This window comes from Euleptes europaea, chromosome 5, assembly GCF_029931775.1.
Source record: "Euleptes europaea isolate rEulEur1 chromosome 5, rEulEur1.hap1, whole genome shotgun sequence".
NCBI lineage: Eukaryota > Metazoa > Chordata > Lepidosauria > Squamata > Sphaerodactylidae > Euleptes > Euleptes europaea.
In genome coordinates, this window is record NC_079316.1 from 10,951,868 (window position 1) to 11,094,559 (window position 142,692).

Here is a 142,692-nt window from a genome sequence, read left to right on the forward strand (position 1 = left end):
CTACATATCTGGCTCTTGTAACAAATGAGTTTGACACCCCTGGTACAGAAGGTACAAATGGGCAGGCATTAGGGTTGCCAGGTCCCTCTTCGCAACCAGCGGGAGGTTTTTTTGGGGGTAACCTGAGGAGGGCAGGGTTTGGGGAGGGGAGGGGCTTCAAAGCCATAAAGTCCAATTGCCAAAGCGGCCATTTCCTCCAGGGGGACTGATCTCTATTGGCTGGAGATCAGTTGTAATAGCGGGAGATCTCCAGCTAGTACCTGGAGGTTAGGAAACAAAATCAGCAGTAAATATGCCAAATATACAATTTTATAACATTGAAAAGTAATGATATTATATTTTCATATCACATTACAGATATGTGCAACTTGTGATACATGAAACAAATTATATGAACAAGTCCATAAGCGGACAATGTTTTGTTCGTTTGAGTGCAGTGCTACAATCATGCAATGAACAGCTGCAAATATTTACTGCTACTCAGCGTATATAATCGTGTGGTTCCAGTCTTCACTTTGTGTAGTGGAGTGTAACTCTTTACAGGGATCCGGTTATCACTCTGTTTCGACCAATAGGCCTTCTTCAGGGACCACTATAAAGTACTTTATATAGCTAGTACCTGGAGGTTGGCAACTCTAGCAGGTATCCACCCACATGTTGCAGATCATAGGGTTTCCAACCTCCAGGTGGAGATGGGAGATCAGGGGAACTGGTCTCTGTAGGGTGGAGATCAGTCCCAAGCCCCACGTGGAGGTGGGCAACCATAGACACCCCCGCAACGTGCCGCACAAGGACCTTGAGGCCCCACGTTGGTCCGATGCCACCCTGACCTCTGGGAGATGTGCAAACAGTCACGTTCCGCAGAAGGCAGGGCTATCCTGGCCGCTGAGCTCTCCATGTGCATCCAGCGTCCGGAGGTGGTTGACCTCTGTTATCTCTCGCCACCCCCTCCTGGCCTGATGCAGGCTCCAGCCCGGCTTCCTGTCCCAGTCCTCAAGCCATTTGTGGGAGACGCCGGGGCAGGTGGACCTCCTTCGACTCCCAAGGTGGGTGTTTTGCATAGGCTCGGGAGTAAGGTGGAAGGAGCCGTGGAAGAAGACACATCTGGATATACAGGGGCAGTGATACAGAGGGAAGCCTTTATTTGCTTAGTCTGGCAAATGACCGGTTGCTGAAAAGGGGAGGGGTTCTGCCAGGAAACAGGAGCGCTACTAAGGTCCAGGGGACACAGGCCGAGGGCAGGCGGCAGATGCACAGGGTAGGGTTGCCAACCCCACAGGGTAGGGTTGCCAACCTCCAGGTGGGGCCTGGAGATCTCCAGGAATTGCAACAAAGAACAGTTCCTCTGGAGAAAGCTGCTTTGGAGGGTGGGCTCTGTCTATGACATTATACCTCTCTGAGGTCCATCCCCAGGCTCTACCCTCAAATCTCCAGGAATTTCCCAAACCAGAGTTGGCAACACTATGATAGGGGCAGAACCCCCAATACCAACAGGGATCTGAAAGGTCACAATCCCTGGGAGCTGGCCTAGCCGAGCTGGAGAGTTTCCGTTCCGAAGCTGTGCTCCTCTCGAAAGTCCTTAAGAGCTGTAGTACTTCATCCATCTTATCGAGGGGAGAGCAATACTGGCTGGCCCTACAGGGCTGCTGTGAAGATGCCGGAGTTAATCTAGCAAAAGAGCATTTGCTGGATCATGCAGATCCATTCCACTGACGGGTACTTCCCTCTGGTGAGGGGAGAGGGGTATTCATGGCTACTAGTCAAAATGGATACTAGTCATGATGCATGCCTATTCTTTCCAGGACCAGAGGAGCTTGCCTGTTATATTAGGTGCTGTGGAATGCAGGCAGGACAATGCTGCTGAAGTCGTCTTGTTTGTGGGCTTCCCAGAGGCACCTGGTTGGCCACTGTGTGAACAGACTGCTGGACTTGATGGGCCTTGGTCTGATCCACCAGGGCTTTTCTTATGGCTGCCAACTTGGACGGCTTTAAGAGGGGAGTGGACATGTTTATGGAGGAGAGGGCTATCCATGGCTACTAGTCAAAATGGACAATAGTCATGATGCATACCTATTCTCTCCAGGATCAGAGGAGCAGGCCTATTCTATTAAGTGTTGGGGAACACAGACAGGACAATGCTGCTGCAGTCGTCTTCCTTGTGGGCTTCCTGGAGGCACCTGGTTGGCCAGTGTGTGAATGGACCGCTGGACTTGAAGGGCCTTGGTCTGATCCAGCACGGCTTTTCTTAGGTTGTTATGATGCAAGGATAGGAAGCCACCAGAAGAAAGTGCCACCAGAGTAGATTCTCAGGATCCCGTCCACAGGGTGGCAAGTCAGTAACAAGTCTATTGTTCCTGGACACACTTGGGGTTGTTGCAGAAGCCGTTTTCGGTTCCAAAAGATTCTGGCTCATGTGTCACCAAGGCAAGGTATCAGTAGATCTTGGATCCGATGCTCTGGGAACAACCAGCTCGATTCAAGTCCGGCAGCACCTTAGAGACCAACCAGATTTTCTGAGTCTGAGCTTTCGAGAGGCAATGATCCCTTTGTCAGATCTGAAGATGGGAGAGTTGACTCTCGAAAGCCCATACCCTTAAAATCTGGTTGGTCTCTGAGGTGCTGCCGGACTCGAATCTGGCTCTTCTACTGCAGACCAACATAGAGAGCCAGCGTGATGTAGTCAGCCACGCTGACTCCTTCTGGATTTTATTTTTAAATTTCGACAAGAACAGCTAGTTCACGTTCAGCTATATCTTGATGTTCATTCAGTTTTCGAGGTCGCGATGCCCCCCCCCCCCCGTTTTTGCACATTTCCAGGAGATTCTGTTTTGGCAGGACGGACCCTGCAAAGAAGGAGGCAAATCGGAGACATGGAAATGTCTTGTTAGGAAAAAACCAAAGGCCAATGTGAGTGCATGTTCCTGGAAGAAGAGGCAGATGAGGTGATGCTCTAATTAGGGCCTTGAGTCATATAGGCTCGGAGAAGAAGAATTTTCAGGAGTCCCTGAAAAAAGCCTGTTTTTCCTCTCTCCCGGAATGAAATCTAATCTTCCAATTTGCCCTTTGTTTTGCCAAAATTGTTGAAAAAGTAGGGCAAATTTCCCCAGAACTGAAGGTGCTATGGTAACGCATGGATACTTTACACTATGGTAGAGTTACCCGCTCCAGTAGGGAAATACGTGGAAATTTTGGGATCGGAGCCTGAGGAGGGTGGGGTTTGGGGAGGGGAGGGACTTCAATTGGGTATAATGCCATAGAGTCCACCTTCCAAGGTGGCCATTTTCTCCTGGTGAACTGATCTCTTTTGCCTGGAGATCAGTTATACTCCCAGGAGAGCTGCAGCCGCCACCTGGAGGTTGGCAACCCAACGCTACTGGACGCATTAACCCAAGCAGTACATCCTCCAAGTTGCTGGATCTAATGGCAATACTGGTTTAATATACACTTTGCTGAACCTCAGCTGCTAGATGGGCAGCTCTGGTCTGGCATAGCTGAATGCATCTCCCCGAACATCTATTAGCTGCCTGTCCCAGCATGGTGTAATGGTTAAGAGTGGTGGTTTGGAGCGGTGGACTCTGATCTGGAGAACCGGGTTTGATTCTCCGCTCCTCCACCTGAGCGGCGGAGGCTCATCTGGTGAACTGGATTTGTTTCCCCCACTCCTACACATGAAGCCAGCTAGGTGACCTTGGGCTAGTCACACTCTCTCAGTCCCACCTACAGGGTGTCTATTTTGGGGAAGGGAAGGGGATTGTAAGCCGGTTTGATTCTCCCTTAAGTGGTAGAGAAAGTCGGCATTTAAAGACCATCACTTCTTCTTATTATTATTGGCAACCCTAGGCCAAAGAGATGGGAGTGTAGGATCTTGCCCAGAGTGCCGAAAGAGGGTGGTCTGGTGGTCTTCTCTCAAACTTCCACCAGCCAGGCGACAGCAAATCTATCGCCTGCCTCGTCCCTCAGCTGTCAGCCGAGGAGGAAACCCGCCTGGAAGTCGGAAGCCTTCCCAAAAGGTTCATCCTGCTCCGCACTCGAGTGTCGTGGCCCGAAGGTCAGCAGCAGCAGCACAACAGGAAGCCGAGCGGCGTTGCTTCGCTTCCACGGCCGGGAACTGCGCAGACGGCCCTGCTGGGAACGCCGCGGCCACCCTGGCTTTCGCTCCCCTGGCTGGTCCTCCCGGCCGGGCCAGCGGTCAAGACACCCTCAATGGAAGCCAGACGGGAGCCAGAGAGCAGCTGCCATCCCCGGGCAGGAAGATGGTGTGAGGACACAGCCCACTTGGCATGGAGCTGAACCGTGAGTGCTGGGTGCAGGGGGGGCCCCCCAAAGGCCCAGGGGGGCTGGGATAGGGTTGCCAGCTGCGGCTTGGGAAATACCTGGAGATTTTGGGAAGGAGCCTAGAGAGGGTGGAGTTTGGGGAATGGAGGGACCGCGGCAAGGTATAATGCCATAGAATCCACCCTCCAAAGCTGCCATTTTCTCCAGGGGAACCGATCTCTGTCGTCAGCAGATCGCTTGTGATACCAGGAGATCTCAAGGCCTCACCTGGGGGTTGGCAACCCTATTCTGGGAAAAGGGATGCAGGATGCCTTTCCCCCTACTCCCAGGAATGTGAGGGCTGGCTGGGGGCAGAGGGAGGGTGGGGTTTGGGGAGGGGCGGGACCTCTGCGGAGTATAACACCATAGACTCCGCCCACTATCTCTATAACCTGGAGATCAATTGTAATTCCAGGCCCCACCTAGAGGTTGGTAACCCTATTCTCAGATGATGTTGCACGAGACTCCTTCCTAAAAATAAACATCCCTTCTTCTTTGGGAAACTTGGGGACTGCCTCCCTTATAGGGTTGCCAACCTCCAGGTGGTCCTGGAGAGAATAAAGGCTCAGTGCTGTATAGATGATGGAAAAGATCCAAACAGCACTACAAAGTAATCTTAGCAAGAAGTAAGTTTATCTAAGTGTAAAAGTGCAAAAAAGTGAAACTATATACAAAAGAAACACAAGCAACAATATCTATACAGTATGCAAAAACAGTCCAGCAAGATATACAATGTAACAGAAGAATCTGTCCAATAAATCACATAGGAACCATGTAACTGTCCATGAAAAACTTTCCTGTGCTTCAAGGTAGCTGGACACGAGATGTCAGAAAAGAGGACCACAGCATGGAGGTGCCAAGAAAAGGTGTCCGGACGAGTCGTCTAGATCATACACACGTTTCGCACGTGGCTTCATCAGCTAAGCATATCAGAAAGGTTTATAATAATCATGTCAATTTCAAAAAGGACCGAAAGGATTTCTATCAAGGTCTCCAAGGCTTAGCTGATGAAGCCATGTGCGAAAACGTGTGTATGATTTAGACGACTCGTCCGGACACCTTTTCTTGGCACCTCCATGCTGTGGTCCTCTTTTCTGACATCTCGTGTCCAGCTACCTTGAAGCACAGGAAAGTTTTTCATGGACAGTTACATGGTTCCTATGTGATTTATTGGACAAATTCTTCTGTTACATTGTATATCTTGCTGGACTGTTTTTGCTGGACTGTTTTTGCATACTGTATAGATATTGTTGCTTGTGTTTCTTTTGTATATAGTTTCACTTTTTTGCACTTTTGCACTTAGATAAACTTACTTCTTGCTAAGATTACTTTGTAGTGCTGTTTGGATCTTTTCCAACCTCCAGGTGGTGGCAGGAGATCCCCCGCTATTAAAACTGACCTCCAGGTGACAGAGACCAGTTCACCTGGAGAAAACGGCCGCTTTGGAAGGCGGGCTCTATTGCATTATACCCTGCTGAAGTCCTTCCCCATCTCCTGCCCTCCCCAGGCTCCACCCACAAATCTCCAGGAATTTCCTAACCCGGAGTTGGCAACCCATCTGAGAACCAAAATCATCAGAACTTTTTGTATTCATCTGCCAATATCTGCAGATTTCAGCAAGTAATTAAGTGATTAAAAGTCATACATTTAACAGCTTAATCAGGTGACAGTAAGAAGCAGGGAAAACATACTAGATGATGCCTGGATGGAATCCCATTTTGGAGCTGGAGGGACCTTCCAGAGAAGCAATCATAAAGCTGGACATTTTCCCCCTAGCATTTAACTTCTTTTCTAGCCTCTGAAAGGGCTGGCTCTGGTCACTCAGTGGTGAAGGACACTTCACATGCACTTTGCACATGCTCAAAGACCGTTTTACCAGTTCACAGAGGGCTAAGCCATAGCTCATATTGAACCATACTTATTTCTGATTGGGATGGGAGCAAAGCAGAAGATCAGGGGCAGACCCTAAGTGGGAAAGGGAACAAATGAGGCGACGGCAGTTTCCCGAATGTAGTTGGAAACCTGGTTGACTTTGTAAGGTCTGGAATCCATTTGCCTCCTGGTCTTTGTGGCCTTCCAGTGATCCTGTCCTACTCTGTTGTTAGACTTCCTTTTAGGGTTGCCAGCCTCCAGGTGTGGTCTGGAGGTTTCCCGGAATAACAACTGGTTTCCAGGCTACAGGGATCAGTTCCCCTGGAGAAAATGGCTGCTTTGGAGGGTACAGTCCATATGGCATTAAAGCAAGCCAAGATCCCTCCCCCTCAGGAGACTTCATCCTCATCCTTCTCGGGCTTGGCCTCCTTCCTACCCAGCACACTCTGGCGGGTGCCTAGGGTTGGCAGCTTCCGGGAAATAGCTGGAGACCCCCTGCTAATACAACTGATCTCCAGCCGACAGAGATCAGTTCCCCTGGAGAAAATGGCTGCTTTGGCAATTGGACTCTATGGCATCGAAATCCCTCCCCTCTCCAAACCCCACCCTTTTCAGGCTCCGCCCCCAAAACCTCCCGCCGGAGCCGAAAAGGGACCTGGCAACCCTATGTGAAAGACCTCTGCCTGAGACCCTGGAGAGCCGCTGCCCTAATCAGGCTGTGCCCCAAAAACCGCCCGCCGGTGGCGAAGAGGGACCTGGCAACCCTACGGGTGCCACAAACTCAGCCGCCTCCCTTCCTCCTCTCCCGCAGGGCTGCTGCTTTTCACCTCATTCTTGCTCCACGTCAGATGGTCCAGGATGAGTCCCGCACGGCTGATATGCGACAGGCGGCTGATCCAGAAATACATCACCGAAGCCACGGAGATGGAGGAACAACTGGTAAGTTTGGGGACGAGTAAGGAACATCCACTCACTCCATTCAGGTCACGTGTGGCATCCCAGGTAGCCTCTCCTTCTGCCAAGAGAGCCGGCTGTTCGTTTCTTTTTCGATTCTCTCCGGTCGGTGTGTTGTGGGAAGGTGGCCAACCCTGACCTTCCCAGGCCAAACTTCCCCATGCAAATCAGGGGTGCCAAACACCACGCTACACCGCCAGCGTGGTGTAGTGGTTAAGAGCGGTGGACTCTAATCAGGAGAACCAGGTTGGTTTCTTCCCTCTTCCACATGAAGCCAGTGGGGTAGGGTTGCCAGGTCCCTCTTTGCCACCGGCGGGAGGTTTTTGGGGCGGAGCCTGAGGAAGGCGGAGTTTGGGGAGGGGAGGGACTTCAATGCCATGGAGTCCAATTGTCAAAGCAGCCATTTTTTCCAGTTGAACTGATCTCTATCGGCTGGAGATCAGTTGTAATAGCAGGAGATCTCCAGCTAGTACCTGGAGGTTGGCAACCCTACAGTGGGGTGACCTTGGGCTAGTCACAGTTCTCTCTGAACTCTCTCAGCCCCACCTTTCTCACAAGGTGCCTGTTGTGGGGAGGGGAAGGGAAGGCGATTGTGCTCAAATAAGGCTGCCAGCCAACCAGATGAGCCTGGAGATCCCCCAGGATTACAATTGATATCCAGACTATAGAGATCAGTTCTCATGCAGAAGATGGCTGCTTTGGAGGGCAGGTTCTATGGCATTATACCCCACTGAGGTCCCTCCTCTCTTCAAACCCTGACCTCCCTAGGCTCTGCCAACAAATCTCCAGGAATTTCCCGACCCAGAGTTGGCAACCCCATGATCACGTATTAGTCGTTACTGAGCTGCATTCAGCAGGGCAACCGTGACAGTCTGGAGTAGAACAGCTCAATTTGACTCCGATAGCACCTTAGAGATCAACAAGATGATCAGGGTATGAGCTTTTGAGAGTCAAAGCTCTCTTGGTCCCCGAAAATCATGTTGGTCTCGAAGGTTTTACTAGACTCGAATCTTGGTTTTATATGGTGTATCGGGAGGGGGGGGCGGTGTCAAGTAGATCATGCAGGTCTAGGGTTGCCAGGTCTCTTCGCCACCGCCGGGAGGTTTTTTGGGTGAGGCCTGAGGAGGGTGGGGGTTTGGGGAGGGGAGGGACTTCATGCCATAGAATCCAATTGCCAATGTGGCCGTTTTCTCAGGGGAATTGATTTTCGTCACCTGGAGATCACTTGTAATAGCAGATCTCCAGCTAGTACCTGGAGGTTGGCAACCCTACGCACATCCCTTCTCTCAGTCCTTTTGGCCTCCTATCTCCACAGAGACAATGTGAAGAGCTTCCATGGCTCACGAAACCAGTGCAGCTTCCCTTCGTGGGCTTCACCCTCAGAGACTGGACGAGGAAGACAGTGAGTAAGGAACCAAGAACGAGGGCTGCGTGTTCAATACTTGTGGGGCGACGCCATGAGAAGAAGCTCATGTGTTATACTTATGGTTATCATGGTTAACACCAGAAGAACAAAGGGAAGTGCCGTGGCTCAGTGGTAGAGCCTCCGCTTGGCATGCAGAAGGCCCCACGTTCAATCCCTGGCATCTCCAGTTAAAGGGACTAGGAGAGTAGGAGATGTGAAAGACCCCTGAGACCCTGGAGAGACATGGAGAGGCCGTGGCTCAGTGGTAGAGCATCTGCTTGGCATGCAGAAGGTCCCAGGTTCAATCCCCGGCATCTCCAGTTAAAGGCACTAGGCATGCAGGTGATATGAAAGACCTTTCTCTGCCTGAGACCCTGGAGAGCCACTGCCAGTCTTAGTAGACAAGACTGACTTTGATGGACTAACCATAACCATTCAGCATAAGGCAGCTTCATGTGTTCTTGTGTTCATGGGTGTTGTAGAAAGGGGACAGACGTTATTTTTAGCGTAAAGCTTGAGTGCGGGGTTGCTAAAAAAGGTGATTAGGAATGGGCAAGATTGATTAGAAATTGGCATTGGTTAGAAATGGGAAAGATGCTCCTTTCCATAAAGCATGACTAGACATGGCTTAAGAGCTGTTAAGTCCATGGATTGGAGTTGCCAACCTCCAGGTGGGGCTTGGAGATCTCCCAGAACTACAACTCACCTCCAGGGTGGTATAGTGGTTATGAGTGGTGGACTCTAATCTGGAGAACCGGGTTGAATTCCCCACTCCTCCACATGAAGCCTGCTGGATGACCTTGGGCCAGTCACAATCTCTCTCAGCCCCAAATTGTGGAACTCCCTACCCCAGGATGTGGTGAAAGGTTTTAAGAAGGGAGTGGACATGTTCATGGAGGAGAGGGCTATCCATGGCTACTAGACAAAATGGATACTGGTCATGATGCATCCCTATGCTCTCCAGGATCAGAGGAGCATGCCTATTCTATTAGGTGGTGTGGAACGCAGGCGGGACAATGCTGCTGTAGCTGTCTTGCTTGTGGGCTTCCTAGAGGCACCTGGTTGGCCTTTGTGTGAACAGTCTGCTGGACTTGATGGACCTTGGTCTGATCCAGCAGGGCCCTTCTTATGTTCTTATGTGGTGATGGCTGCCAACTTGGAAGGCTTTAAGAGGGGAGTGGGCATGTTCATTGAGGAGAGGGCTATCCATGGCTACTGGTCAAAATGGATATTAGTCATGATGCATACTTATACTCTTCAGGATCAGAGGAGCATGCCTATTATATTAGGTGCAGTGGAACACAGGCGGGATGGTGCTGCTGCACTTGCCTTGTTAGTGGCTTCCTAGAGGCACCTGGTTGGCCACTGTGTGAACAGATTGCTGGGCTTGATGGCCCTTGATCTGATCCAGCATGGCCTTTCTTGTGTTCTTATGAGATTTCAAGCCACCACCTGGAGTTTGGCAACCCTACCTCCAAAGCAGCCATTTTCTCGGGGGTGGGGTGGGGGCTCACCTCTGTCCCGTGGAGATCAGTTGTAGGGTGGGGAGAACTTTGCTCTCTGTCTCCATTGACAGAATCCCCCAGCGCCTCTGTTCACGGACTCTCATTTCCCCTCAGAATCGGGCCAAAGGGCAGGAAGTCCTCCACGACCTGGGAAAGTTGGTGGATGGTGCTGCGGCCGCCCAAGATGAGCTGCGGCAGGGATGTGCCGCGGCGCCTCTGCAGCGGCTGTACGAGAGAAGCAGCTCCTTCCTCCTCCAGCTACGGAACTTTGGGTGGCAGGTGAGAGGGCCGGGCTGGGGGACGCAGCCAGCAGCTTCACAAGGTTAAACTGTGGAACTCCCTGCCCCAGGATGTGGTGATGGCTGCTGACTTGGAAGGCTTGAAGAGGGGAGTGGACGTGTTCACGGAGGAGAGGGGTATCCACAGTGACTAGTCAGATTTCCCTCTGATCCTGGGTTTCAGATTTGCTGTGGGGCCCATGGACACCTAAGCCTGTTCCTTTTCTCCCTTCCAGGAACAAGCTGGCAGCGAGCAGCCCGAAGGATCCTCCCAGGTCACTTCCGAAAGAAACCCGAGGAAGATCTTCCAGACGTACGCCCAGCTCATGCGAGGAAAGCTGCGCTTCCTTTTCCAGGATTTGTGGCGAGACTCTTGCAGCGGAGAAGCTCCCGGGGCTGCTTAAGCAGCCTGCCTGTCGGAGCACCTTGAGGGGCCGGCGGAAGACCCCGAGGGAGACGCAGGAGCTCCAGGGCGCCTTCTGCTGGCCAGGTGTGGAAGTGCAAGGCGGGCCGAGCCCCCAAAGCGGAAGGGGGGGCTCACAGGCCACGAGTAAAGCGGAGGGACAGAGAACCGGGCTGGTCCAAGAAACAGCAGAAGCTACCTATTTGTTTCAGCCACCAGCAGAATACACTTTGAGCTGAGCAAGTCTTGCTGCGCTCTCGGAAAGACCTTTTCGCTTAGGCTTGCCAGCTTTCGCGTGGGGCCTGGAGACCTCCCGAAATTGCAGCTGATCGCCAGACTACAGAGATTGGTTCCCCTGGGGGAAATGGCTGCTTTGGAGGGTGGATTATATGGCCATTATACCCAGCTGAGATCCCTCCCACTACCTTTCCCAGGCCCCGCCCCCAATTCTCCAGGGAGCTGGCAATAGGGTTGCCCACTTCCAGGGGGTGGCTGGAGATCTCCTGCTATTTCAACTGATCTCCAGGTGACAGAGATCAGTTCCCGTGGAGAAAATGGCTCCTTTCGAGGGAGAACTCCATGGCATTATACCCTGCTGTGGTCCCTCCCCTCCCTAACCCCACCCTCTCCAGGCTCCCCCTCCCCAAATCTCCTGGAATTTTTCAGCTCACAGTCGGCCACCTTGTTCACGTGCCGATTGGGAGTCTTCTGTGGTTGGGGTCGTGGCAGGGTTTTATATTATTTAGCTCCAATGCACTGTATGGGGCAGATGGACACTGTGGCCTCTCCTGCCGGTAATTCCCTGGGCAGAGTGGAAAGATTTGCTTCCCAGCAGAGAGATCCCCGCTGACCCTGAGACGTCTGCAAATCAGGAATAAACACACATGAAGCTGCCTTCTACTGAATCGGACCCTCGGTCCATCAAAGTCAGTATTGTCTACTCAGACCGGCAGCGGCTCTCCAGGGTCTCAGGCAGAGATCTTTCACATCACCTACTTGTCTGGTCTCTTTAACTGGAGATGCCGGGGACAGAACCTGGGACCTTTTGCATGCTAAGCCGATGCTCTACCACTGAGCCGTGGCCCCTCCCCTAAAGGAGGGAACAAGAAGAGTCCTTCTAATATCTCAGGGCTGCCAAGTGGATTTTCCAGGCTTGGCCCAATACTTGTGTTCAGCCTTCTCCCATGTACCTCCAAAGACTCTGTGGGCTGAGCATATGTCTGTCCTTCGTGGGAAGTTTCTAAGAAAGCATCATTTTGAACACATGAAGCTGCCTTATACTGAATCCTTGGTCCATCAAAGTCAGTATTGTCTACTCAGACCAGCAGCGGCTCTCCAGGGTCTCAGGCAGAGGTCTTTCGCATCACCTACTTGCCTAGTCCCTTTAAATGGAGATGCCGGGGATTGAACCTGGGACCTTCTGCATGCCAAGCAGATACTTACCACTGAACCATGGCTCCTCCCCATTCTCCCACCAACCACTCCCAATTTTCCCCTCCTATCTGAGGGCTGGACTGCATTGATCTGAACAGTCCGGTCACATCCGGGCCGCTCACCGGTCTCAAGATCGAAAAGTCAATACACTTCAGAGCCAAGAGATGACGGTATTTTGGTATTTGCTTTCCTGCAAGATTTTCACTGAGAGGAAATGTAGCCCCAGTTGAGTTTGAGGAGGGGAGGGCATTCCAATGGTATAAAGCATAACATACTTATGGGTATTTCCCAGGAGCATGGCCCCTCCAGGGACATGCCCCCAATTCCTGCAGTCCCTGCCAAAGGGATCCACTATTTTTTGGAAACAAACTGTGATTGCAAAGAACAAGTGACTTTTCTCAACAGACATCTTGCAAAATTATGTCTGGCTGCAGCAGAAGCATGTCTTGTATGTGTGGGGTCACACTGCCCCCATGTTTGGCAGCGTGGGTGCCTTGTACCCCACCCCCAAGCTGCAAGATCCCTCCTTGAAAAGGATAAGCAGGTATAGCTGTTTTCTAGAAAAGAGCAACAGTCCAGTAGCACCTTAAAGATTAACAAAAACTTCTGGTAGGGTATGAGCTTTTGTGAGTCACGGCTGTCCACTAGTTTTCTGCCCATTAGAGATGACCTTGCGGCCAGCCCTCACAAATCCTATGCCTTCTTGTGCCTCTGTTAACCCGATTCTTCCGTCTCCCCTGAGCTCAGCCCAGGTGAAATCCCCATGCATAAGGCAAAGTGAGGGACATGCAAGCTTGGTTTCTCTCACAGCCAATTACAAAGCAGCGTGTAAAGAGGCGGGGATTCAAATGCTTCCTGCGAGCTCTTTCTGAGCAGAAGAAAGGCTTTTTAAAACCGAGGATTGGATTTCTCCCTCTCATTTCAGATTGCTCAGGTTTTTTTGTTCTTAAAATGCTTTTTTAATGCAGCAATTGGTTTTTTTTGGGGGGGGGTTCCTCTCACAGTAAGCTCTACAAAGTAAGCCATTTACAAAGCAGCATTTCAAAGGGCGAGGACTTGATTTGAGCTTGGAGACTGCTGGTGCAGAGATTCCCAGCAGGAACGTGTATGTCCAGCGAGCAACGAAACTTAGGTAACACTCCCATGCATAAGCGACCTTTGTTAAGTCTTTAAGGTGCTACTGGACTCTTTCTCTTTTCTACTGCTAGACTTACACGGCTACCCATTGTGATCTATCTTCATAGCTGTCTTCAGAGACTGACTCAGATCCAGGGGAGGGTTAATAGGCACACAACCCTGTTAAACAGACACACACACCCCAACGACACCAATTCGAATTCAGTAATGGATGAAAGGCAGGCCTACATGGTATATAACAGTCAGTGTTGGGTTAGGATTTGGGAGATTGGAGTTAAGAGTCCCCGCTCAGCCAATGCATTCATTTGGTGACTTTGGACCAGCCCCTCTCCGCCTAAGCTACCTCACAGGGTTGTTGTGATGATACGTCGGAGGGAAAGAAGAACCACCCCAAGCTCCTTAAGAGCGGGATAAAAATGTCTTACGGACAAAAATGGACAGGACATGAATCATTCTGGGAGTTCATTGCGGTCACTGCCCGGACCAGCAGGGGGCAGCACAGAAGGATTGCTCGCCGCACATAAAATGGCACGGTGGTAATTAAAGATGACTTAAAACATGTCAAGACTTCTTCTTAAATATCAGGACATGAGGCTTTGTGAGCAAAATACATAGCAAGGTCACACACACATGCGGTAGCCTGCATGGTGTAGTTGTTAAGAGCGGTGGTTTGGAGCGGTGGACTCTGATCTGGAGAACCGGGTTTGATTCTCCCCCTCCTCCACATGAGCGGCGGAGGCTAATCTGGTGAACAGGGTTGGTTTCCCCACTCCTATACATGAAGCCAGCTGGGTGACCTTGGGCTAGTCACAGCTCTCTCAGCCCCACCTACCTCACCAGGTGTCTGTTGTGGGGAGAGGAAGGGAAGGCGATTGTGAGCCGGTTTGATACTTCCTTAAATGGTAGAGAAAGTTGGCATATAAAAACCAACTCTTCATCATCATCATCATCAGGGAAATACCAGCTGGAGAAAGGTTAACCCCCTCCCCAAAGTTGCTGCATCAATCAAATCTGAAGCGCCCCCCCCCCCCCCGGTACCAGTTTTTTAAAAATGAATACAAGAGATTACATTCAGGGGAAACAAGACCAGGAAGGAGAACCAGTTATGGGGAAAAAAACCCTTTGTTTAATAAAAGTAACAAAACCACAATTCAACATCTTGAGATTCCCGTCCTGCAGCCAACGCAAAATCCAACCCCCCCCTCACTTGAAATGTCCGGGGTGACTGGCGGTTCCTTTGCTAGAGTAGCATATCCATTTGCAGAAGAGACTGTTTCCTTCCATTCCTTCTGCTGGGGAACCCCCAGTCTGTCCCCGTGCTGCTCCGAGGGTCCATTGACCCCCTGTACATTTTTCAGGGGGCCGAAACAGGAGGGGAACGTGGAAAAGCCCTGCTCCGTGAAGCCTGTGGATGGGCGGATACCCGTTGGTGGTTTTTTGGGGAGCGGGGGCTGGCCCTGTGGAACAGGGAAGTACTTCCTTATAGCTGCTGATCAGAGGTCGCTGAAGGCAGGCCAGATGGCAAGATCCCTCCCCGCTTAAAAAAATATTCCACGGATTGTTTTAGAAAGGCAATGGAAGGAGGGAGAAGTCTGCAAACCTTGTTGGGGAGCAGGCAGGATGGCGGATGGGGGGAGGTGATGCTAATTTGCATAGCCCCACCCACGGGACAAGTGGGAGGAGCAACCCTTCTCAGGAAGTCCTCCTTCACACAAGAAGCCGTGCCCGTTCGAGGTTTTCATGGCAAAAAGGAGAAAGGGACAACCACGGTGGGGGGGGGGGAGAGGCTTTGCGTCTCAATCCCGCCTGCCCCCTCAGCTAGTACAGCTACCTCTACGCGAGAGGCAACCAAGCCGTCCTGCCCCACCAAGTCCGAGTGGTTCCCCCCCTCCCCATAAGATGGCTAGAAGGCGAGTTTCTTCATCAGGAGATAAACCCGGGAATCCACTTCGAAGCCGTGCAGGTTGTTGGCGTCGCCCTGGAGCCGCATGAGCAGGCCGCCGTAGGACACGTAGGCGGAACTGGAGGAGAGAGGCAGAGGGGATAGGAGGGACGGCACCAGTGAGAGGGACAGGGCCCCGGCATGGGGATCCTGCCTCGTGCCGAGAAGCCACCGGCACCAGCTATCCCCGACGCCGAGGGCAGGGACTGTTCCCAAAGCCTGTGACCCGAGACCCTTTCAGGCGGAGAGGCCAAGGGTGGAACCGGGGACCTCCTGAAGGTGTAGCTCAGCTCAAAGCGGCTGCTTCTGCACAGGGAACCTTCCGCTCACTGGCTGTCACTCATAAGAGTGATCCGGCAACACTGAGTTAGGGACAGGAGCCAGAAACGCAAACGAACTCCAATGCTCTTTGATCCAAGGGGGCCAGAATGCTGACCACCCCACACTCGCCTCTCCCTCCCTCTTTATAGCCACTTGCTGCTAGATTCGGTTTTCCTCCCCCCCCCACCCCTTAAGCTACACTGCCAGTAAAGACAGGAGAAGCTGCCTTATACTGAATATATACTGAAGTCCTCTTATGGATTGAGAGCTGGCTGAAAAATAGGAAGCAGAAAGTAGGAATCAATGGTCAGTTCTCCCAATGGCGGGATGTGAGCAGTGGGGTGCCTCAGGGATCTGTGTTGGGACCGGTGCTTTTCAACCTGTTCATCAATGACCTGGAGTTGGAGGTGAACAGTAAAGTAGCCAAGTTTGCAGATGACACCAAATTATTTAGGGTGGTTAAAACAAAATTAGACTGTGAAGAGCTCCAGAAGGATCTCTGCATACTGGAAGAATGGGCATTAAAATGGCAAATGAGATTCAATGTGAGTAAGCGTAAAGTGATGCATATTGGGGCAAAAAATCCCAACTTCACATATACACTGATGGGATCTGTGCTGGCAGCGACAGACCAAGAAAGGGATCTTGGGGTGGTAGTGGATAGCTCAATGAAGATGTCAACCCAGTGTGCAGCTGCTGTAAAAAAGGCAAATTCCATGCTGCCCATAATTAGACGAGGAATCGAGAATAAAACTGCTGACATCATACTGCCCTTGTACAAATCTATGGTGAGACCACACTTGGAATACTGTGTACAGTTGTGGTCACCACACCTAAAAAAGGATATTACAGAGCTTGAGAAGGTACAGAAAAGAGCAACCAAAATGATTAGGGGACTAGAGCAACTGTCCTATGGGGAGCGGTTAGGACGCTTAGGGCTGTTTAGCTTGGAAAGAAGGTGGCTGGGGGAGACATGATAGAGGTCTATAAAATTATGCATGGTTTGGAGAGAGTGGACAGGGAGACGTTTTTCTCCCTCTCCCATAATACTAGAACACGGGGTCATCTGCTGAAGCTGGAGGGTGAGAGATTCAAAACAGATAAAAGGAAGTATTTTTTCACACAACGCTTAGTTAAATTGTGGAACTCCCTGCCCCAGAATGTGGTGATGGCTGCCAGCTTGGAGGGCTTTAGGAGGGGAGTGGACATGTTCATGGAGGAAAGGGGTATTCATGGCTATTAGTTGGAATGGATGCTGGTCATGCTGCATACCTTTTCTCTCTAGTATCAGAGGAGCATGCCTATTATTTTGGGTGCGATGGAACACGGGCAGGATGGTGCTGCTGCACTCGTCTTGTTAGTGGCTTCCTAGAGGCACCTGGTTGGCCACTGTGAGCAGACTGCTGGACTTGATGGGTCTTGGTCTGATCCAGCAGGGCCTTTCTTATGTTCTTATGAATCAGTCCATTTAAGTCAGTATTGTCCACGCCGACTGGCAGTTGCTCTCGAGGGTCTCAGGCGGAGGTCTTTCACCTCACCTACTTGCCTGATCCTTTTAACTGGAGATGCCGGGGATTGAACCTGGGACCTTCTACAGGTCGAGCGGATGCTTTACCACTGAGCCACAACCCGTTCATTGGTCCAGCAAGGTGAGTAATGTCTACTCAGACTGGCAGCAACTCTCCAGGGTCTCATGCAGAGGTCTTCCACGTCACCTACTGCCTGGTCCTTTTAACTGGAGATGCTGGGGGTTGAACCTGGGACCTCCTGCATGCCAAGCAGATGCTCCGCCCACTGGGCAACAGCCCCTCTCCAAAACTCATGAAGCTGCCTTGTACTGAATTCGACCATTGGCCCATCAAGTTCAGCGTTGTCTACTCAGACCGGCAGTGGTCCTCCAGGGTTTCAGGCAAAGAGGCCTTTCACACCACGTCCTATCTGGTCCTTTTAATGGAGATGCTGGGAGTTGAACCTGGGACCTTCTGTGTGCCAAGCAGAGGTTCTTCCACTGAGCCGCAGCCCCTCTCCCACTAATCTTCCACCCCTTCCGCAAATTTTTTAACATCTCACAAAACTCAGAATCTGCCTGTCTAGTATACATCTGTATCCCTCCTGTCCTCCAAAAAGCTCCAGATGCATAATTTGTTCCGTCTTCCCATTTTTTTATCCACCCAACAACAACCCTGTGAGGGATGCATATGTTGTTCTGTCTTCCCGGTTTTTTATCCACGCAACAACCCTGTGGGGGAAGTAGACAGCAGGAGTGGGTTTCCTGGCAGAGTGGGGATTTGCACCTGGTCTCCCAGATGCCCCGTGGCGCAGAGTGGTAAGCTGCAGTCCAAGCTCTGCTTACGACCTGAGTTCGATCCTGATGGAAGTCGGTTTCAGGTAGCCGGCTCAAGGTGGACTCAGCCTTCCACCCTTCCGAGGTCAGTAAAAATGAGTACCCAGCTTGCTGGGGGTAAAGGGAAGATGACTGGGGAAGGCAATGGCAATCCATCCCATAAACATAGTCTGCCTAGTAAATGTCGGGATGTGACGTCACCCCATGGGTCAGTAATGACCTGGTGCTTGCACAGGGGACTACCTTTACCTTATTTGTACCTCCCAGATGAGCTTTATCCAACTCTATAACTGCTACACCACACTGTCTCATTAATACTCAACTAATGTATGCAAAACACGTCCAGTAACTAATTCCAAGAACAGACTCGGTAGTTCTTCGGAACAGAACTCGAATCCAGCGGCACCTTAAAGACTGACACGACTTTCCAGGGTATGAGCTTCTGCGAGTTGAAGCTCATGTTGTCAGAATTCTTTGGGTCGAAGTTTAGTTTTCTTTTCCAGAGGAATGATAGCTCCGCAATAGGGCGCATGCATGCCTAATGTCCCAAAGGACAATCAATTAAGAGGAAAGATCGCTGTGCTTGATCTTGGAGAGTCACTGCCAATCGGAGTAGACCATTTTCTAGCAGTTAGAGCGGTTCCTCAGTGGAACAGGCTTCCTCGGGAGGTGGTGACCTCCCCGTCCCTGGAGGCTTTTAAGCAGAGGCTAGATGGGCATCTGTCAGTAATGCTGATTCTGTGACCTTAGGCAGTTCATGAGAGGGAGGGCATCTTGGCCATCTTCTGAGCATGGAGTAGGGGTCACTGGGGGAGATAGTTGTGAATTTCCTGCGTTGTGCAGGGGGTTGGACTAGATGACCCTGGTGGTCCCTTCCAACACTATGATTCTATGCTAGCTTAAATGGGTCAACCATTTGGCTCGGTTTAAAGCCCACTAGTATGGTAAAGTTCAGGGGACATCAGAGGGAGGCCATGCGCGCTTTCCCAGTTCAATCCAATTCCTGGGATCTCCCAACATATCGGAACTATATATCGGTGTGAGACACTTACAGTCGCGTGGCTGCCTCCGTGGAAGTCTCGTCCCCCTCGATCCTGTAGACCTTCCCGTACATCACGTACTCAAACTGGTCAGCCCTGTGAGCGGAAAGGACATTATGGGGCAGGATTGGTGGGGGTGGAAAGTGCTGTCGAGTTGCAGCCCATTTACGGCAACTTACGGTTTTCAAGAGGCGTTCAGAGGCGGTTTGCCATTGCCTGCCTCTGCACAGCTTGATTCGAGTCCGGTCTCACCTTAGAGACCAACAAGATTTTTGGGGTATAAGCTTTCGAGAGCTTTGACTCTTAGCAGCTTACATCCCAAAAATCTTGTTGGTCTCTAAGGTGTGACTGGACTTGACTCGAGCTGTTCTATGCCAGACCAACATGGGTACTCTCCAAAACTAGCAACCTTGCACTTCCTTGGTGGTCTCCCATCTATGTACTAACTAGGGCTGATCCCTCCAAAACTACCTCTGCGTAGCAACCCTGGACTTCCTTGATGGTCTCCCATCCAAGTAGTAACTAGGGCTGCTCCTTTCAAAAGCACCTCTGCATAGCAAACTTGGACTTCCTTGATGGTCTCCCATCCAAGCTCTAACTACCACTGCAGAGCAACCCTCGACTTCCTTGGTGGTCTCCCATCCAAGTACTACCCAGACCTCAACCCCTCCTTCACTTCCAAGAACTGATGAAATCCGTCTAGCCTGGGCCATCCAGGTCAGGGCTAAGATAGCACTAGGTGGATTATTTTTTAAAAGCATTATTCTCTTTAAAATTGTGTATTTTCCCTATCATTACAACCTGGGCACCTGTTACGATTCTTTGTTTCTGGAAAATGACTTTGGCATTCTATCGTAACTGAAATACACATTCATTCTGCCGCACGCGGGGTTTCGGTGGAGCCCGGCCCTCAATTCACCTGTTTGAGTGTGACAAGGGACCTTTCCCATCGTGGCCCCGACCTGGTGGAATGCTTTGTCTGAGGAGACGTGTGCCCTGCGGGACTTGTCTGCATTCTGCAGGGTGGGTAAGAGTTATTCCACCAGGCATTCCACTAACATAATTATGCTGAACTCTACCATCAACACAGTTGATTTTTTAATGCCAAAAACGTTAGTTTGCTGCTGAGTTTTTAAATGGGATTTTATTGAAATTATGGCTTTATTATTGTCACTTTTTCTGGTATGTTGTTAGCCGCCCTGAGCCCCAGTCAGGGGGAGGGGAGGGATTAAAAAAAAATTCAAATAAATAAACAAAGAAATCATATAATCATAGAGTTGGAAGGGCCCACCAGGGTCATCTAGTCAAACACCCTGCACAATGCAGGACATTCACAGCTACCTCCGTCCCCCACACCCTGAGTGACCTCTACTCCATGCCGAGAAGATGGCCAAGGTGCCCTCCCTCTCATCATCTGCTTAAGGTCATAGGATCAGCATTGCTGACCGATGGCCATCTAACCTCTTCTTAAAAACCTCCAGTGAAGGAGCGCTTACCACCTCCCGAGGAAGCCTGTTCCACTGAGGAACTGCTCTGTTAGAAAATTCTTCCTAATGTCTAGATCAGTGATGGTGAACCTTTTAGAGACCGAGTGCCCAAACTGCAACCCAAAACCCACTTATTTATCGCAAAGTGCCAACACGGCAATTTAACCTGAATACTGAGGTTTTGGAACAGTTTTCTCCTGGGAAAAACGCACTGTGCTTGTAAGGAGTATGCCCTGGGGATACGGTTGCTAACTCCAGGCCGGGAAATTCCTGGAGATCTGGGGGACAGTGGAGTTTGGGGAGGGATTTCAGAGGGGTATAATGCCATAGAGTCCACCCTCCAAAGCTGCCATTTTCTCCAGGGGAACTGATCTGTGTAGAGCGGCGGTCAGTTGTAATCCTGGGAGATTCCCAGGCCCCAACTGGAGGCTGGCAATCGTGTGTGTGTGTGTGTGTTAAGTGCCTATGAATCAAAGTCCTCCAAAAAGTCCTGTCTTTGGCAATCGTACCAGGGGAGGAATCCCTGCGACAGTGGAAAAGCAAGGCAACATCGCCATGTTACCTCAGGATCGCCAACTTACTGCAGCCTCAGGGAAGTTGGCCAGGCCACGCAAGCAGCAGCAGTTCTGGGTGAGAAGCGAGGGTGGAGGTTGCCCCGGCGGGACTCCTCCGAGGGTAGGGCCGGGGGTGGCGCAGGCAGCCGGAGCCAGCTCCAGTCTCGCTGCAGCTCGCACCGTGCGGGACAGACACTGGCGGCGCAAAGCAGGAGCGGTGCAGCGGCTCCCGCTCGAGGAGAGCCCGGACACGCCACCAGCCATCCCGGGTGGGCCCGGCACCTGGGGGCAGCCACAGTAAGGTCGCCCTACACCGCCGAGGGGGAGAGAGAGGGAAGCTCGCAGGCGCGACGGCGAGAGGACCCGGGGAGCTCAACTTTCTCTCCCCCACATCTCCCCTTGTGGCTCCCAAAAGAAGGAGAGAGGCTGCCCGGTGCAAGAGCCGGGGCTGTGGGCAGGGGTCGCCACCATGAGGCAGTTTGGGGGATCTCTCCTGCTGCTGCTGCTGGGGCTGCTTTTCTGTGCTGGGGCGACGGAGAGCGTGCCCTCTCTGGCATGCGCGCCATAGGTTCGCCACCACTGGTCTAGATGGACATCAAAAACCACAAATGTGCTGAATTTGCCTATTCCAAATTTCAAGCATTTTGAGCACAGAATATGCGGCTTAGTACAGATTCTCTGATCACGCAAGCTCCTCTTTTTCAACAAGCTTACATTTTGTGGCCCAGGGGATTCTTCTTGCCTCTCACAGCTGCCTCAAGAGGCTTCCCCAGACAAAGCAGCACACACCTGACAAAGTAAACCACCAGGACCCTTCTAGGTCACCCACTGTGGTCCAGGAGTATCTACAGATGTGGAGCGACCGTAGGGCAGGGGTGTCGAACTCATTAGGGCCGGATATGACATAAATGTCACTTGGTGACTCAGCTCCAGCTCCCTCGTGTGGAATCATCTTTGTATTACCTGGAGGGTCGGTCATCGGTGGGGTTGTACTCCCCGTCGTCCAAGGTCCCGTCTTCGTACAAGGTACTGGCGATCACAAGGCGGAATTTGTCACCTGCGGCGGAGAAGAGAATGAGGAGTCACGGGCGAGCACCAGCTCGGACCGGCTGGCCTCTCTGTGGCTACTGAGGGCCCAAGTCAGACCAAAGGAAGTGTGCAGAGATCAAAAACGATGTGTACAGAATCGAGCGGGTGCAAAGAAGAGCGATGAGGATGATCAGGGGCCTGGAGGCCAAGCCCTATGAGGGAAGGCTGAGGGAGTTGGAATGTTTAGTCTGAAGGAGGTTGAGGGGGAACAGGATTGCTCTCTTTAAGTATTTGAAGGGCTGCCACTTAGAGGAGAGCAGGGAGCTGTTCCTGTTGGCAGCAGAGGATAGGACTCGCAATAATGGGCTTAAATTGAGGGCAGAAAGCTACCAGTTGGATATTACGAAAATTTCACAGTAAGAGTTGTTCGACAGTGGAATCAGCTGCCTAGGGAGGTGGTGAGCTCCCCCTCACTGGCAGTCTTTAAGCAGAGGCTGGACAAGCACTTGTTAGGGATGCTCCAGGCTGATCCTGCATTGAGCAGGGGGTTGGACTAGATGGCCTGTGTGGCCCCTTCCAACTCATTGATTCTATAGAAAACTAGCAACCTGAGTATTTTAGAGTTATTCCACCAGGTCTACAATTGAGGGCAGCCGCGGATGTCATCAGTGTTGGCCTCCAGACCCCCTCCTTATCTGTATGTGTTTATGAGCTAAGAGGGGGTTGTTTGCTGGCTGTGCTCTCAGCCAGTACTGTGTTTTTAGTGCCATCTGATGTTTCAGATTATGTTTTAGAACTGTATAGTTTTTAAAAATCTTTTTTACAAGTATTATGATTTGTATGTCGATTTTACTCACTCTGAGCCTGCCTTTGGCCGGGGAGGGCAGGTTAGAAATCGAAATAATAAATAACGCTGAAATGATTTAAGGTGCTGCTGAGGCTTGTTGAAAATGGTCAACACGCTGTCCTAAGCAAGGAGTCTTTCGCTAGATCCAGCAAGAAAAAGACAAGCGGTTCAATTATGAAAAAGGAGGAAGTGGGAAACCTCAGCGGCATCCGGGATGATGCCCGACAAAGGTGTGCATTGGGCACAGAGCATAGATTAAGGGAGACTATTTGGTTTGGGTACACATAGTACAGGGGCTGCTGTCCCAGCCGGCTGCTATAGCCTCACCCACTTACCCAGGTCGACAGGATAGATTTGTACATTCACATCCAGGATCAGGTCCATCTTAAAGGATTCGCTCTCACAGTGGAGTCGGGAAACTGTGAAAAGATCAACGGGGTGTCAGCAAGAGGAGGACAGAGGCACGGCAGGTTATGAAATGCTGGAGCTCTTAGCTGATTCAAAGAAAAGGGCAGGGGGAGTTCAGGGGTTGGACAATACAGAATGCAAGTTGAATCCCTAGCACAGAAGTCAGGGGAAGGGGAGCTGAAGCTATATGCTGGTTCTCTGAATCAAGGTCTGGAGAACTGACAAATGGGACATCGATGTGTTCAGCGTGGGGTAGTGGTTAAGAGAGGCGGACTCTAATCTGGAGAACTGGGTTTGATTCCCCACTCCTCCAAATGAAGGCCGCTGGGTGACCTTGAGCTAGTCACAGTTCTCTCTGAACTCTCTCAGCCTCACCTACCTCACAAGGTGTCTGTTGTGGGGAGGGGAAGGGAAGGAGATTGTAAACCGGTTTGATTCTCCTTAAAAGGTAGAGAAAATCGGCATATAAAAACCAACTCTTCTTCTTCTTGTGATAGTTTTTGAGACAGAAAGCAATTATTAACACCTCTAGTACCTGTCAGAATTTTTCATTGGAATTGCTCAATACTGTACAGCTTCAAAGAAGCAGCAGATACACCAGCTTTTACATTCCGGAGTGGATAACGATTACATTAATTTTATTTACAACAGGGACCCAAAGTCGTTTACTCCAGCTTCCTCTTCATTTTAACCTCACAACAACCCTGTGAGGTAGGTTAGGCTGAGAATGCATGACTAGCCCAAGGCCACCCAGCAAGGTGCCATGGCTGGGGGTGGGGGGAGGAACTGAAACCTGGGTCTCCCAAATTCTATCACACAAAGCACTGCGTGTGTGTAAAGTGCTGTCAAGTCGCAGCCGACCCCTAATGGGGTTTTCAAGGCAAGAGACAAACAGAGGTCCAAACCACTGCTCTTAACCACTATACCACGCTGACACTGAACAACGACAATGGCTGTTACCGCACTAGGTATTCCTAGTGATATATCAAGAGTTCGGAAATGTTATAAAAAACATCTCTTTAAAAGGGTTTTTGGATGCCATGGCTAAAAAATGGTTGGAAGACGTCTTTACAACTAAAAGGGCCAAACAAAGTGCGAACAGTATTTTTTATAACATTTCCAAACTCTTAATACATCGCTGGGAATACCTAGTGCGGTAACAGCCAATCATTTACAACTTGGGTTTCTGTTTCCTCGCGGGAAAATCCAAATTTGAACGCTAAGGCGCAACCATAATGAAATGTCCAAACGCTGCGTAGATGCAACTTGCCCCTGCTGTGAGAGTTGCGAGCCTACCTCACGGGGCTGTTGTGAACACTAAACGGCCGAGGCGGAGAAAACCCGACCACGCTCCCAACTCCTGAGAGGAAAAGCGGGAGAAACGAATAAGTCACAGCCACGAACAACGGAGTCCGCTGGACTTTCCCTGTCACACTCTCTCTCAGTAGTAGAAAAGAGCAAGAGTCCAGTAGCACCTTAAAGACTAACAAAAATATTTTCTGGTAGGGGATGAGCTTTCGTGAGCCACAGCTCACTTCTTCAGATCTGCAGTAGTAGAAAAGGGCAAGAGTCCAGTAGCACCTTAAAGACTAACAAAAATATTTTCTGGTAGGGTATGAGCTTTCGTGAGCCGCAGCTCCCTTCTTCAGATCTGCAGTAGCAGAAAAGAGCAAGAGTCCAGTCGCACCTTAAAGACTAACAAAAATATTTTCTGGCAGGGGATGAGCTTTCCTGAGCCACAGCTCCCTTCTTCAGATCTGCAGTAGTAGAAAACAGCAAGAGTCCAGTCGCACCTTACAGACTAACAAAAATATTTTCTGGCAGGGGATGAGCTTTCGTGAGCCACAGCTCACTTCTTCAGATACAGCTAGAATGTGAATCCATCCGTCTTTAAGTGGAGGACGAGAGTGAATTCAGGCAAGCATTAGTATGTAAATGTGAACAGTATGTCAATGTGAATAGCAGGCGTGATGGGATGAGGTGTGGGAAGCAGAAGAGTCTGTGATGTCCAGGGGAGAGATGGGTGTGGAGAAATCAGCCTTGGTTATGAGCCATGAATGCAAGGTCTTTATTCAGCCCAGGTAAATGCATTGACTTTAGTTTGAGATTGTGAATCTCTCTCTCTCTCTCTCTCTTACCCCTGTCGAACTTCTTGCCCTCGGGGTCGATGTCCTTCACGTCGAAAATGTCCTCGAAAAGGATGCCGGCCATGGCGAAGCGGGACAAAAGCGGAGCCGGAGCAACGACGCCAACCCGCTCCCGGCCGCCCCCCGACTCCGCTCGCTACAGAGTCCCATGTGCGGCACGCGGAGGGGAAGGGGCCGGTTCTTCCGGCGCGGGCGCTCGCAGATGACGTCACGCGACCGAAGCGAAGACGGCCACGTTTGTGTTGGGCGCGGGGCGTTGACCGCGCCTAAAGGGAAGAAGGGCAAGTCGAGAGGGGCTCCGTTGCGCATGCGCACACGGCTGCGCGGCAGTCCCACGGAGATTATTCTCATTAAAGGACGGGTTAAATAGTCGGTGGGGAAAGAGGGAGAGTCCCGGCGCGCTCAAAAGCTTGCTTGACTCTGTTGCGACTTTTCAGTTGATGCCAATACAGATATTTTATTTATTTGCGTTATTTATCATTGCGCCTCTCATTGCATCGTTTGCGACTTTCTTATTGAGACTGGAGGCGGTCCGCATGCTAAATCAATGCGGTCAGTAGTACGAGACCTCTAATAAGCAATGCAATAGGACTAGGATTACAACCCCCGCCCTGCAACCTAGCACAAGTATTATACAGGGTATGTTAAATAATGCTGCAGTCAGTAGTATGAGACCTCTAATAAGCAATGTAATAGGACTAGGATTACAACCCCCGCCCTGCAACCTAGCACAAGTATTATACAGGGTATGTTAAATAATGCTGCAGTCAGTAGTATGAGACATCTAATAAGCAATGTAATAGGACTAGGATTACAACCCTTCCCCCCCACCCCCTCAACCTAGCACAAGTATTATACAGGGTATGTTAAATAATGCTGCAGTCAGTAGTATGAGACATCTAATAAGCAATGTAATAGGACTAGGATTACAACAACCCCCTGCAACCTAGCACAAGTATTATACAGGGTACGTTACATAATGCTGCAGGACTGTTGCTTTTTGGAGTTTCCCCAGTAGGACCAACACAGCTCTTTGCAAATTTCTACACATGAACACACATGAAGCTGCATTATAATGAATCAGACCATGGGCCCATCAGAGTCAGGATTGTCTACGCAGACTTGGGGCCTTCTGCATGCTCAGCAAATGCTCTACCGCCTTGTCGGCCTCACGTGTTGCTGAATTTGTCTGTTGGTTTTGCAGTTCAGGTACATGAAAGAAGTCAACGTGCCCCAAAGGAAAACTCAGTTCTGTTGTTTTCAGGAATACCCTGACAATTTTGCAGCTGCAGGGGAGACCTTGGAAAGTCTAGGGGGAAACGGTGGAGGGGAAGAAACTGTCCCACGGGGCCACTTGAGGGCCTTAATATCGCTTTGTCCTTACTTTCAAGCAGGTTATCCCATATTATGTGCACAACAACCCTATCAGGTGTATTAGGCTGTGTTGTCACTTAGGATTGATTCCAGAGTTACCTAGTGAGCTTCACATCAGGGATTTGAATCAAGGGTCTCCTTGTTTGAACTGGATCTCATGAAGTGTTCCAGATACAGTTGCCAACTCCAGCCTGGAAAATTCCTGGAGATTTGGGAGCAGAGCCTGAGGGGAGAGGGGGGAATTTGGAGAGGGCTTTCATCATGAACCCATGCTATACCTTATGCTCTGAAGTTGCCATTCTTTCTCCAGGGGAACTGATCCCTGCAGTCTGAAAATCAGATGCAATTCCGGGAGATCTCCAGGCCTCCCCTGGAGGCTGGCGACCCTCAGGACCTGAAAGCTTGCAGAGGGATTTGCGCGCGTTTGGCTGCTTTTGGTCAAAGGTCTGCTTGAGGTGGCTTTGTTTTTCGCATTGCATTTTGCTTTATTTATTTTCAGATTTGTAGACCGCCCTCCCCAGCAAGCCGGGTCAGGGCGGGTAACATCCATTTTAAAACCAACAATGACATAATCACACATTATTAATCCTAATCATAACACCAATGCTCAAAGTTTAACTGAAACTGAACCACTAATCGAAAATGGCGCCCAAACCCTCTTTTGCTGTAAGAGCCCCCGCAGATGGCTGCCCCTCAATCATATCATTTCATACATATGAAAGGGGAGGCCAGTATATATGCTATTTGCTGCTGCTCTCAGTTATAGGCCTGGTGGGAAAAACATTTATTTATTTATCTATTAGACTTATAACCCGCCCTCCCCAGCAAGCTGGCTCAGGGTGGGTAACATCATTTAAAAGTACAACAAGCAATATATATAATCCATAATAAAAACAACAGTAAAATTCTAAAACCTAACATAATGGTGCACCACGTCTAAAAAAGCTGTAGGCACCATACAGGTGGCAACCCTTCACTTTGGATCATTCCCATTCAAGGGAGGGAAGGGGGGGAGACCAATAAAGATGGTATAGATCAAAGCTTCTTAAATTGTGGGGCACGACCCTATATGGGGCCTCGTAACTGAATGTGGGCATCGCAAAAAATTTGGCAACAGTAAATAGTAAAATTATATGTACACCAAAGAATTGTTTTAAAATAAAATTCTTTATGATTTATTATCAGTAAATGTTGGATTTGTATACCTATAAACCTATAGACCCGGGGTCGCATAAAAATTTCTCGGGCAAAAAGGGGTCGCAAGTGGAAAACGTTTACGAAGACCTGGTATAGATAACATAAGCTGATATTAGGCGGCTGTCCTCAGTTGTAGGCTTGCAGGCCTTGTGGAAATTTTTTTTATTATTTTTCAAACTAATTTACATTCTATTATATCATTCCATACAGTATATACTGTAAACAATTTCTACCTTATCATTAAACACACATATATAGTTGACTTCCCCTCTCCCCGCCTCTGTCCATTGGATATTCTTGTTTCTCTCTTTGTATTTAATGTCTAATTCATTGTAATAAACCATCTTTATCATTATCTTAAACTCTACTTTTCAATGGTTCTTGTAGGTTATCCGGGCTGTGTAACCGTGGTCTCGGTATTTTCTTTCCTGACGTTTCGCCAGCAGCTGTGGCAGGCATCTTCAGAGGAGTAACACTGAAGGACAGTCTCTCTCAGTGTCAAGTGCACTGAGAGACACTGTCCTTCAGTGTTACTCCTCTGAAGATGCCTGCCACAGCTGCTGGCGAAACGTCAGGAAAGAAAATACCGAGACCACGGTTACACAGCCCGGATAACCTACGAGAACCAATATCCCTTAATGTTTCCCAAATTAAGTTCATTTACACAGTATGTTGTCCATGTCTCCCATTCTGCCACAAATTCAGCATTTCCTTTTTTGATTTATTAATGCAGTCAGTTTTGACATTTCAGCCAGTTCCATCATTTTATCTATCCCAGCGGTCTTATCTGCTATGGCCCTGCGGAAATCTGGAAGGTCCCGCAGGGCCCAGATGTTCCCCTGCAGAACATCCCACCTAGGCGGCAGTTGACACCTGCAGTCCGAACGGGGCGGAGATTCTCTGATCTGGCGTTGTCTGTGGGGGGCGGGGCCAGCGCTGGCCCCGCCTTCCCCGGCGGGGAGGCGCGTCCTGATTGGCCGCCCCGCGTTCCACCTCCCCGCAGCCAGGTGAGCGGCTGGGGAAGAGGAGGCTGGGGAAGCGGCTGGGGAAGAGGAGGCGCGCAGAGGAGCCGGGATGCGGCCGCTATTGGCCGCCGGCGAGCGCGGACCCGCTCCCGCAGCCGGCCTTTGAAGTCTGTCTCCGGGCCTTTGATCTTCGGCCCCGCCCCTCCCTTCCCGGGGGGAAGGGGGAGACCCCCGACGCCGGGTGCATGGATTACCAGCGGAAGAAGAAGCTGACCAACTTCACCATCGGTCTGCTGTTCTTGGCCGGGGGCATCGAATATGGTGGGTACCCTGCCTAGAGCGGGCACTCCTGGGCATCCGGCATGCTTTTAATGCTCAATGGTGGTGGCTGTTGGGATGTAAATTCTGGCAAATAGGATAAGTAATACAATATAAAATAATGATAAGCAATATAGTATACACAATGAGCCTCCAAGCAGGTGTATATGCCTACTGTCTAATAGTAGAAAAGAGCAAGAGTCCAGTAGCACCTTAAAGACTAACAAAAATATTTTCTGGCAGGGTATGAGCTTTCGTGAGCCACAGCTCGCTTCTTCAGATCTGCAGTAGTAGAAAAGAGCAAGAGTCCAGTAGCACCTTAAAGACTAACAAAAAACATTTTCTGGTAGGGTATGAGCTTTTGTGAGCCACAGCTCGCTTCTTCAGATCTGCAGTAGTAGAAAAGAGCAAGAGTCCGGTAGCACCTTAAAGACTAACAAAAAACATTTTCTGGTAGGGTATGAGCTTTCGTGAGCCACAGCTCCCTTCTTCAGATCTGCAGGAGTAGAAAAGGGCAAGAGTCCAGTAGCACCTTAAAGACTAAGAAAAATATTTTCTGGCAGGGTATGAGCTTTCGTGAGCCACAGCTCCCTTCTTCCGATCTGCAGTAGTAGAAAAGAGCAAGAGTCCAGTAGCACCTTAAAGACTAAGAAAAATATTTTCTGGCAGGGTATGAGCTTTCGTGAGCCACAGCTCAGAAGCTGTGGCTCACGAAAGCTCCTACCCTGCCAGAAAATATTTTTCTTAGTCTTTAAGGTGCTACTGGACTCTTGCTCTTTTCTACTACTGCAGACAGACTAACACGGCTGCCCACTGTGAATCACTGTCTAATAGGTTAATAATAATAAATTTGTAGTGTTATTCTTTTCTTTTTTTTAAAGACGTAATGCGGGGTGATATATTAAATGATATAAATAGACTGTAACATTTACTAAGGAGGGAAGGCAGCATGGTACAGCCTGATCTCGTCAGATCTCGGAAGCTAAGCAGGGTCAGCCCTGGTTAGTATTTGGATGGGAGACCACCAAGGAACACCAGGGTTGCTGTGCAGAGGAAGGCACTGGCAAGCCACCTCTGTTAGTCTCTTGCCATGAAAACCCCCCAAAAAGGGGTTGCCATAAGTCAGCAGCAGGAAAAAAGGAAAACCCAACAAGAGATGGATTGACTCAACAAAGGAAGCCACAGTCTTCAATTTGCAAGATCTGAGCAAGGCTGTCAAAGATAGGACATTTTGGAGGATTTTCATTCATAGGGTTGCCATGAGTTGGAAGCGACTTGACGGCACTTAACACACACACACGCATAAGTCGGCTGCGACTTGACGGCACTTTACACACACACATTTACTAAATTCAGCTTTGCAGTTAACTTGCTTGTGTGGGGAGTACAATCATATATATCTCCCGCCCAGTTAAGATTTATTTACTAAGATATTAAACTCCGTGAGACTCGGGTCAATGCGGGTAGGACAGATGCATTTTAGTGTGGTGTAGTGGTTAAGAGCGGTGGCTTGGAGCGGTGGACTCTGATTTGGAGAACCAGGTTTTATTCCCCTCTCCTCCACATGAAGCCAGCTGGGTGACCTTGTGCTAGTCACACTCTCTCAGCCCCACCTACTGTGTCTGTTGAGAGGAAGGGAATGTAATTGTAAGCCGGTTTTAGTCTCCCTTAAGTGGTTGAGAAAGTCGAGATATAAAAACCAACTCTTTTTCTTCTACTAGTGTTGGGTGTGGGGAATCCTTGATGTAGGAAGGCCACCAGCTGGCCTCGGGCAAGTTGAATGCATGAAGCTGCATTATGCAGTATTGGTCCATCATGGTCAGTATTGTCTACTCAAAGTCGCAGCAGCTCTCCAGGGTCTCAGGCAGATGTCTTTCACAGCACCCACTGCCTGGTCTTTTTAACCTGAGATGCTGGGGATTGAACTTGGGGCCCTCTGCTTGCTAAGCAGATGCCCTGCCACTGAGCCATGGCCTTTGCAGTGCAGTTGGGATGCAGTTGAGAGCCAGCATGGAGTAGTGGTTAAGAGCAGTGGTTTGGAGCAGTGGACTGTGGCCTGGAGAACCGGGTTTGATTCCCCACATGAGCAGCGGAGGCTAATCTGGTGAATCCGGTTGGTTTCCCCACTCCTGCTCTTGAAGCTAGTTGGGTGACCTTGGGCTAGTCACAGCTCTCTTAGAGCTCTCTCAGCTTTACCTACCTCACAGGGTGTCTGTTGTGGGGAGGGGAAGGGAAGGTGATTGTAAGCCGGTTTGATTCTTCCTTAAGTGGTAGAGAAAGTCAGCATATAAAAACCAACTCTCCTCCTCCTCCTTCGCCGCTTGCAGGTCCTGAGTTATAAATGCTGCTACTATCGATGGTTGTGCTTCACAGGGGTCCTATGAGGACAGAGTGAGAATGCCAATTTTTATAATTGGTTGGGATGTGTGTCACCGCATTAGGAAGTTCAGATGTTCAGCACTGGGCACAGAATCTAGCATCTTGTTAAAGTTCTAGCTTTTATTTTATTTATATCCCGCCTTTCTCCTCAATGGAGACCCAAAGCAGCTTACATCATTCTCCTTTCCTCTGTTTTATCCTCACAACAACCCTGTGAGGTAGGTTAGCCTGAGAGCATGAGCCTGGCTCAAGGTCACCCAGTGAGCTTCCGTGGCAGAGGGGGGATTTTAACCTGGGTCTCCCAGATCTTAATTTGACTCTTCAACCACTACGCCAAGGCTGTGGTTACCAGGATGGAGCCGAGACTGTGCAACTGTAGTAAGCAAAGATGAGGTTGAGCAATTGGTTTTATTGCAGAATTTCTGCAGGTTGCAGAAAGGCACTTTCATTACTTGTGAAATATTCGACACCCATCCTGAGCCCTTAAGGGCAGGGCGGCAAAGAAATCAAGTTGGCTCAGGCTAGCCTGATCTTGTCAGATCCCAGAAGCAAAGCAGAGTCAACCCTGGTTAGTACTTGGATGGGAGACTGCCGAGGAAGTCCAGGGTCGCTCTGCAGAGGCAGGCGATGGCAAACCACCTCTGAACGCCTCTTGCCTTGAAAACCCTACGGGGTCACCACAGGTCCGCTAGAACTTGGTGGCGCTTTCCACTACCCCTCCCTGAGAAGCTAGTGATGATCTTCCTTCTCTATAAAACAAAGGCACCACTCTTCTGCTGACAGGGAGGTGACCTCTGGCTAAGAAGGCATCACCCAGCAATCTTCCATGGCAGATGGGGGATCTGAGCATTAGAGACACGTGGCAGGTTGCTCAAAACTCCCTCATTACATGTTACCTGTTGTGAAGATCACCTGGTTCCGGGTGTCTCCCATAAGAACATAAGAAACACCCTGCTGGATCAGTCCAAGGCCCATCAAGTCCAGCAGTCTGTTCCCACAGGGGCCAACCAGGTGCCTCTAAGGAAGCCCAAAAACAAGACGGCTGCAGCAGCATTGTCCTGTCTGTGTTCCACATCACCTAATAGGCATGCTCCTCTGATCCTGGAGATAATAGGTTTGCATCATGACTAGTATCCATTCTGACTAGTAGCCGTGGATACCCCTCTCCTCCATGAACACGTCCACTCCCCTCTTCAAGCCTTCCAAGTCGGCAGCCAGCACGACATCCTGTTCCACAATTTAACTCTGGGTTGTGTGAAGAAATACTTCCTTTTATCTGTTTTGAGTCTCTCACCCTCCAGCTTCAGCAGATGACCCTGTATTCTAGTATTATGAGAGAGGGAGAAAAGCTTCTCCCTGTCCACTCTCTCCACACCATGCATAATTTTATAGACCTCTATCATGTCTCTCCTTAATCGCGTTTTTTCCGAGCTAAACAGCCAATTTCCTTCATTTTGGGGCATTGCAACTTCCATCATCTTTCAGGTGTTGGTGGCCAGTTTTCAAACATGTAGTGTTATTTTCTGATGAGTTATGCCTGCCGCAAGTGGAGACCCTTAGCTACCATTGCTAAGAGCACAGGGTGGTGGGGGTGGGGTTGTCTGGAGATAACCTGGGCCAGGATATTCCCATGCTTTTCATTTTTGGCCCTGGAATGCCCACAATCCCTCTGAAGCCAGTGGCCAATTTTTCGTCTCCTAGCTTTATTCTCTGATGAGTTATGGCTGCCACAGATGGGCAGGCAGGCAGATTCTTTTATGACTTCAGATTAACAGTAGCAGCAAGCCACATGGTTTGTTTTGTTGTGATATTTGGCTTGGATCAGGGTCATTTGGGGCTGGGAGGTAGGATCTTTGTCCGGGAGCCCACGATGGTTCTTGGGGAGCCTGGGAGGGCAGAGATTGGCAGAGAGGTGATGCTGTAGAATCCATCCTCCAGAAATGCCATTTTCTCAACTGATCTCTGTCATCTGGAGATCAGTTGTAATTCTGGGAAACTGCAGGCCGCACCTGGGGACTGGAATACCCTTATGCTACAAAATCAGCTAAATATATTTACTTCATCAGGACGGAAGCGATAGCAATATGACGCTGACAGATGAATCTATAAGAATATTGTGTTGGAGAACTGAAAAAGCTTAGCTCCTTCTGAGCAAAGCGAAACCGTCTTTAAAAGAGGCAGTCAGGTTGTCTTCTCTTCTTTGAAGTTTTCTCCTTTGGAAAGATTTTGTCAGCACACCCAGTTCTTCTCGAAACAGGTGCCAGAGTTAGTGCTGAGAAATGAAGCTCAGGAAACCTTCCAACAGGATGAGGCAAGAAGGATTTGCCTAACCTGGTTTAGGTTGTCTGCTTTTGTGCTTTAGTCTCCTTGTATCCCCCCCACCCCACATATAATAGGCCACTTGCGGTAGGTCAAGCCAATAAGGAGACTGGCCCAAGGTCACCCAGTGAGCTTCTGTGGCGGAGGCGGGATTCGAACCCAAGTCTCCCAGATATTGTCCTTTGCTCGAATTGCTATACCACACTGCCTAAGAGGGCTCTCGTCGTCCTGCAGAGAAGCTTTTGTGTGTCCCCCTGTGCCCACAATCTGGGGCATAGTGCCAGCACATCCTAGGGCAGTGATGGCGAACCTTTTAGAGACCGAGTGCCCAAACTGCAAACCAAAACCCACTTATTTATCGCCAAGTGCCAACACCGCAATTTAACCTGAATACTGAGGTTTTAGTTTAGAAAAAACAACACATACATTATTAACATCTTTTGCCTTAAAAGAAAAACACAATAACAGAGCTTTCAATGATACAAACAACTTTTTATTGAAAGGTAAAAGTTTGCATTTGGCATGCTTTTGAACAATTAATGTTTGTTCAAAGCCCCTAAGCTGGGCGGTGGGGAGTCCAGGGAAGGCAGACGCGACGGCTGCTCAACTTACCCGTGCGTGCCCACAGAGATGGCTCGGCGTGCCAAGTCCGGCACGCGTGCCATAGGTTTGCCAACACGGTCCTAGGGGGGTAAGCCCCTGCCTTGTCTTCGCATCAATGGGCTGTCTCTCCCTATGCTGGCCAACATTAGATGCACCTTAGCGCGGAGTCAGGCAATTACTTCCTTCAGTCTAATATTTATAGGGTCTCTGGAAGGCAGCTGCACTCCAGGGGCTTGAGTAGAGGTCTTTCTTTTAAACTGGAAGGGGCGAAGGAGTATGGGGTCAGTGTGCGTGTAAAGCTGTCGGCCTCACCCTAGCCAACAAGACCCGACAATGTTGTTCGTTCGATTTAATCTTTTCTTTCTCCCAACTGAAGAAGGAGAAGAGTTGGTTTTTATATGGCGACTGTCTCACCCACTTAGGGAGAGGGTTGCCAATCTCCAGGTAGTGGGGGAGAAAATAGACACCACTGTACTATTATCAACCGATGAGGAAACTAGTACAGGAGCGAACCAGTATAATGAAGTGCAAAAAATATTTTTATGAGCTACTGTGTCTAATGTGAAAACAGTTTTCACATTACATACATGGTTACATTTGCTAAGGTTACCCTTCGTGGGATCTGTTATGCTTGCAGCACTTTGAAATTGATTACTATGGATGTGCAATAACAGAGGAATATGCTTGAAAGACTGATGAAGAATCCAAAGAATTTGAAACGGCCGTATCTTCCTTGAAGCAAATCATCCTTGAACCTATTATTGTCAGAACTACTCATTTACCTGTATGATACTTATACAGAAGATTGGTGTACATACAGTGAGAGACATTGCACTCTTGTTCAGATATATTCCTTGTCTTACCGTCCATGAGATGGGTTGTATAGTTGATGTATAAGATTTCTTGTTAATAGGTATGTGTAATTGTTTGTGCGTAATTGTTAGACACAGTAGCTCATAAAAATATTTTTTGAACCTCCAGGTAGTAGCTGGAGATCTCCTGCTATCACAACTGATCTCCAGCCGACAGAGATCAGTTCCCCTGGAGAAAATGGCCGCTTTGGCTATTGGACTCTATGGCATTGGAGTCCCCAAACCCCGCCCTCTTCAGGCTCCGCCCCAAAAACCTCCCGCCGGTGGAGAAGAGGGACCTGGCAACCCTAGTGGTAGCACATCTGCGTTGCATGCCTAAGGTCCTGGGTTCAATCCCCAGCATTTCCAAAAAGGTGTGATTCAGCAGACAGCAGCTTCATATGCTCAGTAGGAGGGGGCTTCTCTTTGGGAATTCTGTGCGCCTGTGAGCATCGGCGGCGTCTGCTCTGTGCCATTGCGCCAGAAAGGCGGGCGTTGCCTCTTCTTTGAGGGCCTGACTCCAGCTCGCAGTGACCCCCAATGCCTTGAACTCCTGGCAAGCCCCGTCGGGTCCGGTGTGTCATTTGCTGTCTGCCAAGCTTGGCGTTCTTCCTCCCGGGTTTCATAGCTCCCCCGCTTTAATATTTTACACCCTGGGAGCCAAGTCGGTAACCAATCCTTCCGGGGAAAGGTCAGGAGAGGAGGCACGCCTGCTCAGCTCCAGGCTTAGGAGTAGGGTTACCAACCTCCAGGTGCTAGCTGGAGGTCGCCTGCTATTGCAACTGATCTCCAGCCAATAGAGATCACTTCACCAGGAGAAACTGGCCGCTTTGGCGATTGGACTCTATGGCACTGAAGTCCCTCCCCTCCCCAAACCCCACCCTCCTCAGGCTTCGCCCCAAAAACCTCCCGCCAGCGGCGAAGAGGAATCTGGCAACCCTACTTAGGAGCAAAAGAGGATTTGGTTGGTGGGTGCAAGGGCACGGGCAGGGCTGCTTCACACGGGCACAAAGGGGGCTGCCCACGAAGACACTCCCGGATCTTGCAGGCTGTGCTTTGCTAGCTCCCAAAGAGGAAGTAACAGCTTGATGGTCAGGAGGCCAGGCGTGGATTGGCCATCAAGGTCACGGGGAAGTAGGGTTGCCAACCTCCAGGTGGTGAAGGAGAAAAAAAGACACCACTGTACTATTATCAGGAGGATGAGAAAACCAGTACAGGAGCAATGCTGATAACGATGCCAATATATTATAGCTACATATACACTTTACAATATGTGGTAACGAAACCACCAACCACACATACATTCAATACAACAGTGGATGTGCAAAAAGTCCACAATTGATTTGAAATATAAATTCTATCAGGTAAGTATCAATTTATATAGAATTTATATTTCAAATCAATTGTGGACTTTTTGCTCATCCACTGTTGTATTGAATGTATGTGTGGTTGGTGGTTTCGTTACCACATACTGTAAAGTGTATATGTAGCTATAATATATTGGCATTGTTATCAGCATTGCTCCTGTACTGGTTTTCTCAACCTCCAAGTGGTGGCTGGAGATCTCCCGCTATTACAACTGATCTCCAGGCGACAGAGATCAGTCCCCCTGGGGGAAACGGCCGCTTTGGCAATTGGACTCTATGGCATTGAAGTCCCTCCCCTCCCCAAACCCGGCCCTTCCCAGGCTCCGCCTCCAAAATCTCCAGGTATTTCCCAACCCGGAGCTGGCAACCCTACGGGGAAGAGTCCTGGTGGGCTGATGTCCAAGCGATTCCTGATTGGTGCTGTCCAGGCAGGTGCGCGCACACTCCTTTGGGGGCGGGGCCAGGGCCGGCTAGGGGCGGGGTCCGGGCAGGTTTAGAGCAGGGCCATTTTCCGGGGCTGAACCCACTCTGTCGTCCAATGGAAGAGAGGACTTCTACTGTAGGCAGTGTGTGAACCTTTTTTCCCCTTGCTTTTAGCTGTCATCTCGGAGTTGTATCTGCACCTCTGTGGGTAGGGGTCGTGGGGGAGGGTCTTTCAAGTTAGGGGAGGCGCCTCAATCTCTTTGGCGGAGACCCGAGAACCTGTGTTTCTCCATCGTCCTTTTTACAATGGAATGCGAATGACGGTTATTTACCCTCTATTACAGAAAATCCCAGGTCGTTCTGAAAAAACCCGACTCGGAAAAACTCCTCTCTGATGAAAATTCACTTGCCATAAGTAATGTTGCTAAATTCTGCGCGTTTGTACATAAAGTTCGCCCGCAAGTGCAATGGAAAAAAATGTAAAATGAATTTAAATCTCAAATTTTATATTCATATTTTTACTGTATTTTATTTTTATTTTCGCTTTTATAGATCTGTTATGGACTCCATTGTTATTGGAATTATACAAGTGGTAAAACGGTCTTACTATTATCATGAATCAGTCTTCTGGCCTTGCCCTATCGAAAATTGTTTTCTTCTCCACTTGACTGTTTTATATATGTGAATACGCATTTTACTGGTCAATGACCATAACAATAATAAAAGCAAGTAAAGTAAATCTCTTTGACGGCAGCAGGCCGGTATGCTATCTGAAGGATGCTCCTCTTGACTACCGCCTTTCTTTGGGTGACCCTTTCCCCTCTCCGCCCTCCCCCCCCCCAGCGGTGATCCTACCCACCATCTGGGCTTACCTGCGGACGCTCGATGCCGAACCGTACTTCCTGGGCCTGGCCATCTCTGCCTTCAGCTTCGCCGGACTGATCACGGGGCCGCTCTTTGGGTACTGGTCGGACCGGACCCGTCAAACAAAGGCTATCATCCTCTTTGCCAACTTGTTTCAGATTGCTGGTAAGTGGACGACATCCGGGGTTGGGGACAGTTGTTGGCCATAGGGCTAGGCTACAATGGCAGCCCGCTATGGCTGCCCCCCCTCCCCGATGCCCTTCACTGTCTCCATCTTGAAGACGGGGCGGTTAACACCCCTACCAGCCTCGTTTGCTAGGTGTCTCAAAAGACAGCCCATCCTTTCCTCCTCCCTTGTCCCTTCTCACCCCGCCCCGCCCTGTGTGGCTGTTTCTCCTTGTGGGTCCCCTGACCCTCCCTGGGAATGTTCAAAAGGGGGTTGCAAGAATCAGGAATAAGAGAAAACTATTGTCGAAGGCTTTCATGGCCAGAGTTCATTGGTTCTTGTAGGTTATCCGGGCTGTGTAACCGTGGTCTTGGAATTTTCTTTCCTGACGTTTCGCCAGCAACTGTGGCAGGCATCTTCAGAGTAGTAACACTGAAGGACAGTGTCTCTCAGTGTCAAGGGTGCAGGAGTATATCGTATACCTTGCAGCTGTGGAGAAGTTTACATCGGGACCACAAAACGCAGCATACAAACAAGGATAAAAGAACATGAAAGATACTGCAGACTTGGCCAACCTGAGAAATCAGCAGTGGCTGAACATGGACTGACACAAACAGGACACAGGGTCTTATTCCAAGACACTGAAAGACTGGACAATTCTACCAACTATTTTGTCAGATTTCACAGAGAAGCCATTGAAATTCATAAACATCAGCACAACTTTAACAGAAAAGAGGAGAGTTTAAGAATGAATAAGGCTTGGCTTCCTGCCCTGAAAAAACCTCCAGACAAAGACAACATTCAACAATAGCCATACAGATTAGCTTTGGATTACACACATTAACAGATAGATCACTTCAGGATACAATGGTTCCATATTAACATACCATACCCTCATTAGCACATTATCTTGATACTTACAGGACAATACTTTTGCAGGACAATACTCAGCTCAAACCCAACCCCTTTCTGACTATATATTACTCTTCCTACACCCTTGACACTGAGAGACACTGTCCTTCAGTGTTACTCCTCTGAAGATGCCGGCCACAGTTGCTGGCGAAACGTCAGGAAAGAAAATTCCAAGACCACGGTTACACAGCCCGGATAACCTACAAGAACCAATAAGAGAAAACTCTCTGCACGCGTGGCTGGAAATGTATTCTGTAGTTTAATTGGTTGTTTTTGCTGATGATAAACGTCTTGCTAACCCTGAATGCTGATTTGCTAAACAGTGCAGCAGGTTTCCGGGTTCAGTTTGGAAACCACTGCTAGGGTTGCCAACCTCCAGGTGCTGAGCAAAAAGAGGTATTGGTATAACAAGCACCCAAGCCACAAATAATACGAATTAGCAATATCGATGTCAATTTAAATTATATTGTATAGGTAACATGCAACATCACAAACCATGCATCAAAAAGCATATGACAGCATATGCTTAAATAACAAAGTACAAATGTCTCCACAAAGTAATTCAGAATCAATGTACAATATAAGGTGCAAGTCCCAAGATGTACAATGGAATTGAGCCAGTACATCTTGGGACTTGCACCTTATATTGTACATTGATTCTGAATTACTTTGTGGAGACATTTGTACTTTGTTATTTAAGCATATGCTGTCATATGCTTTTTGATGTTGCATGTTACCTATACAATATAATTTAAATTGACATAGACATTGCTAATTCGTATTATTTGTGGCTTGTGTGCTTGTCATACCAATACCTCTTTTTTGCTCAGCCTAATAACAGCAATTTGCAAGATCTGAGCAAGGCTGTCAAAGATAGGACATTTTGGAGGACTTTCATTCATAGGGTCGCCATGAGTCGGAAACGACTTGACGGCACTTAACACACACACAATAACAGCACACTCTCTTTAAAAAACCTCCAGGTACTAGCTAGAGATCTCGGATGTGAGGGCGATCTGGCTGTGGCATCTGTTACCCCATTGATTGCCAGGGTTGATTCGGCCGATCTGGCTGGCTGGCTGGGTGTCCCCTGCCTCCATCGCTGCTCCATGTGCGTCCCTCCCGAAGCTGTGTGCTCGGTGGAGGAGGGCGACCATCCCGGGTGGAGGGAGTGTGCCGTTATTCGGTCGGGGATATGCGGTGGCTGTGCTCCCCTGCTAGAACCTCCAAGCAAGCTAGAGATCTCTTGCTATTACAACGGATCTCCAGTTGATAGAGATCAGTTCACCTGGAGAAAATGGCCGCTTTGGCCATTGGACTCTATGGCATTGAAGTTCCTTCCCTCCCCAAGCCCCCCTTCCTCAAGCTCCGCCCCAAAAATCTCTGGCCAGTGACGAAAAGGGACCTGGCAACCCTAACCACTGCCCTGAAAGGTCAAAGGGGACAGTTCAGAGGAATCCCTGTAACCTTGTCAGTCCACTAATGTTAGTGTCAGAAAGTGCTGTCAAATCGCAGCCGACTTACAGCGACCCCATAGGGCGTTCCAAGTCAAGAGAGGAACAGAGGTGGTTTAGCCATTGCCTGTATAGCTTGGTGGACTCCCATCCAAGCACTGATCAGGGCAGTTTCTGAGATCCAAAGAGATTGGGCTTGCCTCCGCTATACAGGTCAGGGCCCACTAACATTGTGTACGTGTGGAGTGCCGTCAAGTTGCAGCCAACTTATGGCGACCCCAGCAAGGGGCTTTCAAGGCAAGTGATGAAGCAGAGGTGGTTTGCCGCTGCCTGCCTCTGCAGAGTCTTCCTTGGTGGTTTCCCATCCCAGTGCTAATCAGGGCAGCTCCCAAGGTGTGATGGGATTGGGTTCGCCTGGGCTATACAGGTCAGGGCTCGCTAACATTAGCTGAGATTTACCAACACTGGGAGGCCCTGGGCAGTTTGCACCCGTCCGTGCTTGACCAGCCGTGTATCCAAAGGGGACTTGAGCAGATGCTAAGCCAGCCCTTACCAGGCTCTTCACAGTGTTAGAGGCGAACGTTCCCTATTGCTCCTTTCAATCCAGTCACCCTATCAGGGATCCAAGCATCGGAAAGAGAGGAACGTTTTTTTCTTCCCCCTGAAGAGGTATTCTGCTGGTGCTTCAGTCTAATCTGGTAGATATTTCCTTTTTACCTTGGGCACTTTCACACATACTGAGTAATGCCCTTTCAATCCACTTTCAATGCACTTTAATGATCATTTGCAAGTGGATTTTGCTGTTTCACGCAGTAAAATCCAGCTGCAAAAGTGCACTGAAAGTGGATTGAAAGTGCATTATTCGGCGTGTGTGAAAAACGCCCTGGCCTCTTGGCCTTATCTCTCGGCTTTCTCTTTCAGGGAACTTCATGTACTTTGTTGGAAGCTCCAAATGGATGATTCTCAGCAGCCGGCTCGTGGCGGGTAAGAGCCGGGCACGGCTTCCGAGGCATATTTAGCAGGCCTGTGGCTGGGGTTGGGGCTGGACTGGGTGGTCTTTGGGAATGCGGGTGTCACCTCTTCCCGTCTTCTATGTGCTTGGATGGACAGGCGTGGGGACCGGAGCGGGGGCTTCCATCTTCGGCTACCTGACACGATCCACCACTTTGCAAGAGCGCGCCACGGTGTTTGCGGCGGTCATGGCTTGCCGGCAGGTTGGGCTGCTTATCGGTAAGCTTGTTTTGTGTTCCCGTCCTCCTCCTCCCAATAATAATAATAATAATAATAATAATAATAATAAAGTACTGCCAAGTTGCAATGAACTCATGGCAACCCATCAAGAGGGTTTTAAGGGCAAGAGATGAGCCGGGGTGGTGGTGGTGGTTGCCATTGCCTTCTTCCGTGTAGCAATGCAGGACTTCCTTGGTGATTTCCCATCTCCCAGGGAGAAGCTTTTCTCCCTCTTTCATAATACCAGAACATGGGGTCATCTGCTGAAGCTGGAGGGTGAGAGATTAAAAACATATAAAAGTAAGTATTTCTTCATGCAATGCAGAGTTAAACTGTGGCACTGACTGCCCCCAGGATGTGGTGATGGCTGCCAACTAGGATGGCTTTAAGAGGGGAGTGGACAGGTTCATGTAGGAGAGGGCTATTCATGGCCACTAGTGGATTCTAGTCATGATGCATATCTCTTCTCTCCAGGTCAGAGGAGCGTGCCTATTATATGTGGTGCTTTGGGACACAAGCAGGATATTGCTGCTGCAGTTGTCTCGTTTGTGGGCTTCCTAGAGGCACCTGGTTATTAGTCAAAATGGATACTAGTCATGATGCATCCCTATTGTCCTCAGGGTCAGAGGAGCACAGGTGCTGTGGACCACAGGCAGGACAATGCTGCTGCAGTTGTCTTGTTTGTGGGCTTCCTGGAGGCACCTGGTTGGGCCACTGTGTGGACAGACTGCTGGATTTGATGGGCCTTGGTCTGACCCAGCAGGGCTTTTCTTATGTCCTGTTCATCCAAGTGCTAACAGCGGCTAACTATGCTTAGCTTCCAAACTGTGACAAGTTCAGTCTAGCCTGGGCTATTCAGGATGCCGAGAGGCTAATAACTGACCTGCCACTTCTGTTCCAGGGCCGGCCTGCAACCTCTTCCTGTGTCTCTTCGACTTTCCAGTGGGGCCCTTTGTGGCCAACAAGTACACGTCGCCTGGGGTGAGTAAACGGCACTTGAGGATCGTCTATTGCAACCGTCCCCCTTCCAAAGCATCCTTTTTCTCCAGGGGAACTGGTCTCTGTCGCCTGGAGATCAGTTGTAATAGCGGGAGATCTCCAGCCACCACCTGGAGGCTGGCAACAAGGGTTGCCAGCTCCGAGTTGGGGAAATACCTGGAGATTTTTGGGGTGGAGCCTGAGGAGATTTGGAGTCTTCAATTCTATTGAGTCTACAGGATTCTTCAGGCATCCACACAAAACTTTGCTCTTCCTGCTGTAACCTGTGGATTTTCATCCATGAGCAACATTGTAGTATACCCCAGATCTGAATGGCTGGTATGCTTGCTAAGCCAGGGGGAGATAAATTTAGAACGAACCTCTTGGTATAGTGGACAGCGCAGTAGAACGTGCTCTGTTGTTTCGATTTCCCTTAAAACATAGGGACGTACCCTATCCTATGTGTAGCCATGTCAATGAAGGCCGAGTAAAGAATTGAGGGGAATCTTTGACCTAGTGCTGATCCAGCACCGTTATCTGTGCTTTCGGTTGAAGTCTCCCCAAAAATCTGCATTCCTTGCCTCCTAGGGCAAACTAACCTTTAACACATAATCCTGCTTTCTTAAATGTCGAGGTCAGCGTTTTTTCTTACGCCAGTAGAGTGAGATAGATAAGGTAGTGGTATTATTTAAAGTATGTCAAGAAGGAAGGATACGTTGCTTTTCTATTGGTTACAATTTGGTGCAGTATTGAGTTGTCATTGTGTAATGAAAGCCAGCAGGAAGTAAAAAAGAGCCGGAGTCCAATCGCACCTTCAACACTAACAAAATTTCTGGCAGGGTATGAGCTTTCTGAAGAAGTGAACTTTGGCTCACGAAACCTCATACCCTGCCAGAAATGTGGTTAGTCTTTAATGTGCTACTAGACTCTGGCTCTTCTCTACTGCTATTGACAGACTAACACAGCTATCTATTGCGATCTATTTCCAAGGAAGAAAGTAGATTCCTTTGAAATGTGGCATTGGAGAAGAAGAAAAGTTGGTTTTTTATATGCCAACTTTCTCTACCACTTAAGGAAGAATCAAACTGGCTTACAATTACCTTCCCTTCTCCTCCCCACAACAGACACTGTGTGAGGTAGGTGGGGTTGAGAGAGTGTGACTAGCTCAAGAGCACCCAGCTGGCTTCATGTGGAGGAGTGAGGAACCAACCCAGTTCACCAGATCAGGGTCCACTGCTCCAAACCACCGCTCTTAACCACTACACCATGCTAGAGGAGAGTTTTATAGATACCATGGACCACCAAAAAGTGGGTTCTAGATCAAATCAAGCCTGAACTCTCCCTAGAAGCTAATCAGTGGGTTCTAGATCAAATCAAGCCTGAACTCTCCCTAGAAGCTAAAATTACTAAACTGAGGCTGTCGTACTTTGGTCACTTTATGAGAAGACAAGAGTCACCGGAAAAGACAATCATGCTAGGAAAAGTTGAAGGAAGCAGGAAAAGTAGACGACCCAACATGAGATGGATCGACTCTACAAAGGAAGCCACGGCCCTCAGTTTGCAAGACCTTAGCAAGGCTGTTAACAATAGGATGTTTTGGAGGACATTGATTCATAGGATCGCCATGCGTTGGAAGTGACTTTTCGGCACTTAACACACACACAATTTGTGTATAAGTTCTGGCATTATACCCAACTGAGGTCCCTCCCCTCCTCAAACACTTCCCTCCTCAGGCTCCATCCTCTAAATCTCCCAACCCAGAGCTGGCAGCCCTACACATACCTGAGGAAACAAAACTTTTGTTTACCCTGTGATTCCCTGACTCAGAGGAGGCTCAGAGTGTGGGAATCACAGAGTGAGATCTAGCCTCTGCTTAAAAACCTGCAGGGAAGGAGAGCTCACCACCTCCCGAGGAAGCCTGTTCCACTGGGGAACCGCTCTAACTGTTAGGAAGTTCTTCCTAATGTCTAGACGGAAATGCTTTAATTTCAGCCCGTTGGTTCTGGTCCGACCTTCTAGGGCAACAGAAAACAACTCGGCACCATCCTCTATGACAGCCCTTCTGCAATGTTGGGCCTTAAGAATAATTTTGGCAGTATTCCACATTATTTTTATAATCTGGATATCCCTATCCTTTGTAGAGTATTTTATTTTGCTAGAGTTAATGCTTTTCCATCAAGGATGCTTCGTGGAAGGTACCATCAAATTCCAAAACAGGAACGGATTTGTCCTTGTGGTTCCAATTCCCTGGATACAATTGAACATATAATGTTTGATTGTTCTTTATATGAAACATCCCATGGGAAATGGTTAAAAACCTGGTTGTATTCAAAATGTCACTTGTCTAATAAAACAAAATGTCAATTTTTATTGAATGATTCAATTCCAGAGATTACTCAGGATGTTGCCAATTTTTTAGCGGATGTGCTGAGAGTGCAAAAACTTGGAAGTCCTGATCTTTGATCATATTGTTCTTTGTTTTCTTTTACTTTCTGAATCTAGTTTTAAATTATTGTTATTAAGTTTTATGATCCTATTCTTTTGTAATAATTCTATGATGATGATGATGATGACCGCCCTTCCAGTATTCGAAGATGGTTATCATATCATATTCTGTTCTCCTCTTGTACGTCTGCAGATCTTCATGTGCCTGGTGTGGCTGCTGCTTCAGTTCATTGTGATGACCATGTACTACGACCTCCCATTGTCGCCCCCTGCTTGCCCCGAGAGGGTTGTGCCCACGTCCTCGGACATATTGGAAGAGGAGGAGGAGGAGCCCTTGATGCGCCATGAGGCGGGCCAAGAGGAGGCGGTGGAGACGGGCAGCTACGGGAGCACCTGTGCAGAGCCCCTGGGGGATGAGTGCCGTTACGTGTCCAACGGCCACCTGGCAGACGAGGAGGCAGCCAAAGTGAGAGAGGAGAAGGGCCCCTTTGGGAACTTCAGCGCCTGGAGAGGTGAGTCCCTTTCTGTGGCAGAGTAGCAGGACGTGGCCATTGGAGACATGCCATGCGGGGGAAGGGCAGAGTTAAGCAGATATTGCCTTTTGGCCAGCAAACTTGAGGGCAGGGGCTGTGGCTTAGTGGCAGAGCATCTGCTTGGCATTCGGGAGGTCCCAGGTTCAATCCCCGGCATCTCCAGTTCAAAGGATTAGGTAGTAGCAGATGTGAAAGCCCTCTGCCTGCGATCCTGGAGAACCACTGCCAGTCTGAGTAGACAATGCACATTGATGGACCAAGGGTCTGATTTATGGTCAGGCAGCTTCATCTGTATTGGGGAGGAGCTGTGGTTCAGTGGTAGAGCCTCTGCTTGGCATGCAGAAGGTCCCAGGTTCAATGCCCGGCATCTCTGGTTAAAAGGACCAGGCAACAGATGATGTAAAGCATCTCTGCCTGGGACCATGAGACTGACCTTGATAGGCCAATCAGGATAAAGCAGCTTCTTTTAGGTTTTTATATGCCGACTTTCTCCACCACTTAAGGAAGAATCAAACCGGCTTACAATCACCTTCCCTTTCCCTCCCCACAACAGACACCCTGTGAGGTAGGTGAGGCTGAGAGAGTGTGACTAGCCCAAGGTCTCCCAGCTGACCTCATATGTAGGAGTGGGGAAACAAAGCCAGTTCACCAGATTAGCCTCTCCCGCTCATGTGGACGAGTGGGGATTCAAACCTGGTTCTCCAGATCAGAGTCAACTGCCCCAAACCACTGCTCTTAATCGCTACACCACGCTGGCCATGGCTCAGTGGAGATGTCCCTGCTTTTGCACACAGGAGGTCCCAGGTTCAGTCCCTGGCCTCTCCAGTTCAAAGAACCAGGTAGTTGGTGGTGTGAAAGACCTCTGCCCGAGACCCTGGAGAGCCGCTGCCAGTTTGAGTAGACAATACTGACCGTGATGGACCAAACGTCTGACTCTGTATAATGCAGCTTCATGTGTTCAGCTTCCCCAAGGTCCAGCTGGCGGCCTTCCTACATCGGGCTGGGTTAAGCTCTTGTGCTTGACCCTCTTGAGGGACGGCCCCTGGGAGAGATGCCGAAGGGCCAAAAGCAAAAGTAAACAAAGGTTGGGGCAGAGCAAAGGTGAATGTTCCAGGATTCTTGCCTCTCCAGACGGGGTCGGCTATCTTGCCCTCTGCTTCAGTGTTGCTGGACCGATGCGCTGTGTGCTGTCATTCCAGAGTATTTGAGGGAGGAAGTGGTGGTTCTGCTCACGGCCCAGTTCATCACCCTCTTCAATCAAACGGCCCTGGAGGTAGGTGTCTGTTTGCCGGCCTCCATCTTGGCCCCAACACGAATGTCTTTGTAACATAACATAAGAACATAAGTTGCGTCATGCTGGATCAGACCGAGGGCCATCGAGTCCAGCGGTCTGTTCACACAGTGGCCAACCAGGGGCCTCTAGGAAGCCCCCAAGCAAGACGACTGCAGCAGCATTTATCCTGTATGTGTTCCGAAGCACCTAATAGAATAGGCATGCTCCTCTGATCCTGGAGAGAACAAGCATGAACATAAGAACATAAGAAAGGACATGCTGGATCAGACCCAGGCCCATCAAGTCCAGCAGTCTGTTCCCACAGTGGTCATACTCTTGCTCTTAAGTGGCTATGTGTCGTTCAGAGGTTCAAATGCCTCTTGTGCTCACGCATCACTGATCATGTGGGGAGGACCCCAGGGGGTTTCCCCGCCCAGGACAATACTCTTGCGTTGCTTCTCTCTTTAGACCATGGTGACGCCGATCACCCAGCGGTACTTGAACTTTGGGGAGTTGGAGAACAGCCTCATGTACTTCCTGTGCTGCGTGGAGGTAAGAACCGGCTCCGTACGCGGCCCTTGGGCTTGCGGTCGAGGACTGGGGCCTCCAAGAGACGGTCAAGTCATTGATTTGCAGGATTAAGCCACATCTGTGGTCCATCAACGTCTCATTGATATTGAGTATCAAAATGGCAATGCTCTTCTTCCTGACCACTTTAAAAACCGCAGGTCATGGAAAGGCAGTTATTCAGCCCCTTATGTAACCTCAATTACTTCCCCAACATTAAGATGGGCCTTTTCTAGGGCCCAATTTGATGCCCTTCCATCTGCTGTACTTTCAGTAGGGTTGCCAACCTCCAGGTACTAGCTGGAGATCTCCTGCTATTACAACTGATCCCCAGCCGATAGAGATCCGTTCCCCTGGAGAAAATGGCCGTTTTGGCAATTGGACTCTATGGCATTGGAGTCCCTCCCCTAACCCGGCCCTCCTCAGACTCCGCCCCAAAATCTCCAGGTATTTCCCAACCTGCAGTTGACAACCCTAACTTTCAGGAAGGTTTCTTCGTTGCCCAAGAGAGACTTGCAAATGCTCTTGTTCCATGGATATGATGGAGACGCTAGCACATATTTTGCTCCATTGTGAACATGATGATGATGCCAGAAATTATTTAATTACTCCCCTCCTATCTCAATTTGTACACTCTTACACCTCTGAGGCCTCCTTGGTAGAATATCTACTGGAAGATGGGGTGACTTATATTTCATATTCCGTAGCAAAATTTTGCTCTTATGTTTGCCGGAAATGGAAGGCATTTCTGAAGAACAAAGACCTTATGGGCAAACCTTCAGATTAATTAGTGCGGACGAGATGCTGCAAGTTGGAGCGGTATAATTTTATCATAGGATGTATATTTTATATTTTAGGCTTGCCTTTGGCTGTAATAAAATAAATAAAATAAAGATTTGTAGGATTGCCAGCCTCCAGGTGGTTAGGCTGAGTTCTAGGTGACAGAGATCAGTTTCACCTGGAGAAAATAGCCGCTTTGGCAATTGGACTCTCTGGCATTGAAGTCCCTCCCCTCTCCGTTCAGGAGGAGGGGAAATCACACCTGAGCAACACTTTGTCAGGGAACAATAATAAGCCGTAGGAACTCAACTTATCATTTAGATGAGCTGCAAGCGCAAGCAAACTCAGCAAGCATGTCTGCAATTGGAACCAGGCTCAGCAACACACTTTCAGCTAGGATGTGAACGAAATTGCAGAACAACTGTCCAGAAAACGATACCCTTATCAAAATTATACACACGCCTTCCTGGTTAAGAACCACAAACATGTCATGCCGTTTTTGACAAGACTTTTCTATGAATGGAAATAACAGTCCTTTGAGAACAATAAACTGGTTTTACTTTAAGGTTGCCAGGTCCTTCATCACCACTGACGGGAGGTTTTTGGGGCGGCGCCTGAGGTGGGCATGGTTTGGGAAGGGGAGGGACTTCAATGGCATAGAGTGCAATGGCCAAAGCTGCCATTTTCTCCAGGTGAACGGATCTCTATCGGCTGGAGCTCAGTTCTAATAGCATGAGATCTCCAGCTAGTACCTGGAGGTTTGGAAATCAGTACAGGCAAAGTACAAAATTATTATTAGTGATTAGGACAAATTACAACAAGTGTTATACAACAACCACAAATGCTATCCTACTATGATACATATATACAAAATTCTCTCAATGTCAACCACACAGGTGTACACATATTCTCGATGCTATAGATGCAAATATGCAATTTTTCTTGATGGTGAGGTTGAAAAGTCCAATTCAAGTAGGATATCCAATGAATGGTATAATCCAAAAAGAATGAGCTGGGGGACGGCCGTTTCAAGATGTTTTCTTCAGCCCCATGTTCAATTCATTGCAAAGTCCAAGGTCTGGTAATTTGTCATTAGTCTTCAATCCAATACTATTTCAAGTTAAATTCATGGTTCCTCGAGGGATACAATTCAGTGTGATTCTGAGTTACAGAATTTAACTCAGAATCACACTGAATTGTATCCCTCGAGGAACTAATGACAAATTACCAGACCTTGGACTTTGCAATGAATTAAACATGGGGCTGAAGAAAACATCTTGAAACGGCCGTCCCCCGGCTCATTCTTTTTGGATTATACCATTCATTAGATATCCTACTTGAATTGGACTTTTCAACCTCACCATAAAGAAAAATTGCATATTTGCATCTATAGCATCGAGAATATGTGTACACCTGTGTGGTTGACATTGAGAGAATTTTGTATATATGTATCATGGTAGGATAGCATTTGTGGTTGTTGTATAACACTTGTTGTAATTTGTCCTCATCACTAATAATAATTTTGTAATTTTGTACTTTGACTGTGCTGATTTCCAAACCTACTAGGTACAGGCATAGTGATGCTCTTATTTGTTTAATCTATTAGTACCTGGAGGTTGGCAACCCTAATCTCCTGATATCCTCCAGGTCATTTGTGGCTTCTTCCTGGTCCGCTGCCTCAGCTCCCGCTTGAAGGACCGGGTCATCCTGGTGGTCGGCCTGGTCATCTGCAACGTGGCCTGTGTCTGGTGCTTGGTCTTCCTGGGCCGGCCCCAAGGTAAGGAGGCAACCTGGGCCCCTCCCTCACCCTGCCGGTCTGCTCCCCCCCTCTGAGCAAATGGCCCCCAATCCCGTCCTTGCTGTGCAGATGCTGGGTCTGGTTTAGGGTTGCCAACCTCCAGGTTGTGGCTGGAGATCAATCACTATCGCAGCTGATCTCCAGGCGATAGAGATCGGTTCACCTGGGGAATGGCTTTGGCCATTGGATGCTATGGCATTGAAGTCCCTCCCCTCTCCAAAGCCCGCCCTCCTCAGGCTCCACCCCCCAAATCCCCGGGCATTTCCCAATCCAGAGCTGGCCACTCTAGTCTGGTAGCCTCTGTCCTTCGAGGCCTCACTTCCAAGAGGATGTGGACAGAATGGAGCAGGTGCAGAGGAGAGCGACGAGGGTGATCAGGGGCCGGGAGAGCAAGCCCTACGACTTGCACCGGCTTCTGTTAACTTACCGTGCAGATCAGACCAGCTTACCATCGCCTTCCCTTCCCCTCCCCACAACAGACACCCTGCGAGGTAGGTGGGGCTGAGAGAGTTTGGAGATAGCTGTGACTAGCCCCGGGTCACCCAGCTGGCTTCGTGGGGAGGAGTGGGGAAACCAACCCGGTTCACCAGGTTAGCATCTGCCGCTCATGTGGAGGAGCGGGGAATCGAACCCGGTTCTCCAGATTGGAAGTCCGCCGCGCCAAACCGCCACTCTTGACCGCCACACTACACTAGCCCATCCACATAAGAGAGATTCCCATTGCTGCTACAAGCACTGAGTGTTCACCTGCCAGGTGGCCTCCGAGGAGGCTCTTCTCCATCCTCCCTCTCTTCCCGGCTCTCCTTGTCACCCACAGGCAGCTTCGCTGTCCTCCTCACAGAGCTGGTGGTGGGCGTCTTCTTGCAGGTCTTGGGCCTGCCCTTCGTCGCCGTCTCCCAGGTGTCCCTCTTCTCAAAGGTCACGGCGGAGAGAACACAAGGTAAGCCCTCTCATTGCCCCTCCCCATCCCTTTGCCTGTTTGTTGAGGGGAGTCATGATAGCCATGTTTAAATATTTGAAGGGATGTCATGTTGATGAGGGAACTGGCTTGTTCTCTGTTGCTCCAGAGACTAGGACATGGAGTAATGGATTTAAACTAAGAGAAAAGCGATTCCACCTAAACACTAGGAAGAACTTTCTGATGGTGAGGGCTGTTCGATGGTGGAATGCACTGCCTCGGAGGATGGTGGAGTCCCCGTCTTTGGAGGTCTTTAAGCAGAGGCTGGATGGCCATCTGTGCTTTGATTGTGGGATCCTGCATGGCGGGGGGAGGGTTGGGGTCACTGGGGATGTTGGGGGGGAGGTAGTTGTGAATTTCCTGCATTGGGCAGGGGGTTGGACTAGATGACCCTGTTGGTCCCTTCCAACTCTATGATTCTATGCTCTCCTTTTTCCCTGCTTTTTGGAGTTTGGTCCATGTGGGTCTCGGAGGGTCATCTTGGTAAACTTACTGGCATTGGGCTCAAGTTCCTGAGACTGACAGCTTCTTCGTTTCGATCACTAGACATTGATAGGGTGGCCAGGTCCCCCCTCTCTTCCGGAGGGAGATTTTTGGGGGCGGGGGTTGCATGTGTGCGGCCGGGGGTTGTGGCGGGGGTTGCATGTGACGCAATCCTGTCACTTCCAGTTTGCTTCCGAAAGCGCCACAGCACAATGGGACGATGTACTACTCAAACCCCCATTTGCATGGTAAATCGTCCTGTCGTGCGGCGGTGCTTCCGGAAGTAAACTGGAAGCGTCAGAATCGTGTTGCTCGCGGCCGCGCATGCGCGTGATCCTTGCTGCGAGCTGACCGATAGATTGGCAGGCAATTGCTCACCATTCCAAGCCACCTGGCAACCCCTAGACATTGACCTGGTTCGTACATACAACTAGGGAAAAATATAGCTGAATCCTGAAAAGGTGGAATAGTGTGGAAAGCTGCTTGTGGAAAGAGGGTTGTTTTTTTTTTAAATGGTGTCCCTCCCCACAGCCTGATGCTGGTATACAGTCCGTTCTTCCACCTCTGCATTCATTTTTATTGTTCTGCTTTGGCGGATGGGCCCATGAGTTCATGGTGGGCTGCCAGAAACAAGCCGAACCAAACCCCAGCGGCACTAGGGATGCTACCGGCATGGTGGCAGCTACGCAGCTTGGACTCCACCAGTAGTGCTTCCAGAGAGAACTTAAGAACTTTGCAACACTTGCGTTCTTTCCCTTCCTTTTTCTTGGTAGTTGTTACTGCAGGGAACAGTGTCTGATTTCCCCCCAGATTTCTGTTTCTCGCATCAGTGTTCCCTTCCAGATCTGGCTGTGTTCCCCTGGGTCCGGTTACTGCCAGGCGTTGCCCTCCCGAGAGGCAGAATGCACAGCTTGGCTTTCTGGCCGTGTTGGATTGCGCGGTGGCCTGATCTCCCATGTCTGTGTTTACAGCTTCCGAGAGGCAAGAGACCGTGGCACGGTCCCTTCTCGGAAGACCAAAATGACAGTGCAGATCAGGCTGCGTTAGCAGAAGGTGGGGGAGGACTATAGGAATAGTTCTATAGGGGAGGGGCCGTGGCTCAGTGGTAGAGCAGCTGCTCAGCATGCAGAAGGTCCCAGGTTCAATCCCCAGCATCTCCAGTTAAAGGGACTAGGCAGGTAGGTTATGTGAAAGCCCTCTGCCTGAGACCCTGGAGAGCCGCTGCCGGTCTGAATAGACAATACTGACTTTGATGGACCGAGGGTCTGATTCAGTAGAAGGCAGCTTTACATGTTCATGTGTTCAAAGCAGAATGTCAGGGGGGTACAGCAGCGTGAGAGTAAATGATTTCCCCCATGGTTACCTAGAATGCTTCAGGGCTGAATGAGGTGGTCTCTCTCCTCTTAGTCTGACACTCTAATGAAGCACAGACTTAACTTGTATAGAACATCATGCTCAGCCACCCAATAGCTGGGTACCCGAGGTTGGGTGAAAAGAAAAAATATATAAATCTATGTATAAATACTGAAAGTATAATTTATTAGAAGCGCTATGTAAATTTTAAAATTATTTAAAAGCATTAAAATAGCACAATGGCAGGGGGTGGACAGGGGGAAGCTTTCCTCCCTCTCTCATAATACCAGAACGCAGGGTCATCGGCTGAAGCTGGAGGGTGAGAGGTTCAATACCACATATCAAATGCATTTCGGCCTATGGGGCTTTCATCAGTCTCTCATATACTCTGTGTGCAGGTATCAACCTACTTTACTAGGTATCAACCTACTTTACTAGGTTGATACCTGCACACAGAGTATATGAGAGACTTATACTAACCAGTATTACAACAAGAACCTATTATACCAGATGTTTGAATAATTGTGAATAGAATTTACAACATATACACATGCCTGGTTGGGTTTGAACTGTTTGTATTTGTATTCATTATTGTATTTCTGTGTACGTGTGCAGGCTTAAGAAAGGGTTTTAATTAACCACTGATGAAGGCCCCATAGGCCAAAACGCGTTTGGTATGTGGTTACAGTTATCATCCTCAAGATATGCCATTGTGCTATTTTAATGCTTTTTAATAATTTTAAATTTTACATAGCGCTTCTAATAAATTATACTTTCAGTATTTATACATAGATTTATATATATTTTCTTTTCACCCAACCTTGGGTACCCAGCTTTTGTTTTTAGGTTGGGTTTTATTCCCCTCCTTTTTTTTCTTCAGCCACCCAACATCCCCAATATCTGACCGAGGCTAGAGCAGAGATGGGGATTTGAGATCTGCTTCCCAACCCACCCTGGTTGTGAGAAGTAGCATGTTTGGACCTGGACGGTCAGGGAGAGGCTGTGAACTACTGTGTGCAGTTCAAAAAGTTCAAAAAGGATGTGGGCAGAACGGATCGGGTGCAGAGGAAAGCGACGAGGATGATCAGGGGCCTGGAGACCAAGCCCTACAAGGAAAAGCTGAGGGAGTTGGGAAGGTTCAGTCTGGAGAAGAGGAGGTTGAGGGGGGGGGGGCATGTGGGACAATATTGGCCCGGACATGGCAATTATAGATGTTTAGCGCTTTTTTTGGCAGGGGAACAATCAGACATGTCCCTCCCCATATCTGCTTCTGTACATTTCACAAAAAGCTCGGCCATTTGAATCAGCTGATAGTAGAAATGCCCCCACTGTCTGGAGGCCAGGGAGATGCTTGTGTCTCTTTTGGGTTGCTGGGACTGAAGCCACTGTTGGCCCAATGTTCCTGTTGGCTAAACAGTAGAAAGAATGAATCTCCTCAGAACATAGGAAAAAACCCTGTTAAATCAGACCAAGGCCCATCAAGTCCAGCAGTCCGTTCACACAGTGGCCAACCAGATGCCTCTAGGAAGCCCACAAACAAGGTGACTGCAGCAGCACCGTCCTGCCTGGGTTCCACGACACCTAATATAACAGGCCTGCTCCTCTGATCCTGGAGAGAATAGGTATGCATCATGACTAGTATCCATTTTGACTAGTAGCCATGGATAGCCCTCTCCTCCATGAACATGTCCACTTCCCCCTTAAAGCCTTCCAAGTTGGCAGCCACCACCACATCCTGGGGCAGGGAGTTCCACAATTTAACTATGGGCTGTGTGAAGAAATACTTCCTTTTCTCTGTTTTGAACCTCTCACTCTCCAGCTTCAGCCGACGACCCTGCATTCTGGTATTATGAGAGAGGGAGAAAAGCTTCCCCCTGTCCACCCCTCCATACCATGCCTAATTTGATAGACCTCTAGTAACCGCCTGCTTGCGCATGCCTCCAGTTTGACCCCAAAAAACTGTTCCCTGGGACCAAGCCCAGCTCAGTGGGAGAAATGTGACCACCACATGGGAGATGAAGCATCCCTAAAACCCTTTTGTGCCTCTTCCCTTCAGGGTTCAGCCAAGGTCTCCGCCGCTCTGTAGGGGGAATCGCGACGATCCTGGGGCCGCTGTGGGCCGGCAGCTTGACGGAGAACCTTTACATCATGCTTGGAGCCATGATGGTGCTGCTGACTTTGTTGATGGTGAGTTGCCGGTGGCAGGAGAAGACCTTTTGTGAAAGACAAATGACAAGGGAAGATAGAATGAGGCTTTCAAGGGAAGAAGGACATGCGTGGCTTATATAGTTCCTGGTCATGTCCAGAGTGGCTTCATCTTCCCACACTAAGGCCTGCGTTCCGTCGTAACTCCAGTTCTCCAGCTCTGCCTTGATGACAATAATAGGTTCTGGGACTGAATTCTGGCTTCCATTCTTTCTCTCTTTTCTCTTCTTATAGATCATGGTGGGGCTTTCCTATGCTTACCTGGTCGAGCCAGCTGGGGGCGGAGTGCCTTCGGAAGCAGCCCGAGATGAATACCGCTCGTGAGAGTTTCGTCGAATCGGAGGTGCGTCAGAAGGGACGGGATTGCTGAAGCTCGCCCAGGTAAGGGCAGCGGCCATGCCATGTGGCTTTGAAGCCCCACGGAGAAACTGGCAGCAAAGTAGTTGGTTAGAGCTAGGCTGGGCTCTCCAGCCATTTTGGATTCTAGAGTGATTTCACGTTCCGCTGTAGCAGGGACTTCTTCTTGGTGGCTCGTGGGATGACAGAGAAGACGGGTGCCTCAGGTTGCCCAGACGTTTGCAGTGCATTGCTTTCCAGTGTAGACCAGGTGGCCACATAATGGGAGCTAATACAAATCCATTATCATGTCAGGTTCTGCTGCCGTCTGAGTCCAGGGCTGTCTCACCCTCCAGTGGTAGAGCCTCTACTTGGCATGCAGAAGGTTCCCAGGTTCAATCCCCGGCATCTCCTGGTAAAGGGACTAGGCGAGTAGGTGATGTGAAAGACCTCCGCCTGAGACTCTGGAGAGCCACTGCTGGCCTGAGTAGACAATAGTGACCTTGACGGGCCTGATTCAGTATAAGGCAGCTTCGTGTGTGTTTTCAGCTCCAGGGTTGCTGGGCATGCCCTCTAAATGCTTCCCCAAGGGAGGGCCAACCCTGGGCTCCACCAATCCTCCCCAATCCAGCCTTGGGGAGTGACAAGCCCCTGGGCCAATGGATACTTGCCTTGGAGTGGTGAGCTCACTGGCCCTTCCCCCTCTAATCTGGAGAACCAGGTTGGTTTCCCCGCTCTTCCACATGAAGCCAGCTGGGTGTCCTTGGGCTAGTCACAGCTCTCTTAGAGCTCTCTCAGCCTCACCTACCTCCCAGGGTGTCTGTTGTGGGGAGGGGAAGGGAAGGGGATTGTAAGCCGGTTTGATTCTGCCTTAGGTGGTCGAGAAAGTCGGCATATCAAACCAACTCTTCTTCTTCTTCTTCAGGCAGGTGTCCTCCTGGCCGGATCCTGGTTTCGCACTGCTGCTCTTCCCATGGGATGGGAGGCGGGAGAGAGCTCGCATCCTTCCAAAGAGCAACGGCCAACACAGCTGCGGGCTGGACCTCTTGTTTTTCTCTTCCTTTTCCATATCCGGATGCCCCCTCCAATACCTACCTTGATGCTGCCACAGTCCAGCACCTGGGTTCACTGCTGCTTCACAAGGAATGACATTCCTTTTCATGCCCACGTCTGTGCCCTCTTTTTCGGCTGCGATGGGGGCTGGCAAGCTGTGGTCTCTGGCCTGGGGTCAGGACACAGTGGCCTTGAGTCCGTGGAGGACCCTCTTCCTCTGTGAACGGCGCGCCCGGTTCCCGCGCGTTCTCCAGCCCCCTTCTCTTTGGCTTGGTTGCCGTGGCAGCAGCCGTGCATGCCGTCACGACTTCCTCTGGCGGCAGGCCTACATGCGCAGCGTGATCAGAGAACACGGCTGGGTCTGGGGTGGACTCGAGGTCATAAAGGGGTGGGAAGCGAGAAGGGGGTTGGCATGCTCCAGATCTCTTCACGCTCCTTAAGGCTCCTGCTGAAAGCAGGCAAGGGGGAGAGGTAAGGATGCCAAGGGCGGAGGCATTAAGCCGGTCACTGAGAAATGCACCTGTAGGCACTGGGCCACACCTGTGTCCATACCCCTCACATGTAGTATTTTGAGGATGTTGCATCAGAACACCGAAACTGCACTTCTGACTGTGGTGAGGTCCTATATTCTGTAGCCCATGGGAGGTGCTTCGGTGTACCCTGAATCTAGCCAGGCCTACAAAGGGAATGCACAGTCTTCTTTAGTTGTTTCAAGTTTTAACCAAGGGGGCGGGGGGGTTGAAACAGTTTCAGAATGCAGGCTCCTTCCCCCCCCCCCCAATATTTATATGCTGTCTCCTAAATCAAGCCTGGTGCTTGAGCGGATGTTTTCAAATGTCCCGTGTAGCTAGAAACCCAACCTCTTTCCACCGTTGGGCGGAAGCTAACCAGCAAGGCAGCAGAAGCTGCAGACGCTTCTGAGACCTGCTTAGTACCTGGGGACCTCCACAGCATCAGCTAAAGGTTTGGGTGTGTCCTCAGGTGTTTCCAGTAGAATGACCCCCCATACACACACACACCCCCCTTCATCTCAAAGAAGCAAACAGAATTCTCTCCGGCGGCTTCTGACCTCGCTCTCCCAGGCTGGGCAAAATGGCTCACGTTTTGAAGCCGGTGGGCCTTTTGCTAACCTAGAGCCTCGGCCAATGCCATCCTTGCCCTCATCAGGAGTTGGCCATGGGTGTTGCCAAGGTAGATGCCGTTTCGATGGCGTGGGACAGTCTCTAGGTTGTCTAGGATCTCCCCCTACGGCCTTTTGCTTTAACGCATGCTGAGGACATGTGGTCGATCGACGGCAGCCTCCTCGGCTGCATATAGAGCACACCAAAGTTTAAGTTTGGAAATGCAACCGGCGGCGTGTGGGGGGGGGTTGCTGGGAATACACGGCCACGGATCGGCCCCGTGTAAGCGGGTCGCTTAGCCCGAGGGGAGCTGAGAAATCGACATAAGTGTTATTAGCTCGAGGCTGTGGTACCCCTGCAGGGGACAGGTTTGCGTCTGAGGATGCAGCTGCTGCTAAAAAAACACCACCAGCCAGCAGTCTGCTTGTGTGGGAAAACGGCAGGCAGTCTCGAACCCTTCTCCTATCTGTTTCCATCCCCAGTCCTTCCTTGCAACCTCTTAAAAAAATTTCTGCCCATTTGCTGAAACAGAAGTAAGCCTGCCTGGGGGAGGAATGGAGGGAGGAAAGTTTCTGCTTCTCCAGGAGAACTGCCACCCGCCCTGCTGCTGGTTTACATCCGTGAGTGGGAAACCAGTGGAGGATCTACCGCCCTGACTTTAGCCTTATTGATGTGTGTGTGTGAGTTCTGGTAGATCCATTTGTGAGTTCTGGTAGAACTTTTGGTTCTGAAATACATCTGTCGCCACCAACTAGACCTCCTGAAGTGTTCGGTGGGCCATCTGCCCCCACCCGCCTGGGCTAGGGCTGAACGCAATTCTCTCCCCCCCCCCTTTCCCCTCCCCTCAACTTTTCCAAAAAATGAAAAGCGGCCTCCGGGGCCACAAACAGAAGCAGAAAAGAAGAGCGCAGGGAGGGGGGCTACTGGACCCTTTCTGCCCAGAGACACTTACCTGTTCAGAATTGACCTTCCCAAAGCACCCCCTTGCGGTGTGGAAAGTCACATGGTCAAAGGAAGAGGCAAGTTGGCACGGGGTGCCCAAGTCTGGTCTCTGGTCTAAAATAGGCCTGTCCAGTTTTGGCCATTCTCACTATTTCCAACACAGACTGCAAAACTGGGCCAGAACCCACAATGGGGCAGCTGCTTCCAAACAGTGGGCTTGGGTGAAGATGCCTCCCTATGGATAGGGGTATGCGGATGATGCCTTTCAGGTTGGTTGCTCAGGATTCAGTTCAAGCGTACAGTCCACTCCCTCCCTCCTACCCACCCTGATTTTATTTTCTGTTATATGTTTGGGAGAAGCTGGTAGGGTTTGCTGTTTTGTCAGTACAACCACAATAAATTCACACGTCCTCCTGAAGTTGTGAGCCTTATTGGGTGTACGTGCATCGGTTAGAAGAAGAGTTGGTTTTTATATGCCGACTTTCTCTACCACTTAAGGCAGAATCAAACCGGCTTACAATCACCTTCCCTTCCCCTCCCCACAACAGACACCCTGGGAGGTAGGTGGGGCTGAGAGAGCGGTGACTGGCCCAAGGTCACCCAGCTGGCTTCGTGTGTAGGAGTGGGGAATCAAATCCAGTTGACCAGATTAGTTTCCGCCGCTCATGGGGAGGAGTGGGGAATCGAACCTGGCTCTCCAGATCAGAGTCCACCGCTCCAAATCACTGCTCTTAACCACTACACCATGCTGGTTAACATAGCAAAATTGCACAGTCCTGATTAGCGAGGGGTGTCAGAGACCTGCTGGGTTGGTCAATCATTTTTGTAATGTACCAGACGCAGGAGAATGTCAGCAGCAAGGCTGGTCCAGCAGGGGGCGCTGTGGCACCACAGATACCAATATTGGAAAGAGTGACAGGTTCCTGGGATGGGAAGTTGAACATAACAGCATAAGAAAATCCCTGCTGGATCAGACCCAGGCCCATCGAGTCCAGCAGTTTGTTCCCACAGTGGCCAACCAGGTGCCTCTAGGAAGCCCACAAACAAGACGACTGCAGCAGCATCTTGTCTGTGTTTCTCAGCACCTAATATAATAGGCATGCTCCTCTGATCCTGGAGGGAATAGGCATGAGCGTAAGAACATAAGACAAGCCCTGCTGGATCAGACCAGGGCCCCTCAAATCCAGCAGTCTCTTCCCACAGTGGCCAACCAGGTGCCTCTAGGAAGCCCACAAACAAGGCAACTGCAGCAGCATTCTCCTGCCTGCGTTCCACAGCACGTAATGCTCCTCTGATCCTGGAGAGAATAGGTGTGCATCATGACTAGTATCCATTTTGACTAGTAGCCATGGATAGCCCTCCATGAACATGTCCACTCCCCTCTTAAACCCTTAAGAACATAAGAGGCCCTGCTGGATCAGACCCAGGCCCAGTTAAAGGGAAGGCACTGGCAAACCACCCCGCAAACGAAGTCTGCCTTGGAAACGTCGGGATGTGACGTCACCCCATGGGTCAGGAATGACCTGGTGCTTGCACAGGGGACCTTTACCTTTTAGTGATTCTTGAGGGACCAGATGGAAAGCAGAGATCCCATCTCCTCAATGATGTCATAGAGACAGCATATAATGCGTTGGGTAATTCTGGGATCTGCATAAATTATGCAAAGTGAGGAGATTTGCATTGACCTAATTTGCATAAATTAGTCTTTTGGTCACAGAGAGAAGCAAAGAGCCGCACGGGGCACTGAAGACCCGCCTCTCAAAAATCCTACTCAGCTAAAAATAATTGCAACACCTTCCATCCATGTGTTTTCCAGTTGATCTGCAATTATAAGGACTAGAGGCTTGCTGGCAGGATGAAAGACAGGATTCTGAGGATGCTCAGCTTATCATTCTCCACAGGTGTAGTGGTTAGAGCAGTGGACTCTAACCTGGAGAAGCGGGTTCGATTGCTCGCTCCTCCACAGAAGCCTGCTGGGTGACCTTGGGCCAGTCACTGTTCTCTCTGAACTCTCTCAGCCCCATGCACCTCAGAAAGAGTCTGTTGTGGGGAAGGGAAGGTGACTGTAAGCCTCTTTGAGACTCCTTAAAGATAAAGAAAAGCGGGATATTAGAAGAAGAGTTAGGCTGACTTTCTCTACCACGTAAGGAAGAATCAAACTGGCTTACAATCACCTCCCCCCCACACACAACAGACACCCTGTGAGGTAGGTGGGGCTGAGAGGGTGTGACTAGCCCAAGGTCACCCAGCTGCCTTCATGTGTAGGAGTGGGGAAACAAATCCAGTTCACCAGATTAGCCTCCGCCGCTCAAGTGGAGGAGTGGGGGAATCGAACCCGGTTCTCCAGATCAGAGTCCACCGCTCTTAACCACTACACCACGCTGGCTCCTCCTCCTCTTCCTCCATGCTGCTATGAGATCACAGCATACAGACAGCCCTGGGAGGGGGAGGGTGCTCCCCCCCCCCAAATGCTTCCCTTGATTAATCTTCTTTTCCATTTCCTTTAGTATTTGTTCAATTAGACAGGGGAGTTTGGGTAATTATATAAATACGAAAAGCAAACAGACTAGCATTGCAGTAAAATGCACAGGCTGTCAAACTCCTCAACTGTGTTCCAAGGGACAGAAACGCTTACCTGTCTTTTTCTGGTACGGCTACTTGAATACATTCTCTTCTCGAGAAGAGACCAGAACTGCATCCTCCTCATCCCCCCTGTGAAATGCCCCCCCCCCACAGAGATACTTCCTATGAGGTGGGCAGAACAGGCTTGGCAGTTTCCCAGGCCAGGAGGATTTGGGGCTGTGGTGGGGAAACCTCAGAAGGAACTATCTCTAAGCCTCCCCTCTGGCCACCTGCCCCAGATAGGGATGCCAGCCTCCAGGTGGGACCTGCGGATCCCCCTGGGATTGCAGCTCATCTCCAGACTACAGAGATCAGTTCAGTTCTCTTGGAGAAAATAGATGCTTTGGAGGGTGGACTGTAAGGCGGTTAAGGGGAGACATGATAGAGGTCTATAAAATTTTGTATGGTATGGAGAGAGTGGACTGCGAGAAGCTTTTCCACCTTTCTCATAATACTAGAAGCTGGAGGGTGAGAGATTCAAAACATATAAAAGGCAGTATTTCTTCGTGCAACGCGTGGTTAAACTGTGGAACTCCCTGCCCCAGGATGTCGTGATGACTGCCAACTTGGAAGGCTTTAAGAAGGGAGTGGACATGTTCAAGGAGGAGAGAGGTATTCATGGCTACTAGTAAAAATGGATATTAGTCATGAAGCATGCCTATTCTCTCCAGGATCAGAGCAGCATGCGTGTTATATTAGGTGCTGTGGAACACAGGCAGGATAAATGCTGCTACAGTTGTCTTGTTTGTGGCTTCCTAGAGGCACCTGGTTGGCCACTGTGTGAACAGACTGCTAGACTTGATGGTCTGATCCAGCAGGGCCTTATGTTCTCATGTTCTTACCCCACAGATGTCCCTGTTCTCCCAGGCTCCATCCCCAAATCTATCATGAAGTTTCAGGTGATTCCTAGAGCTGTCCTTTTTCGCTTCTGGCAAGAACTTCTGGTGAGTACATAAGGCTGTGATGCTTTCATCCGCCAAACTCTCCCGCCAGTTGTCTGGCAACAGTCGTCCTATTACAATCCTATTGTGCTATGCCACACCTCAGCTTTGCACAAGGCTAGCCTTCCTGGCTCAGATCAGCAGTCTATCTGGACCAGCAACCTGTTTCACTTGGGGGTCAGGCAGAGACTAGGGTTGCCAACCTCCAGGTACTAGGTGGAGATCTCCTGCTATTGCAACTGATCTCCAGCCGATAATATAAAATATACATCCTATGATAAAATTATACAACTCCCACTTATAGCATCTCGTCCATACTAATTAATCTGAAGGTTTGCCCAAAACGTCTTTGTTCTTCAGAAATGCCTTCCGTTTACGGCAAACATAAGAGCAAAATTTTGCTACAAAATATGAAATAAAGTCACCCCATCTTCCAGTAGATATTCTACCAAGGAGGCCTCAGAGGAGTAAGAGTGTACAAACTGAGATAGGAGGGGAGTAATTAAATGATTCCTGGCATCACCATCATGTTCACAATGGAGCAAAATATGTGCTAGCGTCTCCATCATATCCATGGAACAAGAGCATTTGCGTGTCTCTCCTGGGCAACAAAGAAACCATCCTGAAAGTACAGCAGATGGAAGGGGATCTCCAGCCGATAGAAATCAGTTCCCCTGGAGAAAATGGCCGCTTTGGCAATTGGACTCTATGGCATTGAAGTCCCTCCCCTTCCCAAACCCTGCCTTCCTCAGGCTCCACCCCGAAAACCTCCTGCCGGTGGCGAAGAGGGACTTGGCAACCCTAGTAAGGGCCCATGGAAGGCCTACAGCCAGGGCATGATTGGCAACTGGCATTAGAGAACGGTGTGAGGAGGTCATTATTTGCCCCAGAGTCCCGTGGCGCAGAGTGGTAAGCCGCAGTATTGCAGTCGAAAGCTCTGCTCACGATCTGAGTTCAATCCCGACAGAAGTCGGTTTCAGGTATTCGGCTCAAGGTTGACGCCGCCTTCCATCCTTCCGAGGTCAGTAAAATGAGTGCCCAGCTTGCTGGGGGTAAAGCGAGGAGGACTGGGGAAGGCACTGGCAAACCACCCCATCAACATAGTCTGCCTAGTAAACATCGGGATGTGACATCACCCTGTGGGTCAGGAATGACCCGGTGCTTGCACAGGGGACTACCTTTACCTTTAAAGCCACTTCACCCAAATGCCTGAGCCAGGCTGCATGGAGGCCTCGAGCATGGATTTCACAGCTGCTCCACAGAGAAGGAGGCAGGGCAGCAAAACGAAGCATTATCCCGGCCAGCTGTGCGGGATGAGTGGGTTAGAGGTTAGCCCCCTACCAAGAGGGCCTCTTGGTCTCCCATCCGGAACCTTCCAGTAACATGCATCTTCCGCAGTGATATGCACTGTCTTGGCATCCCGCTTGTGCGCTTTCTAAATATAGCTCTTGATTGGGGGGGGGCGCATAAGGGGAAGGCGCAATTGCCCAGGAGGCTCACCCAGTGCCCTGCCAATGAACCGGAATGTTCTCTAATCCCTGCCAGGCAAGGGCGGGATGGGGTGTGCAGGCGGAGGCGAGGGGGCTGACAAAGTGGGTTATGGGGACACCGCGGGAACCTGCGGGCAATGCCACGGCGTGCCATGGTGCTTGGCATCTGCTCTGGGACTGAGAAACACGGGGTCGAACGTTCAGCCTGGGCGCTTCGCTCCTCCCTCTCCCAACGGAGCTGCAGCAGCAGCAAATCTCATCGTCCTCGCCCGCCGCAAGAGAACTCCACCTGATTCTGAAGATCTCCATTGTGCTTCCTGACCATTATATTTGTGAGACAAGGAAAGCCAATGAGAATAAAAGTTTCCTAAAGCTGAGAGGGGTATGGTGGGATCTAGGACCAATGTAAGGGTTAAGGATGGCTACCGAGAACTGCTCCGGGCAACCTTAGCCTGCCGACGGATAGTGCATCCTAAGGCAAGTCTGCTCAACCAAGCTGAATGCAACCTTTATACAGGGACCCACCAAACACTTGACAACCGCCTTCCTTTCCTCGGCCCACTGTGGCAGTCCCGGACCAGCAAGAAATGGGGAAGGGCCGTGGCTCAGTGGTAGAGCATCTGCTTGGCATGCAGAAGGTCCCAGGTTCAGTCCCCGGCATCTCCAGTTAAAGGGACCAAGCAAGTAGGTGATGTGAAAGACCCCTGCCTGAGACCCTGGAGAGCCATGAAGAGGGGCCGTGGGTCAGTGGTAGAGTAGAAGTAGAGTAGACTAGGCAAGCAGAAGGCGGTTAAGGGGAGACATGATAGCGGTCTATAAAATTATGCATGGTGTGGAGAGAGTGGTCAGGGAGAAGTTTTTCTCCCTCTCCCGTAATACTAGAACACGGGGTCATCTGCTGAAGCTGGAGGGTGAGAGATTCAAAGCAGATAAAAGGAAGTATTTCTTCACACAACGCATAGTTAAATTGTGGAACTCCCTGCACCAGGATGTGGGGAACAGCTGTCAACTTGGAAGGTTTTAAGAGGGGAATGGACATGTTCGTGGAGGAGAGGGCTATCCATAGCTACTAGTCAAAATGGATACTAGTCATGATGCAAAACTATTCTCCCCAGTATCAGAGGAGCATGCCTATTATATTAGGTGCATTGGAACACAGGCAGGACAATGCTGCTGCAGCCGTCTTGTTTGTGGGCTTCCTAGAGGCCCCTGGTTGGCCACTGTATGAACAGACTGCTAGACTTGATGGAGCTTGGTCTGATCCAGCATGGCTTTTCTTATGTTCTTACAGTATGATGTGAAAGGCCTCTGCCTGAGACCCTGGAGAGCCACTGCCGGTCTGAGTAGACAATACTGACTTTGATGGACTGAGGGTCTGATTCAGTATAAGGCAGCTTCATGAGTTCACCTGTTCATGGGATGCTTTTCGAGCCCTGGGTGGGCCATCAGCCATAATTCACAGGTTGTGTTTGGCCAATGGCTTGGTCGACCCCAATTGTTGTGCAGCAGGGCGCACAAGTGGCAAGTTGGAACCCTGAAAGGGGTGGCGGTGGCATCCCTTCCTTGCAAAGATGCCTGGCAGGAGGGCAGGGGTGGTGCATGATGGGAGAATATCCCCAACTTTATCCTAGTTCCCATGGCTGCTGCCAAGTGGCATGTAGTGTCGGGAGAAGAAGAAGAGTTGGTTTTTATATGCTGACTTTCTCTACCACTTAAGGCAGAACCAACCGGCTTACAATCACCTTCCCCTCCACACAGCAGACACCCTGTGAGGTAGGTAGGTCTGAGAGTGTGTGACTGGCCCAAAGTCACCCAGCTGACTTCGTGTATAGGAGTTGGGAAACAAATCCAGTTCACCGGATTAGCCTCCGCCACTCATGTGGAGGAGTGGAGAATCAAACCTGGTTCTCCAGATCAGACTCCACTGCTCCAAACCACCGCACTTAACCTCTACACCATGCTGGGAGGGGTTGTGGCTCAGTGGCAGAGCCCACATTTCGCAAGCAGAAGCTCCCGGGTTCAATCCCAGGCATCTTCATTCATAAATAATGTGGAAGACTTCCACTGAGATCCAGGAGAGCTGTTGCCAGTCCGAGCTGAGCTCAATAGGACAGTGTGCTAGACTTAGTATAAACAAAATATCCTACCTATGTGCTACATAACATAATTCTACAAACAACTGTTTTCTTCAATACACATGGAAATATACAGATAAAACATCAGTGTTTATGGACACTTACCTTAAGAAGAAATAGCAATATGTCGCATGGACTTCACTTGTTGTTACACATGGAGACTGTACCCTCCAACTTTGAGATGTCTTCATGAAATGTAATTATTGAGTTGTTTGTAGAATTATGTTATATAGCACATAGATGGTATTTTGTATATAGAGATAGAATTATTATAGAGGGGCTTATCGCACCCAGTCCAGGGATCGTTTCTGAACCCTTTAAAACTCGGAGCATTCCTTCCCCCATGCACCACATTTTCCCGTTTTCGTCATGAAACCGTTTTGGAGCCGTATAATGCCCGCTGGATCCCAAAACAGTTTAATGACGCTTTTAAAACTTACCCCTTTCCTATAACATTTTCTCCTTGGGTCAGTCTTGTGGTCAGTCCTCTCCTTGCGTCCTCCTTTCCCCCCCCCCCCGCCATCTGCTTAACCTATCGTTGGGACAAAGGGAGGCTTGTTCGTTGAGAAGTTAAGAGGCTTTAAAGTGTTGCCCTGCACATGGTTCCCGGAGGGGGGGATTTTCATGGGTCTGCGGAGGTCCTGGGTGGGCATTATGCCTAGAACTTGGGCGGAAGGGTTTTTCCCCATCCAATTTTCAAAGCTCCGAGGGAAGGGGGGGCGCGATCCCATCCGTGCTCCATTTCATGTGGGAGCTGGATTTGAAATGGCCGGGCTGCGGATCAAGTGCCTCCCCCCCCTTCCAGAGACTTGCTGGAGGATCAATAAAAAATGCAGCTTCTTGCTTTAAAGTGTTGCCCTGCACATGGTTCCCGGAGGGGGGGATTTTCATGGGTCTGCGGAGGTCCTGGGTGGGCATTATGCCTAGAACTTGGGCGGAAGGGTTTTCCCCCATCCAATTTTCAAAGCTCTGAGGGAGGGGGCGCGCGATCCCATCCGTGCTCCATTTCACGTGGGCGCTAGATTGGATTATGCCTAGAACTTGGGCGGGAGGGTTTTTGTGTGCGTGCAAAAACTACAGGTAGGGGGGAACGTGAGCCCATTGCCCTATCGTCCGGATGCACTGACGATGCCACGCAGGCGCACTGAAATGACGAGGGGGTGGGAGGTGGAGGGGAACCCAAGCGACGTCACGATTAGGCGGTGCTCCTCCACGCCCCCTTATCTCTCGGGAGCGCTCTTTCAATGGCGGTGCGCTCAGAAGGCAAACGTTCCAGAGACGTTGGAACGGGCAGAAGTGCCGGGGGAAAAATAGCAACTCGCATCCAGCACGAACGCTCTTTAGATGTTTTCCGCACGTTTCCCAGACATGGTGCGATAATGCCCAGAGTTAGCATATCGTGTATATTGTAGGTGCATGACATATGCAATAGAAGCTTTTGCAAAGAATAGAGTCGGTTGTTTTTGTTTGGGTATCATTATACTGACAACCTAGGTTCTTCTTTTCTTGGCTAGACTCAGTATAAAAGCAGCTTTATATGTCGTCCTATATGAGCCCTTCCTGGAGAGGTGTCCTGCCGCACTACTTTCTCCCCCCGTTGTCATCTGCCTATCTCTCTCTGCCAGTAGTGGGAACGGCCTGTCTCATTTGCCTGTTTTCCTTATCACCCTGTCAACACACAGCATCAGAAGGAGAGTGGATTTTTATACCCCAATTTCCTCTACCTTTAAGGAGTTTCAAACCGGCTTACAATCACCTTCCCTTCCCCTCCCAACAGACACTTTTCTCTGGAGCAGTCTGTCCCAGTTGCCTGTTTCCCTTCTCACACTGAACCTGCAGCATCAGAAGAAGAAGAGTTGGTTTTTCTGCCCCGATTTTCTCTACCGAAAGGAGTCTCAAAGCAGTTTACAATTGCCTTCCTTTCCCCTCCCCACAACAGACACCCTAGGAGGTAGGTGGGGCTGAGAGTGTTCTGAGAGAACCGTGACTGGCCCAAGGTATCTTGTGGTGGAGCGGGGATTCGAACCCAGTTCTCCAGATTAGAGTCCACCTCTCTTAACCATTCCACCACACTGAAGACTGAAGCCCTGCCCAGAAGTTACAACGAATGTACATACAATCCATGTACAGTGTACCATTGATTTTTCTTCTTTATACATACATGGAGTAATTCTCATGTTACCTTCAGTGAATCTACAGCAGTTAGGGTTGCCAGGTCCCTCTTCACCACTGGTGGAAAGTTTTTGGGGCGGAGCCTGAGGAGGGTGGGGTTTGGGGAGGGGAGGGACTTCAATGCCATAGAGTCCAATGGACAAAGCAGCCATTTTCTCCAGGGGATCTGATCTCTATCAGCTGGAGATCCGTTGTAATAGCAGGAGATCTCCAGCCAGTGGTATCCCATCAGGGAACCTTTGAGTTTAGACTGACCATACTAGCCTGGTTAGGCAGAAGGATCAGTCATCTACCCATGGGGAGTTTAGTCTTGCAAACTGGAAATAAAAGGGAGTACGTATCAACTGAAGATATAAAGGTAGAGGAACTGATCCTCGCCTGTCTGACATCTGATGAATGAACACATTGCTGTAAAAGAAACAATATTAGGCAGAAATATTTATCTACTTACCTGTTAATCACAATTGGTGAAATTGTATTATTTATTTATTTATTTATTTGTTGCGTTTATATCCCGCTCTCATTGCCGGCAAGCCAGGCTCAGAGCGGGTACCAACACGATAAAACATTGATGAAAACATAGTAAAAACAAATTAAAACATATTAAAACACGCTATAAAATCACATTTCATTATATTAAAGGGAAAAAAGGGCATTCCCTTTGCTTGCCGCCACTAAACAGGCCTGTAACTAATGTAGATGTTGTGTATACTTGTGTATACTTAATACTTAGTGTTTGTTGGGGAGTGACTTATTGAAATACGATTGCATGTATAGAATAATAGGTTTCTGTGTGAATTTTGGAGTAACTACTATACACACAGAAGTGTCAGACTTCTACCAGTACCTGGAGGCTGGCAACCCTAACAGCCGAATGGGTGCTTCGAACACACCCCCCATTTATCGAGAGACCGATCCCTTATTTCCTTTGTAAAGCGAACGCATGCTGGCTCTTCCTCACAAACAGAAGCATGTAGGATGTGTGTGCATTCATCGTCATGTGTAAACAGGACTTCTGTTGTCCTACCTTGAAGATGTGGGCGATGGAGAGGTAAGCACTGGTCCATTAGAAAAGGGTCAGTGATAGGAAGACCATTCTGCACCTGAAAGATGCCCAGGGAATGGAGCTTTAGGATTGCAGGGCGGGGGATTGGGGCTCGAGGAACAGAAAAGTGTTTTGAGTTCAAGGCACGGGGGCGGACGGAGGGGGGGGCGGGCGGGCGGGGGACATCTGGTCTTTCAGCTAATGTGAGTTTGGGTTCACTGCCAGGTCACCGTCAGGCCGCTTTGCACTGCCAAATGGCGGGATGGGTCGGCAGGGCTTAAAGTCCCCATTCCTTAATCCATTTGGACGTGAACGTTCAGCTCGGTTCATTAAAGCACCTTTTTAGACCAATCCCTCCCCTCCCCTGGCTCCCTCCCACACATGCATAGCTAGATCGAAGGCCGTTGAGATGCTGTGAATTCCAGGGGTCCTGGTAGGGTTGCCAGTAGGGTTGCTGGGCCCCTCTTCGCCACCAGCAGGAGGTTTTTGGAGCGGAGCCTGGGGAGGGTGGGGTTTGGGGAGGGGAGGGATTTCAATGCCATTGAGTCCAATGGCCAAAGCAGCTATTTTTGCCGGCTGGAGATAAATTGTAATAGCAGGAGATTTCTAGCTAGTACCTGGAGGTCAGCAACCCTAGGTCCTGGGGTACCTCCATCCGGGGTCTTATCACATGGAAGGGTTTTGAACTCCCTCGGGGGAAAGTTGAATAAAGTTGACTAAAGTTGAATATTGACGGAACAGATTAACTCGGCTAAGCCGAGTTAGTATTTGGATGGGAGACCACCAAGGACGTCCAGGGTTGTTACTCAGAGGCAGGCAATGGCAAACCACTTCTGAATGTTATTTGCCTCCAAAATCCTACAGGTCGCCATAAGTTGGCTGCCATTTGACAGCAAGAAAAGAAAAGGCTGCTTTAAGACTATAAAACCCATGATGTGGTGCATGTGTGAGTGAACTACACATGCCAAGGAACTACATCGAATGGTTCTGTTGACTCAGCCCTACAAACCCCATTACCATGAATAAAAAATATCTCTAGGGTTCCAAGTGTTCTAGCCTAGTCTTCTTATTGTGTGTGTGTGTGTAAAGTGCCATCAAGTCGCAGCCGACTTATGGCGACCCCTTATGGGGTTTTCAAGGCAAGAGACTAACAGAGGTGGTTGGCCAGTGCCTTCCTCTGCACAGCAACCCTGGACTTCCTTGGTGGCCTCCCATCCAAATACTAACCAGGGCTGACCCTGCTTAGCTTCTGAGATCTGACGAGATCAGGCTAGCCTGGGCCATCCAGGTCAGGGTAGTCTTCTTATTACTGTGCAGGAATTTAAACAAAATGGGGAAGCATTCAAACATCCAATCTCTCAATTGGCGGTCAGAAGCTAATAGCCCGTGAACAGTTGACAACTTTTGTCTGCTGTTCATGAGAACCTGGCCTAACCAGGGTGTCCAGGCTCGGTTATCTCAGGTAAAAGCCTCCCAGCCAATCAGAAGGCCCAGTTCGGAACCAATCAAGGCTTGAGAAATTCCTAAAAAAAAGAGAGAGAAAGGTGAGCGGACCCCACTGTTTCCTAAGACCTTGGATAGCTGAGGAGTTGAGACGTCCCCTCGCGGGCCTGAAGGCCTCCGGTTGTGACTTCATGGACTTTACCAGCACCTGTCTCTAGGGTTGCCAGCTCCGGGTTGGGAAAAACCTGGAGATTTTGGGGGGCAGAGCCTGAGGAGGGCGGGGTTTGGGGAGGGGAGGGACTGCACTGCCATAGAGTCCAATGGCCAAAGCGGCCATTTTCACCAGGGGAACTGATCTCTGTCAGCTGGAGTTCAGTTGTAATAGCAGATCTCCAGCCACCACCTGGAGGCTTGGAAATCAGCACAAAGTACAAAATTACAAAATAATTATTAGTGATGAGGACAAATTACAACAAGTGTTATACAACAACAACAAATGCTACTATGATACATATATACCAAATTCTCTCAATATCAACCACACAGGTGTACACATATTCTCAATGCTATAGATGCAAATATGCAATTTTTCTTCATGGTGAGGTTGAAAAGTCCAGTTCAAGTAGGATATCCAATAAATGGTATAATCCAAAAAGAATGAGCTGGGGGACGGCCGTTTCAAGATGTTTTCTTCAGCCCCATGTTCAATTAGATTTCTTTTTCAAAAGCCATAGGTTGCAGATCCTGTTCTAGAGCAAGGAACTGGCCAGGAAAAACGGCCCTTTCGGTGCTCCTATCCAGATTTGCTCTGGCCTGATCAACAGGTGGAGCATTTCTGGCGTAGCATTTGTGGTTGTTGTATAACACTGGTTGTAATTTGTCCGAATCACTAATAATAATTTTGTAATTTTGCACTTTGACTGTGCTGATTTCCAAACCTACTAGGTGCAGGCATAGTAATGCTCTTATTTGTTTAAACCCCCTGGAGGTTGGCAACCCTGCCCGTCACACTGGGAAAGACGGAGGCAGAGCTCTGAAATGCTCTGAAATGCTCGTCACCCTGAAAGTATCTCTTTCTTGGCAAGAACAGGAAGGTCCATGACCCGCCTGGGGCCTTGTGGTACACCACGACGATCAGCCATCGTCCCGTTGATGGCCTTGGAGACACCCATCTGTAATGATCAGCATCCATAGCCCCTCCTGGGCAGGCACAATCGCGCCTCAGCTGGGTAAGCAGGAGTGGGGGCGTTCAGGCTGCCACTTAGTAGGGATTGAGCCAGGCTTGCCTCCTCCCTCGTTCTAGCTCTGCCGATGATAAAAAGGGCTTTGCCGATTCAGGTGGGGGCGCACTGTGCAAAGAAGAAGACGTGGTTTTGATACGCCGACTTTCTCTACCACTTAAGGGAGAATCAACCTGGCTGACAATCACCGTCCCCTCCCCACAACAGACACCCGGTGAGGTAGGTGAGGCTGAGAGAGCTCTAAGAGAGGTGTGACTAGCCAAAGGTCACCCAGCTGGCTTCATGCGTAGGAGTGGGGAAGCCAACCTGGTTTACCAGATTAGCCTCCGCCGCTCATGTGGAGGAGTGGGGGAATCAAACCCGGTTCGCCAGATCGGACTCCACCGCTCCAAACCACCGCTCTTAACCACGACACCATGCTGGCTCTCCAGTGGGGGTAAATGACACAATTGGCAATTTCATCCCCGGGTGTTGAGCTGAGAGCAACCCCTGCAGATCCAAAGAAATGTATACAGGGTTTTTGAAATCAGATGGTAGGGTTGGCTGGTCCCTCTGCACCACTGGCAGGAGGTTTTGGGGGCAGAGCCTGAGGAGGGTGGGGTTTCGGGAGGGGAGGGACTTCAATGCCATCGAGTCCAATTGCCAAAGTGTCAGTGGGGAAACCAACCTGGTGGGCCGTCCAATTGCCCAAGCAGCCATTTTCTCCAGGTGAACTGATCCCTATCGGCTGGAGATCAGCTGTAATAGCAGGCGATCTCCAGCTACTACCTGGAGGTTGTCAACCCTACTTGGAGAGCTGCTGCCGGTCTGAGTAGACAATACCGACTTTGATGGACAGAGGGTCCGATTCAGTATAAGGCAGCTTTGTGCGGGGCCTTCGGTTCACATTGTCCCTCTGCTTTGCTTCACGGACAGCAGGAATTTGACGAGGCTGGCCTTGACGTGAAGACGTCCTCGGCTTCCAGGCAGAAGAGGTCACCTCGTGGGCAGCCAATTTGGCCCTCCCATCTCTTTCAATTGCAGCTGCGGGGTTCAGAGACCCACAAAGAGGGGTTATTAGAGCAGCCGCGAAAACAGCCCGCCGGGGCTTACGAGGCTCGTTGGTGGCGTTCGCCAGGCTGTGCGCTGCTGTCCTGCGATCATGTAAACGCATTGTGGGCTCCGCAAGATGTCAGCTCCCTGCGCGCCCGGGGATTTTCGCCTGGGCTGCAAGCGACTTTCTGTGATCCCCTCCCCGCCCTCGTTTTAACACTCCACCCCAAATGCATTTACTCGGACGCAAGAGCAGTGGTGCGCAGAATGAAATGTCCTCCGATGGGACAGGCGCTTTCATGTTGGTCATGGCATGGACCTGGGTGCCCAAGAAGAATCAACGCGCTCGTGATAATCGGTTGCCGCTCGAGTCTCTTTCATGTATCCCCTTCCAGAGACCTTTCTCAGGATCTGGGTCCCGCAGTTGTATGCCATTAGCAATTCAATCCTTCCCTCCCTGGGTGTTCTGATCCACGTGTTAGATCTAGGGTTTTCATCTGGACTGCAGAAAAGCTGCCCAGCCTCTTTAACAGAGGTTCAGTGGGATCTTATTTACTGGGGATATCGTTTACCTCTGGGCCATGAAATGCTTCATTGGCCTATTTCCACACATTAAGTCTGTGTTAAAGGGGCAAGAAATGTTTTCTTCAGGCTTGTTGGCAACCCTACTTAAATCCCCATTTTCTTTCCGCTTAATAATTAAATAAGCACATTCGTTCCTGCTCCTTTCCTACACTCATGTACGGAGTGGATCATGCCATAAGATACAGTATTTCCTCAAATAAAGGACTGTTCCCCCCCACCCAAAGTATGCCATAAAAAAAGATGGGGGTCATCTTACATTCGGATACATATTACAGTTATGTCCAATAATAAAATTTTATTGTGGGTATAACATTTTTAAGGGGGTCAGCTTATATTCAGGGTCATCTTCCTTTCCACTAAATGCGGTACTTGCTGAACTTTGACACAAATACATTTTCTTTTCATCATTTTATAACCATTTTTTTTAAATATCACTGAGATGAGGTTTTTGAGCAAACTCAGAAATTGTTTCACGTACAAGATGTTTTAAAACCTTACAACCGTAACGAAAAATCTGGAAAAATTGCAAAACCTTTCGATTACAAACATAGAATATCACAGAATCATAGAGTTGGAAGGGACTATCAGGGTCATCTTGTCCAACCAACTGCACAATGCAGGAAATTCACAACTACCTCCCCCCCACAGTCCCAGTGACCCCTACTACATGCCCAGAAGATGCCCAAGATGCCCTCCCTCTCATGATCAGCCTAAGGTCACAGAATCAGCATTGCTGACAGTTGGGCATCTAGCCTCTGCTTAAAAACCTCCATGGAAGGAGAGCTCGCCACCTCCCGAGGAAGCCCCTGGCTGGCCACTGTGGGAACAGACTGTTGGACTTGATGGACCTTGGCCTGATCCAGCATGGCTTCAATGCCATAGAATCCAATTGCCAAAGCGGCCCATTTCTCCAGGGGAACTGATCTCTATCGGCTGGAGATCAGTTGTAATAGCAGGAGATCTCCAGCTAATATCTGGAGGTTGGCAACCCTAGCTGTGGGTCAGCTGTCCTGCATGGGTGCATCCTTGCCGCTGTTTCAGGTGCAGAATCAGGGCCAGGAGGTGATGCTTTCCCTCCCTAACACACTGCTTTTGCCTGCAACAAGTGGAATGAAAAAGGAATGTTCTCTGCTTATTAAACAATTGTAGCTGATTAACCTCTTGCCTTTTAAATTATGAATTCATTACATATTAATGCATTTGCATAGTACCAGACTCTCAGCTTCTGTGCCACTTTCAGATATCAGAGGAAATGTGACAAGAATGGCTGTTTAATATACAAAAGCTACTGCTTATTATCAGAAGGAGTAATTTCTTTCTCATCCCTTGTTATTGCAAAACATAATTATATTTCATTCTGAACATGGCCCCAGATGCGGATACTTACACCCATAGATTAGGGCCATGTACAAATAAAAAAGATCTTTGTACAAACTTGGGGGGAACCCCCAGATTTGCCAAACAAAATTTTAAAATTAAAAAGGTAACGGGGCTTTTTAAAAGCATGCAAGCTTTAACTTATGAGGGGAGAGCACGTTGGCTACAGGGTCAGCCCAGGAGCTTTTGGCACCCTAGGCTAGCTAGCCCCAGTGCCCCCCAGGCTGGTCCTGGCGTGCCCCCCACAGCCAGCCAGACTGAGTGTACTCCAAGTTACCTTCCAGCCAGCCTGCCTGGACAGGTGCACCCTGAGCCACCTACCAGCCAGCTGGCCTGAGTGGGCATACCCTGATCCATTAGCCAACATTTGATGCATTGGTGCCTCCATCCTCTGGCACCCTAGGTGTTTGCTTATGGCTGCCTAGTGGATGGGCCTCCCCGGTTGGCCACCATTTTGAGGGTGGCACAGCAACCAGGTAAACAGCGGATGGTAGCAGGGGCAGTGGAGAAGTGAGAAAGGCAGTGAATGGATGAAGCAGAAGCTTGGGCAAGCCATAAAGTAAAATTATTCAAAATACAACATTTCTGACCTAAGCTTTTCAACCTGAAAAGAAGAAGAAATAGGGGGGAATGGGAAAAAAATCATTTAGATTAATCACGGTGCGAGCCATTTATAACATTTAAAAATATAATTTCCACAATTGTTAATCTATATTACTCACACACACAAGATTGCCACAGTGATGTGACAATAATTTTTCATGCATTTTTCATGTATTGTATCATCTTCCATCCTCTCACTATCTAATATAGGTATGTGATAGCAACGGGGATTATTTGTCTTATTTTGTATTCTTGATGGGGATATACACCCCATAAAGCTGATTCACTCTGACATTGCTTACAGAGGAAAATTTGTATAATTTTCTAAAATATATTTTAATTATTGTATTAATTTGTTTATTTGCATATTTTATATTTATTAATTTTATCATTATGTCTTAGATTTTTTTGCAGAATTTTTTTTATTAATACGCTTTAGCATGTACATAGGCATAGACACTATATTTTTTACAAGAAATATTCCCCAAATTCTTTGCAATTGTGACACATCATATCCTTTCTTTACATTTGTTAGTTTGATTAGGGGAAAGATTTCCTTATATTTCAGAATCCACTCGTCAACTGTAGGACTCATGTTTGGTTTCCAATATCTTGCAAATACTAGTCTAGCAGCTGTCAACAGATGTGCAATTAAATACCGTTTGTCTTTTTGAAAAACGGCTGTGTAGCTTAGTAGCCTGACCTTGCAGAAAAGGCGAAATCTATATCAAAGCCTCCCCCCCATAAGCTATAATAGAGGAACAATAGGTTTGTGCTCTACAACATGTCCACCACATCTGCAGATAATCTGCATTTGGTAATTTACAGAACCAACATTTATCCTATATGTTCCCATAGATTTAAGCGGGTCAGGTGTCACTGATATAACATTTTCATCTAATTTTCTCTGAATCCAAGGGAAATAGAGAAAGTTAAACTGCAGGTAAAGATATATTTCCATTTTTCATCAGGAATTTCATAACCTAGATCTGTTCCCCACGTATTGAAAATGAGTGTTTAGATACACTGTTTGGAGTAAAATCTCCAAAAACCTGGCAAGTATTTTCTCCTGATTTTTCCTCAAATTTTGTCAGGCTTCTTATCCCCAGACTGAAGGCACGCATCTAAACAGGAAGCTCCTAAATTGGAAATATTCAAACCATTTAATATTGCCATTGCTTATTGGATAGACTTCTTGAAAGTCAATGATAATATTGCCTGTTATCAAGCGATTTTATGTATCTATATTGCATATTTCCCATTTAGCCATGGGATTAAATGTAAACTTTTTCAAGATATCTAAATGTGTTACTGCAGATGCCAGTGGCGATATGCCTGGTGATAATTTTTTTCTTATGTTTCTCCCCGATCTGTAAAAGTCCATTGATAATCCAACTTTATTAGTGACTCTGTTTCTTAAGTGATTATTCAACCACAAGTTCTGTAGAGGCATCTTAACATAATGTTGTTCTAAGGTAACTTCTGAGGAATCTCTGTTACCACCTAACCTTTTGGTGATCCATGCGAGATGTGAAACGTCGTGGATTAATTTTATGTTAGGAATATCTAAACCACCTTTATTAGTTTTATTCTGTGCTACTAATAATTTAACCCTAGGTTTTTTACTGTTCCATATAAACTCACTCACATATTCTTATTGATCATGGATTGCCAATTCATTATAATTTTATCTGCTATGAATACTGGTGAATTTGTTAATATATATTGGATTTTAGGTATCAGCATTATTTTTACAGCATTAATTCGACCATTAATGGATAAGGTAAAAGGTTTCCAAAGTGCAAGTTTACTTTTTATATCTGATATAATAGGATTAAAGTTAACATCAAACAATTTTTCATTGTTCTGCTGATCTTGAGTCCAAAATAAGATATTTGGACCATGTACAACAATCTGAAAAATGATTTTTGATGGTTCTAATTTATTTCAATAATGAAGGGGGAATTGTCTAGTTAATGAACTGGCCTTAATTTCTTGTGTGTAATACAGATAATAGTTTTGGAAATTATTATTTTTAAATTTTACCAGTGGCTCACACAATAATTAAAATACATGTATTTTTTCTTCTTCTCCCCTATTTCTTTTTCTTTTTCCAAGTATTTTGTATTTTGAATAATTTTACTTTACGGCGTGTATTAACAACTTGGCCTATAGGCCAAAACACGTTTGGTTTTAATTATTTTTTTTTACTATTTGTTTTATTAAAGTGTTGTTAATTTATCATATGTAAACCATTAGCATTCATTCTGTTATTAGGCCCTTTGACAACGCTCTAAACACAAACAAGTGAGTCTTACCAATGAAAGTAGCCCTCTCAACTGAGAATAAATTCTATTTTTAAAAATGCTGTGAGGAAAAAATATATAAGAACATAAGAAGATAACATAAGAAAGGCCATGCTAGATCAGACCAAGGCCCATCAAGTCCAGCAGTTTGTTCACACAGTGGCCGACCAGATGCCTTTAGGAAGCCCACAAACAAGACAACTGCAGCAACATTATCCTGCCCTGTGTTCCACAGAGCCTAATATAATAGGCATGCTCCTCTGATCCTGGAGAGAATAGGGATGCATCATGCCTAGTAAGTATCCATCTACTACAACTTGTGAAAAAAACTGTAACAACAATAGTAGCTGGCGCAGGGGAGTTTCCTCCAGTTCCCTTTGAGCATGCAGGTTCCCCTAAGCCCACGAGCACAATAGCTGCCCCACCCAGAAAGAGGAATGAAATCTATGTCAGACCTTTCATTAGGACCAACCAAGTTGACAGAAAAACGTTGTGCAAACCATTGGAACTCACCAGAACTCTTCATCTGGCTAGCTGTTACAAGCTTGAAAATGACCGAAAGCAAATTCTTCGGGCCATGGTGTTAAGGTCTGATCTTGCATGCTTCCTCTGGGGGACATGAGCAGGCGATTGCGTGGCTTTTTTGCTAGCATGGTGCCACTTTACAGCTCATTCTCTGGAAAGCTGGATTTGGTTCAAAGAAGTATGGAGACCATCCCAAGTCCACCCCAAATTGTCCCATCAAGTCTTCCTGGATCAATCAGACTCCAGAGGTGGCACATTTTCCTGCCAGGATCCAGAAGGTGCATGGATATAGCTCTCAGGGTTCCTCTTTGCAAAGGTGGCGAGCATACTGAAACATACATGGGATCTATGCGTAAAGCCGTCTTACCCCAAAGGTGGTGACAGAGAGCATTGGTCCGTACAGAGCCTGTAGTTCAGAACATTTCCAGCGGGTGGCGGCGTTGCACTGAGAATGATGGGAGATTCTGGTAGGCACACCCTCTACATTTCAAAGACTCAATACCCATTGCACTTGTCAATCCAATAGGACCAGATGTCCTATCTCCCAAGGGTCCTACTTTTCTGCACCAAGACCATCAGATACGGGTGGATGCAGTAGACACACACGATCCCAACTCTAACAGGGTTCCTCCTTCCAAACTTGGGTAAGCCTGTGCCCGAAGTCTTCAGTTGAGTTCAATCCCTGCCTTCAGTCCAGTTACGTACAGTACCGGCATCGTTCAGTTGTTTGTTTATTATGCCGGGGCGGGGCTGTGGCTGTGGCTCAGTGGTTAGGGTTGCCAACCTCCAGGTACTTAAGCAAACCAAACCAGCAACAATTGCAAAAAATAATTAGATAAATGAAATCTCCTTTCAATAGTGTTATTCAAATTTCATATACACTATATACATTGAACTTGGTTAACAACTTTAACCATAAGTTGCAAAGAACACAACAACATAGGTACATTGTCCTTTTATCAGTCTTTTTTAGCTGTATAAGGTATCTTGTCGTTCAAGAGGTAAGATGGTCAATTCTCCATTCATACAATTGGACTCTATGGCATTAAAGTCCTCCCCCTCCCCAAACCCCACCCTCCTCAGGCTCTGCCCCAAAAACCTCCCGCGGGTGGCAGAGAGGGACCTGGCAACCCTATCAGTGGTAGAGCATCAGCTTGGCATGTAGAAGGTCCCAGGTTCAATCTCTGGCATCGCCAGTTAAAGGGACCAGGCATGTAGGAGATGCGAAAGACCTCTACCTGAGACCCTGGAGAGCCGCTGCCAGTCTGAGTAGACAATACTGACTTCGATGGACCAAGGGCTGATTTAGTATAAGGCAGCTTCATGTATTCATGTACTCCACCTTTCAACCATTAGCTTCCAAGGTGTTTTATGTAGAGGGCACGTAAGAAGTAGTGGGGGCTCAAATAGGGTTGCCAACCTCCAGGTAGTAGCTGGAGATCTGCTATTACGATTGTTCTCCAGCCTGGAGAAAATGGCCACTTTGGCAATTGGACTCTTTGTCATTGAAGTCCCTCCCCTCCCCAAACCCCGCTCTCCTCAGGCTCTACCCCAAAAAACTTCCACTGGTGGCAAAGAGGGACCTGCCAATCCTAGATCACCTCCCTTATGACAGGTTTAGAACCTAAGAACATTATTATTGTTTCAGATTTCTGCAATCCCAATCCTATTTCATTGTTTATTGGCGCTCACATTCTGTCAATTGCATTGGCTTGTGTGTTTTTATGTGCCGTGAAGATGCTTCTCACTTATGGCGACCTTATGAATTAATGATCTCCAAAACGGCCTATCGTGAACAGCCTTGCTCAGGTCTTGCAAACTGAAGGCTGTGGCTTCCTTTGCAGAGTCAATCTATCTCTTGGGACTTCCTCTTTTCCTGCTTCCTCCAGCTTTTCCTAGCATTATTGTCTTTTCCATCTCATGATTTGACCGAAGTACAATGTGTGTGTGTGTGTTGTGCTGTCAAGTCATTTCCGACTCATGGTGAACCTATGAATTAATGTTCTCCAAAACGTCCTATCGTTAACCGCCTTGCTCAGGTCTTGCAAACTGAGGGCCCTGGCTTCTAGAGTCTGTCCATCTCATGTTGGGTCTTCTTCTTTTCCTGCTGCCTTCGACTTTGCCTAGCATGATTGTCTTTTCCAGTCTCATCATGTGACCAAAGTATGAGAGCCTCAGTTTAGTCATTTTAGTTTCCAGGGGCAGTTTGGGCTTGATTTGATCTAGAATCCACTTATTTGTCCTTTGGGCAGTCCACGGTACCCGTAAAACTCTGCCTTAGTTGAGAAAGGCGGACTATAAATAACATTCGAAATTTGATTTAATTCTGTGTGTTTTTAATTTGTTAGCTGCCTTGGTGGCCCTTGTGAGGGCAGAAAGGCAAGATATACATTTTGTACAATAAATAAAATGAACATTTCTTCTTCTTCTACTACTACTATGACGACTTCTACTACTAATTTATAGTCCTTTCCCCTGGGTTTCAGGGCAGATTACATATCTAATAAAAACTATTGAGTTGATCAAGCAAATTACAAACTATGATACAAAACATTTGAATCTGACAACAAAGATTCCTGCTGAAACAGAATAATGGAGCGAGATAGAAGGATTACAGGGATGAGAAAGATTATTCAGTCAATCGGCGAGCAGAATACAAAATACGATAAAACAATTCTGCCTAACTGCAAAGATTCTTAATGAAACAAAATAATGCAGCCAAGCTGGGGCGGAGGAATCGGAAAAGGAGCACGAGCAACCGAGAGGACGAAGCAATCGATATAGGTAGAATTAATCCCTTATATAAAACAATTCAATCTAACAGCAAAGATCCTTCATAAAGCAAAACAAATGCATCGGGGCTGGGAACTGAGGAATTGTTGACTAAGGCAACAGAATGATCTTAAGAAGAGCTTATGAAGGTACCCCTAGGATTGCCAGGACCCTCTTTGTGACTGGCAAGAGGTTTTGGGGGCGGGGCCTGAGTAGGGCGGGGTTTGGGGAGGGGAGGGACTTCAATGCCATAGAGTCCAATGGCCAAAGCGACCGTTTTCTCCAGGGTCATTTATGCGGGGGAAATTTGTGTTTGGTTTGCTGCACAGTTTTCTGCTCCAAATTCTCAAACATCATATACATGAGGGTCCCCCCCACCCCAATTCCAGGAGTACCTTGTGATTAATTAGGCATCCCCAGGTGAACTGATCTCTATTGGCTGGAGATCAGCTGTAATAGCGGGAGATCTCCAGCTACCACCTGGAGGTTGGCAACCCTAGGCACCCCCCAGATGAAGAGCAAGTGGGTTTCCAACCACAGCAGGGTCTGAATGGGCAGAACAGTGACTTTCCCAAGGTCACCCAGCTGGCTTCGTGTGTAGGAGTGGGGAAAATCCAGGTCGCCAGATTTGCCTCCACCGCTCATAAGGAGGAGTGGGGAGTCAAACCCGGTTCTCCAGACTCCACCGCTCCAAACTACTGCTCTTAACCACTACACCATGCTGAGGAATTCCAGTTTCATGCATGGCACCTATCAGGGCTCAAAGGGTCAAATCCCTTCCCTTCCTGTGTGGCTCCAATGCAGATTGCGGCAGTACACACACCCAGTTTATTTTGCACAAGCCGTACTCGGTTTGACCCACATGGGGGGATGGGGGGGGGATAAAACTGGGATTGTGGTCACAGGCTCCATTTCCCCTCTTATGTATCCTCATTTGAAAGTGTGCATAGGTTAGAGAGCCAGTGTGGTGTAGTGGTCAAAAGCGGTGGACTCTAATCTGGAGAACCAGGCTTCATTCCCCACTCCTCCATATGAGAGGCAGACTCTAATCTGGTCAACCGGGTTGGTTTCCCCGCTCCTACACTTGAAGCCAGCTGGGTGACCTTGGCTAGTCAAAGCTGTCTTCAAGCTCTCTCAGCCCCACCTACCTCACAGGGTGCCTGTTGTGGGGAGAGGAAGGGAAGGAGATTGTAAATCAGTTTGATTCTCCTTAAACAGTAGAGAAAAATGGCATATAAAACCAACTTTTCTTCTTCTTCTTCTTCTTCTTCTTCTTCTTCTTCTTCTTCTTCTTCTTCTTCTTCTTCTTCTTCTTCTTCTTCTTCTTCTTCTTCTTCTTTCCTCCAAAACGCCCTATCTTTAACAGTCTTGCTCAGGTCCTGCAAATCAAGGGCCATGGCTTCCTTTATAGAGTCAATCCATCTCTTCTTGGGTCTTCCTTTTTTCCTGCTGCCTTCAAATTTTCCCAGCATGATTTCCAGTGACCCTTGTCTTCTCATAATGTGGCCAAAGAACGATTGCTGGGGCTGCCAACCTCCAGGTAGTAGCTGGAGATCTCCTGCTATTACAACTGATCTCCACCCTATAGAGATCAGTTCACCTGGGGGAAATGGCCGCTTTGGCAATTGGACTCTATGGTATTGAAGCCCTTCCCCAAACCCCACCCTCCTCAGGCTCCACCCCAAAAAACTCCACTGGTGGCGAAGAGGGACCTGGCAACCCTAACAATAACCATTTTAGCTTCTAGGGTCAGTTCAATCTTGATTTGATCTAGAATCCACTGATTAGTTTTTTGGGGGGCAGTCCACAGTATCCGTAACACTCTCCTCCAACACCACATTTCAAAGGAATCTACTTTCTTCCTCTCTGCTTTCTTCACTGTCCAGCTTTCACACCCATACATAGTAACAGGGAATACGATTGCATGAATCTACTTGATCTTGGTGGCCAGTGACACATCCTTACCCTTAAGAATCTTTCCTAGCTCCTTCACGGCTGCCCTTCCCAGTCTCAATCTCCTTCTGATTTCTTGGCTGCAGTCTCCCTTTTGGTTGATGGGGAGCCAGGGAATAGAAAGTCTTGAACAATTTCAATTTCCTCATTGTCAGCCTTAAAGCTGAGTAATTCTCCTGTAGTCATGACTTTTCTTGATGTTCAGCTGCTTTGGCACTTTCTCCTTTAAATCCTAGGCACACATTTCTTCAGTGGTGGGGAAGCTCTATAACCCCCCCCCCCCGCATCATTAGAGATTCTTTACTGACCCAGGAAGGAACTAGCCATGTTGGAACAGAGGGTAGAAACAGCTGGTCCCCTTATTGCCCTTGGAGATTTCTCCGTGAGTTGTGCTGTGCTTCTCTGATATTTGAGATCCCCACAGCCCCACCGGACAAGTTGGGGAGATGCCAGTTTTATAGCTGAAATGTATGGTGTCGAGCCAAAACAAACAGAGGGCCGGGACTCAGGGCAAGAGAGTTCAAGCCAGGCAGTTTGGGAATGGGAGATGGCGCAGGGAGGACCGTGGTTCTTATTCACAAGGACGGCTCGGCTCCTTTGTTTAGTGTCTTGCCCTCCTCTGCCGAGATCACGGTGCAGTCTTAGCCTCCAAACAACCCTGCAAGGTAGGTAAGGCTGAGAGAGAGCGTGCCATGCTCAAAGGGCCGCTGAGCAATTCTCAGTATTGTGCAGGGATTTGAACAGGTGTTTCCAAAACCAAAAGCCAACCCTCTACACACGACACAAAGAGCTGTGAAACTGGCTGCTGGCCAGTTTCGTGAGGGTTGCCAGCCTCCAGGTGGGGCCTGGCGATCTCCCAGTATTACAACTGATGTCCAGGTGACAGAGATCCAACTCTTCTCCTCCTTCTCCTTCTCCTTCTCCTTCTCCTTCTCCTTCTCCTTCTCCTTCTCCTTCTCCTTCTCCTTCTTCTTCACTGGCTCAAGATCTTCCAGCAAGCTTCCATGGCAGAATGGGCATTTGAACTAGGGATGTGCACTAGCGCCTAAATCCGGATTTGTAATTCAGATTCGGAATTCGGCATTACAGCCCTTCATTTCAGATACAGAATTTTTGGATTCCGAAACTCCATTAAAGTCAATATGAATAGTCATTTCCCCCTTAAAAAAAAACAAAAACGGGCAAAACATTTGAAAAGGATTTTCCTCTGCCCTCCGACACTGTAAGCAGTACACCATATTTTGAGGCGGTACACAAATATTCCAGCCTTCCAGGGGTCAGGTGGTCATTCCCTGGGTGTTGAGGCCCACATCAGATCTCTGCTCATAATCCACCTGGCCTAGGGTTGCCAGCTTCAGGTTGAGAAATACCTAGAAACCCCTGGGGGTGGAGCCTGAGGAGGGCAGCGTTTCGAGAGGGGCGGGACACAATGGGGTATAATGCCATGGAGTCCAACATCCAAAGCAGCCATTTTTCTCCACGGGAACTGATCTCTGTAGCCTGGAGAGCAGTTGTAACAGCGGGAGATCTCCAGCCACCACCTGGAGGTTGGCAACCCTAACCTGGCCCCTGTGGTTGCATTGCCATTTGCCAAACTGTCTCAGGGCATTGCTGTTACCTTAGGCAATTGTTCTCTCTTCTGCCAGCTCCCTCCCAGGGTCCCGGTGATGTTCCTGACATGCAATCCTTGTCCCATCTCTGCCCTCAGCATCACCATTGCCCCCCCCCATGCAACAAACCTTTGATCTCTGCCCATACATCTCTGCCCTTCCCAGGGGCACGGAGCCAGAAGGGCTGCTCAGCCTGGTGGCGCTTTAATGAGCTGCTCAAATCACCCTGACAGCTGCCGGCTGGGAAGCTGAGCATGCTGGCCCATCCGTCAGCCGGGCGAGGCAGAGGTGAAGGGAACCCGGGCACGGCTGGCATTGGCTCACGATACCCTTCATCGCTATGCCGGGAGGATTTATGGGCCCCGCTCTCCTCCGAGACCGAGCCAGGGAGCCCTGGAGATGGAATCGAAATGAGGCGAGGCTGAAAATCCCCTGGCTCAAATCTCATCTGAAGCTGTCTTCCATGGAGTCAGAACCCTGGTTTGTCTAGCTAAGGTTGCCAACCTTCAGGTGGGGCCTGGAGATCTCCTGGAATTGCCAACGGATCTCCAGAGTACAGAGATCAGTTCCCCTGGAGGAAATGGAGTGGACTCTATAGCATGATACCCAACTAGGTTTGCCAGCTCCGGGTGAGTTTGTGTGTGAGTGTAAACCTACGCTTTGCATATTGTGAGCTCAGCTTTTTGGAGGGAGAGGAGACTTGTTGGGCACACTGTTTTGCAGCCGATTCTTTTCCCCACACAATGGCAACAATGGAGAACTGAGCTCATCCCTATCTGCATAGCCAAGCCCCTTCACCTGTCTTGCCTTGCCCCTGGAACCCATTTCATACTCTGGAGTCTGTATACAAAGTGCCTTTTACTGACTTTGGTTGTTTGTTCTTCCATTTTCGCCACAGCCAGTGTCCAGGATAGATTACTGCAGCACTTGGCCCACGGGGGCTGCCCTTGAAGACCGTTCAGTTAAAAACACAACCTCTGGCGTATCCTCCTTGATGCCGCAGGTGGAGGCCTCCCTCCCCACGACAATCAAGTTGCCCCAAAGTCCCCAAAGCTGATGCTCAGGCTTGCAAAACGGTGGAGGGGGGTGGGTGGGGAACACGGGCAGGCAGGCAGACACCAGAGGCCGGGCTTTCCCGTCCTCTCTTTCTGACCTCACTCCCTTCCATCTCATCTCTGCTGACAGCTCTGGAATCTCAATCGGAGTCCTGGCTCCCTGCCGCCTTCTGTCCGGGAGGCAGACAATGGCCCTACAGATCTCGGCAGGCAGGCCTTTGAACTCAGGTGAGGGTGCTGAACCTCAATGGGCTCCCCCCCCTCTCTCTCTCTCCCTCCCTCTCTCTCTCTCTCTCTTTTCTGCAGGTGCTGGACCCCTGCCCAGTCCACACAGGCCTCCCCTCCTCCTCCAGCCTGGCGCATCAACCCTTCGGAAAGAGGCTCGGCTTTGTCTAGGATGACAGGAAGGTGAACCTGCGTTGTGACCAAGGAATGACCCTGGGCCCAGGGCGAGGAGAGGCATAGCTGGCCGGGACTCATCACGGGGACCCCGCTAATTCCCGGAGGTAGTCGGAAGTGACAGGCTCCCCGCGGGCGCTTGGCTGAGGCGAGGCACGCGTGCCCTTTGGAATTCCTTCGCTCCTCTGGCCTTTCCCGTCGGACGGAGGGAAACAGAGAGACTTGTCCGATCTTGGGCGAACAAGGGATTCACAGTGTGACGGTCAGCAAGCCGAACGACAGACAGACAGACCCCCCCTCTTTTTACGAAGCATGGCGACAGGCCCCAGGCGAAGAATGTTGGGGTTATTCATTGCGGAATAAGGCAAAGCATCAGCCTCTGGCAGGGAAGGGCAGGCAGACAACGCCAACCGATTGAAGGGCACCGATTCCCCGAAATGAACAACACGTGACCCCCCCGGGGGGGGGCTAGTTGCATAACCAGCTGCAAAAGCTCTGACTTCACTTCCTCCTTCACCAGCTAACATTTGATCCGCCAGCGCACACCCCCCCCAGTGCTCAGCCAAACAGGTGAGATGTGACTGGTATCTAGTAACCCTCAGCCATCAAAGGCAATCGATGCCCATTTAAGCTAGCCGTGTCTAGCCATCAATGCCCATTAAGGAAATGGCCTTTGCTATTAAGCTAAACACAGCCATGGCAGGGGAAAAATATCGTCCCCTTGCACGGCACGGTCATACCAGCGTAATGCGAGCAAGTTAAGTCTGGAGATGTGCTCTTTTCTGCACCTTCTCAAGCTCTGCAATATCCTTTTTCAGGTGTGGTGACCAGAACTGTACACAGTATTCCAAGGGTGGTCTCGCCACAGATTTGTACAAGGGCAGTATGATAGCAGCAGCTTTATTCTCTATTCCTCGTCTAATTATGGCCAGCATGGAATTTGCCTTTTTCACAGCAGCCGCACACTGGGTTGACATCTTCATCGAGCGATCCACCACCACCCCAAGATCCCTTTCTTGGTCTGTCGCTGCCAGCCCAGATCCCATCAGTAGTTCATTTTTATTTTTATTTGAGCTTTTATAGATTTATTTATAGACTCCATTGTCATTGGAATTATACAAGTGGTAAAACGGTATTACTGTTATCATGAATTAGCCTTCTGGTGCTGCCCTATCGAAAATTGTTTTCTTCTTCGCTTGAATGTTTTATATATGTGAATGTGCATTTAACTGGCCAAAGACCCTAACAATAATAAAAGTAAAGTAAAGCAGTCTAGAGAAACCCCATTGCCCTGAGCATCTCCTCCAAGGTTGCCGTTAGGGCTGATGCTTTTCAAAAAAAGTTGCCACGATGTTTTCAGTGTTGCTTGATCTTAACAAAGTGGACTAGCCCCTTGCATTCATCGTATGGCCCCGCCATTAGCAGCCATGCACATGTTCTGAGCATAGCGTCCCTATTTGACATCGTGCAAGAGGCCAGTGATGGGAAGAAGGGAATCCGTGGGGTGATGACCCCTCTGCTCAAAGACTCTGGTTAATCTCCTCTGTTCTCACAGCGGAGCAATAAACAGCTTTATCTGGAGAGATCTTGGGCTCACAAGAAGAGACCTCTTTCTCTCCACCCCACGTTCTCAACATTCCCCGTTTTTACTGGCGTTCCAAAGATTGCTGACCCGGGGCTTTCTGAGCAGTATCCCCACAGCCATGTCCTATGAGGAAAGGTTGAAGGAGCTGGGTATGTTTAGCCTGGAGAGGAGGTGATATGAAAGCCATCTTCAAGTACTTGAAGGGCTGTCATATAGAGGATGGAGCAGAGTTGTTTTCTGCTGCCCCAGATGTGATTTAGAACTGCTTTCTTTTTGCCTTCTATGGAGACACTTTATATCCAGAGTTGGCCAGGAGATAGGGTTGCCAGGTCCCTCTTCGCCACTGGCGGGAGGTTTTTGGGGTGGAGCCTGATGAGGATGGGGTTTGGGGAGGGGAGGGACTTCAATGCCAAAGAGTCCAGTTAACAAAGTGGCCATTTTCTCCAGGGGGACTGATCTTTATTGGCTGGAGATCAGTTGTAATAGCAGGAGATCTTCAGCTAGCACCTGGCAGTTGGCAACCCTACCAGGAGTGGAGGTTTCTTGTCTGCTCCTTCTATGTTTTTTTGGGTGGAGTCTGAAGAGGGCAGGGTTTGGGGAGGGGAGGGACTTTGAGTCCATCTTCCAAAGCAGCCATTTTCTCCAGGGGAACTGATCTCTGTTGCCTGGAGATCAGTTGCAATCCTGGGAAATCTCCAGGCATTATCTGGAGGCTGGCAACCTTACCCATGGGGGAGCGTGGCATTTGGGTGCCACAGGCCAGGCTGCTGAACTCTTCACACATTTTATGACAGCTAGTTCTAACAGCCTGAGAAATTTGTACAATAGAGCTTACAGCCAAGTAAGTCGGGCGAGGACCGCAGCCTAAGCCATGATGTTGTCACATGTCACAGGTATAGGGTTGCCAAGTGTCAGGTGGTGGCGGGCAAACCCCCGCCAATCCACCTGGCTGCCTGCCAACCAGCTGAAGGTCGGCGGGCAACATGTGCATGCGCGCCTACCCACGGCACCACATCACTTCCGGTTTACACCCAGAAGCGCCGCATCACAAGGGGCCGTTTACCACTCAAACTCCCAGTTTGAGTGGTAAAAGCCCCTTTTGATGTGGTGCTTCCAAGTGTAAGCCGGAAATGTGATCGTGCCGGCGCGGCTGCGTGCGCGCACGATCATACCTCACCACTACCCAAAAAACCTCCAGCCGGAAGAGAGGAGGGACCTGGTAAACCTGCACATGTAGGGTTGCCAACCTCCAGGTGGTGGCTGGAGATCTCCTGGGATTACAAATGATCTCCAGGTGACAGAGATCACCTGGAGAAAATGGCCACTTTGGAAGGCGGGCTCTATGGCATTATACCTCGTTGAAGTCCCTCCCCTCCTGAAACCCCACCCTCCTCAGGCTCCCCCCCCCCAAATCTCCAGGTGTTTCCCAAACTGGGGCTGGCAACCCTAGTCACAGGGGAGGAGTTGATTTTGCGCCCTCTCAATTTCCTAACAATCCCCCAAAGTGATTGAAATCACAGCTCGCTGTTTTGCTCTGTTTCTCTTTCCCATCTCTGCCTCCTTCCCCTGGCTGGCACCCTGCGCCCACACCCCCCAATCCCAATGCCCTAGCCATTCCGGTACAGACAGCTGCCCAGCTGGTACAGAACAAAAGCTCCCCGGCTGGTGTGTGATTTGCAGCGGCGCCCGCGCCCCTGTCGTGAATTAGCCCACCATCTGCTTAATAGCTGGCGGGGCCGTTCCTCACCAGATGGGGCTCCGCAAACGGCTCAATGTTCGACATGGTCTCTTCTCACCCCTGGCACTCCGCCACTGCCCTCCCAGTCTCTTTCCCTGGGCTCTCAGCCTGGCATTGCCCCAAGGAAGGAGTCGCTGTGCGCTTACTTTTCAAACGGGGGAGGCCTCGATGGGAAGCACAGCCAGGCAACTTTTGACAATGCTAAGGGGCGCTGTTCTGTTCCGTTTCGACCAGTCGCGCTTCTCCACCGCTTGTGATTGCATTTATTTATTAGATATAACTATAATTTCCTAGAATTCTGTCCCATGGATGTGAGATCCACTCCCTCAGTGCTGGTCTCTTTCAGGATTCAAACCATGCTGAAGTTATTGCAATTGGGTATAGCAAGATAGCTAGATGTAGATAGATGGATAGATAGATAGATAGATAGATAGATAGATAGATAGATAGATAGAGAGAGAGAGAGAGAGAGAGAGAGAGAGAGAGAGAGAGAGAGAACACATAAGGAAGGCCATGCTAGATCAGACCAAGGTCCATCAAGTCCAGCAATCTGTTCACACAGCGGCCAACCAGGTGCCTCTCGGAAGCCCACAAACAAGACAGCTGCAGCAGCATTTATCCTGCCTGTGTTTGAGCGTGGTGTAGAGAGCCAGCATGGTGTAGTGGTTAAGAGTGGTGGTTTGGAGCGGTGGACTCTGATCTGGAGAACCGGGTTTGATTTCCCACACCTCCACTTGAGCAGCGGAGGCTAATCTGGTGAACTGGATTTGTTTCCCCACTCCCACACATGAAGCCAGCTGGGTGACCTTGGGCTGGTCACACTCTCTCAGCCCCACCTACCTCACAGGGTGTCTGTTGTGGGGAGAGGAAAGGAAGGTGATTGAAAGTCGGCATATAAAAACCAACCCTTCTTCTTCCACAGCACTTAATATAATAGGCATGCTCCTCTGAGACTGGAGAGAATAGATACGCATCATGGCTAGTATCCATTTTGACTTGTAGCCATGGATAGCCCTCTCCTCCATGAACATGTCCACTCCCCTCTTAAAGCCTTCCAAGTTGGCAGCCATCACCACATCCTGGGGCAGGGAGTTCCACAAGGAGAGAGTTTTTTTCTTCAGATTTTTGTTTTAGTGATTGGTGGGTTTTAGGAATTTGGAGGATGCTCCTTGTCCCTCTCATTTCTAGGGGGGCTTTACTCCCCAATAGGGACTCAAAGTACCCTGCATTGTCTCCTTGCTTCCTTTTGATCCTCAAACAACCCTGTGAGGAAGGTTAATCTGAGAGTGTGGGGCCGGCCCGGGGCCACCCACATGGCAGAGTGGGGATTCAAACCTGGGTCTTCCAGATCCTTGTCCACAACTCTTAACCGCTGCACCACACTGGCTCCCAGCTTTCTAGCTGGCCTGGAAGTATCTTAACCATCTCGGGGGTAAACCTCTCCCCCACGCACCATTTTTAGATAGAGTATGACCAATGCCTGCCTTTTCAGATTCTCCCAGTAATCAGTGTATTTTGGATTACTTGCATGTAAAATGTGAGCTTTCTGAATGGCCTGGAAATACCTTAACAGATTTGGGGCTCACCTGAGACCCATTTTTGAGAAGAGGTGTAGAGAAGATCACATTTCCCCCTTGTATTTTGTGCATCTTGGACTGCACCTTGGTGGGGGAGGGCGGAATATAACTAAAATATTATTTTTGTTGTTATACATGCATAGGACTCTAGCATGCTAATAAGGATGCTTTGGAGGGCGGGCTCTATGTCATTGTACCCCACTGAGGCCCCTGTCCTCCCCAGGCTCCACCCCCAAATCTCCTGGAGTTTCCCAACCTGGATCTGGCAACCCTACCCTCCATCTCCTGCCTGTGGCCAGGAGGGACCTGGCAACCCCACTTACCGCCCTCCCTGTAAATTCCCTGCCACCCCCCACTGCCCTGGCAAATGTTAGGATAGTGATTTGCCAAGATAATATCTAGTTTCACCTTCCGCTTTGTTTCTGTGAAGTGAAAAACCCAGATTTTTGTCATTCCAGACTAAGATTCTCCGCCAGCATCTTTTTCTTGCTGCACAGACTTGCACAGATCTCAGAGATGTTTTATTTACCAAGAAGCATCATTGTTGTAACGGCAGGTGGTGAGTTTTAGAAGAGCAAGCCACAGGTCTCTGGACTCCAGTTCTAGAGAAGGCCCTGATTAGTAAAGGCAAGAGGAATGCATGCAGTTCTTTGCAGGAGCTGGCGAATATCCGAGTCACCCCCGAAATTTTGTACAGATCCAAATTCAAAGCAAATTTGAGGGTTTCCCCACTGGCAAAAAACTGCAGGAAGCCCAAGGATTAGCACAATTTCTCACCACATTTTGCATACCCTGAAGTGAATGTTTTAAAGTCGTCCCATATGGAGTTCAAGTCTGTTTTCCAGGTTATTTCATGCATCCGAATTTTCGCACGGCTTTGTGGGAGGTGTAGTTTCCCTCCCCTGTCATTTAATTCCCTGACCCAACCAAGCATGGCTATCAGGGAGAATCAATGACATCTACTGCACTGATGCCAGAGCCCCTGCAAGGCCAGGAAATGAAATTCCACTACTCCAAGGAAATGAAATTCCACTATCCCAAGGAAATGAAATGCCACTACCCCAAGGAAATGAAATTCCACTACCCCAAGGAAATGAAATTCCACTATCCCAAGGAAATGAAATTCCACTACTCCAAGGAAATGAAATTCCACTCTCCCAAGGAAATGACATTCTGCTACCCCAAGGAAGTGAAATTCCACTATCCAAGGAAATGACATTCCACTACCTCAGGAAATGACATTCCACTACCTCAAGGAAATGAAATGCCACTACTCCAAGGAAATGAAATTCCACTACCCCAAGGAAATGACATTCCACTACCTCAAGGAAATGAAATGCCACTACTCCAAGGAAATGAAATTCCACTACCCCAAGGAAATGAAATTCCACTATCTCAAGGAAATGAAATGCCACTATCCAAGGAAATGACATTCCACTACCCCAAGGAACTGAAACTCCACTACCCCAAGGAAATAAAACTCCACTACCTCAAGGAAATGAAATTCCACTACCCTGTAGGGTTTTAATGGCCATTGCCTTCCTCTGTACAGTCTTCCTTAGTGGTGTCCCATCCAAGGGGCTGTGGCTTAGTGGTAGAGCCTCTGCTTGATATGCAGAAGGTCCCAGGTTCAATCCCTGACATCTCCAGTTAAAGGAACCAGGCAAGTAGTTGATGTGAAAGACCTCAACCAGAGACCCTGGTGAGCCGCTGCCGGTCTGAGTAGACAAGACTGATTTTGATGTAGAAGGCAGCTTCATGTGTTCATGTGTTCAAGTACTGATGCTGCTTAGCTGCCAAGATTTGACAAGACCATGCTGAATTATGCCATTCCACACCCCACAGATTTTGTATAACATCATCATCATCATCCAGAGGAGGGCAACGGAGATGGTGAGGGGTCTGGAGACCAAGTCCTATGAGGAAAGGTTGAAGGATTTGGGTATGTTTATCCTGAAGAGGAGAAGACTGAGAGGGGATATGATAACCATGTTCAAGTACTTGAGGGGCTGTTATATAGAGGACGGTGCTGAGTTGTTTTCTGTTGTCCCAGAAGGTCAGGCCAGAACCAACAGGTTGAAATTAAGTCAAAAGAGTTTCCGTCTAGACATTAGGAAGAATTTTCTAACAGTTAGAGTGGTTCCTCAGTGGAACAGGCTTCCTCGGAAGGTGGTGAGCTCTCCTTCCCTGGAGGTTTTTTTTTTAGCAAAGGCTAGATGGCCATCTGTCAGCAATGCTGATTCTATGACCTTAGGCAGATGATGAGAGGGAGGGCATCTTGGCCATCTTCTGGCCATGGAGTAGGAGGTCACTGGGGGTGTGGGGAAGATAGTTGTGAATTTCCTGCATTGTGCAGGGGGTTGGACTAGATGACCCTGGTGTCCCAACTCTATGATTCTATTAGGGCTGTTGATTCGGTTCATCCCGAACCGAAAAACAGCCGAATTTCCCCTGATTTGGTGGTTTTTAGTTCGGATGGAACTGAACTCAAAAAAGGCGGGAAAACAGGGAGCTGAATTCAGCAAGTTCGGGGTGTTCGGCGAATAAATTCGGCAAATTTGGGGTTCGGCGCAGCAGCATAACCTTCAGTTAGTAAGCAGCATTCTCCTGCGGCCAATTGGTGGCCAAGCTGGGTCTTCTTCCCCACCCTTAATGTGCATCTCTGACTATGGGGGTTTGCAATTAGCACAGCTTGCCGCCCACTCCCAAAGCTCCCGGCCCGACAAACAGCTGAGCTGCGGGGAGCAAGGGTGGGGCAGGTGCGAAGAAGATGGAACAGAAGACATCCACAGTAAGACCCATTTTGGGGCTTTTCTCTATAATTTTTCTCCTGTGTGTGTGTGTGTGTGTGGGGAAAGCAGAGTCTGTGTGTGTGTGGGGAGGGAGCAGTTTCTGTGGGTGGGGGGGAAGCCAAAGGGGGCTTTCGCCTGTTCTGCAGGGGTGTGTGTGTGCCCCCTGAGTCTCTCTCTCCCTGGTTTGAGGGGGGGGGGCTTCAGTTGTGTGTCCTCAGGTTTCCCCTCATTCATAAGATCGGTTAGGTCTATTTTGATGCTTGCTCAAAACTGGTTTTCAAATTGTGACTTAAAGAATGCATTTGCCTGGTCCTGAGTCCGATGCAAAAGGGGAAATTCCACCCCCTCCTGCTCCTTATGCATAGCTAGCTGCCTCTGTCCCTTTCCATGGTTTGCAAACTCCCAGGTGTCAGGTGTTGCTTTGCATGGTTTGCATGGTTGCAAACATGTTGCTTTGCATGGTTTGTATGGTTGCAAATGTGTTGCTTTGCATGGTTTGCATGGCTGCAAATGTGTTGCTTTGCATGGTTTGCAAACTTCTTCGCACCTGCCCTGCCCTTGCTCCCCGCAGCTCAGCTGTTTGTCGGGGCTGGGAGCTTTGGGCGTGGGCAGCAAGCTCTGCTAATTGCAAACCCCCATTGTCAGAGATGCACATTAAGGAGGGGGGACCCCTTTCGGGGCCCATATCTCAGCCCCCCCGACCCAATCTTTACAAAACTTGGGGGTTCTTGCAAGAAGCTTTGCAAAAGCTACACTGAAAGTTTGGGACCTCTACCCCCCAAAATGCCCCCCCCCCGGAGCCGCGGAAAGGCGCAATTGTGTTGTTAATGGCTTTATTCGGCCGAATTTTTCCCCGAACTCCGGATCTCATGCTGAATTGCACAGACCCGAAGCGGGGGAGTTCGGACTTCAGCATTTCCTAATAAAAATGGGCCAAATTTTGCCGAATCCGAATTTTACTGAATTTTTTTTCAACAGCCCTAGATTCTATGATTCATCATCATCATCACAAAAACAACAATAATGACTAGGTAGACTTCATCTTTTCCCCAGATACTACCTTAGCCTCTAACCCCCTTCTCAGAAAATTTTCTGGCCACGATCCCGCATCACCAGACTCTTGCGCAAGTGTCTTGTCTGCGTCACCTGGTCTCGGCCCCAGTTTCAAGTACTCAGATAATGTCGACAGCTTGTTCCTGTTTTCATGTGACCCACGTCGGAAGGTATGGGGCTGCTTTGCCCATAGCGTAGCCGATGGTTATCTGACAGCAAACACTCGTCTCCTTCCCAAAAGCTGCTGCCGAGTTTTCTGTAACACGAGAGACTATTTACCAATTCCAAGCTAGGGCAAGGCAACACTTGGGAGCAAACTCCCAAGTAACAGGATACGTCAAGAGAGTTTGTGATCTAATTCTTCTTAAGGGCTGGCCAAGAGCCCTGGAGGGGCATTCTGAATCTATCCAGGCCCTCGGCCCGAGCCCGGCTTGACCCGCACTGATACCGTCACTTGGTTTTTTTTTACGGGGCCAACACCCTGTCCCAGCTGCCCAGCCATTTGTCAGGGGACTGATAAATCCAGTAAAATGCAGGCCTTGCATTGCCCAAGAAATGAGTGGATGCTTTCAGAAAGTGGACATTTTTTCCATGTGAACTCATGGCTTGGCCACCCTGCCTATCGTGCTGTATCCAGATTATTTAAAACGTGATGTATGCTGAAGCTCATCTGTAGAAAACAGGCAGTTTTGCTTTGGGATTTATTTGTAGAAAAAGGATTCTTAATAATCCAGCATGGTGTGGTGGTTAAGAGCAGTGGACTGTAATCTGGAGAACCGGGTTTGTTTCCCCGCTCCTCCACATGAGCGGCAGGCTCTAATCTAGTGAGCCGGGTTGGTTTCCTCCACTCCTCCACACGCTCCTCCACATGTCCATCTAGACATTAGGAAGAAATTTTTAACAGAGCGGTTCCTCAGTGAAACGGGCTTCCTCAGGAGGTGGTGAGCTCTCCTTCCCTGGAGGTTTTTAAGAAGAGGCTAGATGGCCATCTGTCAGCAATGCTGATTCTATGACCTTAAGCAGATCATGAGAGGGAGGGCATCTTGGCCATCTTCTGGGCGGGGAGTAGGGGTCACTGTGTGTGTGTGGGGGGGGGGGAGGTAGTTGTGAACTTCCTGCATTGTGCAAGGGGTTGGACTAGATGACCCTGGTGGTCCCTTCCAACTCTATGATTCTATGATTCTATTCTAAGCCTGCTGGGTGACCTTGGGCCAGTCACAGTTCTCTCCGAACTCCCTCAGTCCCACCTACTTCACAAGGTGTCTGTTGAGGGGAGAGGAAGGGAAGGAGATTGTAAGCCCGTTTGAGACTCCTTAAAGGTAGAGAAAAGCAGGGTATAAAAACCAACTCTTCTTCTTCTTTCTGCCTTGCAGAAGCATGCTTTGGGAAGCAAGCAAGGGGGTTCCTTGTGCGGCATTTGCATGGATGGCAGGCTGCTTAACCCTATCTCTGCCTGCTGATTGTCCCCTGAGAGCCCTTATAAATGCATCTCTCCCTGTCCTTCCAAGTCAGAAAGAAGCTGCAGAAAAAACATCTGGGAGGAGGGGGGATATGTCTGTGGGCTTGCATTTTTCAGCGGAGAATCGATTGGCATGGGATGGGGTTTAAGCACGCCCGGGTCCCCAGTTCCCCTTCCAAGTGCCCCGATCCTCCACCGCCCTTCCACATTCCGTGGACCTACGTGGGTTGTGGAACACATCTGTGGTTCCATCCCGAGGCAACCTGATCTGCCACCCGCCCCCTCTGCCTCCTCCCTCCGTCGCGCCTGTTGCCATGCCCCTGCCTATTCCTGGAGTTTGACTCACCAAGTTGGAAGGACCTCAGAAGACTCCTCGCCCAACCCTGGCAGTGGGTCAACCAGCCAGCCACCCCCTTCAGTCTATGAGACCGAGACCACAGACATGAGGGATTCTTTGGCTTGGACTAGGAACGTGGCAGGCTAAAGCTGAGACCCTGCCTGGAAAGTGACAGGAACAGTGGTGAGCAGCAAGGGCTTCTGGGATCGGCAGCCTTTGCCCTGCAGGGTTCTGCAAATGCATTTAGTTTGGTTCGGGTTTTTTTTTTTTTGGTTCAGTAATCTGTTAAAAATTCAATAGGTTATCATTATTATGCCGGTCCAGATTCCTCCCTCCCACCCCCTTCCTTTACTGGTTTCAATGGGAACCACATTTCCAACTGTTACTTTTTTTGGTTTCCACCAAATTGGGACAAAGATCTCAGAGACTGTGGTTCTCATTCAAGGGGAACTCCTCCCTGACAAAATCCCACAGGGACGGAAGAAACCACGAGAGCCAGCATGGTGTAGCGGCTGACAGCAGCAGACTCTAATCTGGAGACCCAGGTTGGTTTCCCCACTCCAGCGTGGTGTAGTGGTTAAGAGTGGTTGTTTGGAGCGGTGGACTCTGATCCGGAGAACTGGGCTTGATTCCCCACTCCTCCACATGAGCGTCAGAGGCTAATCTGGGGAATTGGATTTGTTTCCCCACTCCTACACACGAAGCCAGCTGGGTGACCTTGGGCTAGTCACAGCTCCCTTAGAGCTCTCTCAGCCCCACCTACCTCCCAGGGTGTCTGTTGTGGGGAGGGGAAGGGAAGGCGATTGTAAGCCGGTTTGATTCTCCCTTAAGTGGTAAAGTCGCCATATCGAAACCCACTCTTCTTCATAATTATGTACTGCAATTTATGGAGTGCTGAATCTGATCGCTCCAGAAGAAACATATGCAACCTGCTGCTGGGTGACCTTGTCCTAGTCAGTTCTCTTCGAGCTCTCTCAGCCTCACAAGGTGTCTGTTGAGGGGAGAGGAAGGGATTGTAAGCTGCTGTGATGGTTTTTTAAAAGACATGTCCATTTCCCAAAAGGGAATCATCCCGATGCTCTGAGCACGGAGCACGGAGGACCAGAGCATCGGCATGATTCCCTTTTGGGCAATGGACATGTGAGAAAAATTGTGGACAGTAGATCAACTCTGTCTCCATTATTATAACAGACTTGTATGAGTTATAAGTTTTGTTTCGGAATTGTGATCGTGCTTATAATAGCATTGTTGATGGTACTATTTATTAATGAAGGCATGAGAAAAATATAAAAAATAACAAAAGGTTTATAAGTGGCTGCGTGTTGAGATATTATTTCTAAACAGGAAATTAGCCAGTACCTGGAGGCTGGCAACCCTATTGGCAACCCTACATGGGTCACAGGTTGGCCGGCTCGGCTGGCGCGGCAACGCAGACAAAGCCCATTTAGTCGGCAGCGCGGGTACCGCTTCACGCCAAGGCCCAGTTGTACAGGGCTGATGAGAGTGAAATTCAGATGGAGGACTCGGCTCGGCCCTTGCCTGCGTGACACGGCCCCTGCCTGGTTGGCTCTGGAGGTGGCATTCGAAAGTGCCAGCGTTGCCCGGCCCAGCCAAGTGTGAGAAATGCCAGCAGACAGCTTAATGAAGTTAGCGGCGCTTTCTGGGAGGCCCTCCGAGGCGCTGCTGTTTACTGCCAACACGGAGAAGCCTATAATTAGGAAGCAGAAGTGAAAAACTAACACGGGCCCGTGACCCCGGGGCAGCGGTTCCTGGGGGAAGGGGGTTTTCGGGCAACTTTCCAAGGCAGCTCTGCTAATCTCACACATTCCGCCCGCTGTTAGGTTGAGCCAGGCCGGGCATCTCTGACGCTCCGGCTATCCGAGGAAGCTCTTTGGGGTCAAAAGAATTGCCCTGGTCCACCGAGGGAGATCCATGTTCTGCTGACCGGGGCGCAAATGTGCATGGTGAGCCATCTCCGAAACCTGCTTTGCCGTGTTGAAACAGAACTGTCAAAGTGCCCCTTGTAATATGCACGGCCATGTGTAGAATCACAGAATTGTAGAGTTGGAAGGGACCATAGAGGCCATCTAGTCCAACCCCCTGCTCAATGCAGGATCAGCCTAGAGCAGCCCTGACAAGGGTTCATCCTGCTGCTGCTTGAAGACTGCCAGAGAGGAGAAGAAGAGTTGGTTTTTATATGCTGACTTTCTCTACCACTTAAGGGAGACTCAAACCGGCTTACAATCACCTTCCCTTTCCCTCAACAGACACCCTGTGAGGTGGGTGGGGCAGAGAGAGCTCTAACAGAGCTGTGACTTGCCCAAGGTCACCCAGCTGGCTTCGTGTGTAGGAGTGGGGAAACCAATCCAGTTCACCAGATTAGCCTCCGCTGCTCATGTGGAGGGGTGGGGAATCAAACCTGGTTCTCCAGATCAGAGTCCATCACTCCAAACCACCGCTCTTGACCACTACAAAACGCTGGTTCCCTAATGGCCTGTATCCTCTCTGCTCCACAAAGCCGAAATCTAACTTCCAGTCTCAGGAAACCTTCCCTTCCCCACAGCAGACACACTGTGAGGTAGGTGGGGCTGAGAGAGCTGCGACTAGCCCAAGGCCACCCAACTGGCTTCGTGTGTAGGAGTGGGGAAACAAATCCAGTTCACCAGATTAGCCTCCGCCGCTTATGTGGAGGAGTGGGGAATCAAACCCGGTTCTCCAGATCAGAATCCACGGCTCCAATCCACCCCTCTTAACCACTACGCCACACTGGCTCTCTCACCACCTCCCTAGGCAGCAGAATGCACTGCTGAACTACTCTTGCTATAATTTCCCCCCTAATATCCAGCCGGTACCTTTCTGCCCATAATTTAACCCCATGACTGCAAGTCCTATGTTTCCCCGCCCCCCCACTTGAAGCCTACTGGGTGACCTTGGGCTAGTCACAGCTCTTTCTGAACTCTCTCAGCCTCACCTTCCTCCCAAGGTGTCTGAGACTTGAGATTCCTTAAAGGTTGAGAAAAGCGGGGTATAAAAACCATCTCTTCTTCTACCCACGGCACCACACATTAGTGTCCAGATCACGTGAAGTGATGGTATCACTTTACTCTGCTCTAGTTAGACCTCACCTAGACTATTGTGTTCAGTTTTGGGCACCGCAGTTTAAGAAGGATGTAGACAAGCCGGAACGTGTCCAGAGGAGGGCAACAAAGATGGTGAGGGGTCTGGAGACCATGTCCTATGAGGAAAGGTTGAAAGAACTGGGCATGTTCAGCCTACTAGAAGACTGAGAGGTGATATGATAACCATCTTCAAGTACTTGAAGGGCTGTCATATAGAGGATGGTGCCAAGTTGTTTTCTGTTGCCCCAGAAGGTTGGACCAGTACCAATGGGTTGAAATTAAATCAAAAGAGTTTCCGTCTAGTCCTTAGAAATAATTTTCGAACAGAGTGGTTCCTCAGTGGAACAGGCTTCCTTGGGAGGTGATGAGCTCTCCTTCCCTGGAGGTTTCTAAGAAGAGGCGAAATGGCCATCTGTCAGCAAGGCTGATTCTATGACCTTCAGCAGTTCATGAGAGGGAGGGCATCTTGGCCATCTTCTGGGCATGGAGTAGGGGTCACTGGGGGTGTGGGGGGGAGGTAGTTGTGAATTTCCTGCATTGTGCAGGGGGTTGGACTAGATGACCCTGGTGGTCCCTTCCAACTCTCTGATTCTATGGCATATCCATAAAACAGACAGGTGGCTTGAGCCAGCACTCTCCTCCCCACTCCCTCAGGATGACAGAAGTATTACTTAACCGTCTGGTTCATCCAAAGATACCAAATGCGACCGAGCTGCACTTGGAAGACCCAGAGTGGAGAGGGTTAACCAGAGAGAGCTGCCAGAGAGGCACATCTTGGGCAAAGACTGCTGGCATCAGAGGCCCCATCTGGCTCCGTCCCTGATTTACTGGCTCATCTGGGTCGTGATGGGTCTCCAAGGATCTGGGAATGGCTGCGTGGTGCAAGGGCCCGCGTGTTTCCAGTTGGGCTAATGGGCTCCTGCTGTCGCTGTGCCCGCACATGGCTGAGCGGAGCCATTGATCCAGGGCACTGATCTTCACGCTCTGGACAGGCGTGTCTCGAATTGCTGACGTGCCACTTGAGATGCCACCAGGGTTGAAGGAGGCACTGAGAATGTGTTGATCTGTCCAGTGGTTTAAAAAGCTGGAGGGGGTCCCATGTTCATGTAAACACCAGGAAGCACAAGACTGTGAGAACCCCGTTCTTCTGAACACTTTTCTTTTCAGGGCTGCTGGAATCACAAAACCCCGCCCCCTCCCATAAGAATAGGGTTGCCAGCTCTGGGTTGGGAAATACCTGGAGAAATTGTGGGTGGAGACTGAGGAGGGCAGGGTTTGGGGAGGGGAGGGACTTCACTGGGGTCTAATACCATAGAGTCCACCTTCCAGAGTGGCCATTTTCTCCAGGGGAAATGATCTCTGTCACCTGGAGACCAGCTGTAAACCCAAGAGATCTCCAGCCACCACCTGGAGGCTGGCAACCCTACATAAGAACATGGTCAGCCCTGCTGGACTGCCCTGCATTGCCTTGACCTGGATGGCTAGGGTTGCCAACCTCCAGGTACTTGATGACTTGCTGTGTTGATATTCATACCAGGTGTTGATACTTTGGTCGCCATACCATGTAGGTGTATGTACATATGTTGGTGTATGTTTGTCCTATTTTGTCACATCACTTGTTGTAATATAGCACTACTTGTTAGCAACTTTTTTTTGGGTACTGTCTTTCTTCTTTAGTAATCTCCAGGTACTAGCTGGGGATCTCCTGATATTACAGCTGATCTCCAGTCGATAGAGATCAGTTCACCTGGAGAAAATGGCTGCTTTGGCAATTGGACTATGGCATTAAAGTCCCTCCCCTCTCCAAACACCACCTTCTTCAGGCTCCGCCCCAAAAACCTCCCATCAGTGGCAAGGAGGGACCTGGCAACCCTATATGGATGGCCCAAGCTACCCTTGTCTTGTCAGAACTCAGAAGCTAAGCAGGGACAGCCCTGGTCAGTAGTTGGATGGGAGACCACCAAGGAAGGCCAAGGTCACTTTGCACAGGCCAGAACAGAAGGGGGGTCGGGGGGGCCAGTTGGCATGGGCTTACTATTTTGAGGGGTCCTACTCCCCTTGATAGAGACCAAGGGGGACCCTCTGGTAAAGAATACTGATATAGCAAAGAGAGTCAAGGGGGATCTTTTAGCACAAAATGTTAATATTTTAAAGAAGGCTCATAAAAGATTAATACAGATAAAATAAAGATAAATAAATGCAAGTAAAGGAAACCAACTTATGTTCTAAATTTATTATATGTATCTTGTTGCGATGGGTACAATTTTGAACGTCAGCAGTGACAAGGCAAAGTTGCATGATTTTTCTAGTGTAATTGATGAATTTGCAGAAAGAAAAGCACATAAAGCATTTCTGAATGGGAAGAGGCGAGGATCATTTCTGATTTGAAATTCCAAATACAGAATAAACGTGAATGTACTACTGTATTTGCTGCTTCTTATTGTCCTATATACATCTTGAATAAAGTTGCTTGCCATTATCTTTTTATAAATAATTCAAGTTCTTTTATTCTGTTTTGTTACTTGTAAGTACATCGTAGACACAACATGCACACGTATATATCCATACATAAATCATATGTATTTAGCACTGATTATAAAAATACTTAATGAGCGGTTTGAAATGGAGTGGGCACTACATTTCCCATCTAGGGTTGCCAACCTCCAGGTACTCGCTGGAGATCTGCTATTACCAAGGATCTCCAGCCATCTAGTCATCTAGTCCAACCCCCTGCACAATGCAGAAAATTCACAACTACCTCCACCCCCAGTGACCCCTACTCCATGCCCAGAAGATGGCCAAGGTGCCCACCCTCTCATGATCTGCCTGATCATCACACTTCGTGTGATCTGGACACTATCTTTCTGCTGATTTGCCCCATTTTGGATCAAGCAAAGGGGTGCACCAACAGGTAAGGGGAGCAGAGCCTGATATCTGCCCCGATGACCTCAGCCCCACAGAGAAACTAGGCTGCCCCCATCTGTGTTGCCTATTCTCGGATTCTGTTCCTCTGTTCCTCGCCTGTGCAAAGACGAAAAGTGGCGAACTGCCTGCTCCAAATGTAAGGACTCCTCTCCTCACCGCCCAAAATAATGTTCCGCTGCAACATCAGCAGCTGTTAGGGAGGTGAGCAAGTGCCGCATTCGCTGGATTTGTGCATGCCTCGCATCTTGTAAATCTGCGGAAGGGCTGATTGAGTGGCGGAGGGCACTGTAACGATGCCGCAGCCATGCTGCATTCGCCCAGAATAGAAAACGCCAGAGGGCAAAGTCCTGGAGAGCTGGAGCTGCCAAAGGAAAACCGGACCAGCCCTTCGGAGGGGGGCACAATGCAGCTTTTCCTCTTCCGATATCATAGATGGGGGTGGCTGGAGCCCAGCCCCCCCCCCCCCAGGGCATCCTGGAGGGAGGAGAGTCATCAGCTGTGCAAAGGTGGATGAGACAGGACAGGGAGCGTTCCGAAATAAGAGTTTCCAGTCTGCTATGCAGATGTAAAGCAAAGGCTGAATTATATCTTCTGTAATAGCACATATGAGTTGCTGTAGAACTGGACCACTTAGAATCATAGGACCATAGAGTTGGAAGGGACCACCAGGGTCATCTAGTCCAACTCCCTGCACAATGCAGGAAATTCACAACTACCTCCCCTCCCACACCCCCAGTGACCCCTACTCCATGCCCAGAAGATGGCCAAGGTGCCCTCCCTCTCATGATCTGCCTAAGGTCATAGAATCGCATTGCCGACAGATGGCCGTCGAGCCTCTGCTTAAAAACCTCCAGGGAAGGAGTGCTTACCACCTCCCGAGGAAGCCTGTTCCACTGAGGAACCGCTATGACTGTTAGAAAATTCTTCCTAATGTCTAGATGGAAACTCTTTTGATGTAATTTCAACCCGTTGGTTCTGGTCTGACCTTCGGGGCAACAGAAAACAACTCGGCACCATCCTCTCTATGACAGCCCTTCAAGTACTTGAAGATGGTTATCCTATCCCCTCTCAGTCTTCTCCTCTTCAGGCTAAACATACCCAGCTCCTTCAACCTTTCCTCATAGCACTTGCATACCTATTCTCTCTAGTATCAGAGGAGCATGCCTGTTATATTGGGTGCTGTGGAACAAAGGCAGGATGGTGCTGCTGCAGTCGTCTTGTTTGTGGCTTCCTAGAGGCACATGGTTGGCCACTGTGTGAACAGACTGCTGGACTTGATGGGCCCTGGTCTGATCCAGCAGAGCCTTTCTTATGCTCTTATGTTCTTATTTTGGTCTCCAGACCCCTCACCATCTTCGTTGCCCTCCTCTAGACACATTCCAGCTTGTCTACTTCTTTCTTAAATTGCAGTGCCCAAAACCGAACACAATACTCTACACTTCTGAATGCACATCTTTGAACGACCCCCGACATTTAAAAAAACCACACCCAAACCCTATATGTAGAAAAGTAACATGTCAGAGCAAAGGTGAGCTTAGAATTCATTTCCTGATATCCTAGCTTTACATCTGCAAGGAGGTTTTAAAAAACAAACAAAGGACTGTGGCTGAAAACAAACATGTGACTCCAACCCCAACCTGTGCTCTATAGTGGTACCATCCTAGGAGGGCAGTACCATGTCATATTTCTGAATGTGAAGCTCAGTGCTAATTTCGCCTTAATGTTCGAAATCATTCTCCTTCCTCCCAAACAGTTTGCATCAGAATCCATTTCAAAGAATGGGAGGAAAGCCAGGATTCAGGTCTTCCCTTTGATCCAAAACGTTTGTGGGTTGATTGGGGATTAGGAACAAAGTTAGAGGCAATCTTTTCTTCACATCTTCCAAGACTAGCATTGGGAACATAAGAAAGGCCACGCTGGATCAGACCATCATGTCCAGCATTCTGTTCACACGGTGGCCAACCAGGTGCCTCCAGGAAGCCCACAAGCAAGACGACTGCAGCAGCACCATCCTGCCTGTGTTCCACCGCACCCAAAATAATAGGCATGCTCCTCTGATCCTGGAGAGAAAAGGTATGCATCGTGACTAGTATCCATTTGGACTAGTAGCCATGAATTGCCCTCTCCTCCGTGAACATGTCCACTCCCCTCTTAAAGCCTTAAGAATATAACAAAAGCCATGCTGGATCAGACCAAGGCCCATCAAGTTCTCCAGACTAGAGTCCTCTGCTCTTAACCACTACACCACGCTGGCTCTCAGATTAGAAGAGGCTGCTGAATGTTACTTTAAGTGAAATTTAGAGCTGAATGTGGTGGTTTCTGTTCAGGAGAAACATAAGAACATAAGAAAGTCCCTGCTGGATCAGACCAACGTCCATCAAGTCCAGCAGCCTGTTCACACAGTGGCCAACCAGGGGCCTCTAGGAAGCCCACAAACAAGACTAATGCAGCAGCATTATTAGGGTGGTGACTGGAGATCTCCTGCTATTACAACTGATCTCCAGCCGATAGAGGTTAGTTCACCAGGTGAAAATGGCTGCTTTGGCCATTGGACTCTACGGCATTGAAGTCCCTCCCTTCTCCAAACCCTGCCCTCCTCAGGCTCCGCCCACAAAATCTCCAGGTATTTTCCATTCCAGAACCATTAACCCTATGCATTATCTTGCCTGTGTTCCACAGCACCTAATATAACAGGCAGGCTCCTCTGATCCTGGAGAGAACAGGTATGCATCATGACTAGTATCCATTTTGACTAGTAGCCATGGATAGCCCTCTTCTCCACATCTCCATTAAAAACAGGTCCCCCCAAGTGAAGCCTTGTTCAATTTGAGGACCCTCTAGTGTAGATGAGCACATCCCATGTTCAGAATCTGAGTGCGAGATAAGACTGCTCTCACTTCCTAGGTTTGCCAACCCCCAGGTGGGTCCTGGAGATCTCCCAGAACAATCGATCTCCAGACGACAGAGATCAGTCACCCTGGAGAAAATGGCTGCTTTGGAGAGTGAACTTTGTTGGATTATACTCCTCTGAGATCCCTCCCCTCCTAGGGTTTCCAACCTCCAGGTACTAGCTGATATTACAACTGATCTCCAGCCGAGAGAAATCAGTTCCCCTGGAGAAAATGGCTGCTTTGGCCATCGGACTCTATAGCTTTGAAGTCCCTCCCCAAACCCCGCCCTCCTCAGGCTCTGCCCCAAAAACCTCCTGCCAGTGGCGAAGAGGGACCTGGCAACCCTATCCTCTCCCCAAACCCTGCCCTTCCCAGGCATCGCCCCCAGATCTCCAGGAATTTCCCAACCTGGACCTGGCAACCCTACTTGACTATCAGGAAAGCAAAGGTTGCTTAGATCTCTTAGCCCCATGTTGTTACAAAGGGGCCGCCGTTATAACCCCGATATCTGGTAATCTGAATCCACCATGTCTTCCTGGGTCAGCATGTGCCTGGGTAAACAGCACTCCAATATGTACAAACAGTTGCAGGCTGGGAGGTTTTGGATTTCCTTCCCACCTTCACTTCACCCTGGGAAGGATAAGAGAAAAGGTCGGACCAGAAACAATGGGTTGAAATTAAATCAAAAGAGTTTCTGTCTAGACATTAGGAAGAATTTTCTAACAGTTAGAGCAGTTCCTCAGTGGAACAGGCTTCCTCGGGAGGTGTTGAGCTCTCCTTCCCTGGAGGTTTTTAAGCAGAGGCTAGATGGCCATCTGTGAGCAATGCTGATTCTATGACCTTAGGCATATCATGAGAGGGAGGGCACCTTGGCCATCTTCTGGGCATGGAGTAGGGGTCACTGGGGGTGGAGGTAGTTGTGAATTTCCTGCATTGTGCCGGGGGTTGGACTAGATGACCCTGGTGGTCCCTTCCAACTCTATGATTCTATGAAAAGGGGGGGGGGGAATAGACCGGCCTGTTATGTTTCCTTGGTAGGGTTGCCAGCCTCCAGGTACTTGTTAGCAAAAGCGTAGCACTGTGGCTAAATAAAGGTAAGTTTCACAATGTTTCCATACATATATATCATTACACATCAAAGAATCCACAATTGGTGAATTTTCCATACCAATATATTGTTGCAAACGATCCTTTTAAGGTTGCTGTCACAGGCAACCATTATATAACTTTCAAGTTGTTGTTACATAACATACAATTTACAGTTTATCCATGCTAATATCCAGTATGCATATATACAAATGTCTCAGTACAAAAATTGCAACCTAGCTCTGGAACTCAAGTAGAGATGGCGATTTGTACTAGCAGGAGATCTCCTGCTATTACAACTGATCTCCAGCTGACAGAGATCAGATCCCCTGGAGAAAATGGCCGCTTTGGCAATTGGACTCTATGGCACTGAAGTCCCTCCCCTCTCTAAACCCAGCCCTCCTCAGGCTCCGCCCCAAGAAACTCCCGCCGGTGGTGTAGAGGGACCCGGCAAGCCTCTTCCTTGGACAAGCACCGATTGCAGGCCTTGAGAACCTTAAGATCGCATGCCTAAATTGGGAGTCCAGTTTCACACCTCGCTAGCTCATGCTTTGTACTGAGATGAGTACATCCACAAGCCCAACGACATAGACGGAAGTCTTCGCCCTAGGGTTACCAACTTCCAGGTACTAGTAGCTGGAGACCTTGTGCTATTACAACTGATCTTCAGCCGATAGAGATCAGTTCCCCTGGAGAAAATGGCCGCTTTGGCTATTGGACTCTATGGCATTGAAGTCCCTCCCCTCACCAAAACCCGCCCTCCTCAGGCTCCACCCCAAAAATCTCCAGGAGAATGCTGCTGCAGTCGTCTTGCTTGTGGGCTTCCCAGAGGCACCTGGTTGGCCACTGTGGGAACAGACTGCTGGACTTGATGGGCCTTGGTCTGGTCCAGCAGGGCTTTTATTATGTTCATATGTTCACTTGGAGTGCGGAAATGCAAAAATGCAGGGGGTGCAGGTTGGTCTACTTAGGGTTGCTAGTTCCAGCTTTGGAAATTCCTGGAGATCTGGGGGCAGAGCTTGGGGAGGGTCTGAGTTTGGGGAGGGGAGAGAGTTCAGTGGGGTAGAGTGCCATAGAGTCCATTCTCCAAAGCAGCCGTTTCCTCCAAGCAAACTGATCTCCATCTCCTGGAGATCAGTTGTAATTTTAGGAGATCTCCAGTCCCAACGCGGAGGTTTGAAGCCCTATGGGAAGACGTGAATGAACTGGAAATGCACTGAGTTTGATGAGATGCCACCTTTTTCTTCTGGAGTCCGGCACGCTCAAAAAGCCGCTCTGAGTAGTCCTTGTTTTTCTCAGCGCCGCCAACGAGTACAAGCTCACAGCACCAAACAGATGCAAAGAAATGTGTGATCAGCTTAGCGTCCCAATGCCCCCTCATCCCTTTTGAGTAACTGAAGCCCCCCCCCCAGCCGCCTTCAAAGCTTTCTCACACCCCTCCTCCTAAATCGAGGCTTCCCTTTGATCTAGAAGAGTGCAAAAGGGGATTTGGTAATTGAACCTGTTATCCTAAGCAGTTCGCCGGGCCAAGAAGGGATAAAACACCAACAGTAGGAAAGAAAAGAGCTTTCCAAGGAAAAGGTACTCTAATGAAGGTAACGAGATAACATCCAAATCGCAAGATGTCATAGTCCCATGCTGTGCACTGCATTGGTCAGGCTGCACCTGGAGTACCAAGTGCAGTTCTGGAGGCCTCACTTCCAAAAGGATGGGGACAGAATCAGGCAGGAGAGCGGCGAGGATGATCAGGGGCCCGGAGACCAAGCCCTGTGAGGAAAGGCTGAGGGACGTGGGAATGTTTAGTCTAGAGAAGAGGAGGTTGAGGAGGGACATGATTGACCCCTTTAAGTATTTGAAAGGCTGTCACTCAGAGGAGGGCAGGGAGCTGTTCCTGTTGGTAGCAGAGGGGAGGACTCGCAATAATGGGTTTACATTGCGGGCGGAAAGGTACCGGATGGATATTAGGAAAAAAATTTTTTACAGCAAGAGTTGTTCGACACTGGAATCGGCTACCTAGGGAGGTGGTGAGCCCCCCCCCTCACTGGGGGTCTTTAAGCAGAGGCTGGGCAAGCACTTGTCAGGGATGCTCAAGGCTGATCCTGCATTAAGCAGGGGGTTGGACTAGATGGCCTGTATGGCCCCTTCCAACTCTATGATTCTATGAGATTGCTGTTGGGAAGGGTTAATTACTGTATTGCTTCTCAGTTCATCACCTGTGTTTCCAGCCCTTACTTCATCGTGCTCAGGCTGACATGTGAAGTTTTACGACAGCTAAATGGAGCCTCCATGTACAAAGGCAGTTTTCCTCTGAGTACCAGATCTTGGGGATTCCACCACCACTTGGTTTGCCTGCTTATACTTATTATTTGACAACTCTTTGACAACTATTTGACAATCTTTCTAGACCCTTCTGTTTAGCTAGACTGAATGCTAACCCCTCTATGGTTATGCAGGGCAGGATTTTGAATATACCATACCCAGACCGGACCTGTCCTTGCTCTTCTGGCTCTACTGATTCATTAGCTTATGCCCTCTTGGAATGCCGCTTTTACAAAGAACTTCGATCACATTATATCTCTCCCCTTTTAACACATAAATTTAATGCCTCTGTGTCTGACATAATGCCTTTTTTACTAAGTGACAGGGATCCCAAGGCTACATTGTCAGTGGCAAGATTTGTTCCAGTCCTTATATCCCTCAAACATTAGATATACGCTGCTCAAGATCAATGGATCAAGGAGCTTCTAAGGGATAAAGGAAAGATCTTTGGGATGAGCAGCAGAGCCTTCAAGTGGCTGGTTGTTAGTAGAGACAGAATACTGGCCTAGATGGACCTCGGTGTCCACCACATAACTCTTATCTTCTTGCCCCCTTTTTAGTTTCACAGCAACTCCTGTCAGGTAGCAGCAGAAAAGAGCAAGAGTCCAGTGGCACCTTAAAGACTAACAAAATTTCTGGCAGGGTAGGAGCGTTCCTGAGCCATAGCTCACTACTGAGCTTGCAGTGGGTAAGTGACATCCCTCGGTATGACAAAGCTCCAAAGACCAAGTCTCAAAGATGGCATGTGACCCAGCCTATGGCCCGCCCACAATGCAAGAAGCCTTTGTGCAAATGACACAGGACCCTCCCCCCAAAAGGAAAAATACCCAACCAAGAAAGAGAAGGCAAACCAGAAGGTTGAGAAAACAAAAGAACAATATGTAATGCATTCCTTTCCAGGTAGTCAAGACAAAAATAACAACTATTAGTATATTCTCCCTTATATCTCCACAATGAAAAGGCTATAGATATATTTTTTACATTTAAAAGAGACTGGGAATTTAGACAAGGGGGCATAACATATTTCCAAGGTGGCTTTGCCCTTTTATGCCCTCTCTGTAGCTACAGGCCCAAAACTACATTCCCTGTTATTGTCTTTACCAAGCCTCCTGGAACATTGCACACACAGTGTGGATACACAGGCTTCTCTTCCATGAGAATGGACATCTCATTGCTTCCGTCTCCGGCCAGCCTTTGGCTGTTCCTGGTCACCATACATCGCCTAGCCCGGGCAGCGTTCCGGATGATTCACTCAGCACCTGGCCCGCAGCCCTCTGGAAGGGGGCCGAGGTGAGCTGATGGCACGGGGATAACCTCCCCTGCAATTCTTGCCGCTCTTAGCAATTCCTGGGATGTTTTCTGCACACCGGTGGCGGGCCTGGCATCGCGTCCATTGTGCTAAACCCTGTGCAAAAGAATCCAGCCTGCCTCCCGTTCCAAGGCACAGTGCGTGGATCTTGTTTTGTGCACGGAATTAGAGTTTACAACTGTGCTGACATTTTTGCAGGTGCGGGAGGTGGAGATCTATAGCTTCAGCATGCTGGTACTAAACAAAGGTGTTTTCAAGTGCCCATGATGGGTGGCATCTATATGTTCCAGGTCGGCTATGATCTGGCAGCACAAGAAAGACGCTGTGTTGACTTTGGTAAAGTTTGTTGCCCTCTGGCCCATAAGGGCAGAGGGTCCCTGTCAACCCCTGCTGTCTCCCAACATTGTGTGTGAAAAGTGCTGCTAAGTCACATGAACACATGAAGCTGCCTTATAATGAATCAGACCCTTGGTCCATCAAAGTCAATATTGTCTACTCAGGCTGGCAGCAGCTCTCCAGGGTCTCAGGTAGAGGACTTTCACATCGTCTACTTGCCTGGTTCCTTTAATGGGAGATACCAGGGAATTCAACCTGGGACTCTCTGCATGCCAAGCAGATGCTCTACCACTGAGCCACGGCTCCTCCCCTAAGCTGACTTATGGCAAACGGTTAGGGTTTCCAAGGCAAGAGAAAAACAGAGGTGGTTGGCCATTGCCTGTCCTTGCATAGCAACCCTGGACTTCCTTGGTGGTCTCCCAGCGTGGAGCCAGCATGGTGTAGTGGTTAAGAGCGGTGGTTTGGAGCGGTGGACTCTGATCTGGAGAACCAGGTTCAATTAGGGCTGTTGAAAAAAAATTCGGTATAGTTCGGCTTCGGCAAAATTCGGCCCTTTTAAATTCAGGCCGTGCCGAAGTCCGAACTCCCCCTCTTCGGATCCCCAAAATTCGGGCGAGATCCGGAGTTCGGGAAAAAATTCGCCCCCCCCCCCCGCGCACCTTCAGGGAAGCCCTGTGAAGGCGCACGGGGGAGGGAGCCGAACCCCGAATTTGCCGAATTTATTTCCGAACACCCCGAAGTCGGGGAATTCGGCTCCCCCGTTTTCTGCCTTTTTTCAATTCGGTTCGTCCCGAAACGGAAACCGACGAATCGGGGGAAATTCAGCGGTTTTTCGGTTTGGAACGAACCGAATCGACGGCCCAATTTCAATTCCCTACTCCTTCACATGAGCTGCGGATGCTAATCTAGTGAACCGGGTTGGTTTTGCCTCTCCTACACATGAAGCCGGCTGGGTGACCTTGGGCTAATCACAGCTCTCTTTGAGCTCTCTTAGCCTCACCTACCTCACAGGGTGTCTGTTGCTGGGAGGGGAAGGGATTGTTAGCCAGTTTGATTCTGTCTTAAGTGGTAGAGAAAGTTGGCATATAAAAACCAACTCCTTTTCTTCTTCTTCTTCCCATCTAAGTACTAACCAGGGCTGAGCGTCTGAGATTTGGTGATATCAGGCTAGCCTGGGCCATCCAGGTCAGGGCAACTCACAACTCTAACTCTTTTAGATAGACTCCCTTTGCAAAGTGGAATGAGATTCCTGTAAGAAGAGAATAAGCTTCTTGCTGGGTTGGGGCTGTGGCTCAGCGGTAGAGCATCTGCTTAGCACGCAGAGCATCCTAGGTTCAACCCCCGGCATCTCCAGCTAAACAGGATCAAGTAATCTTGTGAACAATCTGCACCTGAGACTCTGGAGAGCCGCTGGCAGTCTGAGTAGATAACACTGACCTTGATGGACCAAGTGTCTGATTCAGCGCATGGCAGCTTCATGTGTTTATGTGCTGAGGGCGGCCTGTGAAGCCCCCCTCTCACCCCAGACAATCTGAAGGTGGACCATTCTTGCATGACCTTTGCATCTTTCATGCTGTGTGCTTCTCCCGTGTAGCTAGGGGCCTCTCTCTGAAATGTAGCTGTCCAGTCTTTCATTCTTTCCCAGTATGATGATGTAGATGAGCACATGAACACATGAAGCTGCCTTATACTGAATCAGACCCTCGGTCCATCAAAGTCAGTATTGTCTAATCAGACCGGCAGCAGCTCTCCAGGGTCTCAGGCAGAAGTCTTTCACGTCACCTAGTTGCCTAGTCCCTTTAACTGGAGATGCCGGGGATTGAACCTGGGACCTTCTGCATGCCAAGCAGATGTTGTACCACTGAGCTTTGGCCCTTCTTCATGGAGTCCAGAAGCACCTCAGAGATCAACCAGATTTTCAGGGTATGAGCTTTTGAGAGTCAACATTCCTGTCTTCAGATCTGACAAAGGGAGCGTTGATCTCCAGCTAGTACCTGGAGGTTGGCAACCCTACGGGTCCCCCTCTAGCTAAGCACCGCTACATCAGGGCCATTTGGGTAACCTAAGAGCATCCAACCTCCCTAAACTGTGCCCTGACTGAGACCCTCTTTATATGCGCTGCCTTTGCAAGAGCAGCCATATATTAAACTCACTGGATTCCAAAGTCTATAGCAATGTATTAAACCAAAGAGCCGCTGATAATAAGAGATGAGATTCACCTTTCAATACACATTTAGAGAACTCCCCCAATATTTTTCTCCTGGGCTGTTCACGGCACTGTTGGAAAGATTAATCTATAATTCCTTGGAGGTGCCACAATAATTCAGACAGTTTAGCAACACTATCACGCTTTCTTTTTCTGCAACCAGAGTAGCAGCCATCTTAGGCCCTGGGTGACAAGATAGCCACTGTTTAGAACAAATACTTTTAAAAATAGTTATTTCAGAACAGGTTTGCCACCTAGATCCTAGATCATTTCACAATTCCCCGTCCTTTGCTATCTAGAGTTGCCAACTCCAGATTGGGAAATTCCTGGAGATCTTGGTATGGAGCCTGGGGAGGGCAGGGTCTGTAGTTCGGAAGAACCTCAGTAGATCGCACCCCAAGAGTGCTAGTTAATGGTTCGTCATGCACTTGGAGAGAAGTGACTAGTGGAGTTCCTCAGGGATCTGTCCTGGGCCCTGTGTTGTTCAACATCTTTATAAATGATTTGGATGAAGGAATAGAGGGGATGCTTACTAAATTTGCAGATGATGCTACATTGGGAGGGGTAGCAAATACGGTAGAAGACAGGATGATCTTGACAGGCTGGAGAATTGGGCTAAAACCAATAAAATGCATTTCAACAAAGATAAATGTAAAGTTCTGCATTTAGGTAGGAAAAATCAAATGCATAATTATAGGATGGGGGAGACTAGTCTCAGCAGTAGTGTGTGCGAAAAGGATCTTGGGGTCTTAGTAGACCAAACACTGAACATGAGTCAGCAGTGTGATGCATAATTTTATAGACCTCTATCATGTCTCCCCTTACCCACCTTCTACTTGCCTGGTCCCTTTAACTGGAGATGCTGGGATTGAACATGGGACCTTCTGCATGCCAAGCAGATGCTCTGCCACTGAGCCACAGCCCCTCCCCTAGTCCCTTTAACTGGAGATGCTGGGGATTGAACCTGGGCCCTTCTGCTTGCCAAGCAGATGCTCTGCCATTGAGCCACACCCCCTCCCCTATTCCCTTTAACTGGAGATGCTGGGGATTGAACCTGGGCCCTTCTGCATGGCGAGCAGGTGCTCTATCACTGAGCCACAGCCTCTCCTAGTCCCTTTAATTGGAGATGTCGGGGATTGAACCTGGGCCCTTCTGCATGGTGAGCAGGTGCTCTACCACTGAGCCACGCCTCCTCCCCTAGTCCCTTTAACTGGAGATGCTGGGGATTGAACCTGGGCCCTTCTGCATGGCGAGCAGGTGCTCTGCCACTGAGCCACGCCCCCTACCCTAGTCCCTTTAACTGGAGATGCTGGGGATTGAACCTGGGCCCTTCTGCATGGCGAGCAGGTGCTCTACCACTGAGCCACGCCCCCTACCCTAGTCCCTTTAACTGGAGATGCTGGGGATTGAACCTGGGCCCTTCTGCATGGCGAGCAGGTGCTCTACCACTGAGCCACAGCCTCTCCTAGTCCCTTTAATTGGAGATGTCGGGGATTGAACCTGGGCCCTTCTGCATGGTGAGCAGGTGCTCTACCACTGAGCCACAGCCCTGATCGTACTTTTTTGTGCGGCTCTCTTAGGAGCCGTTCCTAGAGCTCATGCACGTGGGGTGTTGCGTGCGTGTGTGCATGTTTGGGCTCATGGGGAGGGGTGTTGTTTTTTTAATCATATGGGTAATTACCATTCCAGCTGCTGCTCGCTGGGCGTCCCGGGGGGCCGCAGGCTGACAAAGAGCACTTTCCCCTCTCCAAGGATGGAGTCCAGATGGCTGCTCGGTCCCAGCAACACATTAGAACCTCGTAAGTAGCAGAGCCCTGGAGGGGGGAAGAGGAGAGACCTGGGCTGGACTGCTGGAGAGGCTCCATTATGTTGCACCGGGTGGGGGGGGCAGGAGACAGCCCCCCATCCTCGCAGCCCCCCTGTGGGCTTTGCACCACCAGGCTTTGCGGCTTAACACCGAGCAGTTTCTGCACCTTGCGAAGCTCCATGCCGCTCGAATTAGAGGAGCCGGCTGGCCCCCGGGAACTCGAGATTAGAGCCCTGCAGAAAAAAGGAGGACGGTTAAGAAGGAAGCATTAATTAATCCTCTTTGCTGGGGACTGGGGTCCTTGGGTGGAGGCTGCCTGACTCACAGCCCAGCCAAGCCACCGATCACAAGCCGTTCTTAGGACTTTGTCGGCTGGCTGCAGCTGCTTAATCCCCCCGCTGCTTTCTGCAAACCTTTGCAAAAGAGGGAGCCAAAATTCAAGGTCGCTGGAAGAAGCGCATGCAGTTACAGTCACTTATTTAGATTTATACCTTGCTTTTCTTTCTCAATGGGGACCCAAAGCGGTATACAACTTCATTCTCCCTTCCTCCATTTTATCCTCACGACAACAACAACCCTGTGAGGTAGGGTAAAACTCTGAATACCAGTGCCAGGAGGCAATATCAAGGGAACGCCTTGGCCTCTAAGCCCTGTTGTTGGCCCTCCAGAGGAACTGCTCGGCCGCTGTGTGAGACGGGATGCTGGACTAGATGGACCACCGGTCTGATCCAGCAGGGCTCTTCCTTTCTTCTGATGCTGTAAATCATTCAGGGGCAGTTGCAAGAACAACACAGTATAACTCCAAGTGTGCCCCATTGGACCCGGTGAACGAGTGCAGTGTAGTGGTTAAAGCAGACTAGGATCTGGGAACCCCAGGTTCGAATCCTTACTCTGCCACGGAAGGTTGCTGGGTGACGTTGGGTCAGCCACACCCTCTCAACCTAACCTACATTGCAGGGTTGTTGTGAGGATAAAATGGAAGAGGAGAAGGATGTCAGCTGCATTGGGTCCCCCTTGGGGAGAGAGGTGGGATTGAAATACAGTTGACAACAACAGCAATAACAATAACCAAAGGTATTACAAGTGTCCTCATTTCACTCTGGTCTAGTTTTTCGTGGCTCATGTGTGTGTGTTAAGTGCCGTCAAGTCGCTTCCGACTCATGGCGACCCTATGAATGAAAGTCCTCCAAAATGTCCTATCTTTGACAACCTTGCTCAGGTCTTGCAAATCAAGGGCCATGGCTTCCTTTCTAGAGTCAATCCATCTCTTGTTGGGTCTTCTTCTTTTCCTGCTACCCTCAACTTTTCCTAGCATGACTGTTTTTTCCAGTGACTCTTGTTTTCTCATAATGTGACCAAAATATGGCAGCCCCAGTTTAGTCATTTTAGCTTCTAGGGTCACTTCAGGGTTGATTTGATCTATAACCCACTGATTAGTTTTTGGGTTTTTTTGGCAGTCCACGGTATCTTCCAACACCACATTTCAAAGGAATCTACTTTCTTCCTATCAGCTTTCTTCAATGTCCCGCTCTCACACCCATACATAGCAATAGGGAATACGATGACATGGATTTAGTTGATCTTGGTGGCCAGTGACACATCCTTACACTTAAGAATCTTTTCTAGCTCCTTCATTGCTGCCCTTCCCAGTCTCAACCTCCTTCTGATTCCTTGGCTGCAGTTTCTCTTTTGGTTGATGATGGAGCCAAGGAATAGAAAGTCTTGAACCATTTCAGTTTCCTCATTGTCAGCCTTAAAATTGTGTAAGTCTCCTGCAGTCATTACTCCTGAACCTGATCCATGTTTTCGTTTCCCCACAGTGTTTCAATGTCACACCCAGGTCACCAAGGGGTGCCTAAATAGCATGTGGGACAACATGGTTTTTGCGAGAGAGTCAAATTTCAAAGGTCTCTGAAATTTCATTTCAGCTGTGAATCCGGGCAGACCCCTCTGCTGCCCTGCCCTTAAGTCCCGGGGGGACAACTATCCATACTCAGTGGTTTATTACTAGTTTCACCCCATAGGTCCTGAGGGTAGGGTAGCCAACCTCCAGGTGGTGGCTGGAGATCTCCTGCTATTACAACTGATCTCAGGGGACAGAGGTCAGTTCCCCTGGAGAAAATGGCCGCTTTGGCAATTGGACTCTATGGCATTGAAGTCCCTCCCCTCCCCAAACCTCGCCCTCCTCAGGCTCTGCTCCCAGAACCTCCCACCGGTGGCAAAGAGCAACCTGGCAACCTTATTCCCCACCCGGAGCTGGCAACCCTAACTGAGGGGCCATTTATGCAGGGCTGTTTTCCCATGGTCACCCCCTCCATCTGCTCCGGTGCTTCGTTTTGATTATGCATGCCTTTCCCGACCGTCAGAGGTCGCCTCAGTCTCCCTGTGCATTTCCATGCATTTCTCCCATGTTTTTTGGATGCTGTTTAAGCAAGGATCTGGAAAAAGCAGGCAAAACCATGCAGAAACGCACAGGGAGGGCGAGGCAACCTCTGAGGCATGCATAATCAAAATGAAGTACTGGAGTAGTCGGCAGGGGTGGCTGCGGGGAAACAGCCACATGGACACATGAAGCTGCCTTATTCTGAATCAGACCCTTGGTCCATCAAAGTCTGCATTGTCTACTCAGACCGGCAGCAGCTCTCCAGGATCTCAGGCAGGGGACTTTCACATCACCTACTTGCCTAGTCCCTTTAACTAAGATGCCGGGGATTGAACCCGGGACCTTCTACATGCCAAGCAGATGCTCTACCACTGAGCCACAGTCTCTCTCCATGGCTCTCCAGGGTTTCAGGCAGAGGTCTTTCACATCACCTACCTGCCTAGTCCCTTTAACTGGAGATGCCGGGGATTGAACCCGGGACCTTCTGCACGCCAAGCAGATGCTCTGCCACGGAGCCACAGCCCCTCCCCATAAATGCCCTGCATAAATGGCCAGGGTGTCCATTGCAGATCTTGCTTTCCCATTCTCAGCATTCCCTGGGCTACTTGTTTCCTGCTCAGTACCCTTCACTGTGCTTTTCAATAAAGCAAAGTTCCTGCAGCCCTGGTTGGCCTCACATTGCAATTTTTGAGCTGCAAGAGGTGGAGAGCCAGCCTCTAGAGGAAATGAGGCTGGAACTTGGAGCAGCTTTGCTGGATGCAGCCGCAGCCTTTCCCCCCTTGAGACGGCTACCTCAGCTCTGGCCAAGAGGAACCCACCCGTTGAGATCACTTAACATCTCAGTCCGTGTTTGCTCTGCAACGGAGGAGATTGGGACGTTCCCTTCTGAAGCCCAGCTCTCTGGCGCCAGCGAGCCTCCTCAAAGCTTTTCGACCGCTCTGGAGGGCGTAACCATCCTCTCAGTGCTCTGGGGTCAAAACTTATTGGATGGATAAGGAAGGAGAACATCTGCCTGATGTCACAACTGGACCTGCTTCTGGCGTGCTGGTTGGAATAGCGGCGCCAGAGCTGAACCTGGCCCTGGCCCGAGTCGAGGTCCAGCTGATCCTTCAGATTGGGAGGGGCAGTCAAGTCCTCACCGCTGGCGTTGGTCCTCACTTATGGGGCAGCCGTCCTTTGCAACCGCGAGCCAGCAAATGCAGATGGAAACTCAGGAACCTGACTCTCCAACAGTACATCAGTGCTCATATCTATTCCAGCAGCACTACCATGGGATCAAACACAATCAGCGGTACCATTAAGGCCCGGTTCACCCACACTACTCCTAACCTGAGATATGCCATCATCTGCCATTGGTATAGGCCAAGCGAGTTAATCTCTTCATTAGAGAATATATGGGGTCAGCACCTACAGGGGAGATTTCAGTCCCCGCTTTATTCAATAGGAGATCGAAGAAGAAGAAGAAGAAGAGTTGGTTTTTATATGTCAACTTTCTCTCCCACTTAAGGAAGAATCAAACCAGCTTACAATCACCTTCCCTTCCCCTCCCCACAACAGACACGATACGAGGTAGGTGAGGCTGAGAGAGCTCTAAGAGCTGTGACTAGCGCAAGGTCATTCAGCTGGCTTCATGTGGAGGAGAGTTTCCGTCTAGACATTAGGAAGAATTTTCTAACAGAGCAGTTCCTCAGTGGAACAGGCTTCCTCGGGAGCCAGCTCTCCTTCCCTGGAGGTTTTGAAGCAGAGGCTAGATGGCCATCTGTCAGCAATGCTGATTCTATGACCTTAAGCAGATGATGAGAGGGACGGCATCTTGGGCATCTTCTGGGCATGGAGTAGGGGTCACTGGGTGTGTGTGTGGGGGGAGGTAGTTGTAAATTTCCTGCATTCCTACATTCCTGTAAATTTCCAGGGGGTTGGACTAAATGACCCTGGTGGTCCCTTCCAACTCTATGATTCTATGAGTGGGGAAACACTTCAGTTCAGCATTTTCAAAAGAGACTCCAACGTAAATCTGCTGAGTTGGAATTCATTCGCGAGTCCAGGGAACATAGGTCTTTTATGCTTGGGGGTTTTACCTGGGGTTCAAGGCTGTTGTGATCCACACTTTTCTTTTCCGAATCCTAAAAATGCCCTGCATGTCGTTGTTTGCCCTGGAGAAAGTACTGGGGTTTCCAGAGTACTGCAGAATCACCAGCTCAAATCCAGAAGTATCTGAGTCCCCACCCCTTAAAACACTGCTTTGTAATTGACTGGTGCGTACTGTGAGAAAAATGTCACCCTCCTCCCAGCTCCCCTCTCCCCTCTCCTGTGCTTTGGCTTTTGCATAGAAATGGGGACAATTTGACCTGGGCTGATCTCAGGGGAGATTGAAGAATCGTGTTACAACAGGATCGGGAAGACCCGGACATTGTGCGGGCTGGGCGCGAAGTCATCTCTAAGGGATGGAAAACATCAGTGAAAACCCCCAATGAAAAACCTAGTCAGGCTGGCGGAGAAAGTAAGTAAAAGTGCCCATGCCTAAAAAACCTTGGTCTCAGACCAGAGTAGTGCGGTTCATGGTGGAAGGTAATTGTGTCTCTTCAGTTCAGGGGGCCAGCATGGTTTAGTGGTTAAGAGTGGTTGTTTGGAGTGATGGACTCTGATCTGGAGAACTGGGTTTGATTCCCCACTCCTCCACATGAGCGGCGGAGGCTAATCTGGTGAACCGGGTTGGTTTCCCCACTCCTCCAGATGAAACCAGCTGGGTGACCTTGGGCTAGTCACAGCTCTCTCTGAACTATCTCAACCCCACCTACTTCACAGGGTGTCTGCTGTGGGGAGAGGAAAGGAAGGTGATTGTAAGCCGGTTTGACTCTCCCTTAAGTTTGACTTTCTCTCCTTAAGTGGGAGAGAAAGTCGGCAACTCGGCATATAAATACCAACTCTTCTTCTTCAGCTGCTAGGCAAACCAACTCTGCTTAATCACTTGCCTTGAAAACCCCTTGCTGGGGTCACCATAAGTCAGATGTGACTTGATGGCACTTATGTATTTAAAGGGCAAAACCAGCAGAGTACAGGTACCTGTATTTTTCCCCCATCATAGGAGTAGCTTTGGGGAGGGGAATTTGCTACTGGGAAAAGTGTGTCTGTTTATGTACCATCAAGGGCACATAAGATGGTGAGGGGTCTGGAGACCAAGTCCTATGAGGAAAGGTTGAAGGAGCTGGGTTTGTTTAGCCTGAACAGAAGACTGAGAAGGGATCTGACAACCATCTTCAAGTACTTGAAGGTCTGTCATAGAGAGGATGGTGCCAAGTTGTTTTCTGTTGCCCCAGAAGGTCGGAGTAGAACCAACTTGAAATTATATCAAAAGAGTTTCCGTCTAGACATTAGGAATAATTTTCTAACAGAGCGGTTCCTCAGTGGAACAGGCTTCCTTGGGAGGTGATGAGCTCTCCTTCCCTGGAGGTTTTTAAGAAGAGGTTAGATGGCCATCTGTCAGCCAGGCTGATTCTATGACCTTACGCAGATGATGAGAGAGAGGGCACCTTGGCCATCTTCTGGGCATGGAGTAGGGGTCGCCAGGGGTGTGTGTGGGGAGGTAGTTGTGAATTTCCTGCATTGTGCAGGGGGTTGGACTAGATGACCCTGGTGGTCCCTTCCAATTCTATGGTTCTATGATTCTAAGGCCCTTTATGCATGGCTGTTGCCCTCGCCGTCCCCCCTCCGCTGCCTTTGGGTCTTTGTGTTGACTATGCATGCTGTTTCCAACCGGCAGAGGTTGCCTCGCTCTCCCCCTGCATTTCCCTGTATTTCCAGGGACCTGTTTTATCTCTAAGCCGTTGGAGGGGTGAGCGCAAGGGAAACAGCCATGCACAAAAGACCTGGGAGCATCTTGCAAGTACCCAAAGGGTTAATAGGAGCGTGCGGCAGCCTTCTGGAACGCAGGCAGAAAGCGGGATCCAGCCTACTCTCTGTTCCTTCGCAGGTCATGGCTCGGCACCATTTTCCAGGCTGACGTCTGCGCATGAGGCTTCAGTGGGTGATGTGGAAAGAGTAGAGATGCTCACCAGCGCGCGGGGGGGGGGGACATGCCACAGCGCTGGCCGGCCTTTGGCCTGTCTCCCTCTGGTCCCAGGCCCTCTTGTCAATTTGGCTTTGCCACCCGGCCCCACCCTTGGCCACTGCGCTGTCCTTGGCTCGCGCTCCGGTCTCCCGGCTACCCCATCTGGGTTTCATCTGCAGGAGGATGTGCCCAGGGGCTGGGCTCCTGTGCCAGGCCTCTCCCCTTCCCCGAGAATGATGTTGTTGCGGGCCCAGCGTCCCGTCTCCAAGGCATCTGCTTCCCATTACTCTGCGCATGAAAGTGGGCCAGCGCAAGCCTGGTAAAGGATTCCTACTCTGCGGAGGGTTTGGGCTTCATCTCGGAAGTTCCATCGCGCACAGACGGCAACTATAGGGTTGCCAATCTCCAGGTGGGACCTGGAGATCTCCCACTATTATTGATCTCCAGCCGACCAAGATCCGTTCCTCTGAAGAAAATAGCTGCTTTTGAAAGTGGACTTTATGGTATTATACCCTGCTGAGGTGCCTCCCCTTCCCAAGCTCCAAACCTAAAAAGAGTTTCCGTCTAGACATTAGGAAGAATTTTCTAACAGTTAGAGTGGTTCCTCAGTGCAACAGGCTTCCTCGGGAGGTGGTGAGCTCTCCTTCCTTGGAGGTTTTGAAGTAGAGGCTAGATGGGCATCTGTCAGCAATGCTGATTCTATGACCCTTAGGCAGATCGTGAGAGGGAGGGCATCTTGGCCATCTTCTGGGCATGGAGTAGGGGTTACTGGGGTGTGGGGGGAGGAAGGTAGTTGTGAATTTCCTGCATTGTGCAGGGGGTTGGAGTAGATGACCCTGGTGGTCCCTTCCAACTCTATGATTCTATGATTCAAAGTCACAGCTGACTTATGGTGACCCTGTAGGATTTTCAAAGCAAGAGACTTTCAGAGGTGGTTTGCCAGTGCCTGCCTCCATGTCACAACCCTGGTAGCCCTTGGAGGTGGTCCGACCAAATTCTAACCAGGGCCAACCTTGCTTAGCTTCTGAGATCTGAGGAGATCAGGCTAGCCTGGGGCTATCCAGGCCAGGGCAACAATCTAGCTAACTAGGCCCAGGTTCAAATCCCCACTCTGCCTTAGAAACTTGCTGGGTGACCTTGTGCCAGTCACACAATCTCAGCCTCGACCCTGGCATGTATTTGGATTGGAGACCTCCAAGGAATACCAGGGTTGTGACGTGGAAGAAGGCAATGGCAAACCACCTTTGAACTTCTCTTGCCATAAGTCGGCTGCAACTTGATGGCACTTTACACACACACACACAGCTAACCAGGAGAGGCAGAGAGCTTATGCTGCCCTCCAGGCTGGAGAATGAGAGAGAAAGGAGAGGCAACCGGAAAGTCAGAAGTCCCTGAGATTGGCAATCTGGGTAAAAAGGGGATACTGGCAGATAGGGTTATCAACCTCCATGTGGGACCTGGAGTTCTCCTAGAATTACGGCTGATCTCCCCACTCCAGATGTTCAGATTCTGAGGGTGGACATGGTATAGTCTAGGAGAAACAGAAGTCTTAGAGCAGGAGTTCTCAACCATTCTGAGCCTGCGAGCACCTTTGGAATTCGGACATGACGTGGTACCACCTCTGGGTTGGGAAATACCTGGAGGTTTTGGGGGCGGAGCCTGAGGAGGGTGGGGTTTGGGGAGGGGAGGGACCTCAGCAGGGTACGATGCCACAGAGTCCACCCTCCAAAGCAGCCATTTCCTCCAGGTGGACCGGCCTCTGTAGTGTGGAGATCAGTTAGGGTTGTCAACCTCCAGGAAATAGCTGGAGATTTCCTGCTATTACAACTGATCTCCAGCCGATAGAGATCAGTTCCCCTGGAGAAAATGGCCGATTTGGCAATTGGACTCAATGTCATTGAAGTCCCTCCCTTAACCCTGCCCTCCTCAGGCTCTGCCCCAAAAACCTCCCGTCGATGGCAAAGAGGGGCCTGGCAAGTTCAGTTGCAATAGTGGGAGATCTCCAGGTGCCACCTAGCAACCCTGGGTAGTGCATGACCATTGCAGGAAGAGCTGGCAGAAGGCTGTTTCTCTGGCGACCCGTCTAGCCTCCATGGAGCTGGGATTTTGCTGCATCAAATCAAACGCTTGGCTAAAGCAAATCAGTCAGCTGATCCCGAAAGCAGCCAAATAAGTCGGGCCCAGAAGCTTTCATGCTCAGGAAAGAAATTGGACTGGGTGATCTCGTAGCCCTCTTGCCGGGGGCGAAAATTATTTGTGAGGAGGGAGGGGGCCAAGTTCAAAACCAGAGGAGATGCCAGGAAATCCATGGTGGAGCTTTTCTTTCTTTCTTTTTTTAAAAAAGGATCAAAGCAACCATGGGAAGGGGAAGGAGCACTAGAAGAAGGAACGTTTAACCCCTCCCTCCAGGGGCCGGGATCTAACCCAGTGGTTGCCAAAGCGGCCATTTTCTCCTGGGAACTGATCTCTGTTGCCTGGAGATCAGTTGTAATAGTGGGAGATCTCTAGCCACCACCTGGAGGTTGGCAACCCTACCAATGGGGACCTAAAGCAGTTTACAACATTCTCCTCATTTTCCATTTAATCCTTGCAACGAACCCTGCGAGGTAGGTTAGGCGGAGTGTGCAAAATTGCAAACTTCACAATGATTGTCTATGGAGGGGGGGTGACCCCTTCCGAACCCCATAAAATCGGACACCCTGACCCAATCTTCACCAAACTTTGGGGTTTCTGCAAGGACAGTCCATTTAAGCTACACTGTGAATTTGGGAGCTCTACCTCAAAAAATGACCCCCCCAGGGCTGACTTTTTTTTGGGAATCCTGAAAATAAGCCGAATGCCCATATTTACCAGTATGGGTATTCGGCTTATTTCAGGTTTCCCGAAAAAAATTGGGCCCAATAATCCTGAACCTGAAATTTACCAATCCCCCCACCCCACAGCACTACCAGAGTCCAATTGCCAAAGAGGCTATTTTCTCCAGGTGAACTGATCTCTCTCGGCTGGAGATCAGTTGTAATAGCGGGAGATCTCCAGACACCACCTGAAGGTTGGCAGCCCTAAAGGCTCCCCTAGTATTAGGGTTGCCAGCTTCGGGTTGGGAAATACCGGCGGGAGGTTTGGGGGATGGAGCCTGAGGAAGGCGGGGTTCAGGGAGGGGAGGGACTTTAATGCCATAGAGTCCACCTTCCAAAGCGGCCATTTTCTCCAGGGGAACTGATCTCTGTCCCCTGGAGATCAGTTGTAACAGAGGGAGATCTGCAGCCACCACCTATATGGAAAGGACAATCCAAGCAGACAAACTGATCCACAGCTGACCACGGCACACAACTCCCCACCCCCAGGGTTGCCAGATCCCTCTTCGCCACCGGAGGGAGGTTTTGCGGGGAGGAGCCTGAGGAGGGCAGGATTTGGGGAGGGAAAGGACGTAAATGCCCCAGAGTCCAATTGCCAAAGCAACCATTTTCTCCAGGGGAACTGATCTCTATCGGCTGGAGATCAGTTGCAATAGCAAGAGATCTCCAGCTAGTACCTGGAGGTTGGCAACCCTACTTCACTGGCAGTAGTCTGTTTCATTTTATTATGACACTCCTCTGACCAAAGGTCTTGAGCGAAGTCAAGAACGGCCTGCGAGGCCGAGCTGCGGAGGTTCCTGCTTCAACAGTGATTGGATGGAACTCCCCCCCACCCGCTTTCTCAGCTCCTCCGCCCGGTAGCCCCCACCGCCCCTCTCTCCCAACTGCACCGCCGTGGCTTCGTCTCCTTCCCAGGTGCACCAGAACTACCATCGGGACTGCGAGGCGGCCATCAATTGGCAGATCAACCTGGCGCTTGACGCATCCTACGTCTATCTCAGCATGTCCTACTACTTTGACCGTGATGACGTGGCTCTGAAGAACTTTGCCAAGTGCTTCTTGCACCAGTCCCGTGAGGAGCGCGAGCATGCAGAGAAACCTATGAAGCTGCAGAACCAGAGGGGTGGTCGTATTTTCCTACAGGGCATCAAGAAACCACTGGCAGTAGTCAGCTGCTGCATGGCGGCCCACCTGGGCTGACCGTGGTCACTGTGAGGAGAGGGTGACCTTCCCAGCAGAGGTCCCCTACCACCAAGGCCTGGCACAGAGACGGCACTCTTGATGCCACCACGGCCCGGCCGCGCAAAGAAGACAACAATGGAGCTATTTATCAGGCCCCAGCGGAGCAGGGAGGAGGGCAGGGGGAGCGGGTTGCCGAAGCTGGCGGGTCCATAAATCTCTGCATTTTTTCCCACTGACTCGGACCCGTCTCCTGTGGCATCAATAAATTCTGATGACAGCTCTTCACATGCTACAGTGCTTCTATCAGGCAGCACGCTGGCTTATTAAAGGAATCAAAGGGACCCCAGTGAGGGCTTCGTGTCACCCCAGTGCACTGCGTTGATTATAACAGATCCCCTCCCTTGCCTCCTTTGGCGTCAGCTGGAAGCCACGTCCAGGGACGAGCTTTTCTGGGGCATGGCCTGCAGGAGGGTTGCCAACCTCCAGGTACTAGCTGGAGATCTCCTGCTATTACAATGGATCTCCAGCCGATAGAGATCACTTCACCTGGAGAAAATGGCCGCTTTGGGAATTGGGCTCTATGGCATTGAAGTCCCTCCCTTCCCCAAACCCCGCCCTCCTCAGGCTCCACCCCAAAAACCTCCCACCAGTGGCAAAGAGGCTACGTAGCAGTCCATGTTGAGTCCTGACGAAGACTCTGTCGAAACAGGGTTATACCTGGATCCCTGTCTTGGTTATTTGAAGGATTCACAGTCACCACTGCTTTAATCCTAGAAGGATCCATCGGAACCACGCACAAGTACACATTCTTTGCGTCTTGTTTAAACAGCCCAACTACTGTTTACTTCACTCTGGGGAGATCAACCTACTATGGACACTGGTCTCAAGGAGTGATTATTGTTTGGACTTACATTGAGCTTTTCCTTTGTTTTGTAACTAAGATCTTTGTGGTATAATTGTATGTGGTTTTCTTACAATATATATGTTTGGCATTTTCTAACTATTGGCTTAGCACACTTTCTTACTGCTGTTTTTTAGCTGAACTTACTGGACAGCAGGCTTTTTTTGTTTGACCACCTGGAGGTTGGCAACCCAAGGCAAAATAGATTACAGGTCTTGGTAAAGACATGGTGAAGAAGAAGAAGAAAAAGAAAAAGAAGAAGAAGAAGAGTTGGTTTTTATATGCCAACTTTTGCTACCACTTAAGGAAGAATCAAACCGGCTTACAATCACCTTCCCTTCCCCTCCCCACAACTGACACCCTGTGAGGTAGGTGGGGCTTGAGAGAGTGTGACAAGCCCAAGGTCACCCATCTGGCTTCATGTGGATGAGTGGGGAATCAAACCTGGTTCTCCAGATTAGAGTCCACCACTCCAAACCACCACTCTTAACCACTATACCATGCTGGCTCCAAAGATGGGAATGGGGGGTGGGGGATGGATAGTATTCTCAGACATTGCAAAAAATGGAAGGGGGAGGAAGAAAAAGACATTACAGCCATCATGGTAATAGGAATAAATTTGAAAAGAACAGACAATTGATTTCCCGTTCAGAATCACATGTATGCCGAAGTTTCTTATATTTGGGTACGAAAAGGAAAACCTGTCTGTGTCCCTCTGCACTTGTGAAGTTCCCTAGCTCTCCCAGAAGCAGCCGAGCAACCATGGTGCAAGGGAAACGTGTGTCCCTGCTTCGGGATTTCATGCAGAACTCCAGATTCGACGCATACTTGAAGACTCAGAGGCCCACTTTCCATGAGCAAAAAAGAGGGAGTAAAAGAGCTGGAACGGGGTTTCCAGACATCCAGGATGAGGCTAGATATTACAGGAATTTATTGTCTTGTCTGGTCTCCAGGACAATCCATTTCCTGTGCATATAACGTCTAAGAATAAAATGGTATAGGGTGTCGCAGGTTATTGGCTCGCAGCCTGAACTCTGAGCACAGCCCTCCATCATGGGGATGCGGTTTGCAGGAGGAGGGGAAAAGGCATCTGTACTCCCTTTCTGGCCTTTTCCTCTCTTGGCCGTTCTGAGCTCTGATCTGAAAGGGCTCTGTAGGCACGGGGCACCATCCTGCATGATTTATGACTACATTCCACTGAAATCATTGCTGGGACTTAAGGTCAGAGGTTGGCATGTCTCTGGCAGCTTCCGAATGGCAAAGATTCTCCGTGTTGCTTTCATCGCCCTTACGAGAACGCACACTGGAAACAAAGCTTCTACACAGAACCGTTTTGCCCACTTTCCTCCACTGGGCCTTTGTAGTTACCATTTTCCCTTTAATTTTTTCTCCTGCTGCTCTACTGGATGGCTGTTTGAGGTTGTTTTTTTTTAAAGTCATTATAGGGCTACAGCACTATAACTATATATAGCTATAGAGCTATAACTAGATATAGCTGTATAGGCACACTGAAGGTGCAGTGAAGGTGGGAGAAACATGGAAAGTGGATGATTAGAGATGGCATCATGTGAACGTTTCCTTTGCAGTGCGGCAGCGGCCTCATGTTTCTCTATCAGTGCACTGGGAGCTCGTGGGAGGGGATTTCTATCTGGAAAATGTCAGGGGGGAAAGACTCTCATGTGCTGGTACATGGCCCCGATCCATATTAATCCCCCCCATAAGTGCCTCTAAATAAAATTAAAACCATCGGGATCCAGTCACAGGCCTCCAGCCTTCCATCGCATGGCACCCTCAGACTGATAGTGCACATGAATGATGTACACAGATTGCTTGTTTCATGAGAGTATTGCATGTCAGTAGTGTGAATCTGGATGGCCCAGGCTTGCCCGATCTCATCAGATCTCGGAAGCTAAGGAGGTTAGTACTTGGATGGGAGACCACCAAGGAATACCAGGGTCATTACTAGGCTTGCCAGGCCCCTTAGCTCCACTGGCGGGAGCTTTGTGGGGCTGCGGCTGAGGTGCGCAATGCGCATGTGCGCCTGTTGCGGCCCACGCACGCACCCCCGCGCGTCGCGCCTACGTCACTTCTGGGTTTACGCGGAAGCAACGCGGACGCTCTAGCGATCTCGGCTGAAACTCTATGGTTTCCATAGAGTAAACCCAAAAGTGACGCGCGCGCACAGTGCCCGCCGGCCCTCAGCTGGTTGGCGGGCATCCCGGTGGATTGGCGGGATCTTACCTGCCACCACCAGGCACTTGGCAACACTAGTCATTACACAGAGGCAGGCAATGGCAAACCACCTCTGAATGTCCCTTGCCTTGAAAACCCCATGGGGTCGCCATTAGTCAGCTGCGACTTGATGGCGCTTTCCACCACAACCGGTATGAATCAGTATGTGTCTATGTGAACGGAGAATATTTAAAAGAGATTGAAGACTAACTAGACACAGAGAAGGCGAGGGGAGGGGCTCTCTCTCTTCAGGCAACCAGTCAGGGATGCCAGCTCCAGTTTAGGAAATTCATCTCCTGGAGACTTCAGGGGTGGAGCCAGAGGAGAGCTCCACCTGAGGAGCCCGAGGGAGGGTATGTGGAAGGGAAAGACTTCAGTGGGCTATAATGCCATAGAGTCCAATTGCCAAAGCAGCTATTTTCTCCAGGGGAACTGATCTCTGGCCCCTGGGGATCAGTTGTAATAGCAGGAGATCTCCAGCTAGTACCTGGAGGTTGGCGACCCTAGATCCACCTCACATTACAGGTTACCACGAGGCCAGGGAGGGCAAAGCTGAGCCGGCTGGCACCAATCCGACTGGAGCCCTGCACTCCCCAGCTGGCGAGGGGCCTTTGTTGGCTTGCTCTCCCCGAGCTTCCCAGATGCCACGGTGTCTGCGAGCGGCGGCCGAGGGCGGCTGCCCGCTGCCCTCCCATATGCTGGTGGTGCTGCAGACGCTGTGCCAAGTTCTCTCCCCCCCTTCCCCCACTTGGCCCGAACCCAAGTCTGTAAATCAAAGCCATCATTGGCCTCCTGCCCCGGAGCCCGGGCTTGGCGAGAGCATGTGCGGAGGCACAGATGAAAGCCAAGCCTCCGAGCGCCCGGCTGCCCCCAGGGAACAGCCGGGAAGGCCCGTCGGAGAGGCTGCCCCCCAGCCCCGGGCTTCTCGTGGGCCCGTTTGTCCTTTCAGCTGTCCACAAAGGTACCCGCTCAGCCGGGATGTAAATCTGCCGGCACAACTGGGATCTGGGTCAGCTGCTGGTGGGAACAATTTTGGGAAAGGGGAGCCGCGCGGGTGAGGCCTTCAGAAGCGCTGCCATCTCTCTGGGGCTCGCTCTGGACGGCGGCGAGTGATTCTTCTGCTTGTTGTCCTCAACCGTCTGTTTTCCAGCTGGCCCCCACCAGTCTCTCCCCGGGCCCTGGCGATGCCCGACGCCACTCTCGCATACTTGTATGCATCTTGCAAGCCCAGCATTCATTCACTCAATAGACAGGGTTGCCAAGCTCCAAGTGGGGCCTGGGTAGAGTTGCCAACCTCCGGGTACTAGCGGCCATTTTCTCCAGTGGAACTAGGGTTGCCAACCTCCAGGTATTAGCTGGAGATCTCCTGCTATTACAACTGATCTCCAGCCAATAGAGATCAGTTACCCTGGAGAAAATGGCTGTTTTGGCCATTGGACTATAGGGCATTGAAGGCCCTCCCCACCCCAAACCCCGCCCTCCTCAGGCTCCATCCCAAAAATCTCTAGCTAGTCCCAGGAGGTTGGAAACCCCCTCCCCCCGTGTGCTGCAGAACATCCTGGGAGAAGCTCATGCCATTCATACCAGTAGGATTGCCAGGTCCCTCTTTGCTACCGGTGGGAGGTTTTTGGGGTGGAGCCTGAGGACGGCGGGATTTGGAGAAGGGAGGGACTTCAATGCCATAGAGTCCAATGGCCCAAGCAGCCATTTTCTCCAGGTGAACTGATCTCTAACAGCTGGAGATCAGTTGTAAAAGCAGGAGATCTCCAGCTAGTACCTGGAGGTTGGCAACCCTACACATCAGATTTGTTGGGCCCGCATTCCGGTTTTAGCGACAGCCACCAAGTCGCAAGCAGGACGTGAAGAAATTAATGACCCGTGGTTCGTCCGCAGCATCGGGAACTCCGAGGAGACCTGCCTCTGCACACGGCGCTTCCCTTTTGCTAACGTGTCTAATAGCTTGCCGACAGAATTTTACTCTGTGAACTTGTCTAATCCTCCGTAAAGCCCGATAAGCTAGTGGCAATCGCCACATCTCGAGTCAGTGGATTCCATACATTCATTATGCATCGTGCAAAGAAAGACTTCCTTCACTCTGCCTCGAATTGGCTGCCAATCAGTTTCTGTTGGGTGACCCTACGGATGCGGGAGGAATTTCTCTGCCAGCCACACCACAAAGCTGCTCATCGTTTTATGAACCCGACAGGTCCTTCACCGGCCCTTCTTGAACACTGAGAAAGATCCAAATGCTGCAAGAGATTTCTTAGCCCTTTAGATGCCGCTAGATTATTTTTTGTAGAATGTATGCCTCCCTTTAGACTTTTCTATGAGCAGAAAGGGAGGGAAGGTGACATGGTATAACTAGGGCTATGCATATCGACAAACCTGAGACGAAAATAACCTGAAAAATTACCATTCCGGTTATACTGTAAAACTCAATCTCATCAGATCTCGGAAGTTAAATAGGGTCAGTGCTTGGATGGAAGACCACTGAGGCCAACCACCTTTGCTAGTTAAATTGTGGAATTCCCTCTGCTAGTTAAATTGTGGAACTTTCTGCCCCAGGATGTGGTGATGGCTGCCAACTTGGAAGGCTTTAAGAGGGGAGTGGACGTGTTCATGGAGGAGAGGGCTATCCATGGCTACAAGTAAAAATGGTAACTAGTCATGATGCATACCTATTCTTCCCAGGATCAGAGGAGCATGCCTATTAATATTAGGTGCTGTGGAGCACAGGCAGGATAATGCTGCTGCAGTCGTCTAGTTTGTGGGCTTCCCAGAGGCACCTGGTTGGCCGCTGTGTGAACAGACTGCTGGGCTTGATGGGCCTTGGTCTGATCCAGCATGGCCTTTCTTATGTTCTTATGCTTCTCACTAGCCTTGAAAGCCCTTTGCTGGGGTTGCCGTAAGTCAGTTGTGACTTCACAGCCCTTCTGTTAGCATGGGTAGAGACCATGGATCACTTGGTGAGCATCTGCCCAGCTTGCAGAAAAATTCCAAATTCAATCCCCGGCATCTCCAATTCAAAAGGATCAGGTAGCAGGTGGCAAGAATGACCTCAGCCTATGACCCTAGAAAACTGCTGCCAGTCAGAGCAGAAAATACTGGCCTTGACAGACCAACCAATTTGACTTAGTATAAAGTAGTTACATACATTCATAATAATGTTCCTTCCTGGTGACCTTAGTCAAATGATGTGTGTTCTTTGCCGTGAGGCCAACTTATGGCAACCCTGTGAATTAATGGCCTCCAAAACACGCTATCCTTAACAGCTTTGCTCAGGTCTTGCAAACTGAAGGCTGTTGAGTCAATCCATCTCATGTTGGGTATTCCTCTTTCCCTCCTGCTTCAACTTTCCTAACATTATTGCCTTTTCCCAGCGAGTTTCTTCTTCTCAAATGATCCAGCACCCCTGCTTGGTGGTCGTCCAAGCAGGTAGCAGTTTGAACACATGAACACATGAAGTTGCCTTATACTGAATCAGACCCTGGGTCCATCAAAGTCAGTATTTACTCAGACTGGCAGGGGCTCTCCGGGGTCTCAAGCAGAGGTCTTTCACATCCCCTACTTGCCTAGCCCCTTTCACTGGAAATGCCGGGGATTGAACTTGGGACCTTCTGCATGCCGAGCAGATGCTCTTCCACTGAGCCACAGCCCCTCCCAAACATGTAGGTGAACACATGAAGCTGCCTTATACTGATCAGACCCTTGGTTGATCAGAGTCAATATTGTTTACTCAGACCGGCAGAGGCTCTCCAGGGTCTCAGGCAGGGGTCTTTCACATCACCTACTTGCTTAGTTCCTTTGACTGGAGATGCCAGGGGTTGAACCTGGGATCTTCTGCATGCCAAGCAGATGCTCTACTGCTGAGCCACGGCCTCTCCCAATTACAAATCCAATTACAAATCCAATTACAAATCCATAGAAGCCAACTGCTAATTTGCTAACAGAGGGACAGGCGAATGAGGTGTCTTCAGAATTCCCAAAGCTGGGATCCCATGGGATGCTGACGCCAAAGATGGGCAGAATTCCATCATCCAATCGTGGTTTCAGATCTGGCAATGATCTCGTTTGCAGCTGGCGGTCACTGTAATCGGGCAGTCCTGGTCGTTGGTTCGTGTTTGCATCGATATTTCTAGTGGACCCTTTCTAAATAATTTCTGCCCAACCTCATCTAACCGATCGTCCTCTCTGATTCCCTTTAGACCGACAGGGTACATGACTAATACTGGAAAACCAAGGAGGCTTCAAGATTGAGCTGTCAAATGCAGCCGGTTTGCACAAACGGCACTTTCAGCCTGCCTGGGACATGGAGAAATGATTAGTAAACATTTTGTGGTGGGCACGGATGCTTAAAAATAGAACGCTCCTCTTGCTTGAAAGGTCTGAAGCTCTCGTGTTAGGCTGCCGGCTGAAACGAACAGAAGAGAGACCCAAACAACCACAATTTCTCCACCCTGCGTGATTCACATTGCTATGACACAACTGCGGTCTTAGACTAAGGTTTGGGGCCTGGAGTTGAACCAGGAAGTGAGACCCAGTGTAGTGTAGTGGTTAGAGTATTGGAATAGGATCTGGGAGTCCTAGGTCGTTTATGCATGGGAGTTTTACCTAAGGTTTGTTGCTTGCTGGACCCACACTTTCCTGTTGGGAGTCTATCCACCAGCAGTCTCCAAGCTCAAATCAGGAAGTATTTGAATCCCCACCCCTTGAAATGCTGCTTTGTAATTGGCTGTAGTGAGAGAAAAGTCCCCCCCCCAAACCCAATTGCCGCATAAAAAAGCATTTTAGGAGCATTTTAAGAACAAAACAAAAAATGGAGCTATTTGAAAGGAAGGGGGGGAACCCAACCCTCATTTTTAAAAGCCTTCTGCTCAGAAAGATCTCAGAGGAATCAGGAAGTATTTGAATCCCTGCCCCTTTACACACTGCTTTGTAATTGGCTGTCTGCTTGCTGTGAGAAAAACCAAGCTTCCGTGTCCCGTGCTTTGCCTTATGCACGGAAATTTCACCTGGGCTAAGCTCAGGCGAGAGGGAAGAATTGGGTTAACGGAGGGATGGGAAGTCCCAGTATCTCTAATGGAGGAAAAACTCATGCATAACTCCAAGGAACAACCAAGATAGACCGGGGCGGTGGGGGTGTGTGTGAACACGAGTGAAAGTACCCATGCATAAATGACCCCAGATTCAAATCCCCACTGTTCTGTGGAAGCTTTCTGGGTAGGGTTGCCGGTTGGCAGACTGCGCTAAGTACACATAGAAGCATCAGACTCACTGATTAAAGATAAAGTTGCTCTTTATTGAGGGAACTACATTTCAGTTAGGAAAGCTGAGAGACAGAGCTTCTAGCTGTCTAACTAGCTAAGGAGGGAGAGAGACAATAGAATGACTTCCGAGAAGATACGATAACCATCTCCAAGTACTTGAAGGGCTGTCACATAGAGGAGGGTGCCGAATTGTTTTCTGATGCCCCAGAAGGTTGGACCAGAACCAATGGGTTGAAATTAAATCAAAAGAGTTTCCGTCTAGACATTAGGAAGAATTTTCTGACAGTTAGAGCGGTTCCTCAGTGGAACAGGCTTCCAGCTCTCCTTCCCTGGAGGTTTTTAAGCAGAGACCAGATCTGTCAGCAATGCTGATTCTATGAACTTAGGCAGATCATGAGAGGGAAGGCAACTTGACCATCTTCTGGGCATGGAGTAGGTTTAGCAAAGCAACTCTTCTTCTTCAATCTAACCCGGAGGAAAATTCCTTCCTGGCCCCACAGTGGCGATCAATCAGCATTACCCTGAGCACTGACTCATCCCTTCCTGCCCTCCTTGTTTCCTTCTCCACCTTCTGGAAAAATATGTGACTGCAGTTCATAGGGTTGCCAGGTCCCTCTTCGCCACCGGTGGGAGGTTTTTGGAGCGGAGCCTCAGGAGGGTGGGGTTTGGGGAGGGGAGGGACTTCAATGCCATAGAGTCCCATTGCCAAAGCGGCCATTTTCTCCAGGGGAACTGATCTCTGTCGGCTGGAGATCCATTGTAACAGCAAAAGATCTCCAGCTAGTACTTGGAGGTTGGCAGCCCCAGCAGTTCATGGGAACTCAAAGGTACCCTGCAGCCTCCGTGGGCTCTGCCTTCACGTCCCAGCTGGATTTTGGGGGTGGTGGGGGAAGCGGTTTGAAGCCCCAGGTATGCAAACGTTCATGATGAAACTGCCGCTAGGCAGAGTGTGGCTTCTCAGATGCACACGCAACCCCCCCAGGAGCCAGAAGATGGCAGTCTAAGCTTGGGGAACTTTGCCAGCCCTCCACCACCCACCTCCTCCCTACTTGGTCCCTTTCCTACTAAGGCCAGGAGAAGGGGAAGGCAATGCTGGGCAGGTGCCGGCTCTGAGGAGACACTGGCTGAATAAATGGGGTCTCCCTCTCCCTGGTGCAACACACCATGTTTGCATAGGGCATCCATATTTTGAAGTATTTCTGTATTCCAGTGTAGTAATAGGCAGTGCGGCGTAGGGCCTAGAGTGCTGGACTAGGGTTGCCAACCTCCAGGTACTAGCTGGAGCTCTCCTGCTATTTCAACTGATCTCCAGCTGATAGGGATCAGTTCCCCTGCAGAAAATGGCTGCTTTGACAACTGGACTCTATGGCATTGAAGTCCCTCCCCTCTCCAAACCCCACCCTCCTCAGGCTCCACCCCAAAAACCTCCCGCCGGTGGTGAAGAGGGACCTGGCAACCCTCTGCTGGACTAGGGCTGGTGAGGCTCTGGTTCGAATCCCCCCTCTGCCTTGGTGTCTTGTTACATGAGGAGGAGGGGGAGAGAAAGTGAGCGAAGACACTTTATTCAGCACTATTCAGCTGGCGGGCTTGATGTAAAGACTGCATGGAAGGGCCCGGAGTCACTGAGTCTCACTCAAACTAACCTACCTTGCAGGGTTGTTGTGAGGAGGGTGACTGCCATACAGCATCTTGCTGAGGACCACCACCTTCAACGGAGACCTGCCCCCTGAGCTTAGCGTCTTGCCCTTCTGATTCCTCCCTTTCGCTTCCTCGCCTCCTCGCCTAGGCTTATCAATTTCTTTCCCCCTTCACTTTTCCTCTCCAGTTTGGGCTCTCTAGGGCTCCAATCTCTCAGCTCTATTTTTAAACCATTTCAAGGGCTGGTTGCAGCTCAGCCACAGTTCATGTTTTTCCTGCCCAGGGCTGGTTCAAGCGCCTGACTGGGGATGGCTTTCTCCTCTCTCTGGGTTGCCAGCTTGATTTGTCCAGAATTGGTCTTGTGCTGTCAAGAAGGTACAATTTTCCCCTTGGGAGAGTGTAGACCGCTTGCGTGATTGAGCCCGGTATAAGTGTCTAGGTATGCCATTCACTAAACAAACGTAGGCAGGAGAGTACCTACTTACTTACCCACTCACTGGGGTTGCCAGGTCCCTCTTTGCCACTGGTAGGAGGTTTTGGGGGTGAATCCTGAGGAGGGCAGGGTTTGGGGAGGGACTTCAGTGCCATAGAGTCCAATGGCCAAAGCGGCCATTTTCTCCAGGTGGCCTGATCTCTATTAGCTGGGGATCAGTTGTAATAGCAGGAGATCTCCAGCTAGTACCTGGAGGTTGGCAACTGTAATGGCAACTCTAGCCCGATATTGCTTAGTGAATGATGGGAGGCCTTTGTTGGTTGACTTCTCTGCCGCCATGGTTCAGCCATGGCTCATCCCCGCCTCCCCTCTTATAGGCTGGAGATCAGTTGTATGTAATAGCAGGAGATCTCCAGCTAGTAATCTTACCACTCACTTAGTGGCAGAAAAGGCTCAACTCCTGGTATCTCCAGTTAAAAGGACCAGACAGCAGGTGATGGGAAAGACCTCTGATCGAGACCCCGGAGAGCTACTGACCGTCTGAGCAGAAAATACTAATTAAGATCCAGCAGGGCATAGTGGTTAGAAGCGCAGACTCTAATCTGGAGAACCGGGTTTGATTCCCCACTCCTACACATGAAGCCTCCTGGGTTACCTTGGGCCAGTCACACTTCACTGTGAACTCTCTCAGCCCCACCTACCTCACAAGGTGCCTGTTGTGGGGAAGGGACAGGAAGGTGATTGTCAGCCACTTTGAGACTCCTTTCGGTAGAGAAAAGTGGGGTAGGAAAACCAACTCTTCTTCTTCTTCTGATGGACCCATGGTCTGATTCAGTATAAGGCAGCTTCATCTGTCTTGGGGAGGGGCCGTGGCTCAGTGGGAGAGCCTCTGCTTGGCATGCAGAAGGTCCTAGGACCTAGGTTCAATCCCTGGCATCTCCGCTTAAAGGATCTGGTAGTAGGTGATGTGAAAGACCTCTGCCTGAGACCCTGGAGAGCCGCTGCCAATAGGTAAACTATACTGACCTTGATAGACGGATGATCTGATCTGGGATAAGGCAGGTTCATGTGTACACCAATGAACCATAATCCAGCCAAAGTTAAGCACTGTTGATCTCCATGGAGTTCAGTGGGAGGGTCAGGCACATGGCTGAATCGTTCCCACTGAAAAATCAATGGGGTTTTGAAAGCGCCGGATCGTTCCCACGCATTTTCATGACTCCTGAGTATGCACACCCCAGGCATGAGTCCCCCCCCCAATGGCTTCTATTGGCCCCTTGCCAACTCCTTGAGATTACTTCTTGAAAGTAGAACCTCCGCTTTGCATAATTGTGCATGTTCAATGTAAATTTATGCAGATGTAACATAATATGCTGCCTAACATTTTTGCTGGGAGTGAATAAAAAAACCCCCTACATCTACTTCACTCCAGAGAATCCACATGCATCAAGACTATTCACCCTCCGATTGCAGCTGACATTCTGCGTCTGGCCTTTCAGTTCCATCTACAGATACCTATCGGATAACCTAAGAATCTTTGACATATCAGCTATAAAACTATGCGTCTTCTTGCAACATGGAATGCATTTCCCCCCACATATAGACATCAGAGAATTTTTTTCAGATATAGACATCAGAGTTTCCTAGTCTTCGAAACAGTTACCCAAATATTTACCTCTTAAATTTGGAAGCTAAGCAGCAGGGTTGGTCTTGGATATTACTTGGGTGGGAGACCACGAAGGAAGTGGCTGCTTAGAGGCAGGCAATGGCAAATTGTCTCTGAAGGTCTCTTGTTTTGAAAACCTTACCGGGTCAGCCCTGGTTAGTACTTGAATGGGAGACCACCAAGGAAGTCCAGGGTCACTATGCAGAGGCAGGCAATGCCAACCACCTCTGCTCATCTCTTGCCTTGAAAACCCTAAAGATCTCGGCAGCTAAGCAGGGTCGACCCTGGTTAGTACTTGGATGGGAGACCGCCGAGGAAGTCCAGAATTGCTGTGCAGAGCCAGGCAATGGCAAATCCCCTCTGTGCACCTCTTGCCTTGAAAACCCTACGAGGTTGCCATAAGTCAGCCGTGACTTGACGGCATTTTCCACCACCATCATCAACAAAATTACAATTGAGTGGACAGGGAGTTTGCACTTTGACCTGGGAGATCTGGGTTCAAATCCTGCCTCAGCAATAAAGCTTCATAGCTGAACCTGAGGCCTTGGGGTCTGTGACGCAGGGGTCTTCAGTGCAGTGGAACACAGGCAAGATAATGCTGCCGCAGTTGCCTTGTTTGTGGGCCTCCTAGAGGCACCTGGTTGGCCACTGTGGGAACAGACTGCTGGACTTGATGGACCTTGGTCCGATCCAGCATGGCCTTTCTTATGTTCTTATGTTCTTACCCAGGGATGTACCTATGGGTCTACAAATCCTCCGCTCCCTCCCTGTTTGCGGAGCTTGTAATGGGAAGCAGAGTCCACTTTATGATGGGGGAGCATAAGGGGGCAGTTTGCTTTCAGAACCCAACACATCATATCAGAGGGCTTTGGGTGTGTGCAGAGAAGCTCAGATGTGCAGGCCGTTTCAGCACAGGCCCAGAGCCAAGTGCAAGAGCCATTCCTGCCTGTGTGATCCGCTCTGGAATTTCCAAGGAGGGGAATAATACTAAACATGTTGATTCAGAAGTCGGCTGCGTCCTTAATTCTCACCGGTTTATGCATTCTTACGGGATCAGGCATTCTGTCTACAAGAAGGGTCAGCGAGACCCCCCCCCCCCGGAGGCTCAAAAAGAGGACCTGCACGTTCCTACACTACATAAGAACTGTGGCTCAGTGGTAGAGCCTCTGCTTGGCATGTAGAAGGTGCCAGGTTCAATCCCCAGCATCTCCAGTTAAAGGGACTAGGCAAGTAGGTGACGTGGAAGACCTCTGCCTGAGACCCTGGAGAGCTGCTGCTGGTCTGAATAGACAATACTGACTTTGATGGACCAAGGGTCTGATTCAGTATAAGGCAGCTTCATGTGTTCATGTGTCCAATTAGCCCCCACCCTGGCTATAAAACCCAGATACCTCAAAAGTCTCCAGATTAGGTTTTGCTCTGGTTTGTTGTCCAGATTTCAAGGTGGTTTTTTTTTGGAAAATCCACACAACATTGTCTCCTAATCATCCACTTTCTGGAGTATCCCCTAGCTCTGCTGTGGTCTTCTCCAAAGGACATGATCTTTTTGGAAAGATTGCAATCAAAGCCAGTGTGGTGTAGTGGTTAAAGTGTCAGGCCAGGATCTGGGTAAATCCAGGTTCAAATCTCCACTCTGCCATGGAAGCTTGCTGGTTGAATCCTGGGCCAGTCACACACACTCTCATCCTAACCTACTTCACAGGGCTGTTGTCAGGATAAAACAGAGCAGAGGAGAATGATGTCAGTCGCTTTGGGTCCCCGCTGGAGAGAAAGGTGGGTTATAAATAAAGTAAATAAAATAAATAAAGTGATGTGGTGTTGACAGGATTGTGTGCCTTTTGAAGAAACTGTTTGGGGGAAAAGGAAATTAATCCAATCCCTTCTTGTGGGGTAATATCCCAGAACTGACTAGATGCAGGATATTCCACCTCTTTAACAGCAGAGTCCTTAAACAGCCAATTCTATGAATGTGGAGGAATTTTGAATAGCACGGGTATCAAATGTTTAAGAAAAACTGTTTTAATAAATGTTCATAAAGTCTTTCATAACAAACAATATTTTCTTTAAGAGGCTTCTGTAATTTTTACCTCATCTTAACTAAAACAGTATAACATCTTGAGAGAGAGTGTGAGGCAGATAGAGACAGGCAATTGTCAGTGGCAGTTAGCAGCGTCAGTTAGTTACAATAACTGTCAACAGAAGGGAGGGGCTGATTCCGGAGGAGGAAAGAATCCTCTGTCACTCAAATTAGGCTCCGGAGATTTTTTCAACAGAAACTGGCCACACTGGTGCCATTTTCCTTGACTCACTCCCCCATGGCCTCCATCCCTCTATTCCAAGAGAGCTTTTTAAAAAAAAACCAGTAATTGATAGATCACTGTACCATTATTATCAATATATCTAATTCTCAACATTCCCCCATCTGTAGATAGTAGGGGCATGCATTGGATAAAGCCAAATTGAAACACACACCCCAAATACCTTTTCGGAATTTTTTGGGGAAGGGGGTATACTGAAAAAAGTGATGGCAATAAAAGGGAGTCGAAAAGCCAATCCCAAATAATGCTGAATTTATTCGGCATTATTCGGGGCTGCTTTGGCCCTACCGCCATGTGGTTTTTGGACGTGGCGGCAAAGCAAAATTGAAGGTGGGACTTGTTTGGAGCGAGCCCCGCCTTCAGTTCTTTGCTGCTGCCAAACTCCATGTAGAGTTTTGCCGTGGCGTTGAAGCAGAATTGAAGGCTGGGATCACTCCGAGCCCAGCCATCAGCTCTGCACCGCATATTTTTCGGGTTCGGGTTTATTAACCTGAAAAATTTCGATTACTTGGGATAATGTGAAATAAGTATTCGTCTTTTTTCAGATTGTTCGAAAATGTTTAGGGCTATTAAGCCCCAAACCGAAAAATACCAAAAAAATTGGTGCAAACCCCTAGTGGATACTTAAACCCAGAGATTGGGGCCATAAAATGATCAGGCAGATCTTTCTACAAACCTGCAGTGGTTCGCGTTTCAAACTATGATCTGGGAGACCCAGATTTGAATCCCCACTCTGCCATAGAAGCTTGCTGGGTGACCTTGGGCCAGACACACCCTCTCAACCTAACCTACATCACAGGTAGTTTCAAAGGGAAGCTGTGTTGGGCTGCAGTAGAACAGCTAGATTGGAGTCCTATAGCATCTTAGAGACCAACAAGATTTTCGCGTATAAGCTCGGTATCCAATGAAGGGAGTTTTGATTCTCAAAAGCTTATACCCCAGAAATTATATTGGTCTCTAAGTTGCTACTGGACTTGAATCTAACTGTTTTGTCTCACAGGGTTGTTATCAAGGCAAAATGGAGGAGAGGAGAATGATGTAAACCACTTTGTATCAACACTGGGGATAAAGGCAGCATTTAATTGAAACAGAATCATAGAGTTGGAAGGAGCCATACAGGCCATCTAGTCCAATCCACTGCTTAATGCAGGATCAGCCTAGAGCATCCCTGACAAGTGCTTGTCCAGCTGCTGCTTAAAGACTACCAGTGAGGGGGAGCTCACCACCTCCCCAGGTAGCTGATTCCACTGTCGAACAACTCTTACTGTGAAAATTTTTTCCTAATATCTAGCCGGTACCTTTCTTCCCGCAATATAAACCCATTATTGCAAGTCCTATCCTCCGCTGCCAACAGGAACTGCTCCCTGACCTCCTCTACGTGACACACCTTCAAATACTTAAAGAGAGCAATCCTGTCCCCCCTCAACCTCCTCTTCTCCAGACTGAATATTCCCAGATTCCTCAGCCTTTCCTGATAGGGCTTGGGCTCCTGGCCCCTGATCATCCTCGTTGCTCTCCTCTGCATCTGCTCCATTCTGTCCACATCCTTTTTCAAGTGAGGCCTCCAGAACTGCACACAATACTCCAGGTGCAGCCTGACTAATACAGTGTACAGCGGAACTATGACATCTTGCAATTTGGATGTTATGCCTCTGTTGATGTACCCCAAGATCACACTAGCTTTTTTTCGTTGCTGCATCTCTCCATTTATAAATATATACTCAATATAGTTGAACATGGGGGGCAGATAAAAGGTTGGTGGGTGGGTGGGAGGGTGGTAAGGAAAAAGGATGCAGGGAAAAGGGAGAGAATATAAGGCTGCTAGGAGTAAGAAAAGAGAAAATAATGTGGGTGGGATGCAGCGGGAAGTAACGCACCTCCCCGCAAGTCCCTGTGGGTTCCCCACTATGCAACTGGGCCAATCTGGTGGCTGGTACTGAGCAATTGGATCTGAGTTTTTCCAGGAGGAAGGAGGAAATACTGAAGACAAGGGGGAAGATAAGGTAGGTTACTTAGTGGGTGGGAAGGAGATAAGGAAAAGAGGAAAGGCTCTGGGGGTTTTCATAGAAGAGAAAGCAGAAATAGTAGGGGAGGGGAAAATGAGATGCCCCCACAAGTGCAGGTTCAGCACTTGTAATGTTATAATAATCTATTGCAGCAATCTACTAGTTCCTCTGAATTTCCAGGTTTTTTTTTTAAAAAAAGCAAGACTCAAACCTTTTTCATTGGGGAGACACAAAGGAAAGGTGTTCCTCTGCAACAAAAAAGCCAGAGACTTACTCTGTGTTACAATTAAACTGGGGGTTGAAAGAAGCATATAAAATCATGGCAACAGATCATTAAAATGATTATTGTGCTATAGCACAATCAATCTGTAAAAAAGACCAGAAAAGCAGTTACTGTCTTGGAGGCATCCAAAGGCAGTTGCTCGTCGGATTTTGGCCTCTCAGCAGTCCCTTTGGGAAGCATAAAATGGACAGGAGGAGACTTTTTGAGGCAGCAGAAAGGAGTAAGGGGCAGGACGGAGGCCAAGGCCTTCTACGTTTGTCCCGACCGCCTGGCTCAGCATACCTCCAGCCTTTGGTTGAGTCATCAAAAGCTTCTTAACTTTCTTCTGTTTGCATTTCAGCTGTTTCCCACATTGCTTTCCCAGGTTGTTGGTGATAAGGCCCGCTTCTTGGCTTCCAACCTGCTGGAGATACATCAAAAATAAGGAGGAGGGAAATACACACAAACTACAAAGACTCGACAGCCCTGAAAATGGTGGTCTTGAGTGGAGGGGAGAGTAAGTGAAACAGGTAGGGTTGCCAACCTCCAGGTACTAGCTGGAGATCTCCCACTATTACAACTGATCTCCAGCCGACAGAGATCAGTTCACCTGGAGAAAGTGGCCGCTTTGGCCATTGGCCTCTAGGGCATTGAAGTCCTTCCCCACCCCTGGAACAACACTAACCAAGATTTCCTGGAAAGACCAAGAAACTGTTTGAAAGCTGTAGTATGGAAACTCCCTGACCTGACCTGGATGGCCCAGGCTTGCCCACGTGGTGTAGTGGTTAAGAGCGGTGGTTTGGAGCGGTGGACTGTAATCTGGAGAACCGGGTTTGATTCCCCACTCCTCCACATGAGCTGCGGATGCTAGTCTGGTGAACTGGATTTGTTTCCCCACTCCTGCTCACGAAGCCAGCTCGGTGACCTGGGGCTAGTCACAGTTCTCTTAGAGCTCTCTCAGCCTCACCTACCTCACAAGGTGTCTGTT

The 142,692-nt window shown here is 49.4% G+C and overlaps 3 protein-coding genes across 3 annotated transcripts; 2 read left to right on the plus strand and 1 right to left on the minus strand.

Annotated features, from left to right (window-relative positions):
- Positions 1-15,205: 15,205 nt before the first annotated feature.
- POLR2H (RNA polymerase II, I and III subunit H) lies at positions 15,206-25,512 on the minus strand. The gene is made up of 5 exons (XM_056850102.1): positions 25,413-25,512; positions 23,202-23,285; positions 21,954-22,047; positions 18,962-19,045; positions 15,206-15,323 (listed from the first exon to the last, which is right to left on the minus strand). The coding sequence occupies exons 1-5, from the start codon at positions 25,483-25,485 to the stop codon at positions 15,206-15,208; spliced, it is 453 nt and encodes a 150-aa protein (XP_056706080.1). The 5' UTR covers positions 25,486-25,512.
- Positions 25,513-25,623: 111 nt separating this feature from the next.
- LOC130477917 (major facilitator superfamily domain-containing protein 8-like) lies at positions 25,624-85,987 on the plus strand. Its single transcript, XM_056849997.1, has 16 exons — positions 25,624-25,782; positions 28,996-29,278; positions 38,061-38,246; positions 41,535-41,597; positions 41,724-41,843; positions 42,745-42,824; positions 45,460-45,778; positions 46,999-47,072; positions 47,541-47,624; positions 50,067-50,196; positions 51,035-51,157; positions 55,068-55,198; positions 55,451-55,536; positions 56,892-56,964; positions 85,706-85,803; positions 85,882-85,987. Exons 1-16 carry the CDS (start codon positions 25,624-25,626, stop codon positions 85,985-85,987), a joined length of 2,115 nt encoding a protein of 704 aa, XP_056705975.1.
- A 31,896-nt stretch (positions 85,988-117,883) lies between these two features.
- On the plus strand, positions 117,884-124,999 carry LOC130477919 (ferritin heavy chain-like). Its single transcript, XM_056849999.1, has 2 exons — positions 117,884-118,042; positions 124,661-124,999. The coding sequence occupies exons 1-2, from the start codon at positions 117,884-117,886 to the stop codon at positions 124,997-124,999; spliced, it is 498 nt and encodes a 165-aa protein (XP_056705977.1).
- The last annotated feature ends 17,693 nt before the right edge of the window (positions 125,000-142,692 follow it).

Bases quoted from the DNA above. Each gene is read 5' to 3' on its own strand.
- LOC130477919 (XM_056849999.1), top strand. From the start codon at position 117,884: ATGGATAAGGAAGGAGAACATCTGCCTGATGTCACAACTGGACCTGCT. The intron at 118,043-124,660 runs GTTGGTCCTCAC...TCCGCCCGGTAG, and splicing joins GTCAAGTCCTCACCGCTGGC to CCCCCACCGCCCCTCTCTCC.
- LOC130477917 (XM_056849997.1), top strand. From the start codon at position 25,624: ATGACGTCACGCGACCGAAGCGAAGACGGCCACGTTTGTGTTGGGCGC. The intron at 41,844-42,744 runs GTAAGCTTGTTT...CTTCTGTTCCAG, and splicing joins GCAGGTTGGGCTGCTTATCG to GGCCGGCCTGCAACCTCTTC. The intron at 55,199-55,450 runs GTGAGTTGCCGG...CTCTTCTTATAG, and splicing joins TGCTGCTGACTTTGTTGATG to ATCATGGTGGGGCTTTCCTA.
- POLR2H (XM_056850102.1), bottom strand. From the start codon at position 25,485: ATGGCCGGCATCCTTTTCGAGGACATTTTCGACGTGAAGGACATCGAC. The intron at 19,046-21,953 runs GTAATACAAAGA...TTCCGCTCACAG, and splicing joins ACCGATGACCGACCCTCCAG to GGCTGACCAGTTTGAGTACG. The intron at 15,324-18,961 runs GTAAGTGTCTCA...TCTCTCCTCCAG, and splicing joins ACGGAGGCAGCCACGCGACT to TTCCGCCTACGTGTCCTACG.